Genomic DNA, 144,179 nt, shown 5'->3' with positions numbered 1-144,179 from the left:
AATTGCCTGTTCCCTAGTGGGCTCCACCACAAGCTGCTCCAAAAAGCCATCTCGTAGACATTCCACAAATTCCTTTTCTTGGGATCCACTACCAACCTGATTTTCCCAGTCTACTGCATATTGAAACCCCTCATTATCACTGTAATCTTGCCTTTCTTACACGCCTTTTCTATCTCCTGGTGTATCTTGTGCCCCACATCCTGACTACTGTTCAGAGGCCTGTACATAACTCCCATTATAGTTTTTTTACCTTTGCGGTTCCTCAACTCTACCCATACAGATTCTACATCATCTGACCCTACGTCGTTTCTTGCTATCGATTTAATTTTATTTCTTACTAACAAAGCAACCCCACCCCCTCTGCCAACCTGCCTATCTTTTTGATAGGATGTATATCCTTGGATATTTAGCTCCCAGTCCTGATCCCCTTGTAGCCAAGTCTCTGTGATGCCCACCACATCATACCTGCCAATTTCAATCTGCGCCACAAGCTCATTTACCTTATTTCGTATACTGGGTGCATTCAGATACAACACCTTCAGTCCTGTATTTCCCGTCCCCTTTCTCATTGTCGTCCCTTTATCTGATGTGCTTGAAGTTAGATTCCTAGCCCTTTCCAAACACTGTCTTATTTTGTGTTCTGGAGACTTTAATAGCCTCTCCTGGGCTCTCCTTTCTTTCCAGTTTTTTCATAATTTTCCATGAAGTTGAATCCACCCCCCACACGCTAACCTGCTGCTTTGTTTCCCATTAGTCGTACTTCTTGGAGTTTTACCCTTCCCTTCCCCCCCACTTTCTAGTTTAAAGTCCTATTGACCACCTATTTACCTTTTTCGCTAGAACATTGGTCCCAGATCGGTTCAGGTGGAGACTGTCCCAATGATACAGATCCCTCCTGTTTCAATACTGATGCCAGTGCCCCACGAAATGGAAATCCTCTTTCACGCCTTTAGCCACATGTTTACTTCCCTTATTCTCGCGCCCCTATGCCAATTTGCAAGTGGCTCGGGTAGTAATCCAGAGTTTATAACCCTTGAGGACCTGTTCTTTAATTTAGTTCCTAGTTCCTGATAATCCCCAAACAGGTCCTCTTTCCTAGTCTTACCTATGTTATTTGTCCCGACGTGGACCACAACAACTGGATCCTCCCCCTCCCTCTCCAATATCCTTTCAAGCCGGTCAGAGATGTCCCTCACCCTGGCACCGGGCAGGCAACATACCATGCGGGACTCTCAATCCTGCTTACAAAGGATGCTATCAATTCCCCTAATTATAGAATCCCCTACAACTACAACTTGTCTTTTTGCTCCCCCCTCTTGAATGGCCTCATGTGCCACGGTGCTGTGGTCAGCTGGCTCATTCTCCCTACAGCCCTGTTCCTCATCCACACAGGGAGCAAGTACCTCGTACCTGTTGGACAAGGTCAAGAGCTGAGGCTCCTCTGTTCCTGAACACAGGATCCCTCTACCTGCCTCACTTGCAATCACACCCTGCTGACCCTGACCACTGACCGAACTTGAGGTACTTAATCTACCGGGTGTGACCGTCTCCTGAAACAAAGCGTCCAGGTAACTCTCCCCCTCCTGGATGTGCCGCAGTGTCCGGACCTTGGACTCCAGCTCATCAATTCTGAGCCGGAGTTCCTCCAGCAACCAACACTTGCTGCAGTTGTGGTCACTGTGGCTTGCAATGGGATCTGCCAGCTCCCACATCATACAGCTACAGCACATCACCTGCCCAGCCATGTCGACTTAGTTAATTAATTTATTAATTTGCTTTGCAGTGTTTTTTTTTCAAATTTGGTGCAGATTTCCTACCAACCAATCAGGTCACAGCTTTCCTGTGATGTCACTTTTTCAGTTTTGGCTTCAGTTACTCTGTGCCCCGAGGTCACTGCTCCGGTGCTCCTCCCTCCGAGTCTGTTCCCTGGAGACAAGGCTGCAAATCCCCGAGATAAGCTAGGTTTATACTCACCGCTCCGGTGCTCCACCCTCCGAGTCTGCTCCCAGGATTTACTCACCAATCAGCTGCTTTTTCTTTAAAATCCACTTTCAGAAGAGTGCCCATCACAGTTCTGGTGCACTACTGAAGGCACTGCCTCTTCATCTCTCTCTTTTTTTTAGGTTTAAGGAGGAGGGAGGGATGGAAACACTACCGCAATGTAATATTTGGGGCTATTCCGTTCTTTGACAGTGGGTCCTCCTCGATTCCCTCTTGAGTCGCGGTGGCTGCGGTGACTTCTCCCAGAATGCTTCAGTCACTTCTCACCAGCGCCCTCTGTTGCATACGGTGCTCACTGGCTCACCCTCGCGTACAGTGCTCACACCCTCACCCTGGCAGACAGTGCTCACCGCCTCACCCTGGGGGATAGTGCTCATTGGCTCACCCTCACGGACAGTGCTCACCCCCTCACCCTCACGGACAGTGCTCACCCCCTCACCCTCGCGGACAGTGCTCACCGCCCTCACCCTCGCGGACAGTGCTCACCCCCTCACCCTCGTGGACAGTGCTCACTGCCTCACCCCCGTGGACAGTGCTCACCCCCTCACCCTCGCGGACAGTTCTCACCCCCTCACCCTCGCAGACACTGCTCACCGCCTCACCCTCACAGACAGTGCTCACCCCCTCACCCTCACGGACAGTGCTCACCGCCTCACCCTCGCGGACAGTGCTCACCCCCTCACCCTCACGGACAGTGCTCACCGCCTCACCCTCACGGACAGTGCTCACCCCCTCACCCTCACGGACAGTGCTCACCGCCTCACCCTCACGGACAGTGCTCACCCCCTCACCCATACGGACAGTGGTCACCGCCTCACCCTCGCGGACAGTGCTCACCCCCTCACCCTCACGGACAATGCTGACCGCCTCACCCCCACAGACAGTGCTCACCGCCTCACCCTCGCGGACAGTGCTCACCCCCTCACCCTCGTGGACAGTGCTCACTGCCTCACCCCCGTGGACAGTGCTCACTGCCTCACCCTCGCGGACAGTGCTCACCCCCCTCACCCTCGTGGACAGTGCTCACCCCCTCACCCTAACGGACAGTGCTCACCTCCGCACCCTCATGGACAGTGCTCACCGCCTCACCCTCACGGACAGTGCTCACTGCCTCACCCTCACGGACAGTGCTCACCCCCTCACCCTCGCGGACAGTGCTCACCCCCTCACCCTCACGGACAGTGCTCACCGCCTCACCCTCACGGACAGTGCTCACCCCCTTACCCTCGCGGCCAGTGCTCACCCCCTCACCCTCACGGACAGTGCTCATTGCCTCACCCTCACGGATAGTGCTCACCCCCCTCACCCTTGCGAATAGTGCTCACCCCCTCACCCTCGCGGACAGTGCTCACCCCCTCACCCTCACGGACAGTGCTCACCCCCTTACCCTCGCGGACAGTGCTCACCCCCTCACCCTCACGGACAGTGCTCACTGCCTCACCCTCATGGACAGTGCTCACCCCCTCACCCTCACGGACAGTGCTCACCCCCTCACCCTCGCGGACAGTGCTCACCCCCTCACCCTCACGGACAGTGCTCACCACCTCACCCTCGCGGACAGTTCTCACCCCCTCACCCTCACGGACAGTGCTCACCGCCTCACCCTCGCGGACAGTGCTCACCCGCTCACCCTCACGGACAGTGCTCACCGCCTCACCCTCACAGACAGTGCTCACCCCCTCACCCTCGTGGACAGTGCTCACTGCCTCACCCTCACGGACAGTGCTTACCCCCTCACCCTCGCGGACAGTGCTCACCCCCTCACCCTCGCGGACAGTGCTCACTGCCTCACCCTCACGGATAGTTCTCACTGCCTCACCCTCGCAGACAGTGCTCACTGCCTCACCCTCACGGATAGTTCTCACTACCTCACACTCGCAGACAGTGCTCACTGCCTCACCCTCGTGGATAGTTCTCACTGCCTCAGCCTCGCAGACAGTGCTCACTGCCTCACCCTTGCGGACAGTGCTCACTGCCTCACCCTCGCGGATAGTTCTCACTGCCTCACCCTCACAGACAGTGCTCACTGCCTCACCCTCACAGACAGTGCTCACCCCCTCACCCTCATGGACAGTGCTCACCCCCTCACCCTCGCAAACAGTGATCACTGCCTCACCCTCGCGGACAGTGCTCACCCCCTCACCCTCGCGGACAGTGCTCACCCCCTCACCCTCGCGGACAGTGCTCACCCCCTCACCCTCACGGACAGTGCTCACTGCCTCACCCTCACGGATAGTGCTCACCCCCCTCACCCCCGCGAATAGTGCTCACCCCTTCACTGTTGTAGTGTGGCTTTGCCACCTATTTGTAATACAGTTGATCTGCAGACAACTTTATTGGCTGTATTTTGCCGTCAGCAAGCAGGGGTTGGGGCCCGCTTGCCGACGCGTAAAATCATGCTGGATGATGTCGAGCGGAACCCCCGATGTCACCCCGCCCCATTTAAATTTTCAGGAAAACAGGCCCACGGCAAAATCAGCTGTGGGCCCACCGACCTGTCAATGGCCAATTGAGGCCATTGACAGGATCATTGAAACAATTAAAGGACCTTACTGTCCAAACTTAAGGTTGGCGGACAGGCCAGGAGCCCCGACGGTGAATAGGAAAAACAAGCGGCGGGATGAGGTTTCATGCAGGGATTTAAAAAATTTAATAAAGTTTTAGTGCAATTTATGAACTTGTCCCATCTCATGTGACATGTAAAGGATTGTTTTTTCTATTTTTAATGATTTTAAAACTGTCAGCAATCTCCCTGAGGCAGCACTTAGCCTGAGGGAGATGTGCGCTCTTTCATGCACATGTGTGAAAAAGCACACTCTCGCTTTTGGGGAATCCCCACTCCCACCTGCACAGGAAGCGCATAGCGCTTCCTGGTGGACGTCACGCTCGGTGGGCCTTAATTGGCCCGCCCACGTAAAATAATGGCGGGCCCATTTCGGCGGGGATCGGTTCCCCGCCCGCCGGAGATTGGGTTGGGCCCGCCTGCCCAGTAGAAAAAAAATTCTGCCCTATAAATGGAAACATTAGGTTTATTTACAATACAGCCAACAGCAACTACACGTGTGCTTTCAACTTCATCTCTTTCTCTACAGTGACTCTGGAGCTAGCCCGCACTGTTAACACTGGTTTAAACAGATCATGTGACCTTACATCACAGGACTATTCTTAAAGGTACAGACCAACATTTAACAAAATCATAATTACTACATTCCTCCCCCTTTAACTTTGTTGAACATATTCTATTTACAAATATATTTATCTTATGACATTAAAATATTTACACAGGTCATGAAATTTACAAGTCCAGTCTTCCTGATTCGTGTGGAATGTCGCAGCTCCACAACTTTAGATTATTTTTCAGGAACCACATTCTCTGGAGCTGCATGAACATCAAGTACCTTGGTGTGCATTTGCAGTTCAGTGTCTCCACTCTGATATTGACATCAGACATGTCAGTCCTTGGTCGAGCATCTTCAACAGGAAACCCTGGTTCAATAATGGTTACAGGTGGAATCATATCTTGTTGTGGTATCCCTCTTTTTCTTAAATGGTGCACATGCTTACGGGTGAACCAGCTTTCCAGGTCCACATGGTATGATAATGGTCCGGTCACTGAACTTACTTTACCCGGTAACCACTCCGGGCCTCCACTGAAATTCTTTACAAATACTGCTTCTCCAACAGTAAATTGTCTCTCATGGCTCTGCAAATCATGCGCAGCATTTTGGTTTTCTTGACTCTTCTCCACTTTCCCCTCCAAATTTGGAAATATTAGGCTCAGTCTTGTCCTAAGACAGCGTCTCATCAGCAATTCTGCAGGTGTTGCTCCTGTCCTCGTGTGGTGGGGGTCGTTCTGTAGTGAAAAAGAAAGCGTGTAAGCTCGGTCTCCAACGAATCACCTGTTAACTTCTTCATATTTGTCGACAGCATCTAGAATTCTTTCCAGATAAGGCTTTGGAAGTAACTTGTACCTCTTTGATTTTATCTTCAGCATTATCATCCAGCAAGCCCTTGTGAGGGGCTGGAATAATATCAAAGTCGGCACAGTTCAATCATTTGTTTCTTGCCTCCTTCAAGTGTTTATAGGTGCTACCAGCCACCATTTTATTGTCTTTTCAGAAACTTCTTCCCTTTTGTCTTCTTCTTTCTACCACAGAGTTTGGCCTCATCCTTCATTTTAACTTCACTGTTGGCCTGACTGCTCTCAGGTAAAATCTCAACTTGTCTTAGTCCAGTAGCTTAGTCTCCCAAAACCTCATTATCCGCTTGCCTCTTGGAAAGCTCTATGATTTTTATTTCCAAAGCCTCTTTGACTTCATTTAGCTGATTCTTCAGCTCTCCTGTCTCCTTTAAGTATTTGTTGGCTGCCTCCTGGAAACTTGAACATTGATGTGTCTTCTCTGCCAACGGGTCCTTCAGTTTGTTCAGGGAGGTGCTGAATTCTTTCTGTTTCTCTTCGTACTATTCCAGAGGCATAAACTTTGACCTGAGGGAATCTTGTCATGTGTGAAAGTTTTTCAACAGGCTTTCCTTTTCCTTGCGAAGGTTACTCACTTCGTCTTGAACTCTGTCATTCAGCATTGTCTCCTTGTGTCTCTGCTGCTGTTCTTCCATGTTTTTACTTGACATAGACTGCATTTCTTCAGGTCGTTGAGTCCTTACACACTCCTTTTTCATCCTGCAGCGGTCCTTGAACTTTCCAGGCCCTTTCAGCCATACTTTGCTTTGTTCCTTTTTGAAGACATGAACTCTTCCAGCTTCTTTTGAAATGTCATTGGCCAATCAAGGTTGATTTCCCTTAACTAGTTTCATCCTAGAAGGCTTGGTCCTCTGCCTCTCAATACCATCATTGGTGGCTGTGCCGATTGGTTTCTATAATGGACAGTTACTCTGATGATACTTTTTGCTTGGATTTCTTCGTCTGTGTATGTTTTCAACTTGGCAGATGTTTGTTCCAAATTTAATGATGTTCACTATTATTTAAATTTCTGAAAGTGTGCTCTCCAATTACAGTAGTGGAAGCTCCCGCGTCTACTTCCATTTTTACTAGTTTACCATTCACTTGTGCTGTAACAAATATTGGCTCTGTCTTCTCAACTTTCATGTTAAACAATGAATAGATGTCAGAATTTGTTGTTTCAGGCACTTCTACACTGTAAATTTCATTGAGCTTCTTCTGTTCTTTGCAAGCCTGTTTAAATCTCTCTTTACACTGTCTCATTATATGTCCACTTCTGTAACAAAAGTAACATTCTACTTTCTTAAACTGCTGAAAGACTGATTGTTTCCACATCGATTAAAGTCGTTCTTTAATTTAGCTGCTAAGTTATTTCTTCTTATTTTTCGGTTAGTGGGGACTGTTTCCTGCTTCACTGCAGAGTCTTGCTTTCTTGCCCATTTTCGGCTGACTGTTCCTGCCCGATTTAGAATACGGTGCCATTTTGCACCCCTTGCATTTCTGCTTAATCTCTTACAGCACTTCCAATGGCCAGCGCTATTTCTAATGCCTTCTTGAAATCCAGATCTACTTCAGCCAGCAATCTTCTCTGAATAGTGTCTTCTTTCACACCACACATTAAATGATTTCTGACCATGCCATTCAGAGTCTTGCCGAACTTGCAGTGTTCCATTAGTTGCTTCAAATTTGCCACATAGCTAGCAATTGTCTCACCCGGGCTGTATTTCGCAAATTGAACTGGGACCTCTGCAGCGTGACTGAGGGCTTGGGTTGAAAACGTCCCTTCATGAGACCCACCAATTCTCTGAAGTTCTTTGAATCTGGGGCACTGGGTGCCATCAAACTTTGAATCAAACTGTAGCTTTTGCTCCCACAAGTACTCAAGAAGATCGCTCAGCTCTTATCTTCCCCCGTGATTTCGTTCGCTGTGGCTGGCTCAAAGGAATCAATTCTGTCAAATTGTGGCATTTTGGGTGAGTATATCTTCTGTTATTTTAAACGGACGTTGATACTCACTGGGCAAGGTACATTACCAATTCCAATTTATCTTGATTTATCCTGATCTATCCTGATCGCCAGTTTGTTGTAGTATGGCCTTGTCACCTATTTGTAATAGAAAGTTGTCTGTAGATCAATTCTAAGTGGAAACATTAGGTTTATCTACAATACAGCCAGCAGCAACTACACGTGCGCTTTCAACTCCATCTCTATCTCTACACTGACTTTTGAGGTAGCCCACGCTGCTAACACATTGGTTTACACAGGTCACACATCTTACATCACAGGACTATTCTTAAAGTTACAGTCCAACATTTAACCAAACCATAATTTGGTTGCACTCATCCTCGCGGCTAGTGCTTACCCCTTCACCCTTGCGGACAGTGTTCACTCCCTCACCCTCGCGGACAGTGCTCACCCCCTCCCCCTAAGGCAGTACTCACCCCCTCACCCTCACAGACAGTGCTCACCCCCTCACGCACACCCTCTCCCGACTCACGTTCCGGAATCTCTGGCTTCTGTCCAACTGATGTCGGAAGAGTTGGCATTGCCAGGGAGTGGGGGCATGGGTTCAGCATTTTTGTGGGGCGAGGGAGGGGGTGAACACTGTTGAGAATATGGAACGTAGGGAAGGAAATTTAAAACCAGGTAGCTTGAAACAACATGGATCCCACCTTGGCTTGGACTGGATTGATCACATGGGACAAGCTGCCCTCGTTCAGAGAAAAGTTGGATGAAGTCTTATAGAAGCTTAGTGTTACACCCAGAACAGTGTTATAGTACAGGGAAAGGTAGTGATAAATGACAGCTTGTCCAGGAAGGGCTGCATGTAAATATTCACGACTCGTTAAATATTCCAGCAAACATTGTAGGATTTGGGATCAGGATTCCACAAACTGAAGGTGATTTCATATGCAAGACTAGATTTAAAATCTGTCACGCTGTCTGTGAAAATGTCAGTGCCAAACATTCCTGAGGGAACACAACTACCATGTTGTCAGTGAAGGAATTATTTGCAGGATCTCTTCCACATTGACATCAAGGCAGCATTTGACCGAGTGTGGCATCAAGGAGCACTAGCAAAACTGGTGTCGATGGGAATCAGGGAGTAGGTTCTGCTGGTTGGAGTCATACATAGCACAAATAAAGATGGCTGTGGTTGTTGGAGGTCAGTCATCTCAGTTCCAGGATATCACTGCAGGAGTTCCTCAGGGTAGTGTCCTAGGCTCAAGCTTCTTCAGCTGCTTCATCAATGACCTTCTTCCCATCATAAGATCAGAAGTGGGGATGTTCATTGATGATTGCTCAATGTTCAGCACCATTCATGACTCCTCAGATATTGAAACAGCCTATGTCCAACTGCAGCAAAACTTAGACAATATCCAGGCTTGGGCTGACAAGTGGAAAGTAACATTTGAGCCACACAAATGCCAGGCAATAACCATCTCCAGCAAATGAGAATCTAACCATCACTCCTTAACATTCAGTGGCATTACCATCACTGAATCCCTCACTATCAACATCTTGAGGGTTACCATTAACCAGAAACTGAACTGGATTAGCCATATAAATATGGTGGTTACAAGAGCAGGTCAAAGGCTAGGAATCCTGTGGCAAGTAACTCACCTCCTGACTTCACAAAGCCTGTCCACCACCTACAAGGCACGAGTCAGGAGTGTGATGGAATACTTTCCACTTGCCTGAATGAGTGCAGCTTCAACAACACTCAAGAAACTTAACATCATCCAGGACAAAGCACCCGCTTGATTGACACCCCTTCCACAAACATTCACTCCCTCCACCACCGACGAACAGTGGCAGCAGTGTGTACCATCTACAAGGCACACTGCAGAAACTCACCAAGGCTCCTTAGGCAGCACCTTTGAAACCCATGACCACTACCATCTAGAAGGACAAGGGCAGCAGATACATGGGAACACCATCACCTGGAGGTTCCCCACCAAGTCACTCACCATCCTGAATTGGAAATACATCGCCATTCCTTCATTGTCGCTGGATCAAAATGTTGAAACTCCCTGTGGGTGTACCTACACCACATGGACTGTAGCGGTTGAAGAAGGCAACTCAGCACCGCCTTCTCAAGGGCCATTAGTGATGGGAAATAATATTGGCCTAGCCAGTGAAGCCCACACCCCGTAAATGAATAAAATGTAACATTGTCGTCAATGTCTTGAAGCATATCCTCCACACTAGTCAGAGGGAGGGGGATGAGCAGCATCGGCGGGCACTAAGAGGGTGTTAGTAGTATCAATGGGATGAGGCGGTGCAATTTGATGTTGACAGGCCCATTTAAAAACAGTAAGTCAATGAACTGAAGGCAGATTTTGAGAGGTGCGTCTTCAGCTCATGACATGGAAAGTAGGCGTGGCAGCACTGGAATTACGCTAGACAATTTGCCCCCCAACTCTGTTTGCCCCATTGTTCCTGCTGGAGCTGGCATCAGAAGATGCAAAGACTCCAGCGTAAAATGGTAAGTGGGCAGATTAAATCAGTCAGTTTCGGGTTCACCCTCTCCGACAATGACCAGGAAGATCTGGGCCTGTGCGCACCAATAACTCTGGGCGCTGGGAACTTGCCATTATTTTTCCAGCAATCTTTGGGCCATTGTCCAGTTGTGTCACCTATTTATTAAATTCCACAGGGAAAAAGGCATACAACAATAAATTTAAAAAATACAAAGCAAGTCAGTGGGATTTTTGTAACTCAACATGCTGAAAACATTTAAAAGAATTAACTTCAGTGCATCTGATCCAACTTGATTACATTTAACAGATAAGGTAATTAAAAAAAAACTTTCCCATAGCAATATCCACAAATTTTTCATTTTCCTAAAGTTGCTGAAGTATTTGGAATCCAAATATCAAGGAAATGCCAAGAAACAAGAGAAGTACACTTATCAGTTCCACATGAAAGCGGGTTTTCTGGAGCGCTCAGCAATGACTCCTGGCTGACAGCCAAAGGGCAGAATAATCTCTCATTTTTACTGAGAGTTCACATCACCATGACAAATGGATGCTCCTAAATAACAGCATGGCCTACAAGCTCTCACTTCTGATTGTCGTCATACATCACCACTGGGGTCGGCAGACCAGATAATAATGGCTTGTTGTTAACCATTAGCAAGTTCATCCTGTCTAAATAAATTGAAACAGTGAGCAGGAAGCATTTTCATGAAATTTATAGGGTTGACGTTTATGATGCGATGTAAATACAATCTGAGTGGAATAGGCTTGTGTAAATATGAACTGAAGAATTAGTAGAATTTCAATACATCTTTCTATTACTATTGAATTGCTTATCGGGATGAAACAAAGCAAAGTAAAACATTATACTAAATTGTGAGTTAATTATTAGAATAATCCTTTAAGCTGGGAAGTATATGAAGGGACAATGTGTGTGGTATTACGCTGTGAAATATGCTGATATGGTATTCTGAATTATGATGAGAAATACTTGGCTTTTTGTTTAATTAGAAGTTTTTCAATTAAAAGTTTATCAAGCTTCTGAAAGTCCAAATGAGCTATATCATAGGGAGTGTCACTGTCTATTATCTGCAATATCCTTAAAGGAGGCAATTGATTTTGTCAGAAGCTGCTGTCTGACAAAATCAATTGCCTCCTTTAAGGATATCTTGTAGTACCTTGTAACATAGTTGTGTTACGGACAGGGATGAGAGAGAATGGAAACTCTAATTCCCTTCTGTTACTGTCTGTAATCAGTGTGTTTTTGAAAAGGAAGATGTGTATGTTTCTTAACCCCTGAGTGTGTCATCCAATTTGAATATCCAGCTGCAAGCTTTTGTGGGTTTAAATAAAGAGGATTGTTTATTCATGTATTTACCCTGAAAGTCTAACACTAGGTCACTCACTCAGCACTCACACGCACGTGCAAGAAAAAATACAGCTAAAGAGAATACTTTTACAAGTCATAAACGAAAGAATAGTTCATAATTCATGTATTTTGCTTATCTAGGAAAAAGCATGCATTTCATGCCCAGTGAAGAAGGCATTTTTCACTCCTGCAAGGTAGTCTAGGTGGATTCAATAACCAGAGTTGTATTTTCGGATTATTTCAGGATTCCCTTGAAGCAATGGATTTTCAGCAGGTCACAAGGTTAGTTACTTGTAGCCTTCTTACCAGGAGGTCAATTTTCTGTACTGGAAAAACCCAAGCTGGGAGACCTAATGATGTTGCAGTCTCCAGTTTTAAGGTATAGATGTTGCTGCTTTTGCTGCTGCTGTTTCTTGCTGTGTGGTTTGCTGACTGACTAGCTCTTGGGGTAATAACATTCATTATCTGTGCTCGGTCTTAGTCATGTGACCATGTGATCAATACTTCTATTGTCCACCTAGAAAGATTTGCAGTCCAAAGCCATTAATACACAATGAGAGATAGGCGGTCGCCCTTCACACCTACTTATGATTAACTGGTTTTGGCAGCTCTCTCTTGATAACTATGAAGCTCGGAGACAGTGGGTCTGGGAGTCCATTGATTTTGAGTTCTGGGTAGGTCCACAAACACAAGCAGGTATGCATTCCACAGATAGTTTCGACTTGGTATGTCCATTCAAGGGAGGCGCCAATGCTCATTCAATTAGGAACTTTCTGGAGATTTGAGATACTTCTGAGTCTATGCAGAACACGTCAGAAATCGGCACCTACCTAAACAACCTTTTACTTTCCAATTTTTAAAAAAAGAAAAAGTAGTTCCAGAAAATTCTATACTGAATGCAGTCCAGGTTTAAAGTTATGAATATGACATGCCTTTACTGGACATAACATGCCTCCGCTACACAGGAAAAGAAATGGAATCTTGATTAATTTTTTGTTATTTCCTGGTAAAGCAAGAGAATTATGAACACACACTCTGTGTACACTAACCCTGACATCTTATGCTGCAATGGCCTGTAATAGCCAAATTTATTTTGTGTTTCAAGGTTAAGACTTTGATCGTCCTTTTTGGATGAAGCACAAGTGTAATTGAACTTCTTTGGGTGTTGGGGGTTTGGCCTTAAGAAATCTTGTGTTTAGGAATCTAGTGCCTTCTATCCCATTTCCCCATTTTAGGGACCAAAAAAGGGATTTATAAATGGAGTCAGAGGGCATAGCTAAGGTATGAAATGAATACTTTGCATCTATCTTTAACAAGGAAGAAGGTGTTACCCAGGCCATGCTGAAAGAGGAGGTAATTCAGACATTAGAAGGGTTTAAATTTAATAAAGATGAGGTATTGGGTCTGTTCTTAAAATGGATAAAACACCAGAACTGGATGAGATGGATTCAAAGATACTGAGGAGAGTGAGTGTGGAAATTGCAGAGGCGCTTGCCATGAATTTTCAATCTTCCTTAGACTTGGGTGTGGTACCAGAGGACTGGAGAACTGCAAGTGTTGCAGCCTTGTTCAAAAAGGGTGTAAAAATAAGCTGAGCAACCACACGGCAGTCACTTTAACTTCATTGGTGGGGAAACTTCTAGAAACAATAATTCAGGTCAAAATTAATAGTCACATGACAAATGCGAATTAATTAGAGAAAGCCAGCATGGATTTATTAAGGGAAAATCATGTTTAACTAACCTGCTGGAATTTTTTTGGAGAGGTAACAGAAAGGGTTGATGAGGGCAATGGAGTTGACGTGGTGTACACAGACTTCCAAAAGGCATTTGATACAATGATACAAAACAGACTTGTGAGCAAAGCTCTAGCCCATGAAATAAAAGGGACAGTAGCAACGCGGATCTGAAATTGGCTGAGCGACAGGAAACAGAGAGTACTGGTTCATGGATGTTTTCAGGGCTAGAGGAAGTTTATAGTGCAGATCCCCAGGGGTCAGCAAGCCCTTCATGGCAAGCTTTTCCTAATATATGTTAATGACTTAGACCTTAGTGTACAGGGCGCAATTTCAAAGTTTGTGCTTGATATGAAACTTGGAAGTATTGTGAGCTGTGTGGAGGATAGTGTAGAAATTCAAAAGGACATAGACAGGTTGGTGAAATGGGTGGACAGGTGGGTGACAGATGAAGTTCAATGCAGAGAAGTGTGAAGCGATTCATTTTGGTAGAAAGAACATGGAGAGATAATATAAAACAAAGGATACAACCCTAAAGGGGGTGCAGGAGCCGAGAGACCTGGGTGTATATGCGCATAAGTCATTAAAGGTAGCAGGACAAGTGGAGAGAACAGTTAATAATGCATACAGTATCCTAGGTTTTATTAGTAGGGACATGGAGTGCAAGGAGGTAATAATGAACTTATAAAATACGCTAGTTTGGCCTCAGGTGCAGTACTGTGTCCAGTTCTCAGTGCCCCACTTTTGGAAGGATGTGAAGGCATTGGAGAGAGTGCAGAAAAGATCCATGAGAATAGTTCCAAGCATGAGGAACATCAGTTATGAAGATAGATTGGAGAAGTTAGGACTGTTTTCCTTGAAGAAAAGAAAGCTTGGAGGAGATCTGATAGAGGTTTTCAATATCATGAAGGGCCTGGACAGAGTAGATAGGGAGAAATTGTTTCCACTTGTGACAGAATCGAGAACAAGAGGGCACAGATTTAAAGTAATTGATAAAAGAAGCAAAAGCGACATGAGGAAAAACATTTTCATGCAGCAAGTGGTTAAGGTCAGGAATGCTCTGCCTGAGAGTGTAGTGAAGGCAGGATCAACTGAAGCATTCAAAAGGGTATTAGACTGTTATCTGAAAAGGAAGAATGCGCAGAGTTACAGGGAGAAGGTGGGAGAATGGCACTAAGTGAATTGCTCATTTGGAGCTGTTACAGACACATTGGGCTGAATGGCATCCTGCGCTGTAACAATTCTATGATTCTGTTATATTCCCAGTTATGTGTTGTCTAGTGGGTTTTAATTTTCATTAGCAACTGTTCGTAGAGCTTTGGGAATTTTTAATGCCAACAGATATATAGTCTTATATCTGTGAGCTTTGGGTTTTGTGGAAGTACAAATTCAATTCTGGAGTCCTGGAGGGAAACAAATTTGACAGGGTACTGAGAAGATGTCTCTTTTGTCCCAAAACTTGTACTATGCAAATTTCTCTTATTGCATTGTTGCCTTGTCTGTAACCTCCTGCAACTGCTGGTCCCACAACCCATGCTTCTACTAATTCAGGTTCCGATTCATTCATAATTCATATTTCTAGGGTGACAGTGGGTGGTAGGCAGTTTTTAAATCCCTTTAAGGTGTCTGGGTTCCCCTCCTGCACTTTGTCTCCACTGGGTTCTGAAGCTGAATTGCTGGGTTTAGTTAGATTTTAATTATGAACCTGATCTTTTGATCTATTAGTGGGCAATTCCACACTGACTGCAATGGTATTGCCCATGTGGTTTTCAGAAGTGCTGTTCATCTTAAGGTGTTACATTTTTCCTTTACTTCAGGGATGGGTGTTCTCCCATGTCCTCTTAGAAACTATCACCCACAGCTGGCTGTCCAGCTTCTGCAGAACCCCTCTGTGACACTTCAACTAGGTGAAGCATCTCTCTCTCTTTCTGCTTCCCTGGTTGGGAGCTTTCTTGGTCCCTATTTAAATCCTGGAGGAAGGGCTCCGCTAATCATATCTCTGATTCATTTCCTTCAACTTCTGTTGCTTTCTCCCCCAGCAGCTTTGCTTCCCCCGGCTCTATTTTGGCCTCTCTAAATTCCGTGGGCTCTATCATGGCCCATTTAAATCCTATTGGCTTTTCTTTAGCCTCCTTAGCCTTCACAGGCTCTATCGCCCCATGTAGAATTTTAGGGATTTCCTCAGTCTTCTGCAACTGAGCCCAATTTTTCTGCTTCCCCTCAGTTTCCATAGTCTCTGTGGGCTGCATTGGACCCTTGGGACACAAGGCTGACATCCTGCTAAGTCATTGTCCTAACTTTTGAAACTCTATTTTCCTCTATGTGAGTTTTAAGGCTGTACAGGATGGCAACCTTTGAATTCCTCTAATAGGATGGTTACCTCTCCTAGTCCCTCGTAAATGTGTTCAATTTTGAGTACTTGCAAACACCAATCAAATGTGAGTTGCTTAAATCTCCCAAATTTGAGGAAAGATTAAATAGGCTTTTGCCAGAGTTCCTTAAGTCTCTGGCGGCCTGCTTTGGTCATGAACTCATAAGGGAGAATTTTCTCCCTGTCGGGTGGGCCGTTTGGGAGAGGGCTCAGGCGGGCTCTTAGCCGATTGCCACCCACGATCGGCTGCGCGCTGCCATTTTGCGTGGGTGGGCCAATTAAGGCCCGCCCAGCATGATGCACACCAGCTTAGCGCTACCTGTGCGGGCGGGGGGAGGAGGGAGAGTCAGGGCCTGCGCTCATGCGCGAAAGAGCGCAGAAATCCTCCTGAGGCATGGAGCTACCTCAGGGATATTAGTTTAATAATGAAACACCGCAAAAAATAAAAAAATTAATTACTCAGACATGTCCCCTCATGTCATATTGTCACATGAGCTGGGACATGTTTATCAATTTTTAGAACACATTTTTAAAAATCAATTAACACTTCATGAAACCTCATCCCGCCCGTGGATGAGGTTTCATGATAAATGCAAAGGCCGCCTGGGCTCTTCGTCTGCCCACCAACCTTAAGGTTGGACAGGCAGCCCTGAGAATTAGTTTAATTAGTTAATTAATGGCCTTAACAGGCCTTTGACAGTTCGGCGGGCGCGCAGCCAACTCTGGTGCGTGCCCGCCGTACTCAAGTTTGGAATGACGTGTGGTGATGTTGGGACGCACGCCCGATGTTACTGCGTGTCATTTTACGCGTCGGTGAGCGGGGCCCGCCCCCTCACACCAACCAGAAGATTCAGGCCATAAGCACTCAGGATAGCATTTTTCGTTTGTTCATAGTTTGAAGACCTCTCTGGAGGGAGCATGGAATAAATCCCGTGGGCATGGAATAAATCTCGTGCTGACCCTGCATTAGGAGAGTCTAAATATCTTCAGCCCTCTTTAACTTATCTGAAATCTTATCAAAGGAAGCGAAAAAGGCTTCAATGTCATCCTATTCACACTTGGGTACTAACTGGAATACTTTAAGGAATCAAAGCTTGTCTCTGAACCTGTGTCATTTGATTACTGGGCGTTGTCCATTATGTAGATAATTATTCCCTAGCCAATTAAGCTGTCTCATTTCACTATCCTTTTGTGCTTGTAATTCCTTTTCAAACTTTTCCCTCTGGAATTCTGTCTCTCCTTTCCCAAGAATTCTCTCTCTTGGCCTTTGAATTCTCTTTCTCGTTCCTCCTTGTCCCTTCCCTCCTGGCTTTCTCATTCCTCCTTTCTTGCTTGAAACTCTAACCCTAGCATCCACTCCTCTGTGAATTTTTGCTAAGGTAATCTGGTTTGTTTCAGGTTTTATATCTTCTGGCTGTTCCAGTTCTGGGGGTGAGGGAGAAATGCTCAGCCAGCATTTTTAACACCTCAGGTCTTTGTGCCCTTTTCCTCATATTAAGTTCCACCTGGTCAGCTACTGCTATGACCTGTTAAATGGTTAAAGTTGCTAACTTACACCAAGTTAAATCCTCCTGTTCTAGGAATGATTTCACATTAAAGTCAGCCATTCCAGTTTCTAGTGTTAATATATGCGAAGCTTATTGCTATAATCCTTTTTTTTGAAAAGAAACAATTTCAGCTATTAAACTCTTCCCTTATTGCTTCCAATTTATTCTTTTAATATCAGATTCAACTCATTTTAGTCCAATCGGTTCAGATCCTTGATGCAGCTCCCAATTCTGTTATGGACAAGGATGAAAGAGAACTGAAGCCCCAATTACTTTTTCTTACTGTCTATAATCAGTGTGTTTTTGAAAAGGAAGGTGTGTATGTTTCTTAACCCTCAAATGTGTGGTCAATTTGAATAACCAGCAGCAAACCTTTGTGTGTTTAATTAGAGGATTATTTATTCACACATTCACATACCCTGGAAGTCTAATGCTATATCATTCACTCGGCACTCACACACACTTGAGAAAAAATACTGTTAAAGTGAATAGTGCACTTTTACAAGTTGTAAACAAATGAATAGTTTGTAATTCATGTTTTTGGTTTGTCTTAGGAAAAAGCATGTGTTGCAGGCCCACTAAAGAAGGCATTTCCACTAGATGGCAGTCCAGGTGGATTCAATAGCCGGAGTCATATCGCAGGATTACTGCAGGATTCCCTTGGAGACATCGATTTTCAGCAGGTCACAAAATTAGTTAATCGTATTCTTTTTACCAGGAGGTTAACCTTCTGTAATGGTGGACTTGCAAGGAAATGTCTGGGTGACCATATGATGTTACAGTCTCCAATTTTAAGGCATAGATGTTGCTGCCTTTGCTGCTGCTGTTTCCTGTCGTGTCTTTGCAGACTGACTGGTTTATCCCTGGTTTTTAGGGTAGTAAGATTCATCATCTGCGATTAGTCTTGGCCATGTGACCATGTGATCAATGCTTCTATTGTCCACCTAAGAATGATTTAAAGTTCAAAGCCATTGCTATACAATGAGAGATGGAAAGTGGCCATTCACATCCACTTTTGATTAACTGGTTTCTGCAGCTCTCTTTTGTTACGTATTGAGCTCGGCGATAGTGGGTCTAAGAGTCTATTGATTTTGAGTTCTGGGTAAGTCCACAAACAATAGGAGGTGTGAATTTCACAAGTAGTTTCATCTTGGTATGTCCATTCAAGGAGGTGTTCTACCCATGGTTATTCAATTTGGAACTTCCCAAAGACTTGAGGCACTCCTGGTCTATGCAGAAATTGCAAAATTCACCAAGCCCTCGGCAGCCATCTTAGCAGTCTTTTAATTCTCTTTTTATTAAAGGAAAGGCAGTTCCAGAAATCTCTGCTGAATGCAGTCCATGTGTAAAGTTTTGAATATGACATGCCTTTACCGGGCATGACAGTTGCTATCATGTTATTAGTTATTGATGTTGGCTAACTAGTTGAACATCAAACACCCATTCATTAGTTATGTTCTTATGTAAGAGACCATCAGCAGCAGTACAGGAGATCACAATTTCATGTGAGACTGTCACTAAATGAAAATGTAACACACCTTAACTCTTATTTAACACTTTTCTTTAAAAGGTGTTCATTAAGTGATCGTACACAAATGAAGTCAGGTATAATACATTTTAAATCTCTCATTCGCATATCATTTCTACATATTCTGAAATAAAATGATGGGAAAATCATTGACACCAGAACTAATTTTTAAATAACTGCCACGTCTACATAAATATATAAAAAAGCTACAATAATTGGAAGTATGGTAACAATGTCCTTTTGTGGATCAGTTCATGATTCTTTATAGTAATGAATTGCAGTGACTTGTAACATGATTCATCTCATCTCCAGTGGAATATTCGGTTTATCAAAGTGTCTTAATGAGCATATTCTTGTTGAAAAACATTGTACGCTCTTAAAATTATATATACCAACTAAAAAGCATCATGCTTCAAATTAGTGAAGGTAAGACCATAATTTGGGGCCATGCCTTACTTGCTCACTAACCTCATTCATCTAATTATGATTTCTATGTATGTGACCTGCCCAAATGCATGTGTCAGATTAAACTTCTAGCATTGAAACTGTTCAAACCCTTATTTATATTTGGGCAATTTTCCATCAATTATTTTATGTTGGTGCTGTGCCAAAATCAACACTAATGATAACTTACAGTATGTGATACCCTTCATGCTGATAGACATCTCAGTGCATTTTACAAAGGGCAGAGGTGGAGAACAATCAGAAGGAGTAACTGAAGGCACTGTTAAGGAGGTAGGTTTCTAGCAGGCTTTTAATGACATGGAAAAATGCAGCAAGGAAAAGTGGTGTGGATTTTGGCAGCCTTGAGATAGAGAATTCGGGATTTGATTCAGTTCTCCATAATCACCTAAGCAGCAATAGCTTTATTTGAATGCAATTTAAACTTAAAAACAATTGATTCTACCAGATTTCCCTTTGAATGAATTTGACATATGGTGAATTTTGTGTTCTTTGGGGATTGTCTGCTATCATCAACCCACTATCTTTCTCCCAATCCCAGGGGCCAAGCTACTGTCTTCATGCAACACATTACAAAAAGCTTTCCCCACAGTTGCTGACCATTTGCTGCTGTGGTTCCTGTTGTTGCTAAGGAGACACCCTCAGTCGCTTGATGCCCTAGAAACTCATTAAAGCAAACACATTTTAATAACATTGCAAATGGCTGATTAGAGGGGAGAGAAATCCCTACAAAGTGGATAACACAGTTCTCTTCCCTTGAGAGTTCAGAACAAGCTTTCGATTAGCCTGAACTTCTGTCCCAGGTAGTTGTGAAGAGAAACTTGAGATACTGTTGACTATTTCTGTTGGAGCAGAACAGGATAAAAGAAGATGCAATAGGAGATTTAACATTATGAAGGATGAACGAGGAAGGTATATTTTTTTCTGGTTGGGGAGTTAACAAAGAGGGCTCATCAGTTTAAAATAATTTAAAAAGAACAAATGAAGATAGTGGTTTGGAAAAATTGCTTTACACCAAGTTATTATGCAGAGAACATTGCATCTTTTGAAGCAGAGAAAAAAACACTGTTAAGTCCAGGGAGCAGAGTGGTGTGATTAGTAATGTGTTGCTCTCGCAAAGAGCCAGCAGAGGCATGATGGGTTGAATGGCCTCCTCATTGAGTTATAGGGCTGTATTATACCAGCCCTCTGGGGATGGTTTGGGAGGTAGGATAAAATGGAGAAGGAAGGTGGTTGGACAGCATGCCTGTGGTCTTCCCACCGCCGTGTCATGTTGCCAGCAATGGAGAAGCTGGCGGGTGACCCCTCCACCCAGAAGTCAAATGAGTCATACAAATGGCCAATTAAGGGCCTCTTCCTGCCACCTCTGACAATTTCTGCTGCATGGGAAGGCTGTCCAGTGAACCTTGGCAGCTCTCCAGCGGGTTTGGGTGTGGGGTGGGGGGGTGGGGCTCGTATTTAGGCGTTTTTTGGCCCACAGAGGGGCCTCTGGCAGGAATGGCTGCCCCTGTGGTGTTGGCACTGCCTGGCCTCATCAAACTAATTTCACAGGTGTTCCTTACATCCAGAATGGTGGGATTTCCATTGTTGGTTGGCTTTGATCCTAGGCCAAGTGCTAGAAAGTGAATGTGCTTTACCACCCATGCACCACCTGGTTCCCCTTGTTCTGCACATTCGAATGATTATAAATTGGAATTTTATTGTGTCCGGTTTGTTAATTAGGATCAAGGAACCAAAAAGCCAAACATAGTTCCTTCTATACCCATATAAAAATGAATATGTTACTCTTACAGGGACAGACATTGTTTAGTTTTAAAAACATAGACATTAGACTACAATCACTGCAAAAAAATGTAAAGAAAATACTGCCAAATGCCTGCATTAAAAACTAGTTGCTGACACCACCCCTGCAGTCTTAGGGGATACTCTTAGGAAGTCTGCAGTTAAAGCTTAATTTTAAACATCATCATGAACTCAGAAATACTTTGGAGTTGACTCATTTGGATTTAAAGATATGGCTCATGTGGTCATGAGATTGTTTAGGGATTGGTATTAACGTCTTAGTTAGGTAATTGAGTGTCTATAATGGTGGGGGGATTTAGTGAGATGAGTAATTCATTGCAACCTGATCATTCCTCTAACAATACTTAAAAAAAAAACGAAGGTTTGAAAGCACTGTCTTTGAGCTCTGTTTCTAAGTGCTGCGAAAACAATGTACAGGCCTGATTTCATGGGTGTGATAATGGAAAAGAGCTGCTCGTGATTTAGAACACACTGTGAGTCGTGGCACTTTAGTTTCAGAGGGATTCAATTTTCTTTGAGCTACAATACATTTGCTTGTGCCAGGTTTGTCAGAATATGTTACCATTATTGACCCAAGTAATCGGAAACTTTGAAAAACAAAGCACCCAGATACCCAAAGGGGAAAATAGTGTAAAATTCTGCTGTAACAAACTATCCAGGGTTAGGCAGGATGCAAGGTTACAAAAATCATTCCAGAGAGTTTTTTTTTTCTTAGCTAAGCTCCATGGGGAGTTGATTTTTTTTTAAAGTTAAGGATCTATAACCAATGTCAGATGTACCTGACAAAATTAGATCAGATATTATCATCCATAAAATTATAAAATCGTCTAGCTAACAGTGTCTGAATTTTCAAAATGGAATTAGTGAGTTTCTTTCAGTAGTGTTTTATAAGACCAAATACTTAAACTCCAATCTCCTCCCTGATTTGTTCAACTCAATAGAAAAATCTATACATTGTCATTTAGCTCACCTAATTGTGTGCATGCGGCTACTTGTACTACAGGAATAATAACATCTTACTGGGAAGAGAATATTGCATTTCACATGAGTTCTACAAGAACAATCTAACACTTATTTCAACCTTGATTTTTATTTATTAAAATACTTTATTTAAAAAGAAAGATCTTGGAGGATTTATTTCTAATCTGTCTCTGTATTTTTGTTACATTAATCGCTAGCAATAGTAATGATGGATGAAATTAAATAATAACCTATCAATGTATTAAATATATTTAACAGAAGACTGCTGGGTGGCAGTGCGGCACTGGACATTGGAGCGCTTGCACATAATGCCATGTACAGGTGTGGTGTAGGAACTAGTGCACAGTGAGATTAGTTGATAACAAAAATAAATGTAAATGAGACCAGACTTCCATGGAAGCCTATTGGGCAGGATTCTCCCAAATCCGGTGACATCCCGAAATTGGCTGGAAATGAGAGTCAGTAACATACATGGATGGTCGGGTGGACTTGCCCCCTAATTTTATAGTGACAGCTATGGCTGCCCACCTCTAACAGCTGCCAGCCCAATCAGAGCTTGCAAAGACTGAAATGACCTTTGAACAAGATGACCAAGCAAACACTTGACTTATAAATCAGTGTTTTAAAAACATCTTGACTCTGCTGTAATACCAGTAGAAGTTTACTCTGATGCACGGAATATTTTAACAAGGTTCATTGACTCTCATGCAACTTGGAAGCCTCAGTACTGCCACCAGGAATGGTAGTCGCTGTGGAGGACAGGCATGGAAAATTCCGCCCATAGTCCTCAGCATAAGTTAAGTGGATTGCTGTGGTTTAGTAGGGGAGTCGCGGTCCAGCAGGATGGGGAGTGTGATGATGGAGGCCAAAGGTTTTGAGACTGGGAATAGCGTTACTGATCCTCCTGTCCATCAAAGAACTAGATTAAATTATAAAATCTTATTGTCTTGAGACATTTGTGTACCTCCCGGCAGGTTTGACCTGGCAGAAACACCAGTCAAGTCTCAGGCTAAAATCGCCGAAGATGAAATTAGAGCCTGACCTGCACATTTAAAGAGGATTTCTTTGGTTTTGGGCAGATGGCCTTGCTGCCCACCATTTAAAATTGTAGTTGGCGAAATAAGGGCTGTAAAGAATGGGATAAGTCCTCCACTCCATTTTAACTCTCCCCACCTTGCCAGATTTCCATCAGGTGGGGAAGTTAACATCTATAAGACTATAAGACATTGGAGCAGTAATTAGGCCATTTGGCCCATCGAGTCTGCTCCTCCATTCAATCATGGCTGATAAGTTTCTCAACCCTATTCTCCCGCCTTCTCCCCGTAACCTTTGATCCCCTTACCAATCAAGAACCTATCTATCTCGGTCTTAAATACACTCAATGACCTGGTCTCCACAGCCTTCTGTGGCAATGAATTCCATAGATTCACCACTCTCTGGCTAAAGAAGTTTCTCCTCATCTCTGTTCTAAAAGGTCTTCCCTTTACTCTGAGGCTGTGCCCTCGGGTCCTAGTCTCTCCTACTAATGGAAACATCTTCCCCACGTCCACTCTATCCAGGCCTTTCAGTATTCTGTAAGTTTCAATCAGATCCCCCCCTCATCCTTCTAAACTCCATTGAGTATAGACCCAGAGTCCTCAAACGTTCCTCATAATCTAGGCAAGATTTTTCTAATTTTTCGTCATTCCTCTGGCATTAGGCATCAACCCCACAGGTGCTGCCCATGCATTCCATTTCCATCTTTCCTTTAATGTCTCAGTGGCCACATTATCCACTACATAGCCTGAGGAAAATACTAATTAGCTTCAGTGGAATGGCTTCAAGGCTTGTATTCTACAAATTTGGCAATCTAGTTCTGAATTCTGTTTGTTTATAGCTTGCTCTACTGGAATGAGTGCTGAAACTATTATTGCATATATCTGTAACTTTTAGAAAAACTGTCACTATTTGCAAACTTTGTAGTGAACTCAAAATCCCAACTCAAGAATCAGTTCTGAAAATAAAACATATGAATGATGTAGCTTCTCAGAAATGTTCCCTGCACATGCATTTCTGGATCACATCATAGTCAATTTCCCTTCTCTAACAGTAACTCAGTGTTTATACTGTTTGTGCGGATGGCATCAGGCAGCGATCCTCAGTGAGTGACATCAGTGGGCTGTGGAACAGATGTCTTTACCCACATATGCTCTAAAGAAAGGTTATAGCTTGCCAAAAAGGGAAATGGTCTTATGTTATAAATAAATGAAAATATAGGTCAGAATAAAACAAATCTGCTGCAATATTCAAAATGGTCACAGTGCATGATTAACCTTTGTCAATTGCTTCCGATATATAGGTAGCATTTTGGATGGAGCAGGTGCTGGAAGTTATACTAACAGCGAGTTTCCATTGAGAAAGAGACAAGAATGGCACCATATAGCAGAGTGTGGGCTCCAAGGTTCTCAGAAGCATCACTGGAGGCCTTAGTGCAGAATGTAGACAGAAAGAGAAAGGCTTTCTATCAGCAGGGCACAATAATGTCCTCTGACAGACACTACAAAGGCAGTGGGAGCAGATCACATATAGAAAATCACATAGAGCCCAGCCGGAAAGGGACTATGTTGGTTGCCACTTCCCTTCCTTTTCCTCCTCAGCAGCTCTCTGTACACCTGGTGGCAAGGACTATGCCCTCATGATGGCAAGATTATGCAGAATGCACTGACTACAACAAATTATGGGATGCACTCTTCTGAGTTCTGCACAAAGACTTATCCAGAATGGTCCAGGCAATGGATCTGTTGCTTCAGTTCCTCAATGGTCTGCTCTCACATCTTATGTGGCGGCATGGCTCACATATGCATATTTCCTACATGAGCATGGGTTCCACACCATAGTCATGAACCAGATGGTCAGCAGATAGCCTTTTCCACCCAACAGCTATCCTGTGATTCTCATGTTAGCTAACACGTTGATGGTACAGCAGACTGACACAGAATAAAGGCATCATGACGGCTTCCAGGATATAGAGCATTGACCTTTGTAGTGTGCAGTGTATAGCCATATACCACGTGGATATTGTATGAATGAAACCCTTAGTGGTTTCTCTACATCGCTGAATTTACATGCGATGCCACAAAGTGGCTGCATGCAGTCAATGGAACCCTGCACCATTGGCAACCCTTCAATCTTTGCACAGCCACATGCACAGAAAGAGAGAATGTAACGTAGCTCTCCTCTTTGCATACAGAGCATCTGTTACCTCCTTTCTTCAATAGTACATGGGGAATTTTGAAATGCTGAAGGTGTCCCCTGCTCCAGTCTAGAGGAGCCCGAAGTGAAGGCATTGAAGACCATGGTCACTTTTAGAGCCATTGGCAATGCCATTCTTGCTCTTCTCTGAGCCTGAATGCCTGCTTGCAACAGGTGGCAGATTTCAGTAAGCACCTCTCAGTAAAAGGAGGATTATGCACTCACTGTTCTGTGCAAAGGTTGAGATAGGAGAATTAGCCCCTGAAGACCCTGGGTGTATATGGTCTCCTGCTGAGAGTCCTTCTGTTCCTCATCCTCCTCCAGTTTGAGCAGCCTCTGCCTCTGTCGCTTCTCTTTATTTTGCCTGCCATATTGCAGATCAAGGAGGATATAAAAATTCAGCACTCTTGACTAAAAGCAAGCGTTGAGAGCTGAACCCTTAAAGTGGGAACCAAGGCCTTCGCCATGTGCAACACTACTTCCTGCAGGCTTCAACTTTAAGTAGCAGTACAAAGCACCAGATACTTCTACCAATTCAGCAACAGCCAATGGAAATAAAACAGAACTTAGTCTTATAGTGGTTGATAACCCTTTTAAATAACCCTGGTGGACTGGGTAGGCTGGGAGTCCTTCCTGCTGCTAAACACAGATCCAGCTATATTAGGGGTCAGCTGAAGCATTGAGGTCGAAAATGGCACCAATAGAGTTTGACTGACATCACGAACTGCCTACTCTGCATTCTTCTGTCGCATGCTCCTATAGTGCCTGTACTAATGACCGATCCAAACTAGGATACCGCCTGCCCAACACTGGAAGTGTGTATGTATTGCGGACTCTATTTTCGACCTGAGTGCAGAAAATATGGACGTATGGGATCAATTTTGCAGTGATATATTTTGAGCACTAGAATTGGTCAAACTTTGTCATTTAGCCTTAGAGGTGTAAAAACACCCCTACCTGATTATACATTGAACATTAACTGTGATTATGCTAGCTAGAGTAATTGGAAGTGTTAAACAAAAAGGATCCCTTCAATAACTGTTGGGTCAGCTGTTTAATGACTTAGCTTTCCACTGTGGTTATTGTACAATATTCTACACAACAGAATACTCAATGTTCCTAAAATATTTAATACTTTAATAGTTGTGCTCCTTGAGATGTAAACTCATAGTAATGCCTCATTTGATTAATTTGACAGCATTGTTTGTGTTGGACCTCTCAGTAGATGTCAGTCTTCAATCAGTTTAACCTGGCATTAATTTGAATTGGTGTTTGAAGTTTTATCGTCTTCATATATATTATTCTATTGCTCACTCCTAAACATAATGTTATGATATTAATTCCATGGTACTGCCACAACCACGTAAAAGGCATTTCCTTAAAGTGGTCCGGTGAGCTAAGAAATTGTGTGTTTGTGTGTATATGTAGTCCCCTTTTAATTTACAAGTGATTCAATGTGAAAACAACCCAGCAGACAGGCTATAGAGTTAAACAAGATAAAGGTTAGTTCATTACAAAAGCTACTGCCGAAAGTTACCTAGGTAAAAGTGGTAAAGTTATTAACAGAAACACAGATATAAGGATAAAAGGCAGATAAGGGTAAAAAGATACTTAGGCCAGAATTTTTAGCTAGGCAGGTGGGCATGCGCCTGACCCGACCGAGCGTGAAATGACACGCGATGACATTGGCCGAGCGCGCCAGTGTCAACGCGCAGTTGTGCGATAGTTCGGTCAGCGGGCATGCGCCAGAGCCAGCAGCGCACTTGTCGACAGTTAAAAAGCCTATTAAGGTCATTAAGTTATCAATTAATTTTTCACTGCCCGTTCAACCTAATGGTTGAGGGGCAGGCGAAAAGGCCTTGGAAACCTCATCCACGGGCGGGATGACACTTCCAAAAGCAAATACAAATAAAATAAAGTCTTTATTTTTTAATTAAAAACATGTCCCAGCTCATGTAACAGAGTCACATGAGAGGACATGTTTTATTAAATTTTTCTGTTGTTTAATAATTTTTTCCATATATTCCTCTGTGCCTCAGGGAGATTATTCGGCGCTCTTTTGCACGCATGCGCAAAGTTCGCAGTAGGCCTGTACGCTCTCTTCCCCCTGTCCGCACGGGCAGTGTTCAGTGCTGTCGCTCGTGTATCATGCTGAGCGGGCCTTGATTGGCCCACAGCAGGAAATCGCGGTGCGCTGTCGATCGCAGGCAGCAGTCAGCTTCCCACCTGCCCCCGCCAATCCCACACGTGAAGGGCAAAATTCTGCCCTAGGGCAGAATTTTTAGCTTGGCGTGCGGGTGCGCGCCTGACCCGATCAGATGTGAAATCATGCAAAATGATGTTGAGCGAGTGTCCCGACGTCATCCCTTGCTTGCACGATATTTCAGTCGGCGGGCGCGCACAAAAGTTGGAAGCATGCCCTGGCTGATCCCGGGCCTACCGATCTTGCCTGCTGCCGACCTAAAAATTCTGCCCCTGAGGTTCAATTTAGCAGTGGCGATGGCTCTATATTTGAAGACTTAGGGCAGAATTTTGCCATCGGCGAGCAGGGGGCGGGGCCTGCTCGCCGACGCGTAAAATGACACGGGATGACATTGGGGGGAACCCCTGATGTCATCCCACCCCATTTAAATTTTCAGGAAGGCAGGGGCACAGCAAAATCAGCTGCGGACTCGCCAACCTGTCAATGGCCAATTGAGGCCATTGACAGAGTCATTGAAACAATTAAAGGACCTGCCCGTCCAACCTTAAGGTTGTCGGACGGGCCGGGAGCCCTGGCAGGCTTCAGAAAAAGCATGAAACCTCATCCACGGGCGAGATGAGGTTTCATGAAGGGTTTTAAACAATTTATTAAAGTTTTAGTGTAAATTATGAACATGTCCCATCTCGTGTGATATTGTCACATAAGGGGGATATGTTAAGGATTTTTGTTTTCTATTTTTAATGTTTTTAAAAGTGTCAGCGATCTCCCTGAGGCAGCACTTAGCCTCAGGGAGATGTGCGCTCTTTCGTGCGCATGCGTGAAAGAGCGCACTCTCGTTTTTGGGGAAACCCCCCCCCCCACCCCCTGCCCACACAGGGAGCGCAAAGTGCTTCCCGCCGGACATCACGCCGGGCAGGTCTTAATTGGCCCGCCCATGTAAAATGGCGATGGGGCCCGCTTCTCCGGTGGGGCTCGGCTCCCCGCCCACCGGAGATTGGGTCGGGCCCGCCCGCCCGACAGGCAGAAAACTCTGCCCTTAGAGTTTGCCTTTGCAAGTGGACTCAACAAGTCGATCAGATTCTGGGATTGAGTGAAGGCTTCTGTTTTTACTTTTAGGGTACGGCAGGTGGGGTGGCTCTTGGTAGCCTGATTTAGTACAGCAGTCTGATAGCTGTTTCTGGAAACCTTCCCCAGTCTCTCCCTGTTTAGAAGCAGGTTCTGTTTTAAGGTTCTCTCTCATGATTTACAAGTGGTTCTGCATACAAAATGGCTGTTCACAGCCAGGCTTTATACAGTCCCAAAACTTAAAATGGCTGCTATCCCAAATTATTGAATCATGCTTCCCTGGTATTGGGTTAGTCTGGAGGGCAGAGTCCGGTCCATTGTCTTTTTAGCCAAGGTAATTAACCTTTTAAAGGTCTGAACCATTAATTCCAATGGTTCCCATTTTCCCAGGCTTGAGGAGATAAGAAATATCTATTCACACCTCCAGGGAGGCCGCTGAGTTTCTGTTTACCCCTTGTGGAAATGCGGATTGAATTTCAATATCTTCACATGTCTGGGGTCTGCCTGCAATCCACTTGCAGCACGCTGAATGCTTGATCGTGTTGCAGTGGCAAATGTCAGGTGACTTTTAACAGCCATCTTTAAGGCTTATTCCGTCCCTTTTAAACGCTTAGCTCTTTTACAAAATCTATAATATCATAACTACATGTTTGTGACAGTACACTTATTAGGACAATCAGCAAACATCTTCTGCATGTAAAAGAGACCACTGTCGAATCCTAGACTAATGCACTACAAGAGCAAATGGGATTGGCAGTCTACATGGTCATTGGTGTCAAAAAATTTCCAAAGAATAATCAATAAGCATTCCAGAATTTATACTTATCTTTCCTCTACCCTTTCCAAAATTAATCAGCTGAAACATAGAGGATATTTATTTTGGCCAAAAATTTCCAGGCTTAGAGCAAAGTTATGTTGCCAAGAATCCTAAAAGAAATAGAAGGTGGGACAACCAAAATGTAATCTAAGTTTTAGAAAAATAGGGTTGAAGTGCCAAAATGGAATGGCCTTGGGATGTGAATAAAGCATTTGTATGATCAGCCAGAGTCTCCCCTTTATCCCCAGCACAGTGGCACTTGATACAAGCAGATTGTTGAACTTAGACTATGATTACAGGAATAGAGGACTGTTACAACTGAAAAGTAGCAATTCCAGATTTTTAAAAAACCTCTCCTACAAATGTTCCTGTAACAACACAGAACAACAAAAACAGATGCGGTGTTTCTGAGACCTCCTAGTGACTTTTGCATCTGCCTGCACTGGATCAGTGAGACTGGCCCAGTGCCGATCTCCTCATCCCTGAGCTGCCAGTCTTTTACATCCATCAGTATCTACATCATTCCCCACTCTAACATCACGAATGAACTCCCAGTTCTGCAATCCCGGTATAATCATAATATTTTTGCCAAACTCTAGTGATGGGGAGTTCCGAGCTCATTCATAGTCCCTGAAAGCGATGATTTTACCCTTTAAGTTATGGCTATTTTTAACCAGGCCACCATATGCTAACATGAATGAGCAGAACTCTGTCTCACAACCTCCTTACACGTAGGGTTGCCAAACTTCCAGGACTGGCCTGAAGTCTCAAAGAATTGAAGATCAATCTCCAGGACACGGCTCTGTGCAATCCTGGAGAAAGCGCATTGGGACATGAAAAAAAAAATGTTTTTTTTAGTCACTTTCTTTGAATATTTCTCTTTACCAGATATAAAAATACTGAAAATGAGGAAAAAGGCTGTTTGGCTGACAGTCAAGCTTCATCCAACTGGGTCATTACCTTTTTGCTTTCCAACTGGCGTAGGGACAATGCATCACAAGGATGGATGTGTTGGCCTACTAATGGCAGGAGTGTGAGGGCAAGCCATGTGATGAAACCTCCAGAAATACACTTAATCACAGTTGACAACCCTACTTACATGCAACCCATTCACCACGATGAACTGAAAGTAGATTATGCCATAATCAGTCATCTTATAAACTCATGTGACCTCCCAGTTTACATCACAGGATTCCTATGAGACTAGCAGGGGCTTGTCTTGTCACCTGCATTATCAAGTTAGGTTTTCTTTCTTTATTCTTTCATGGGATGTGGGCATCGCTGGCAAGGCCAGCATTTGTTGCACAACGTTAATTGCCCTTGAAATGAGTGGCATGCTAGGCCATTTCAGAGGGCATTTAAAGAGTGAACCACATTGCTTTGGGCTTGTGGGTCTGGAGTCACACGTAGGCCAGATCATGTAAGGGTGGCAGGTTTCCTTCCTTAAAGGGCAATAGTGAACCAGATGGGCTTTTATGACAATAGATGATAGTTTCATGGTCATCATTACTGAGACTAGCTTTATAATTCCAGATTTATTACCTGAATGCAAATTCCACCAGTGGCCATGGTGGGATTTGAACCCATGATCCCAGGACATTAGCCTGGTCTCTGGATTACTACAGGAGTCCAGTGACATTACCACCATGTCACCGTCTCCCCATGATTTGGTTGAAACATGTAATTTTTTTTCAAAATGTTTGGTGTTGAAATTTTGCATTTAACAAGATATTGATGATGGAAAGTGGGATATGTTTTCACTTTTGGTGCACAATATAAGCATTCAAAACTCCCGGGTTAGTTACATTATGGCAAACTTGATGGTAAAGACTGCCTCCCATCAGCTTTCAAAATGTGTCTTCACTGCGACTCTGTAGAATACATTTTACTTGTATCAGTTTGTTATTTTTAATTAAAGGGAGGACCTTATTACTGTGCTGCCATGTTTCTCTGCATATGAATTACTGTTTATATTTAATCATTTCACTCTACATAGGACAGACTTGCATTTGTCGTCTGACCATTGTTGGCCAACTGATTGATATTTTTACAAATCTATGGAGACTTTTTGATGCTAGGATGAAAGCCTTCATTCCAGTTTTTATTAGTGAATAGATCCACTCAACACTCTGTTAGAATTAAGCCACCAATTTGCCCACTCTGTATATGGCCGCATACCAACCTAGTTATCTGTCAACATGTAAGTTTATTGTTTTGTCTGCCGAAAGCTTACCGTGTGCAGTGACCATAGAATGACCCTCTTAAGAAAACTAAAGATGTCTGTCAGAGTTTAATAAACTGTTATGTTACTCTAGTTTATATAGGAATTTGAGAGATGACAGGATTAGGTTCAAAATGTCAGAAACAGGCAGCGTGTAATATATGCATGTCATTCTTTTTTTGCCAAGCTTGCTGCCCATTGCATAACAGAATATCATTGGCTGGGTATGTTATGTTACCCACACTATCTTTTATCGGGGACATGTTGAGGACTTCAGCAATTTATTGGAAATGCAATTCCAACCTTTATTTGACCTGTCGAACCTGATCATTTTCAGAGGAATGCTGATGGTGAACTTTATTTGGTGTCAATTTGAATTAGAGTATGCGCAGGGATGTTGTAATGGTGCAGAACAGGTGCCATTTCAGTTTTCATGTTCGTGTGACTCTGTATTGTTCAACTAGAAGAGTCTTTGGGGGCAATTTTAAAGTCATGTCCAGAAACAGGCATGAAGTCCGCTCCGCCTGCTTTCTCACGCTGACAGGAGGCTTGAGGCCTTTTGGAAGCCTGAGCCTCATTAGTATGCTGCTGGCAAGCTGCAGGTGCCAACCTGCAGTTCAGACCTGGAGCTGGGGTGCGGGGGGTGGTGTGGGGTGTGGGGGTTTGGTGAGTTGATCCCAGGGAGAACTTCCAACAAGCAGGGAGAGGGCAGAATTCTTTTGGAAGCTCAGTCTAGGCTCAGCAAACAAATTACAAGTTTCCTGGACCATTCTGTGTGTGGTCTCCAGTGGATATTTTAAGGACAATTGCTTAGGACCCTCACCATTTATAGGAATCACACTCTGCCCATTGATGTACCTGAAAATTGCAACCGGGGTCCTACAAACCGGATTTGCTAGCAGCTTCCTTCCTTTATTAAGTAGACGGGCTACTCATTTTCGGTGCTGCTGAGACAGCCAAGGTATCTCCCTCTCCTCCAATTGGCAGCCACCCATTTTTCAGGCAAGGAATAGGTGATTGACAATTGACTATCACTTCCTTTACTTGGCAAGATAATGGTTAATAAGATGCACAAATAAATTTCCGTCACTTCATTTCTTTTAGTTTGTACCTTGGAATTAGGACAATGGGGGGGGATACAAAGTGAGAACTGAGTTGGCAGCTTGTGATCCCCTATTCTGAACAGTCTGCTGGGAACTGTACTGTCATTTCAGTGAGTTGATTGTTTACAGTGCAGCTTCTTATCAAATTCATAAGTTTTGCTGCTGTGAATTTAGCCATCACCATCGTTCCACAGATTATGGCTACTAATCCTAGTCATATTATAACCTATCTTTTATGTCTCAGCTATTTAGCCTGGACACATCACACGTCCTCTTCTGCACTGATTAGCTGGTTTCCACAGATCCTCCTTGAATCTGTAGGCATTCAACACAGGCACATCATAAACTGTGCGCTACGCCATAATTGTCCAACAATATGAATACATGATTTGCCAATGACCTTCATACCCATGACTAGGTCTATCACTGTGTCTTCTGGGAAGTATAACCATCCAGACCAAACAGCACCAACTGACCTTTCTGCTACCTTTGCCTATAGCTCAGACACACTGTTAACCCTTCGGTACATAACCTTGAACTGCTGATATATTTCAGAGTCAGCCCTTAGAATTCAGTCATAACCCTACCTATCAACTATGTTATATCACTTGCTTTGTGATTTGTTCTTAATTTATCAAGGCTTCCTATATATTTTGTATATTTACATGTCTATAGAGTCACAACATTTTATGGATTCTGGACTGATTGTACTTTCATTAAGAAATTTGTGGTGAGACAAAGAGTAGTTTTGCACTGTCAGATAATCTGAGTGAATGGAATGCAGCAAACATGGTGGATTTGTTCTATATAAGCCTTGAGGACTTTTACGGAGAACATGAAAGGGATTGATGGCATTGAGTTATCTAATGCATTAATTTAACGGAGTATAGCACATTGACCACTATTTTACCAACAACAAACCTGCTATGATATAAACCATAGAAAAAAAATCATTTAAAGATTTCCTCAAAGGAGGCAGTAGCTCCGGTTGTATAAAGTTATGGATTGCTTAGATTATTGTCCAGCTTGACATAAAACAGCAGATGAAATCAAACATAAGCGGCAGGCACATCTGGAGCTCTGGAAAAAGCTAGCTCAAGTAAATTGTCATTACTGTTGTAACAACCACTTCATCTTTAACCTGCTATCGACCTTATACTGTTTGTTTGCTGTTCCCATAACTACTGTTAATGGTTCTCCTCTTTGTTTCATGTTGGCGGGTCTGATAGCACACATAATGCCACTCCTGTTTATTGTATCTTCAAACATTCTTTTGTTGCTTCTATTATCTACATTTCACTCTTAATAACAACGCCGATTCAACCAGTTTTTGTATTTAAAGATACTATTTGCAGAGGAGTGCCTCTGAATATATTCTTGTAAAATCAATGCTGTAAGATGACAACTTCTTTTTGAATGCTGAGTGTGCATGCATGAAAGAGGCAATAAGTGAAACTTAAACTTGGAACAGGAAATTATATTCCTACTTAGCATATGAAAGCCTATTAAAGGAATAATAACAACAATGTGCATTTATATAGCACCTTTAACATAATAAAATCTCTCAAAGCTCTTCGAAGGAGCATTATAAAGCAAAATTTGACAACAAGCCACTTAAAGGGACATTAGGGAAGATGGCCATAAACTTGGTTTTAGGTTTTAAGGAGTGTCTTAAAGGAGGAAAGTGAAGTAAAGAGCAGACAGGTGTAGAGCCCATGCAGTTGAAGGCACGGCAACCAATGGTGAAGCAATACAAATCAGGTATGCTGAAAAGGGCAGAGTTAGAGAGGCGCAGATACCTTGTGGGGCTGAGGGGGCTAGACGAGATTACATAGCTAGGGAGGGTTAAAGGTATAGCAAAATTTGTAAACAAGAATTATAAAATTGAGACATTGCTTAACCAGGAGTCAATATTGGCCAGCGAGCACATAGGGTGAAAGACGAATGGAACTTCTTGCAGGTTAGGGCATGGCAACAGAGTTTTGGATGACATCTGTTGTAATATGCCTTTAAGGGATGGCAGCTTGTCATCACTAGAAGGGAAGTATGTCATGTAATCAGGTTCCACCTTCACTTAGACCTGTGAGCAGAGCACACAGCACAGCTCTGCTGCTGATGTCTTCAAGTTTTCTATCCAAATATACATGTTCTCATGTGCCTAGTTTAAATAAATGATCCCACAATGTATTTACACAATCCCTTATGAGTGACTGGTGCCTTTATATTACTATTAAAAAATGACTTGCTGTTCAGTGGTGGGCAAACAGCATGGTGCAGCAAGATTAAGTGCAGGTACAACATGATGAACAGCCTTATATCATGTTTCATGGCATGAGACAACCATTGATGTTTTGGTCAGACTACAACAAAGCTGCAGCATCAGACAGTGTTGAAATCATGAAACCAAAACAAAAATAGCTGGAAAAACTCAGCAGGTCTGACAGCATCTGCAGCGAGGAATACAGTTAACGTTTCGAGTCCGTATGACTCTTCAATCATAGCGGTTGTGACTGCCCAGAAAAGCTTTGAAGACACAGGCCGGAATAGTGCTCAAATAACGAGCTGGTAAGGATTCCTCATGGTCAGTGGGACAGCTGGTCAAGAAGACTAACACTGGGTTAGTTCAGTCGAGAAATGCAAGAAACCAGAGTGTGGGCTGGTTTGATAGTGAGTGACAGAGAGAGTAAAACAAAAAAAAGACATAAAATCGGGCCAGAGAAAGTTGCAATTATAATAGACAGAACTTCAGCAAAGTGCGTGAAAGCAGCTATAGTGACACTCATCCCCGGTGCTATAGGCAAAGGAAGGTCAAAGGGATATTTTCAAAATGCCCACAAAATCCCCTAGTTTGAATTGGGATGCAGCTGACCTATTATCCGAATTTAAAATGTTTAACAGCATACAGAGCTATAGTTTCTTCATTCAGGTGTGTCTGACCCATACAAGCAAGCCATAAAAATTTGCCTAGATAGGGAATGAATTTGTTCTGTTGAAGGGTCATTGGACTCGAAACGTCAACTCTTTTCTTCTCCACCGATGCTGCCAGACCTGCTGAGTTTTTCCAGGTAATTCTGTTTTTGTTTTTGTTTAGGGAATGAAGGCCTACACAGGTGGAACATGTCAGGATTAACAGCAGAAAAGCTAATGGATCCCCAAAAAATATGTGCTACATTGGAAGGCAAGTTCAGGAACAGGTTAAACTTCTGTATTCATTGACTGGAGTTCATGTTATTTTGACAACAGCCTACAGAATCCATAGACCACTTCATCAGCAGATTCAGAGAAAAAGGTACATACTGTAATTTTTCAGACACAGAGCTGACAGACAGAATTGTTGAGTTGGTGATCACATCCACTCCCATGGAACCGTTCCAGAAAGATCTGCTAGACAAGCCCAAAACATATTTCATCGAAGGGCTATTCAAGTATGGACATAAGTACGAAGCGATCCTTCAAGGTCGATGAAGTTTACAGGTCCTAAGTGCAACCCCAATTGTTGACAAACTCACTAGCACACCTAAACCTAGCAAGCCATGTGGAAGGTGTGGCCTTCTGCATTACCAAGGAAATGCCCACCTTTCCTGCAATTCTGCAAGGCCTATGGCAGAAAAGGCCATTGACAGTGGCAGTGCATGAAAGCAAAGGCTGCTGCAGCTTCAGAGAGCCGTGCACCGACCCAAACAGACTGCACAGCGAGTGCATTCAATCAATAAGAATGACCGTCCAGTATCCCATCTGAAATGTATTCGTGGGATGATGGAAAAACCAGAAATGGTGATGTGCATGGCAGGACAAAGAGTGGTGAACACAGGTTCCACACTGTCAAACTGGTGGAAAAGTTGGATACCATCACACAATCCGATTTGTTTCCCAAGATTCAAATTGATAACTACTCATTATTGGCCAAGATTGACACAGGGGCAAATGCCAACATACTATTCCTGCAAATTCTAAAAGACATGTATCCACAGACATGGAAGGCCATGGCAAAGTCTACTATTGCGTAACGTTCAGCTGATTCCTTGTGCAGGATCCATAGTCCTGGAATGCAAGTACAATGGGTGTCACAGATGTTCTACATCGTGGAGACTAAAGGCCTGGAGATTGTAGGTTTATTGGCATACCATGACCTCACACTAGTGACAATCCATGGAATCCAGTCAGACCTTATATGGCAGATCTGCCTTAGAAACTACTCCTATTGCCTCAGTTCATGATCTAACATTGAAATGTCCAGAATGTCTCAGCAAAATTGGCAGTTTCAAGGGAACTGCAACGTGACACTTTCAGGAGAATGTAGGTCTGTTGACTGATGTGATACATTTTGCACAACACAAATGCCAGCAGCTACAGGAAGAAATGGTGAAAGATTCCACATTACAGAAACTGTGGAAAACCATCATTGAAGGATGGCCTGATTCAATTCAGCATGTGCAAGAACACGTGAGACTATTATGGCCTTACGAGGATGAGCCAGGCATCTCCCGGGAAGTCATTTCTAAAGGCAGGCAGTTCATCATATCGGAATCTTTGTGGCCTGATATATTTCAACAGCTTCATCACTCACACATTGGCATAGATTGGATGAGAAGACTCACAAGAGAGACAGTCTATTTATGAGTGATTGCTGCCTTTCTATCATTATAAAAACACAACCACGTCAAGTGTATGGAGGGTAGAGCATATGAGGCTGGCCAGGAATGTGTTTGGATAATCAAGTCTAAAGGTAGCAAAGGCATGAATGATTGTTTCAGCAGACGATGATCGGATGCAAGGGTGGAGTCAAGTGACTTTATGGAGATTTTTAGCGATGAACAAGAAGGCAGCTCACCACCACTTTCTCAAGGGCAATTAGGGATGGGCGATAAATGCTGGCCTAGCCAGCAATGCCCACGTCCCATGAATGAATGAAAAAAAACTCATTTTGGTGTCAATTATGACACAAAGGTTTCAAATTGTTTGGTTTGGCCTCGGATAGGAAAAGACATGGGGCAGAATTTTTCCGTCGGTGAGCAGGGGGCGGGGCCCGCTCGCCGACGCGTAAAATGACGTGGTATAACATTGGGCAGAACCCCTGATGTCATCCCACCCCATTTAAATTTTCAGGAAGGCGGGGGCGCAGCAAAATCAGCTGTGCGCCCGGTGACCTGTTAATGGCCAATTGAGGCCATTGAAAGGATCATTTAAACAATTAAAGGACCTGCCCATTCCAACCTTAAGGTTGGCGGGCAGGCCAGGAGCCCTGGCGGCAGGATCCACCGGCGGGATGAGGTTTCATGCAGGGTTCTAAAAAGTTTAATAAAGTTTTACTGTAATTTATGAACATGTCCCATCTCATGTGGGGGTTTGTCACATGAGGGGGTCATACTAGGGATTTTGTTTTTTCTATTTTTAATCTTTTTAAATGTGTAAGCGATCTCCCTGAGGCAGCACTTAGCCTCAGGGAGATGTGCGCTCTCTCGTGTGCATGCACGAAAGAGCGCACTCTCGCTTTTGGGAATTCCCCCCGCCAGCACAGGAAGCACATAGCGCTTCCTGCCTGACATCACACTGGGTGGGCCTTAATTGGCCCGCCCATGTTAAATGGCGGCGGGGCCCGCTTCTCCGGCTGGGATCGGCTCCCCGCCCGCCGGAGATTGGGTCGGGCCCACCCACCTAGCAGGCAGAAAATTCTGCCCATGGTGTTGGTGACTAGGTAATGGAATTTGCACTAGGGACTGAAGACAATGGCCTTGGTCTTCCTAATATTTCATTAAAGGGAATTTCTGCTCTTCTAGCATTGGATGCCATACAAGCAGTCTGACAATTTAGAGACAGTGGAGGGGTCAACAGAAGCAATAGTGAGGTAGAGGTAAGTGTTGCCAGCATATGTGTGGAAACTGGCACTGTATTCAGATGTTGCCACTTAGAGCCAGCATGTAGATGAGAAATCGGAGGAGGCTAAGGACAGGTTCTTAGGGGACACCAGATGTAACAGTGCAGAGTGGAAAGAAAAGCTATTGCAGGGAATTCTCTGGCTGTGATTAGATAGGTAAGACTGGAACCAAGCAATCACAGTCCCAGCCAGCTGGATGATGATGGAGAAGTGTTGGTGGATAGTCTGGTGAACTGTGTTAAGTAATGCTGACATGCAAACATCGATGCCATTTAACCTTTTTTGGAAAAGGTTGATGAATGTATAAGTAATACAGGAGTGAGTATATTAGAGCAAAATGTGATATATAATGCACAGTAAAAGTGTGTACAATTTACTAAACCTTCAAATTAAGTAAATATATTTTAAATAAAAAAACTAGATATGTGCTTTGTAAAATGTTACATGCATAACATATTTTTTGTATTAATTGCATGGGAACACAAAAAGAAATATATCTTTGAGCGACATGAATTAAATTGTTTAAGCAGCAAAAATGATTATTCTTTTTGGGTAGAGGAATGGCAGCTGTAACAGCAGACCTTCTACCTCAGAAGGTCACAAATTTTAAATCAAATTGTCTAATACTTAGATTTATCTGGTCTCAACTATGCTGTTTGACGAAAACTTGTGATAAACAAGCTGATTTCAGATAGTGAAAAAAACTGTAGTGGTCGTCAGGGAGCAGGTTACCTACGGTTCAGGTCTTCGGGGACAGGTGAGGATTAGCTAAAAAGTTGTGATGGCGGGAATAGGGATGAATCCACAGGAGAGCGATGAGGGCAGGATATTAGTGATCGAGGCAAAAAACATCAGTATGGGAGACTTTAGAGTATTGCTGGATGAATGAACTAAGAGTGGACTTTCCAATTCATAATCCTATTGGCTCCAATTTCCTTGGATCACACTCATGCAAAAAACAACACTGAATTTATCTCGGTTTATGTGCTAAATGTGCTGACGAGAATTTGTTCCAAAATCTCCTGTGAACCTCATTTGCCTATGCTGGAATATAAAAAACAGTTTAAAGCTAGCCCAAGGCCAATGACATCAGTAAGGACAATTGAATGCTAGCCACTGTCCAGAGCTGAAACCAATGGTGCTGAGGTGGGGGTGAGAGGTGGTGGGGTGGTGAAGGGATGGTCATGGTGAAGGTGATGAATGTCATGATCCAGGTTAGATTGAAGTTGGCTTGGACATCTTTGGAAAACTATCTGTCTGTCAGTGTGTTGCAAGATGCCTTTAAGGCATTGCAGCACGACATCACTAGAAAGAAATTGTGCCATGCATCCAGTTTTAGTTTCGCTTTTGGTTTCAGCATAGTACATACGCAAGTACTATGCAGCTCTGATGTCTTCAAGCTTTATGGTGCTGTATAAATGTTCCCATGTGCCTATTCTTAGTAAATGAACCCATGACATGTTTGCACAATCCCTCATGAGTGATTGATGCTGTTTTATAATTATATCACAATACAACACAGTCTGTCACCTGTCTTTGGCCTACATGATCAGCCTGTGAATCTACATTTCCTAGCTGTGCCTTTGGACTAGGTAAGTCAACATTCCCCATTTTCTAGTCCCCTTTCCATCAAGTTGGCAAAATCTTGAGTTTGACTGGCCCCTCATTGGAGAAAGATAACTTAATACTGCTGCTGTCCTCTGCTATATAGTCTCACAATTTCTACTGCTACTCTTCCTCACCATTATCTTGCAAAAATTGGAACTTGTCCTGTGGAAAGGTTATTCCCCTGCTTCCTCCTTCTGAAGGGTTGGGGGGTGTCAGGGATAGATTGTGGTGGTTCTAAAGCATTTTGCATATATTGAGACTGGTAGTGATTTGTTTAAATGTAGTGCAGTAAAGAAAATCATTACCAATCATTACCTGCGAGATAATGCATTTTGGAAGGTCTAATTGCAAGGTAATGCATTTTGGAAGGTCTAATACAGGCAGGAATTATACAGTAAATGGCAGAACCCTTAAGTGCATCGAAGGGCAGAGGGATCTGGGTGTACAGGTCCACAGGTCACTGAAAGTGGCAACGCAGGTGGATAAGGTAGTCAGGAAGGCATATGGCATGTTTGCCTTCATTGGCAAGGGTATTGAGTATAAAAGCTGGGAAGACATGCTGCAGCTGTATAGAACCTTGGTTAGGCCACACTTGGAATATTGCGTGCAATTCTGATCGCCACATTACCAGAAGGATATGGAGGCGTTGGAGAGGGTGCAGAGGAGGTTTATCAGGATGCTGCCTGGTCTGGAGGTTATTAGCTATGAGGAGAGGTTGGAGAAACTCGGATTGTTCTCACTAGAGTGACGGAGATTGAGTGGCGACTTGATAGATGTTTACAAAATTATGAGTGGCATGGACAGAGTAGATAGTCAGAAGCTTTTTCCCAGGGTGGAAGAATCAATTACTAGGGGACATAGATTTAAGGTGAGAGGAGAAAACTATAGAGGAGATGTGCGGGGCAAGTTTTTTACGCAGAGGGTAGTGAATTTCTGGAATTCGCTGTCAGAGGAGGTGGTGGAAGCAGGTACGATAGTGGTGTTTAAGAGGCACATTGACAAATACATGAATCGGATGGGAATAGAGGGATACGGACCCCGGAAGTGCAAAATGTTTTAGTTGACAGGCAATATGATCGGCGCAGGCTTGGAGGGCCGAAGGGCCTGTTCCTGTGCTGTACTTTTCTTTGTTCTTTGTTCAAATTCCAAACATCTCAGTCCCTCTGATATCAGGTAACTTCAGCCTTTAAATCTATGCCAACATATTATTGTGGCAGTAAACTCACATGAACTGGTATTTTGTATGTATGTAAATTGGAAGCAGAGTGTTTCAGGGGATGTATCTTGATAGTACAAACAATCAAGGAAATTCATGTGCAACCCAGTCTAAAATTGTATGAATCAATTATGTGAAAATTTTCTTACAATAAAAAAAGCACAACACCACTATTACAATATTGTTGCACTAAAACTCTCCAGGAAATTCTGAGCCCTGATTATTGCCACTTAAAAGAATATGCCAGTACTGATTTTAAATACAGAGAGACTGAGTGCCTGAGAAAACATTTTCCACTCAAGAGTCCTTATTGAAATGATGTCAAATGAATTAACCCTAAAATAAGCTACTGCTCAGTTATGTTGAACTGATTGAATTTATTCCATGGACAATAACATCTGCAACACAGATAAGTGAGACAGTTTCCTCTTCAGCAGGTCATTTTAATTAACTGGTTTCATTTGTACAATCATTCATAGAACAGTGTACTACTTAATTTTGTAATCTAATCTGGGAGATTGTTCATCAACTTTGTTATGAATGAGTCTCTAATGATTGACACTTTGGTTAATCCACATAATGCATGTAGCAAATTTCTGTGTGCATATTACTTTTGATTGATCTTTCTTTTCTAAAGTGAATTTTTTCTTTTATATTTTTCATTCGTAATCTGATTGTGGTTATTTCCATTTGGTTCCCATGTGGAGGTTGCAGCTGTGGCAAGAAGATTATTAACCCTCTGGGCTTCTGATAGCAAGGCAGTACCATATCCAAAAATAACATAATACAAAAGCAAATTTTTATTTATTCAGTTTCTTCAGAGAATACCATTTCAATGTGTTGCATATGCTTCAACAGGAGGTTATAAAACTAAAGAGTAAAGTCCCCTCTACTTGAAGAAATCAGTCAAAGTCATACATTACTCTTCACTAGCAATAGAACACAAAATATGTAGGAAACACACAGTCCTGCCTAAAACTTCAGAAAAGGTGATCCGTGTGTTAGACCTTCAGATTCTAAATTTAAATACATTGCATTCCACAAGTCCGCTTTGACATGTGTATTCTGTTCGAACAAACTGATGTCAGAAGTATTACAATGATAAATGGCCATTGATTCTATCAAACCTATCCCTCCCACTGCTTCTAGATGGGACTTTTTTCAGATGGATTCAGCTTCTTAGATCTGGATTTTGGGATATTTGTAAAGGTGAATCATAAGATCCAATCCTTCCTGCTGATGTGAGTTTCTCTGGACTAAAGCAAATGTGAGTACATCTCCTTCCAAGTGAAAAATGATACAATCCCGCTCAGGGAATTTATGCTTTCTTCCACCCTCACAAAAACATTTCTTTAAGTTACATTGATTGTAATGGTATTGTTTTTTGAGGGTATGCATCCCCTCTCTTTAAAAGACATTTTCTCTTTCTTCAACTTAGACCACTGCCAAGTGACCTGATATTTAGCCTTCATCAATGCTACTCCACAGCTAGTCAAGGCAATTCACACAACCAGAGGCTGAAACCATAGCCACCAATGGTGAATTAAGGAAGGATGGACAAGATTCCAAAGTCAGAGAAATGAAGAGCTGAAAGGCTGTTTAGGGGAACATTACTCATCATAGGGAGTGGCCTCAACACAAGGTGAGAATTTTAAATTACAATCGTTGGGATTTTGGGAGTCAACGTAGGTCAGCAAGGACACAGGTGATGCATGAATAGGATTTGTGCGTGATGACAAGTAACAAGAATTATAATTCAACAGATGTTTACAGGGAGTAGAGGATTGGAGACCAGCCAAGAGGACTTTGAAATAACTAAGTCTGGTGACAAAGGCATGAATGAGCATTTCAAGATCAAATGGGTTGAGGGAGGGTTGGAAGAAGACAATATTACAAAGGAGCAGATGGAGATCCATCTGGAGATGATATGTGATGGCAAGGATATGAGTATGGAAGCTCAGCTTGTGATTTAATAGGATTCTGAGTTTGTGAGCTGAATTGTTCAGCCTGAGGGGATGGCTGGACGTGTGGGGTGTGAGGAGGTGGATTGAGTGGATGGGGAAGGGCTGCAGTTTCTTCCAGGGTACAATAGCAATGGTTTTGATCTTCCCAGTGTTTAGATGGAGCAAATTGTGGTTCATCCTAGGCTAAAGGGACGGTATGAACCTCCCACCATGTGGAAATGGTGCAGGTGGGAACGTTAAGATGGTTGTGTGTGTTCTTGCCTTCTACCTTCTTTCATATTTGCCTAAATTCGAACGCGAATAGGCCACCCACACCAGAGGAATGGGTGTTTAATTTAAATGGCAGAGTCACATCCTGATGGTATCACTGGGATGTACACTTTTACCAGCAGACCCAACTAAAATCCACAAAGTTTCCAGCCGCGCTAGTGGCAAAAAAAACCCTGGCCAAAGGAGGCCCACAAAAGAGATTGAAGGCTCCTGTGACCCAGAAGGAGTTGGAGTTTTGCTCTGAGCACCAAAAGGATAACTTGGGCCTCCCCTGCCTCAGGCTTCCTCCCTCATCAAGAAAATAGCAACCCCATTCCTTAACTATCATGCTGGGGCCTGTTTCTTTGGGCCCCTGCTGGCCTGGCTCCATACCAATTTGACATCGCCCACTGGCAGTGAAGTCACTCCCACCAGCTTCAGGCGAAAGTCAGTGTCTGGGCATGTAAATGATGCCCAGCAGTTAAAACCTCCAGGGGGCCAAATACTTTGCAGCCCATTGCAGCCCCTGCAATTCTCGATTCCCATCGATTTAAAATCAGCTTGTTAATGTCAGAGAAGCAGACTGAGAGCACAGAGACAGTGGATGAATCAAGAGCGGTGATGGAGGAATGATCTGGCTATCAGCAGCATACATGTGGAAGGAGACTCCATGTGGATTTTTAGCTCAATGCCGAGGTGTAAAACTGGCATTGTGGATTGGCCACCCAATTGCTCGATTCTTACCTGCGTTCATTCCAGTTTGATGGCCAGGTGGTAAGTTGCAAATCTACCCCTGTGTCTGCAAAAGACACTGACAGGTCAGCATGTAAATGAGCAAGGCAAGGAGGCTAAAGATGGATCCTTTGGGGACACTGAAACTGATGGTCCAGGATTGGAAAGAGGAGCTATCAGTTTGGCCACAGTCAGAGAGGTAGAATGGAACTAAATGAGAAGCTTGCTTGTCAAATAATGTGACATACAGGCCCAGATCTTCTGTTTTCCAGAGGGTCTTACCCCAAAGGTACCCCGGAAGATGCACTGGGAGAGCCCCCTGGAGGTCCCCATGCAAGAACTGCAAGGGAATGACCCGGGAAGTTTCAACATCCAACGGGCAATTCCTCTGCGACCGGAACCCTCCGAAACTCCAATTGAATCGAAGATTTTGGTTGGTCCTGGCTCTCTTAGCAGAATAGTTACCCAGGAAAAGTTTGAAGAATTAAAACCACCTCTAACTCCTGGATAACTATGGTACTGACCACCCCCCAACTAACCCCCATCCCCTGACTACCTCCCCCATCCCTCCAACTACTCCCGACCGCCCCTAACCCCCCGCTGACTACCTTCCCACTGCCCCAGCCACCCAGTCCCCTCCAACCCTGACTACCCCTCCACCTCCCTTGATTCCCTGACTACCCCCCCACTCTCCACCCCCAACTACCCCACCATGCCACACCACCCGATATCCCCGCCACCTGATCGACGACTTCCCCACACCCGCCCATCTCCCCAATACCCGACTATCTCCCAACCACCCAGCTACTGAACCACCTGACCCCACCCCTTGATTACCTCTCCACCCCACTGAGACCCTGACCCACTATCAACCAACCCCTGACTACCCCCCACCCCAGACCATCCAACACCTCCTGATCACCCCAAGCATCCGACCCCCCCCCAACCACCTCAACTCCATGAGCACCCAAACGCCCCAATCCCCAACCACCTCCCCCACTCCCCTCGACTACTGCCCACTTCTATGACTACTCTCCCGCCTATCTGACTACTCCCACCCCCAATAACCACCTAACACCCTAACCTCCCCAACCCCCAATTACACCCCCTAATTCCCTGACCATTCAACTACCCCAGATGCCTGCGACCACCTGACCCCTCCCTCACCCACTTACCTTATACACCTTCTCTCTTGTCAAAGTGGCTAGAAGCCACTTAAACTTGCCAGTTTTTGGCAGCTAGTACTGTGAAAAGGGTGCGTGGCTTCACTCTCTGTGATGATTCTGTGTTGCACAGAAGGGACTCCAGGAGTAGCTACGCTGAACATTTCTCAGCAGGCCCGGGTCAGAAGTCCAGATGAGAAAGATGCAGCTCCGGTCTTTGGTAAGTAATAAGGAGCAGAGTGGCAATACGATGGTGATTGCCGCTCCGCGGAAGATTCGGCCCAGAGCTTCAATGAAATGAACACTGTGCTGTCAAGCTAGGTTACATCCTCAGTTTTGTGTTGGTTATAACCTGAGGCATTCCCAAAGCTAAGGATTCTGTCCTGGTGTAAGGTGTTGTGTGTAGTTTGGTAGGTCTCATGAAGAGGTTCTGAGTCTTGTACAGTTTAACAGTAAGTGTTTATTAACTGCTTGTAACTATATACATATATACAGTATAAGGTCTAAGCTAGGAGCTGTCTTATGCTTGCCTCTACATACATCTCTGTCTAATACAAGACTGCACTCTAGACTTAGGTCATGTATTCCTTTACATCACTGTACGCAGTCCCACATTAGCCCCTTCTATGCCATCCACCCTTATACTACAAGTCCTTGCTCAATGATCCTCAGTATCAAAATGGCTCATATCAAAGTTACAAATGGCATTTTATTTGATTATGACAAAGGTAAAATTTCCCACTTCATAATTCTTGACCAGTTCCCAGCCCTTGACACGTTTGACCACACTATCCTCCTCCAACGCCTTTCCAATGTTGTCCAAGTGGTTGGAACCGCACTTGCCTGGGTCCATTCTTATCTATTCAATAGTACAAAGAATAACTGGAATGGCTCCTCCTCCCACTCTCACAACGTTCCATCATGCGTCCCCCAAGGATCTCCTCGGTCCCCTCGTGTGTCTCATACGCCTGCTGCCCCTCCATGAGGAATACAGTTTCCACATGTCCGCTGATGACACCCAGCTCTACTTCACAAGCCACTTTTTGACTCCTGCACTGTGTCTAAATTATCACATTTCATGAATGAGTAGAGGATGGGTCGAGATTTCCTCCAACGAATCATTGGGTAGACAGCATTTTGTCCAGTGCCCGCCACAAACACTATTTCCTAGCCACCGACTCCATCCCTCTCCTTGACAACTGTCTGAGGCCAAACCAGATTGTTCACAACCTGCGTACCATATTTGACCTTGAGCTGAGCGTCCAGCTTAATATTTGCATCATTACTAAGACAGTCTATTCCCACCCTCATAACATTGCCCCTGCTTCTGCTTCAACTTATTAGTTGCTGAAACCCTCATTCATGTCTTTGTTACCTCCAGGCTCAACTATTGCAAAGCAGCCCTGGTCAGCCTTCCATGTTCCATCCTCCATAAATTTGAAGACATTCAAAACTCAATTGCCCATGTTCTAATTCGCACCAAGTCCTGCTCATCCACCAGCTCTTGCTCGCTGACTTACAATTGCTCCTGGTTAAGCAATGCCTTGATATTAAAATTCTCATTCTTGTTTTGAAATCCCTTTATGGTCTCACTCGTCCCTATCTCTGTAACTTCCTTCAACCCTAACGCCCTCTGAGCTATCTGTACTCCTTCAATTCTGGTCTCTTGACAATCCCTGATTTTAATTGCTCCATTAGTGGCTGTTCCTTTAGCTTTCAAGGCCCTAAACTCTGGAATTCCCTGCCTAAAGCTCCCTGCCTTCCTACATCTCTTTTGTCCTTTAAGATACTAATTAAAACCCACCTCTTTGACCAAGCTTTTGGTCATTTGCCCTAATATTTCCTTTTTTGTAGCTTGACATCAAATTTTGTTTGATAATGTTCCTGTGAAACACTTCATCACATTTTGCTGCATTAAATGTGTTATACAAGTTATTGTTGTTGCTGATTTTAATAATCTGTGCACTGCTCAAATAGATCAGAACAAAGGAAAATAACAAGTGTGCCTAGTTACTAACTTTATTACTCTGGTATGTTGGAGAAGAAATCTTTTGATTCCCACACTTTTGACAGCCACCTGTGGCCACATGTCTTCCCCCTACTTCTGATTTAATTAGGACCCATCAGCCATTATTGCCTCTAATCTTTCTCCCAGTAGTATGTCCTTAGAAACAGAATCACATTCTCTGAAGGTTTCAATAAGAACTATCAATGTAAATGAAGCAAATTGAACAGGACAACCAATAATAACATTGCTTTCTCAGATTGCCTTAAAACATAACTTACAAGTTTAATATTTTGAAAAGTTTTATATTTCTACAGTTTCAAATTTTAAGCAGCTAGTTCTAAGTTATTACAGTGCATAATTTTTCTTTTGTTTCAATTGACATCCATGGCAAAGATGAGGATTTTGAAAGTACCTCATTGTTTATGCCCCATTTTCAATGGAACAAATTTCAGGTTGAAGCTACTATTTGATTGTGCAGAAACGAGCATTGTTCGAGCTTTAATCAAATAAACTTGTGTCTTATTCATGAAGACTCGTCAGTTCGCCACTGTGATGTAATACCATAGCACATAGTTTAGCCACAGGTGTCTCATTAATGTGCATGTTCACTCTTCACTTCCTGTCTGCCTCTATGAATGCTTTTCTCACAATATACAGACCACATTCAGTTTATCATCAGGAGCTATGGTAAAATGATTCCAAACAATGCAAGGCTTTCTTCTTTGGAAAGATGGCTAAGTTCAGAGAACGGAAATGGCAGGGGTGATGGACTCACTGGTGGTTTTTCTGTTCATTTGTGGGTGGTAGCTTTCATCTAAGTCAGATTCAGACTCAGATGACTAGGAGTAAGTCTCAGATGATAGCACTGTCTGAGACTCAGACACACAGAGACTCAGTGTCAGATCCAGATGATAAAGCAACCTCAGCAGAATCACCAACAGTAGAATTGAGAGGGACAGCCTGGATAGCCTTTGTATGGGACATAACAACATTGTCATAATCATCAGCCACTGGCAGTGCCGTAGAATAGCATTTCTGCAGGTGTTGTTTAAATGGGCTGCTTTCCAAATGACCTTTCTGCCTTTCTCTACTAATACCTTTGCTGCAGTGGGAATGGAGTGCTTTCACTTCATTAAGATGAATGGTGAAATAATTCCAAAACAACAGATGTGAACCTTTTTGATTCTGAAACCCAGCCAGAGATCCACATTCCTGTTAGATGCTGGGTCTAGGGGTAGGAATGGGAGAGGTGCAATATTGTACCATTAATTGGAGAAGGGTGAGTGAGAATTACTAATACCGCAGTTGATTGCAGTGGATATGCCCTTATCCATAGTTCGAGCTTTAGCACTGTTGAACTTAGAGAAGTCGGTAAAATATTTTGGCTTCAATGGATAAATCATTTATCACTTTGGTAATATTAAGGATTTTATAGATTCATTCCACTTCTCAAAAGACTTTATCTTGGTGTATATTGGCAGGTGGGAAAGCAATTGCAATAGCCCCCTGACATCAGTGTGAAACCAAAGTCATTTTGATGTTTGGGTCTAATTTCCATTCAGCTGGCAAGCTCCCACCATGCCCTGGCTGCTAGTATAACTCACCATTTCGGATCAAGAGGTGATATGCTGTAAGGGATATGAGAACACTGGACAAATGGGGGGGGTGACTAAGAGGGGGAAAAGAAGTAAGATATAGGAAAAGCAATTATGCTGAGCTGCCCCATGACCCCTTATAACAACTATGCAAGTAATTTTGAAATAAAGGGCCGTAACTTCAGACTAGCATCGAAAAGTGGTGGGCCGCAGGAATTAGAAGAAATAAATACCTACTCACCTGTAAATGGAAATTACTTTGCTACTTCCATTCATTGGAGCTGCGTGGGGCCTGCATCAAAAGGCTCCTCACAGGCCCCAGCGAAGTCTCGCTCCAGCGTATTCAAGCAGGCCATGGCCCTTTTTTACAGCATTTGCTGCTGTAAAGTTTAAAGGGCCAGGGAAATTGACAGGCCAGGGGAAAGTAAGAGTCGAAGGTAAGTGGATAGGATTTGGGGGTTGGGGTTGTCCGAGGGCGGTCTGAGGAGGTGGGGGGTCAGTCGGAGGCCTGATGGGGGGTGGTGGGTGGAATCGGTCGGAGATCCGGGGTGGGGGGGTGCAGCGGTCCGGGGGGGTGCTTGGAGGTCTGGGAGGGTGGGGGGGGATGTCGGACTTCTGGGGAAGGGGGGTTCAATCCAAGGTTCGGGGGGAGGGGTGCGGCGGTGAGACATCCATGGAGTGTGCTGGGATCGGAAGTCCGTGCGGGTTGTCGGGGGTCGGGGAATGGGGAGGTTCGGGGTGGTGGTGGTGTTGGAGGTCGGGATGGGGTGTGGAAGTGGGGTTCCGAAGTCCAGAGGGGGTGGTTGTGGGTTGGAATTCCAGGGGTCTTGGAGGTCGGGGGATGAGGGGTGTTGGAAGTCAGGGGTGGGAGTGGGGTGGGTGTTGGAGGTCCATGGGGGCGTGGAGGAGTTCCGCGGTCAGGGGGTGGTCTGATGTCAGGGGCAGAGGTCGGTCAGAGGTCTGGAGGGTTTGAGGGGCGGGGTCCGAGTTCCGGGGGAGTTGTCAGGGTGAGGGGGTCCGAGTTCCAAAGGGGGTGGGTGGGGGTTGGAGGCCCAGGGGTGTTGGAGTTGCGGGGACTGGGGTGGGGGTGGGTGGGGTTATGGGGGTGGAGGGGAGGGAAGTCCCATTTTCTGGGTAACTATTGGTTTACCCTGGTGGAACCACCCGAAGTTTGCGATTTAAACCGCATTTTCAGATGGTTCCCAGCACAGCGCAATTGTCCCGAGATGTGTGCACATCTGGGCAATTGCTGTGCAAACCCTTACCTGGGAACTTCCCAGAGGGATTCCCCAGTGCATCTTTGTGGTATTCCCCCAATCCAACACTGGGGAGCTCGGAAGTTACAGGCCTCTAGTGCCAAATGTAAATTTTATCAACAAGATGAAGAAAGGCCAGACTTTGTTTTACAACATAAGTGGCTGTGAGATCTTTCTACTATGTGAAATCCTTTTCTAGCCATGTAAATTTTAACAAAGTGACAAATTTCAAATAAGGGCAACATTTCCAACAATCACCAACACCACCGCAGGCAAGGGCAAGTAGCGAGTTATTTCAGTTAGCATTCTGCATTCTACAGAACTAAATATCAATATGCAGATTGCCACAAGATTTTCTGTATTCCCTTACGTCTGATCATTTTCTCCCCTCCTCGTTGAAAATTCTGACTCCTTGCTGATGCACAATTCCACAGGCATTGCTCACCTGGTCTCTACCCCAAGTAGCCACTATTACTCTGTGCACTTTGGCAGTCAGAATTGGCAAACTATCCAACTCCGGGGGGGTTGTGGCCAGGCCTGATCCTGCCCTACCTGATGTTCATCTGTTTCCTTTCTGTGCTTAAAAGAAAGACTGCACTGAAAATATATGCAGCTGTCTGCATTGAATTAGTAAAATCCATACATGCAAACTAACCACACCACACATCACTGGCAGGCAGCTGAGTCAACAGTCAATTTAACTTTCTTTCCCTCTAAAAACAATTAGAAATAAATTCTTGTTGTCAGTTTCTTGAGGTGACTCACAATTCATTCAAGTTTGATTCAGGTTGAAATGCCCTCAAAACCAGAGATAGCTGGACTACGTGACCTCAGTACACTGCTGGAACTCGTACTTCATCAACTTACTGTCTAGAATAAATAAAAACAAATGAATGATTTTGCTGCTTGAGGTTGCACTGTCTTAAACATACTTTAAGTAGCAATGAAGAATGTCAGTATATTAGGTTTTTTAGTAGCGACTTATTTTCAAGTATCTGCAAATGACAGAAACACGCTCCATTTGATTGAATCTCGATGAAATGAGGTCTGAGCACCTCAGTCTGACGCCAAGCAATCTGTCCAACAGATTCCAGAACATTCTTTGGCTTGTAAGTGTTGTCATCCACTCTCTCAGCAGCAACAGCGAGTTCCCACTCGGAGTGTATATACTCCGCCACTTTTGAAGTTTATTAACCCATTTCAAGCCGAGATGACCTGACCCAATTTGCTATTAGTGGAAAGGAGGAGATGATTTTTTTTTGCCTGGTACTATATATGTTGCACAAAAATAAAACCAATTGTGAAGAAGTCTTGAAGGAGATGATTAAATTATATATTTTTGTCATAGTTTAGCCCCTGAAGGAGAGCAGCAGCATCTCTACAAGCACGAATAAACAGCCTATATTTTGTGAATTATAACTTTTTTATGTCTCATTCTGTGGTATCCATTACAAAATGCCAAAAATTAGATTTTCCAGGCCAAGATAATTTAAAAACATCATTGAACATAATGGGGTATGGGTTTCACATAAGCTCAGTACAAAGCAGGTGGAATTGTACTGGTACCTCTTACACTCTTTTTCCAATGTTCAGTTCGATGGATAAATTCCCACCACCACCCCCTCCCTGCACACCTCCACCTCCCCCCCGACCCCCCAACACCCCAGCAATCCCCGCCACCCCAGTGTCTTTAGGGTAAAAACTGCTAGTGGTCTGTTTTCTGTCACATAGCCAATAGTGCGTGGACAGTTCATGTTCCAACTGGGGTAGGCCTGAGGCTCATCCAAAATTGACCCTTGTCCTCATTTAATTAAGTTGACTGAGACTGTTGTATCTTAAGAGACAGACTTCCAATTTCAAACAGATCACTGTCTTGCCTCTTGCCTCAGGTAAGTCCTGAGGGATGGTGGGGTGGGTGTGATGGGGGAGCACACGTGTGCTGATCATTGGCACGCAGCTGTTCCCAAGAGTACTGTAGAGCCAGGAGGAGTAATCATGCTCCTCCTCGCTCTACATCAACCTGTGAAAGCTTGTTTGCAACTTAATTTTCTTGGTAGTGGTCACTTGCCAAACGGTATCCATGACAGGAAGACCTGAGCGGAGCAGGCCCAACACCTGACCTGGTCAGGGCAGCCATATTTGACGAAAGATTGTTGTACATCACATGTCAATTTCAATACTTTTATATGAAAATCAAATGAAGTCCAGGCAGGAAACAAATTTCTACACACTTTTTACAGACAGGAGGAGGGATATTTGAAATAGCTCTGATTTGTCGTCTCACCACCTGTCTGTAAACAGAAAGGTGTTTTGATTTTGACTCCACTCTTTATAAGCATATTTCCCAGCCCCTCAGTTGGTGTGATCCAATTTTTATTAACAGCCCCATTGCAAACTCAAGATAGGGAAGCTCAGAGATAAGGAAACTCACACACACTCAAAATGTGGGAGGGGGCGTCACTATGAAGGCCCCAGTGCATTCATACAATAAAAGAGGGATAGAGAAAGAAATATTTACAGGGCAAAGACCACAGAGCAAAGAATTATTGTTTCACGTGCGTCCAGGTCCAGAATCAAAGTCTGATGGTATATTCCTTCAGAGAGGTCAACAGGCTGAAACTGATGCTGGCTAATTCATTTTCCAGTGGAAATGACTTCCATGATGGGATATGCATGTAGAGAGGAATTAATGTTGTATGCGATGACATAGAAGGTCAGAAACTCCAGTAGAAACAGTGTAGATGGAGGGTGGGGGTGTTGGTGTGGGCAGGGGGTGGGGGAGGCAGCAGGCATTCAAACCTGGACCAAGCCCTTGTTCTGAGCTGCTGCTTACTGGATGGAAGATGGCAGCTTGAGCGTTGCAGTCCCCACAAGGCAGTATTACAGATTCCTCCAGTTAGGGGGTCAAGCCACATGACTCCCACTTCTCCACTTTGGCTTTGTCTGGGTTCCTGAGCTTATTAATGATCATTAAGAATTACAAAGGTAGGTGGCAGCGTCCTTTGTCCAAGCAGACTGGTAGACTCCAGTGGCCATGCCTGGCTTATGAAATGTAGATGGCCATTGTATAATTCCCTTAGACATTGGTCTCTGGAGTCCACAGGGTAGTTAGCATCTCTGCAGAGATAAAGAGGTGCAAATTTCTTCCATACTGCTAGATTAGCCCTCATTGTTCGAAGGTCACAACCAGACATGGCATTAGTCATTTTTAAAAGGTCATTGACCAGTTTTAAAATTTTAGGAAGTATCCATTGCCATGTACAGTTGATGGTTTAAAAAACATTTTTGATTGTCCTCTTACATGACTAAACAACACTTCAATTTTAAAATCTTATCCTTTTTTCAAACCCCTCCATGGCCTCATTTCTCCCTATCTCTGCAGCCTCCTCGGCGATGGTGTAGTGGTGTTGTCACTGGACCAGTAATCCACAGACCCAGGGTAATGCTCTGGGGACTGGGATTCGAATCCTGCCATGGCAGATGGTGGAATTTGAATTCAATTTAAAAATCTGGAATTAAAAGTCTAATGATGACCATGAAACCATTGTCAATTGTTGTAATACCCATCTGGTTCATTAATGCCCCTTTAGGGAAGGAAATCTGCTGGTCTGGCCTACATGTGACTCCAGACCCACAGCAATGTGGTTGACTCTTAAATGCCCTCTGAAATGGCCTAGCAAACCATTCAGTTGTAACAAATCGTTACAAAGTCACAAAAAAGGAATGAAACCGGACCACATGACATCGTCCTGGGCACTGGAAACGACAATGGCAAACTCAACCCTGCAAAGCCCTGCTTACTAACATCTGGGGGCTCGTGCTAAAATTGGGAGAGCTGCCTCACAGTGATTGTGACTAGTGCCTGACATAGTCATCCTCACAGAATCATACCTTAAAGATAATGTCCCAGATACCACCATCACCATCCCTGGGCATGTCCTGTCCCACCGGCAGGGCAGAGGTTGCGGCACAGTCGGGAGGGAGTTGCCCCCGGGAGACCTCAACATCGACTCTGGACCCCATGAAGTGTCTTCCATGTTGAACATCATTTGGAGGAAGCACTGAGGGTGGCAAGGGCACAAAATGTAATCTGGGTGGGGATCTTCAGTGTCCATCACTAAGGGTGGCTCGGTAGCACCACTACTGACTGAGCTGGCTGAGTCCTAAATGACATAGCTGCTAGACTGGGTCTGCAGCAGTTAATGAGGGAACCAACAAGAGGGAAAATCATACTTGACCTCATCCTCACCAACCTGCCTGCCGCAGATGCATCTGTCCATGACAGTATCGGTAGGAGTGACCACCGCACAGTCATTGTGAAGACAAAGTCCCGGCTTTGCATTGGGGATACCCTCCAGCGTGTTGTGTGGCATGTGCTAAATGGCTTAGATTTCAAACAGATCTAGCAGCTCAAGACTGGATATCCATGAGGTGTTGTGGGCCATCAGCAGCAGCAGAATTGTACTCGAACACAATCTGTAATCTCATGGCCTGGCATATCCCCCACTCTACCATTACTATCAAGCCAGGGGATCAACCCTGGTTCAATGAAGAGTGCAGGAGAGCATGCCAAGAGCAGCACCAGGCTTACCTAAAAATGAAGAGTCAGCCTGATGAAGCTATAACACAGGACTACTTATGTGCCAAACAGCATAAGCAGCAAGTGACAGACAGGGCTAAGTGATCCCACAACCAACAGATCAGATCTAAGATCTGCAGTCGTGGTGGACAATTAAACAACTCCCTGCAGGAGGTGGCTCCACAAATATGCCCATCTTCAATGATAAAGGAGCCCAGCACATCAGTGCAATAGATAAAGCTGAAGCATTTGCCACAATCTTCAGCCAGAAGCTGAGTGGATGATCCATCTTGGCCTCCTCCGGTGGTCCCAGCATCACATATGCTAGTCTTCAGCCAATTCGATTCACTCCACGCAATATCAAGAAACGGCTGAAGGCACTGGATACCGCAAAGGCTATTGGCTCTGGCAATAGTACTGAAGACTTGTGCTCCAGAACTTGCTGCGCCCCTAGCCAAGCTGTTCCAGTGCAAATACAACACTGGTATCTACCTGGCTCTGTGGAAAATTGTCCAGGTATGTCCTGTACACGAAAAGCAGGACAAATCCAACCTGACTAATTACCACCCCATCTACTCTCCATCATCAGTAAAGTAATGGAAGGGACCATCAATAGTTTTATCAGGTGGCACTTGCTTAGCAATAACCTGCTCACTGACACCCAGTTTGGGTTCCACCATGGCCACTTAGCTCCTTATCTTATTACAGACTTGGTTCAAACATGGACAAAAGAGCTGAACTCCCGAGGTGAGATGAGAGTGACTGTCCTTGACATCAAGGCCACATTTGACCGGGTGTGGTATCAAGGAGCCCTTGCAAAACTGGAGTCAGTGGGAATCAGGGGAAAACTCTCTGCTGGTTGGAGTCATACCTAGCACAAAGGAAGATTGTTGCGGTTGTGGCTGTTGAGGTCAGTCATCAATGCAGGAGTTCCTCAGGGTAGTGTCCTCAGCCCAACCATCTTCAGCTGCTTCATCAATGATCTTCCTTCCTTCATAAGGTCAGAAGTGGGGACGTTCGCTGATGATTGCACAATGTTCAGCACCATTTTCGACTCCTCCGATACTGAAGCAGTCCATGTACAAATGCAGCAAGGCCTGGACAATATCCAGGCTTGGGCTGACAAGTGGCAAGTAACTTATGTACCACATAAGTGTCAGGCAATAACCATCTCCAACAATAGAGAATCCATCCATCGCCGCTTGATGTTCAAAGGCATTGCCATCACTGAATCCCTTACTATCAACATCCTGGGTGTTACCATTGACCAGAAACTGAACTGGACTGACCATATAAATACTGTGACTACAAGAGCAGGTCAGAGGCTAGGAATCGTGTGACAAGTAACTCACCTCCTGACTCCCAAAAGCCTGTCCACCATCTACAATGCACAAGTCAGGAGTGTAATTGAATACCCTCCACTTGCCTGGGTGAGTGCAGCTCCTACAACACTGAAGAAGCTGGACACCATCCAGGACAAAGCAGCCCGCTTGATTGTCACCACATCCACAAATATTCACTCCCTCTACCACCGATGCACAGTAGCAGTAGTGTGCACCATCTACAAGATGCACTGTAGCAATTCACCAAGGCTCCTTCGACAGCACCTTCTTAACCCATGACTACTACCATCTAGAAGGACAAGGGCAGCAGATAGATGGGAACACCACCACCTGGAAGTTCCCCTCCAAATCACTCACCATCCTGACTTGGAAATATACCGTCACTGTTGGTGGGTCAAAATCCTGGAACTCCCTCCCTAACAGCACTGTGGGTGTACCTACACCACATGGACTGCAGTGGTTCAAGAAGGCAGCTCACCACCACCTTCTCAAGGGCAACTAGGGATGGGCAATAAATGCTGGCTTGAATGAATAAAAGAAAAACCCTCCTAGATACCTGAGATCATCTATTTATGGCCTCTTGAGAATCATCAATTTTAATTGCTCCACCTTGGCGGCTGTGCCTTTAGCTGCCTAGGCTCCAAGCTCTGGAAGTAAACCTCTCCATCTTTCCAATCATCTTTTCTCCCTTAAGATAATGCATAAAAACTACCTCTTTGACAAAGCTTTTGATCATCTGCCCTATTATCTCCTTATTTGGTTCAATGTCAAACTTTGCTTGGTAACACTTCTGTAAAGTGCCTTGTGTTAAAGGCGCTAATACCAAATGATGTTGTTGTTATTAAAATAATGTAGTAATGGGGGTATTCAGCAACACTACCTTATTGAGCCATTTCCATTGACTTCTTTATGCCACCTAAAAGACATGAACATGTGTGATGCAGTGGTTGCAATTAAGCTGGTGAGAACATCCTCAAGAATCAAAGTTCTTGGTTTAGCCAGTGTAGAAGAATAAGCTTAATGAATGCTGGCATTGTCAAATTATAAAGCTGCACCTTTGTGTCTTTGCTAAACTTTCAATTAAGTCTTGAAATAGGATGTTGTTATCCCAAATCAAAACGAGCTGTATCAAAAATGCTTCAAAGGCATTTTTAAACACTATTTATTTGCAATGCTACTTTATTTCTGTGCAATTGAACAATGCCTATCAACTTTTCCTGCCCACAAGAGAAATGTAGAAACCTGTGACTGGCACTACATTAAACATAAGGTGGATGCTGGTTTTGATGCCCTGAGATACAGCAAACTGATTTCCTGATGGACAATCAGAACTCTGAGCAGCTCAGAAATAAAACGCAATCACTTCATATTCAATTCAGCCAGATTTATCATGGGGCAGGATTTTTCGCTGAGCTTGCAGGCGCGTGTCCGAGTGTAAAATAGCGTGCGATGGCGTCGGGCGAGTGTCCCTGATGTCATCACACAATTGCATGATATTTTGGTCAGTGGGCACGCGTGAGAGTTGGCAGCGCGCCCAGTGACAATTTAGAGGCCTGCTGAGGCCATTAATGTGTTAATTAATGTGGATTTTTCACTGCCCGTCCAACGTTACGGTTGGTGGGTGGGCGAATCGGCCAGGCGGCCTTTGGATTTTTGAGGAAACCTCATCCAAGGGTGGGTGAGGTTTCCGATATTAATTTAAAAAAGTATTTGGGAAGAACTTTTATAATCTATATGTTTAGGTGAGTGAGTCCGATGTGTGGACATTTTTTTTTCACAATTTAAAATCTTTACTTCATGGTCTCAAATTCTTCATCTCCCTGAGGCAGCACTGTGCCTTCAGGGAGCTTTCATTGCACACTCCCCCGCGCCCTTGCTGACTTCAGGGCTTGCCCTCTCCCCGCCCCCACCCTGGGAGCACTGAGCCTTTCAACACGGGTTTCACGCTGGCTGGGCCATTAATTGGTCAGCCTGCACGAAATCACCATCAGGGGCCAATCGCAGGCAACAAGCCTTTTCCGGGCTGCTCCCAGGCCTGACGACCTCAAAATTCAGCCCATGGTGTTTTCAGGATGCCGACTTCTTAATCCTGCATTGGTGCGTTTGTTTCAAAATGCTGCTGGACGTTCAATCCTCAGTTTTCATAATGGATTCTCAAGGCCATCTTCAATATCCTGAGATAATACAAAAATAGAAACATTGAAATTTATGGCACTGAAGGAGGCCCATCACGTTTGTGCTGCCTGAAGAAAAGCTATCCAGCTTAATCCTACTTTGCTGCTCTTGGTCTATAATCTTGTAGTTAATGGCAGTTCAGATGAATATCCTAGCAATTTTTAAATGTGATGAGGTCTTCTGCCTCTGCCACCCTGTCAAGCAGTGAGTTCCAGGCCCCAGCACCCTCAAATCAACCAAATTTCTGCTCAACTCCCTTTAATCCTTCTGCGATTTACTTTAACTCTATGCCCCCTGAGTTATTGAGCTCTCTGCTATGGATCCTTTGTTTCTACTCTATTTGGGTACCTTACAATTTTGTATACTTCAAATAAATCTGCCCTCAGCCTCCTTTTGCTCCAAAGAAAACAACCCAAGTCTATCCAATCTTTCCTCATAGCTAAGATTCCCCATTCCTGGTAACATCCTGGTGAATCTCCTTTGTACCCTCTCTAGTGTGATCACATTGATCCTGAAATGCAGTGACCAGAGCTGTGCAAAGTACTCTAGCTGTGGCCTAACTAGTGTTTCATATAGTTCTAACATAACCTCCCTACATTTATGTTTTATGCCTTGGCTAATAATGCAAAGCATCTTGTATGTCTTCTTAAACACATTGGGCGGAATTTTCTGTGCCCGCTGGCATCGGGCGTGTTTGGCGGCATGAGCAGACAATATGGCAAGAAGGCCAAAAATCAGTTTCAAGATATCATGAAACCAGTTTGCACACATTTGCTCTGCCTGTCAATGATGGGCCGCATTTCCCAACGTCGGACATTGGGAACATCATTATAATACATCTGCCATTTCATTACGAGCCCAGCCCACCAGAATCATTCCCCAATTCTGGATCATCCACTCACATCGGCAGGAAAACACGGTGTTGCAGCACAAGTGTGACATGCAGAAGTCAGGGGTTACCATCACGGCCTTGCTCACATCGTGGACATCTGAGAAGCAGAAGATGCTGGAGCCCAACTGCAATGGGACCCAGGAGGAATGCCCATGGCATGCTGGGTGGATTCTCATGGACACGGCTCCACCACGAAGCAGCTCACGGGAGGTGGAAAGTCACCGTTGAGGGTCTGCTCACAACGAATGATGGTTGAGGGGGTGGACAGGAAGATCCAGCTGTGTTTGGGAGAGGAAGATGTACCGGGGGTGGGAGAGGAAGTTCTAGGTTTGACTGGGAGAGGAAAGTGTATTGGGTGGGGGGGCGGGGGGGTGGGGTGGTGGGGGTGAGGGCGTAAGGGGGAGGGGGGAAGGAGTATGGAGGGGGGGAAGAGGGGTAACGGGGGAGAAGACGGCAACTGGGGAGTTAGGTGTTCGGGGAGAGGATGGTTTAAAGAAAGGAGTTCAGAGGGGGGAAGGAGTCCAGGAGGAGGAAGGAGTGCAGGGAGAGGGAAAAGCCTGGAGAGGGGAAGGAGTAAGGGAAGATAAAGAAATAAGAGTGGAGGAAGGAGTTGGAAAGGGGGAAGGAGTAAGGCTGGAGGAAGAAGTAAGGGTGGAGGAAGGAGTCAGGAAAAGGGAAGGACTAAGGGGGGACTCCGGGGAGGGGAGTGGGGAGGAAGAAGTTCCAAGGAGGAGGGGGCTTCTGGGGTGGAGGGGGGAAGGAGTTCCAAGAAAGGAAGGAGTACCAAGAGGGGAAGGAGTCCGAAGGCGATCCAGGTGAATGTGCAATGGATGGCTCAGGCGCATCCTGGGAAGTGAACTGAGGGTGGGCGTGGTATGTGGGAATGGTGAGAAGGGCAGAGGGCAGAGGGCAGAGGGGATAGGGTGGGAGGGTGAAGGTGCAATGCTATCAGTAGAAGGGATGGCGAGGGTCGTTGGTGGGGACTCGGAGGCAAGCATGGGGGTGGGAAGAAGGAGGTCGGGGAGGTTAATGTGGATGGGGGTGGGACATTCGGGAAGGAAGGGAATGTGCACATTCACATGGACATCCCCGAAGGGAAAGGGTTGTTCCTGGTAGGCCATGGAGGGGAGGTGGAAGGTGATACCAGGAGGGTCAACAGTGATGGGGGAAAGGAAATGGGTGACTGGGGGAGGGGGAAGGACAGGGGTCCTTAAGAAAAATGTTAGATGCACCATGCTTGCTAAATTGAAAGTGAAGTGAGAGTTGTGATGGGTGAGAACAAATATTGCATGGGAGTATGATCAGTGGGTGGACAGAGATGCAGGTCAGCTCAGATAGACAACTGAAAGCGAATTCCAGCAGGTAGCATTGAAAACGCTCAGGACATTGAGATGAGTCTGATTCAGGAAGGATCTGCGTGCATGGGAGAATGCTTGCACGAGGCTCTGAAGGCCCTGCCACACACACACTTCCTCTAAAATCACTCATGAGCCAGCTGCTCCCTCTGTGATAACAGAGGACAAGCTTAAGGAGGTCATAGGCAGAGGGCTCAGAGGGAGTAGACAGCCTCTGAAATTCCTGAGTGGATAACCCAGGCGTGTCCAGCTGACACTTCTCCTCCCTTTGGGTTCCCAAGGGCCCCGTCCTGACTCCTTGAGAGGAAGGAGCACCTGGAGGTATGTCGAGGTGCCCCGTTTCTCTTTTGCGTTGCCATTGCAAGAACTCACCCATGGCTCCTGCAATGGAGTACCCTGGCTGCGTGCATCTCCACATTCTGCTGGACCAGGGACTCCATGGCGTCTGCCATCCTCCCCATGGAGGCCTCCATACACGCACATGTAGGCACCACTTCATCAGAGAGCAGGCGGATGCACTCCTCCGACTCGCATACCACTCTGTTGCGGGCTTCCAACAGCTCTGCGTGATGTTCCCACGCCTTCTGCTGACCCTCCATGATGAGTTGGAAGGCTGAATCTAGATGCTTGTCACCTGACTGGAACTTCACAGGTGTCTCTCCTCAGCAGTCCTCAGAGTGCCCTGGCCAAACCTGCCTCCTCTTGCTGTGGACACGTGTCCGTGCAGTGACCACCAGATTTTGAACCTGAGCCTGCTCTAGATCTAGGTCCCATCAAGGTATGTGTCTCTGTATGTAAGCGCTGTGATGGGTCTTCCAGGCTGCTTATTTACAGCTCTTCAGTGGAGGAGGAACCTTCTTGGCTGGAGGTGAGGATGTGGATGGAGCTGAGGGACTGGCTGGTTGAGGGTGTCAGTCGCTTGGCAGAGCTCCCTGTGAACCAAAGTAGAGATAATTAGTGCGTGTCAGCAGGGTCAAAGCAGGAGAGAGAGCACACACATTTATATTGAGAGAGAGGGATGATGTGCTGCAGGATCCTCACGAGGGTGTTGGGCGTCAACCTCACCGTCACCGCAGGCACGGTCCACATCCCCATCAGTCAGCGCGATGGCATGCTCCTCAAAGTGAGTGAGAGGCCTAATGTTGGCCACTTCACCCCCAGTCTGGGACCTCTCCTTTTGTGAGCCAACTTCTCCTGCTTGAAAACAGATGGAGAGAGTGTGAGCAGGATACATGGCACTGCATGGAATGTTTTGTGTGGTGAGCCGAGACATAGATGGGATGAGGATGCAAGTTCCAGAGGATGTGAGCCTGATGGAGATGTGAACATGTACATCAGAGTTAGTGGTGTTGTCTCTTGAGGTGTGAGATCTCTGTAGATGTGTGATGTGTTTGTGAATGTATGAGTTGAGAGTGATGAGAAGAGCGACTGACCCTGGCGGAATGGATGAGACCATTCATCCTGTTGTAGCACTGGGTGGTTGTCCTCTTTTGCAGGGCATTGGCGCTGATTACCGCTGCCACTGCCTCCCAAACTGGATTGTTGACCTTGCTTGCTGGTCTTCGTCCAGACCGGGGACAGAGGAACATCACGGCAGTCCTCTACTGCGCCCAAAAGGTACTCGAGGATGTGTCATTAAACTGGGTGCCTGCAGTCTTCTTGCCTTTCAGGGCTATGTCTTTCGTGCAGCAGTCCTGGGCTGGAAGCACTGAGAGGTGTTCGCGCTACTGCACTTTAAATATGGTGCCTGGCATGATAAAGCAGTGAGGTGACGGCGTGGCATGCAAATGAGAGCCCACCCGCCATTGAAACAGCGTGTTTCCTGGGAATGCATAATTAATAATGCGGGATTGGGGCAATATGACATGAACAGCCGTCACTGCAGCTGGTGGGTAAAATGCCCTTTTTCCTGCCCGCTACCACACTTAATGCAAATCTGGGGTGATTCTGCCCACTATCTATCTGCTTTGCTACCTTTCGGAATCAGTGGACATGCACTCTCAGATCCCTCTGTTCCTCTACACTTCTTAGTAACCTACCATTTACTATGAATTCCATTCCTTGTTTGTCCTCCTCAAATGCATTACCTCACATTCTCCTGATTGAATTTCATTTGCAACTCTTCCGCCCACTTGACCAGTCCATGGACAACTTCCTGCAGTCTACAGCTTTCTTCCTCACTATCAATTACACAGCCAACTTTTGTATCATCTGCAAACTTCGTAATCATGTCTCCTACATTTAAGTTTAAACCATTGATATATATCACAAAAATCAACAGACCTAGGACTGAGCCCACTGGCAATGGCCTTTGAATCACAAAAACCCCCTGTAAACCATTACCCTTTGTTTCATAACACTGATGCAGTTTTGAATCCAACTTTCCATTGGACTTCACGGGCTTTTACATTCCTGACCAATCTTCCATGTGGAGTCTTGTCAAAAACCTTGCTAAAATCCATGTGGAATACATCAAATGAGGCCATATGAAATGAAGAACAAAAAGGAGAGGAGTAATCACACTTCTAGGAGTGTATTATTGACTTCTGATCAGTCAGAGGTAAATAGAAGAGCAAATAAATAGGCAAATTGTTGAAAAATATAGAAACAATAGGGTAGTAATAGGACGGGATTTCAACTACCATAATATTAACTGGGATAAATCTGTGTGAAAGGAATAGAGGAGGTAGAATTCTTAAAATACATTTAGGCCACTTTACCTCGCTAGTAGCAACTGGAGTTGGATCCTGGTCATTGCTTAGTTGGACTAATGGATCCGGGTTGCGCACTTGTTTCGGGATGACCGAGTTGGCACTACAGACACAGCAGACGGTCCTTATGTAGAACACATTCTACTTATTCACAAAGGAGCTCAGCAGCTACAGTTGTGTACTTACAAAACAGGATAAATTGACAATTAAAAAGGCTCGGTCTAAGCAGGGACAGCTAGCATGGATTTGTTAAGGGAAGATTGTATCTGACTAAGCTAATTGAATTAAGGTAGGGTAGCCTGTTTGATCTGAAATTATGCTTTACGAAATCACGTAAACAATGTTGAATTGTTTAAATGTTTAACATAGTTTAATATTTTTAAGTATTATATATTATACCACTAATATATAGAAATCATGGGCAGAATTTTTTGCTTGGCAGGCGGGCGGGCGCCTGACCCGCTCGAGCGTGAAATAACGCCGATGACGTTGGCTGAGTGTGCCGACGTCAACGCACACTCTCGTGGCATTTTGCTAGGTAGACGTGCGAGGGAGATGGAGGGGTGCCCGCCATTAATTAAGAGGCCAGTTAAGGCCCTTGACACGCCAATTGTCTCCAAGCTTACGTGGCCTGTGCGATTTTTCGGCCGTCGCATGGGCAAAAGGGCAGGTGGGCAGGCTACAATTTGCAAAAGCTTATCCACGGGTGGGATAAGAAGGGCTAGAGGCATCGCCACTGTGAGTAATGAGGAGTTTTGAAGATCATGTGCTGCTGGTTGCTTCTGTGAACTGGACAGCTTCATCTCGCTTCAGAGCTGCATCCTAAGCATTTCTAGGTTTCATTTCAGGACTCATTGTTGTCTTCCAGGCTCCTGGAGGATTTAGACTGTGTGGGCCCTTCCAGGTATCAGACAGCCTTCCATAACCCTGGTAATGGGGGTTCTGGTCTCTGCTGGAGGCATCTCCTCTGAGGCGGAAGAGAGGGGCAGAAGGGAGAGGAGGCCAGGTGTCCCAATGCAGCTTCCGGGGATGGGGTGGGGGGTGGAGGGGGCGACCTGTGGGAGGAGAGGCGCAGGCACAAGGGGGGAAGGGCCAACAGGAAGTCTAAGGCAAAAGGGGCCGCAGAAGATGTCACTATCCCGCTGCCAGGGTTTACAGGTGGCAATGCAGCTACCTCAATATGTCTGGGGTGCAATGTCGAAGGAGGCTCTGTCTCTCAAGGGAGACAGTGACTTCCATCTGTCAGAGGATCGGCCCTGAGATCAGCTCTGACTGTGTGGGTGGACACCCCATGCCAGTGGCTCTGAAAGTTACAGTGGCCCTCAACTTCTATGCCTCTGGCTCTTTCCAGAACTCAGTGGGGGATCTGTGTGGAGTCTCCCAATCAGCTGACCACAGCTTCGTCAAACTGGTGACAGAAGCTCTGTTCAGGCGGGTATTGATTTTCATTCATTACCGTACGGACGAGGCCAGTCAGGCTGAGTGAGCCAGAGGCTTAGCAGCAATTGCTGGGTTCCCCCACGTCCAGGATGCCATTGACTGTACACATGTGGCCATCAAGGCGCCAGCAGGTGAGCCCGGTGCCTTCGTCAACAGGAAGGGCTTCCACTCCATGAACGTGCAGATAGTGTGTGATCACAGGATGCTGATTCTGCAAGTCTGTGCAAGGTACCCAGGCAGCTCCCATGATGCCTACATTCTGAGGCACTCCCAGGTGCCGGGGCTCTTCACTGCTCCAGCCTGACTGGATGGATGGCTGCTGGATGACAAGGGCTATCCGCTGAGTAGGTGGCTTATGATGCCTCTCTGCCACCCGAGAACAGAGCAGCAGTACAATAGGAGCCATGCTTCCACAAGGCTGGTGATAGAGAGGAACATAGGTCTTCTCAAGATGCGCTTCCGATGCCTGGACTGTTCAGGGGGTGTACTGCAATACCCCCTGAGAGCATGTCACTGACAGTGGTTTCATGCTGCCCTCTCCACAATCTGGCACTGGCAAGGGGGACGCAGTGAAGGAAGAAGATCTTGAGGCAGCTGCACAGGCAACAGATGATGAATCCAGTAATGAGTCAGAGGACAAGCACAGTGAGGAGAACATTGAGGGCATGGACATTGACCTGGGTAACCTCCAGGGAGGCAGGCACACCTGGGACGCTTTGATCCAGCGTTCCTTTAGCTAGCTTACCAAATAAGAATCACCACCACATGCCAGGTCTGCAGCCTCCATACTCGATCCCAGAGGGGACCGTTTCCTTGGCCATCAGCATACACTCTGTGCCTGTGCAATAAAGTTTCAGGAGACACACGTCCGTCATTACATAATGGCCTACCCTGCATCTACAGAACAAATGAAGCATACAGAGGCCAACAGCACAAAATAACTGTGAATGTGAAACATAGCTAAACATTAACCATTTTTTTAATCACACCATGAAAAATTTAAAGCAAAATGGGGGAACAAAATATCATCTGTGAAAAGGCTTAAGGTCCTTTACATTTACGTTTACGGATGCTATGTCTAGGTGCTGGCAGCAGCATTGGAGACAACCTGCTGACTCTTCTGTCCTGTTAGCCTTGATGCTCTTGGCAGTCGTCCTCTGGCCCGTGGAGCCTGGGCTGGCCCCGCCTGGGAGGGAGTGGCCAGTGCCATGGCTGGCATCTCCCCAGTCACTGCAGTCTCATCATATGCCACGGTCACTGGCAGAAGGGCGGAGGAGCTGCTGCCATCATCTGGAGGCCCATGAGAGGAGCCAGCAGAGACAACAGGCAGCTCATGCACCAACGTGAGGTCGCATTGGACCTTCCTCCTAATCATTGATGGACGGGCACTTAGCTGGGAGACTGGGTGCCTAATCCACCTCCCACACTAACACTGACCACCTGAGGTCACTGCAGGTGTGAGGTCTTGCAGGTCCGAGCGCATCTCCAGGGACGCCTGATTGTGTCCCTGGAGTAGCCTCTCCATGGAGGAGGCAGTGCATTCGGCCATGAGAATCAACACAGTGGTTATACTCTGCAGGGATTCCTCCACAACAGAGACCACGGCACCCATTCCCTCATGTATCTCCGCCAGATCCTCCCGGACTTCCAGCATCTGCCGCCTAATGTATGACTACAGAGGCCTATCATCAGCCATCGACTGAGCATTGTCCTGGACCCCAGCAATCCTCCGACGGCCGGCGCCCTGTGCACTCTCTGCCTCTGCCTGCATCTCAAGCGAGTGTGAAGTGCCCTCACCCAATGTGCACTGAGATACTAGACGGTGATCTTATGCCCACCGAGGTTCTGGTATCTGTGCTGGTGCCTGCTTGACAGAGAGGGTGTGACGCAGGTACGTGCTGAGCATGGTTGTCCTCAGGTCAGGGGTGGGCCTTCAGCCTCCTCATTACGAGCACCTGCTGGTTAGCCTAAAAAGGACAAGGAGGACATGTCATTAGTTTAAGTCATAACACTGTCACTGTGCATGCCAGGCACCCTGATGAGATAGAGATTTGTATAATGGTGCCTTGCCTTTCAATTATCAATGGGGACCCCAGTTTCGAGGCTGACATCAACCTGGAGACTACACTGGAATGGTTGCAATGCCCGACATTCTCACAACAATGCACTGCCCTCTAGCCTTCCTCTGGCACCCCCAACGTCACCGTGGCTGCTTGACTGAGGACAATGACGCCTCTCCAGCTCCAGGGCTCCTGCTCATAACGCATGAGAATTAGGAGGTGTGGGGGTCCCCCGCCAGTCCGCGACCTTTCAATATTGTAATGGGATGTCTTCTCCTGAAAGGATGGAGGAGCGTTGATTAGTCCATTCTCTACCTGCAGTGCCATTGCAGCCTGGCCAACCCCACCTGAGGAACACTTGGCAGGGCTCAGCTGATTCATGACCCTGGAGCCACATGGCACTCAGTCCAAGCAGCCAGGGCTCACCCCCTTGGCCAGCTCCTGCTCATTGACATTTGCCACTCACACTCTAACACCTCTGAGGCCCACGGGGGGATGGCCAGCCCTTAACTGTTCTGCAAAGTGACCCATGCCAACACGGTGCTCACCCTTCCTGATCGCAGCAGATTGTTGAAGGGCTTCCAGCTCTGCATCCATGTGCGCCTCACCACATTGTGGCTGCTCACCCTGGATACCATCTCCTCCCAGGCCCTTTTGGTGAGGTGCAGGGGCGTCCTCCTCCCATCTCTGGGGACAAGGGTTTTCCTCCTGGCTGCCACCTTCCCCAGGAGAGCCGCGAGGCACTCATCCGAGAAACACAGAGCCGACTGCCCCGCCGACCTGCTCTCCCACCTGCCGTGTCCAACCGCAACGGGGGATCCATGGAGACTGCAGCGTCCTTCTGTGGCAGCCTTCCAGGGGCTGCCTTGGCCGCTTTTGAATTGGCTGCTGGGTTGCCATTGGACCCGGCGGACATCATGTCCCCGACCCTGCCCGCCCCTTCTCAGAGCTTCCCCAGTAGCCTTTCACGCTGGGTGGGCCTTAATTGGCCCACCAGCGTGAAATCGCGGTGTGCTGCCGATCACGGGTGGTAGCGGCTTCCCGACTGCCCCCACCCACCCTCGCTGAGCCCGCCGGCCAAGGGCAAAATTCTGCCCTATCTATCAATACAATGCTCACTAGTGATCTTTTTCTGGACACTAAATTACATTTCAATAGCAGAAAACAACTGGTGATAGAGTTTGCACATATTTCCTTGTGTACAAACAATTATTTGCAAATATGTTGATACAATAATTTATGAATAAAGAATGTGCACATCTTATTCATAATACAGGTTATGACAAACTCCACTTTACTATCTGTGTTTTAATTAATTACAGTAAAGTTTGTGGAAAGGCCACTCGTATCCTGCTTTGTAATATATTCAAAATAATTTGATGGGACATCACTTCAAAGAGACATTGGAGAATAAATTCCTTATAATATGTTTTTGGTGCATGACTGACAGCTCACTTCCAGTGCGCACCTAAACTTTGGAAACTTAAGCTCTACTGCAATTGGCCTGCAGATTTCATTGTAATAACTGTAGATAGATGCCTGCACTGATCCAGGGGCTGTGTGGCTAGATGGAAATTAGGCCACTTTGCCTTGCCAGCAGCAACTGGAGTGTTGGATCCTGGTCGCTAGTTTAGTTGGACTAATGGATCTGGGTTACACATTGGTGTCGGGATGACCGGGTTGGTACCATAGACAGAGCAGGTCAGTAGATGGTCTTTATGTAGAACACATTCTATTTATTTACAAAGGAACTCAGAGGCTACACTTGTGTACTTACAACTAAAACCCTGTCTCTACATTGTGGACTCTTACTCTAGACTACAGACTGCTAAGGTAGGCCGCGCTACTCTGTCATTGGACATTAAAATCATGTGATCTTCTATTATAACATTCTTCTTAAAGGTATATTACACATTAGATTACCACATGGAGGTAAGTCCTGATGGTGGGAGAGTGGGAGGGTGTTGTAGGAGCAGCAGGTAAAGACTAGGCTAGCCACAGCGCTTGGAGGAGAACTCCTATTCTACATTGAAATGTTTTAGAAAAGTAAACCTTGTTAGTTTGCTGATGACTGCTTCAAACCCTAGAGTGGACCGGTTCCTTAACTGAGGGCTGCTGCTGGAGAATCATGTGGCTCAAATTTGATTCAGCCACATGGGTGAGCTGCCTCTGGAGCCAGCTGCTCACCCCAGTTATTGGAATGAAGCCTCAGACTAATTTTCTGCCGGGCTTCAGTTTTCCTGGGCTGCACTTCTCTTTAGGTAAGTACTCATGACTGTGTTCCACACCTCTTAAGATATTGGCAGCCTTCTTCTTTCCTACTCACTCCTCCAGTTTCCTCAGTGTTACACCCTCAGTACCATTATCTAATTCCTCCCCTGGGTGAAAGTCTCTACGCTGGTGCCTGAAAGTAAGGGGATTTGAGGCAGAGGAAGATAGGCAGAATTATGCAACTACAAGTGGCAATGGAATGGTTCTTGTCCCCCTCTTCCTCAGCATCGTTGTTAGAGACATCTTCTCATCAGCTTCCTCCTTTTGTACCTCTACTGCTGTAATATATCTCCAGGAACAGAGAATAGGAGACCAGAATGGATCAATGTTGCCTTCATGTGAGCTCATCCTAAGCCCACTAAAAATAATTGAAGGTTTCCTGTGCCACTCTTTAAGAGATCCCTGATGGTACCTTTAAGGACCACTAGTTAGGCTGCTCACGCCTGATATAATTGGGCACAGCATATCTGAAAATTGCAATTCTACTACTGACCTATGCTCCTGATTACCTATTTAAACAGCTTTACATCATTGCAGGTAGCATGGCCGCATATCCCGCCGTCTCTCCAATGTTACTATCTTAATTGTAAACTATTGGTTTTCAAATACAGATTTTGTGATATACTTATACTTGATTGTAAACCTCAGTGTTGTACCATGATCCACTTATGGATTAAGCTGCAAATGTTAGGTTTTACAGATCCAGCACTTCTGTAGCTTACAATTTGTCCAGCTCTCTAAACAACAGCATTCACCAGTGACTGAAAGCTGGAGCAGACCTCCAGGTTTCCATCAGTTTCTAACAATTTCATGGTGAAATAATTCCGTTTTCCTGGCACAGAGCACAAGGTAGTTGTGAAATGTGTAATATCAAAGAAAGGTGTTTTTAAGCCAAAGAATTATCAAATTGATTACTTACTGAACATGAACGCTGTGTGGGGCCAGGCACTTTGAATAACTTCAGCCAAAAATAATCAGACCAAAGATGAGAGGAGCAATATGCTTTGGCAAATAGATTGGATTGGGTCAAGGACAAGGAGTAATAAAAGGCAATTGGGGATGTAATTATCACAGAATGTTTTAGGCTCTAAAGAGGTGGCCAAGATGAGAGATTTTAAACTTTAAGCCTAATTTAGCACAAGATATCACCTTTGTAAAGGAATTGAAGTCAGTGCTAGGAATGGCTGTCTGGCTGCAATTTAAACAACTGCCATTTGTACTTGCTAGCACTTATAAAAAGGCTAGTGCTTCAACTGACCAGCTGTTACAGAGTAAGCATGGTATTGATTTTAATTTCAAGCACTACTTTAAATGATACTCATCCCTTAAAGGGATATTCATTACTTTATTGTCATTGCTCCCGGAGCTGTGAACCTTTGAAAAACATTGGGAGACTTTTGAGGGCACCTTGCCAATACTCTACTAACACTCAAACAACATTTATTCTGAAAATTCTCTGAGGATTTCACCTATAAAGAGTAAGTTCTCTGCTACTCCATCCTGTTTTTTATATTTCTTCATTCTTGGGATGTGAACATCACTGGCAAGGCCAGCATTTATTGCTCATCCCTAATTGCCCTTGAGAAAGGCATCCTGTGAGCTACCTTCTTGAATCACTGCAGTCAATGTGGAATACAACTGAGTGTTAGGCCATTCCAGAGGGCTAAGAGTCAACTGGTCTGGAGTCACTTGTAGATCAGACTGGGTGAGGATGACAGATTTCCTACCCTGAAGAGCCAGATAGGTTTTTACAGCAATCCAGTAATTTTATCATTTTTATTAATAAAACTAGCATTTTATTCCAGGTTTAAGATCCTGAGGGGTCTTGGCAGGGTGGATGTGAAGAGGACGTTTTCTCTTGTGGGACAATCTAGTACTAGGGGTCAGTGTTTAAAAATAAGGGGTCACCCATTTAAAACAGATGAGGTGAATTTTTTTACATTCAGAGGGTTGTGAGTCTTTGGAACTCTCTTCCTGAAAAGGTGGTGGAAACAGAGTCTTTGAATATTTTTAAGGCAGAGGCGGATAGCTTCTTGGTAAGCAAGGGGGTGATAGGTTATCGGGAGTAGGTGGGATGCAGATATCAGGTTACTATCAGATCAGCCATGATCTTATTAAATGGTGGAGCAGGCTCAAGAGCCTGAATGGCCTATTCCTGCTCCTTGTTTGCATGTTCATATTATTAATTGAATGTAAATCCCCCAAGATAATGGGTGGAATTTAAACTCATCTCTGGAGCATTAATCAGGGCCTCTAGGTTATTGCTCCAATAACATTATCGCCAACGTCCCCCTTATAAGGGAGTGCTTGGCCACCAGCATCTTGCTAGAGCTTCCCCCATTGTCCAGATGAGGTATGGAAGGAAGACATGAGGCCAGACTGAACACCACCTGCTACAAGAGAAAGGGATAGGAGGGCTAGGTATGTCATCCCCCTTGTGGATACAGTCATTCCTCCTCCATTAAAATCTCCATTGTCACATTCAATAATCTGTGCACTCTCTCCCTCAGTTGTTGAGCATTCCTGCAATGTGCTGCTGTGTGCCAGCCACAGCACCCCACACATTCAGTGGAAGTGGATGTGAGAAGTGCATATATAATACTCCATGAAAATGATGTGCAATCAGCACTTGATTGCTAGACCTGTAGGTTTCTGGTTAACAGCTGCAGGCACTTTCAAATCATGATAATCATCAATTAGCCTGAAAATTGCATGTTAAATCCAAACTTTCAAACAGGCGTTTCTTATTAGCACAGTACCCCTGGCCAAAATAACCCCTAAGATGCAAGTCAGTCTTCTTCAAATTGTACCAATTTTTTGTGGCTCCTTTATATTTTTTCAGGAATACTAAAACTGCTTATACTTATTTTGGCAAGGATTTTGAGTTAGACTTGAATTGCTCGGCAGGTCAAATTCAGGGTATCATTTATGTTGACAATTATTTAGAGCTAACCCTTTGGTCATGAACACTGCCCTGCCATAAATATCCTTTTCAAAATATACTGTTTAATTATAATGTGGGTTTTAGGAATTCCATTGTAAGTTATATTATCTCCGCAACATTATGTATTATATTCTTTCTGAAGTAATAATACTGTTGGTCTTACAAATTACTTGCCATGGGTTCTGCATCATGTCTACAGGGGAAACAGTCTATATGTAAATAAGATTGATGCATTTTGCAGGATGTCTGAATGGTGAAGAGAAATGAGGCATGAATTTCCTTCACATTTTTCCACATTGTTTTTCTTTCTCTACTTTTGCAACAGAAGAATTGATGTTTAGAATTCATTGATTTATTTCAAATGTTTTTCAGTTGAGTTCAACAACTGACAAGTTTGCGTAGAAATTATAGAATGTTCCTGGAGATCTTTAGGAGCCGCTGTCTATATTTGATGTTTGGATATTTTGTGGACATAAACATTCATTTTCAAGTCACTGATAGTCAAAAAGCTACTGGTGTAGATCTCTTAAAATAAAAACAAAATACTGGAAATCTGAAATAAAAACAGGAAGTGCTGGAAAAATTCAGGAAGTTTGGCAGCATCCATGGAGAGAGAAACCGAGTTAATGTTTCTAATCCAAAACGGCTCCTCTTCAGAATTGAAGGGTCAGCAAACGGGGGAGGCGGTGAGTCAGAGAGTTGGCGAGCAGGAGAGGCAGTGAACCAGAGGGTCAGCATGCCAGATGGTTAATGAGTGGGAGAGGCGGCAAGCTGGAGGGCCAGCAAATGGGAGATGCGGCAAGAGGGAGTTAGCATTTTAAAAAAATATTTTAAAATTTATTTTATTTTAAAAGTTATTTCGCTTACGAATTTAGAAATTTAGCTATTTTAAGTATTTCAACTTATCCACGGAACCTAACTGCAGCTTTTACACTGGCTGTAATGGGAAAATTTGATTTGCTTAACGTTATTTCATTTAAAGTTGCAGTTTTCAGGAAAGCAACTGGAACGTTGAGTGAGGACTGGCTGTATTCAGTTTAAAATTACATCATACATTTAGCCCTCAGGTGGTCAATCTGAGATGACGGTATGTAACTTCGGAGTGACCTTTTACCAAGATCTTCCTGCTTGGTTCACAAGGACTTTTTCCATCAATATGTATCTTCTGTCTTCGTTCTTAAGCGTTGCTGTGTGGGACTTTTTCAGGGGTTTCCATTCAGAATACAGTTTTTGAAAGAGCTCATGCACAATCCTCACCTGGATGTTGGTTGGTTAGCACATTCCTAAATTGTCTTTTATTGGCTTAACCATATAAGGACTTCTTCCTGTCCTGCTGTGATTACCTGCCTGGGTTCAATCAGCCTCCACAGATTTCAGTAACTCTTTCGAGTTATCAACAGATCGCATGTAACTCTTTCGAGTACATTCACAGTTCTTGGTTTCCGGGAGTGGGACATGAACCCACAACCTTCTGATTCAAAGGCGAGGGTGCTATGAACTGAGCCACAGCTGCCACCTCCACAGATTTCAGTAGATGAACAGGTCTGTTTAATTCAAACTGCTCTATCGGTATTTAATTTAGCAGAGTCAATGCAATTAACAACGATCAATGTAGTTAGCAAGTATCGCACCAATCCATTTTCCACATAACATAAATTGCTCTGAACCTGTTGCCAGTCTGTTAACCCCTTTCTTACGGACATGGTTTTTTTTTCTCATGTGCAACCAAATTGTAGTAGTTTATTAATTTGCGCAATGCCCAGTGAAGGCATGTCCTATTCATACTTTTAAACATGGACTGCATTCAGTATATAATTTTCTGGAACTGTCTTTTATTTAAGAAAGGGCACTAACAAGACTGCTAAGATGGCTGCCAGAGGTCAGGTGACTTTTACAATTTCTGCCTCAAGTCTCTGGAAAGTTCCTGATTGAATAACCATTGCTGGGAGCCTCCCTCTTGAATGGACATACCATGATGAAACACATCTGTGCGATTTATACCTGTTGTTGTTTGTGGATTCATCAAAATCAATAGACCCTGAGACTCTGTGGCTCTGAGATTGATACTGAATAAAAGAGAGCTACAGAAGCCAGTCTATCATAAGTGGGTGTGAACAGACCCACCATCAATTCTCCACTGCATAGCAATACCTTATAATTTTAAACCATTCTGGGAGGACAATAGCAGTAATTGATCAGATAGTCGCCCCACTGGATTGTATTTAGATAACAAATCTATTATCCCAAGAACCAGAGAGAAACTGGTCAGTCTACATGGAACACCAGCTGCAGAACATCAGCAACAGAAAAAGGCAGTAAACCCACAACTTTTAAAACCTGGAGATAGCTACATCTTAGAAGTCTCTTAGTTTGGTTCCTATTCCAACTCCACCTGTACAGAAACGTTACCTCCTGGTAAGAAAATCACAAGTAACCAACTTGGAGAACTGCTGGAAAAGTTCATCTTTTCAAGGGAATCCTACAACGACTCTGACAAATGACTCCGGCTATTTGAATCCATATAGACTACCCTTCAGGAGTGGGAACATCGTCTTCAATGGGCCCGCAATGATTGTTTTTGCGATGAGGAGCCAAACATGTGAACTGTGAACTATTCTTTTAGTTACAACTTGTAAAAGTGTGCTATCCTCTTGAACTGTATCTTTCTTGAATGCGTGTGTGTGAGTGAGTGATATAGCATTTAGTCCTTCAGGGTGAATGCATGAATAAATAATCCTCTTGCCTCTTGCCTGGCCACAGCTGCAGCCACAGGCCACCCTGTGGGGGGACATTGCACAATTGCGGCCAGGATACTGATTCCATTTTTCATTTAAAAATTTAAGAAGTAGGAGAGAGGGTGCCTCAAGAAGGAGTCTCTCTCTTTCTTTCTCTCTTCCTTTTGTTCTCTCATTCTCTCTCTCTCTCTCTCTCTCTCTCGTTCTCTCTCTCTCGTTTACCTCAAAAGGCAGGATGCTGTTTCTTTCTTGCTGAAGGGCTTCCTATTGTCCCTCAGCTTCAAGAGCTCATATTCCATCATTAATTGGAAGGCCAGACTGACTCCAGGCCACTAATTGGCAAAGTTGGGGAAAGTCATTTCCAGGTGACTGTTTCCTAAACAGTGTGGGATTATGACCCCCAATTGATTTCAAAACCCAAAGACCTGCCCGTGATTTCAACTACCATCAGGAGTCAAAACCGATTATTAGATCACCCGGAAACTTCAATTTTCTTCAAAACTTCAAACTTCAAAAGGAGGAGGCCATTTTATCCTACGAGAAAGAATACTCACATTATTTAGGAATACCTAATGATCTCTCGTTTCCTGGTTTGCCTATGCCTCTGCAAGAGGGGTTTTCCAAAAAGCAAGGCAAAGATGTTGCTTGAAAGCCTGAACTTTAACAATGATATTAAAAAATTGGGAAGATTCAGTAAGCACAGTTCTTTATTGATGGCCATGATATGAATTATTTTTTTTTATCAATCTTGCCTTTACTGTAAAGGAAAATTGGATGAACCAGACCAGCAATCTGACCATTGCTGACTGCCCAATCTGTGCAAACATTGGATGGAAAATTATAGGAGAGGGGCTGCGCTTGGGCACATTCCTAATACACATCCCCAGCATGCAAAATTCTGGAAAAGGTGTGAGAAGGTGAAAAATTACCCTGAAGTGTGTGTTTTTCTTCGTGGTTTACACATCTATTCCCTGACACAAATATTCATTTTCTGAGTCAATATTGAAAGGTCCAGGATACATCTGAAGATATTCAGACAGGTACGTACTTGTGTTCCCTACTGTGTGGGGAAGAGAGCAAAGAGTATTTTTAATAAAGGAGCAACTGGGGTCAAAATTCATCTTGGGCTGTAATACAAAACCGCATCGGTTACCTATTCAATTCCATTGAAGTCAACCCCCTGTGTCTAGGGAAATGCCTGTGTCATTGGAGCTGGATTTTCAAATTTAGTTTTGAAAATACTTCCATTTTGAATGTCAAAGATTACTCTGGAATTTAATCAAGCCTCATTGTTGCACTCTTTATTACAGCAACATCAAGTTTCCTTAACTACATGTCATGTACCTGTTCAAACAGCTAGGAGAGAATGAAATTCCTTCTCTTATGGCATAATTTCCATGATTGCAGTAAACTCTTTATACAAGTTTGTGGTAACTGCATGTATGGTCCCTCCCTCCTGTCAATCACAGGTCATTTGATGCACTACAGAGGCTTTGACCAGTGAGCTCTTAGCACGGGCAGTCCGGGCGGGTGAGGTCTTCCGGACAAGTGATCGGGTCTAGGTGCAAGCACTCCGAGGTGTCTCCATAACAAATTTTTACTATTTCTTTACGAAAACTGTCTGCTCCATCGAGTCATCACATTTGGCGACAAGGATAGGATCAACTTCGACTGTGCACTTTGCCCTGTTACTGTGGGTAAATCGAATTTTTAAAAACTACACACCAGTCATGCTACTGTTTGGAAGAATCAGTCTATATGATGTTAATATTGAAGATTGGAGCCAGTATGTTTAACGCCTCAGATTTTACTTCATAGCAAATGAAATAATCGCCGAAGAAAAGCGGAAAGTGATCCTTTTAAGTGTATGTAGCAGTAAAACATACGACCTGACTGCCCTGAGCATGCCCAATTCCAAGTCGTATAGTGAATTAGAGGACCTTGTGAGGCACACATCCAGCCAAAGCCGTCCATGATAATGCAATCCTTTAAATTTAATTCAAGAATTCGTGGCCCGGGAGAATCCATCGCAACCTATGTAGTGAACCTCAAGCAGTTAACGGAATACTGCAACTTTGGGGACACATTAAATGATTTGCTGTGAGACTGACTGGTATGTGGAGTCAAGGAGGACACCATACAGCGCCGCTTGCTTGCCAAAATTGATATTGACTTTAAGCACAACCTAGGTATGTCCCTTGCCATGGAAAGTGCTGCAAAAGACTCGCAGGCTCTACAAGACATGGATAATGGCGCCGTACTTCATGTACGTTGGGAACCTGTCGGCGAGCGTGGTGCTAAAAACAAGACCTGCAGAATTAAAGCACACTTCAATGTTCACTGAGAAACATTAAGAAGCCTAACAGAAATGCTTGAGCAACAACTTCAAGACAAAATTGCTATAGATGTGGAAGGGACCACAGAGCAGATACTTGCAAATTCAGAGAGGCAGAATGTCATTTTTGTCATAAGGACACGTGGTTGGGCAGTTCCAAACAAAGATGAGGCAGCCTGCAAGACAGCAAACAAACATGATCGAGTTAGCGGGTACAACAAAGGCCAAAGCTGCTGATACTGATGTGTACTCCCTGTATAATGTAACTGCTGGGTAAACTGAGCCTCTTATGGTGACAGTACAAGTAAATGAGAAGCCACTGTGTATGGATGTGGATACTGGTGCCTCAACTACAGTGGTGGTTGGAGAATACACTTTCAGGAACCTTTAATGAATGAATGAAGGCAATAAACTCAGAACTTACATGGGACAATCTATTCAAGTCGAGATGATTGCCACTATATCAGTCTGTTACAAGCAACAGACAGCTCAACTGCCTGTGATAATCATAAACGGCAAGGGACCCAGTCTTTTAGGTCGAGATTGGCTACAGAAGATAAAACTTGACTGGCCTGAGATATTACACCTAAAATCAGATGGCATTCCAGGACTTCTGAAGAAATACAACATGGTTTTTCAGGGTGAATTAGGAAAGTTGAAAGGCATGTATGCCAAGATATGTCAATCCCCAGGCAGCACCACGTTTCTTCAAGGTCAGGCCTGTGCCTTATACACTGAAAAAGAAAATGGTGGATGCAGAGCTGTGCAGGTTAGAAAGCCTAGAGGAAACCCACCCCATCCAATTCTGAGTCGGCAGCACCCATAGTTTGTGGTCAAGCCCGACCAGACCATATGTAATATGTGGAGACTGCAAATTAACAGTAAATAAAGTAGCAAAATGAGACAAATACCACATTCCAAGGATAGCCCACTCATACACCAAGCTGGCTGGAGGCAAGCCGTATATGAAATTAGATATGAGCCACGTCTATCAACAAGTAAGTTTCAGCTTACGTGACCTACCTGCAATTGTTATTTCTGATAGTTACAGCCTTCATCAGCACCGAGTTACAGAAATTTAAGGATCTGAATGGAATCCACCATATAAAGACAGCTCCTTGGCATCCCTCATCGAATGGTCCAGCCAAGAGGGCTGTGCAAACTTAACTTTTTCCTACCAGACTTATCAGAAGGCACTCTGGAATCTCGACTTTTCTGGATTCTCTTAAGTTATTGTACAGCACCACATTCGACTACAGGTTCAACACTGTCGGAGTTATTAATGAAATGCTGTCTGCGCATATGTTTACACTTTGTGTTTCCGAATTTAGAGGGGAAGGTAGCACGGAACCAGAGTAATCAGAAATTTAACCATGACGTACACAGTAAAGCTCACACATTCAGTGTGGGTGACACAGTATATATGCAAAACTTCAGCAGTGGACCCTGTTGGGCTCCAGGACCCATTGTTTCAGAGGCTGATTCATTACCTTTCCAAGTATAAGTAGGAGATAGAATCATCCGTAAGCATGTAGATCATATCCGTGCCAGAGAGGCATGTCAATAATTTAACTGATCAACCTGTGATTAACTTTGAACCATCGACTTCTGAGGTGTGTGATCAACCTATAATAGACATTCCAGATGTTTCAAAAGAGTTGCCAAATCCTGAACTGCTTAGTTCCGATGATGTGTCTCATAGTGCAGCTCCAGATTCTGTCAATCCTATTCAGTAACCTTCAATGGTAGAGCTATACTGCTCTAGCTGTATACGAAGAGCACCTCAAAGACTTGATTTATAATCACTTGAAATTGTATATGTGTTTATTGGTTGTTCAAATGTGTTTTGAAAGAGTAATTGTAAAAAAAACTGGAGGGGGAGGAAATGTGGTAATTGCATGTATTGTCCCTCCCTCCTGTTAATCGCAGGTCATGTGATGTACTACAGGGGCTTCAACCAGTGAGTTCTTAGCGTGGGTAAACCGGGGGGGTGGGGTCTTTCGGACAAGAGATCGGGTCTCAGTGCAAGGACTCCGAGATGTCTCCATAATAAAGTTTTGCTGCTTCTTTACGAAACCTGCCTGCTCCATCGAGTCATCACAAAGCTTAAATCAAAAAGTAATTTATCAGACTCAAAGGATTTCTCAAATTCTCATGTTGAATTTATTGTAAGTTTATACCCACCCTTCATGCTCCAGTATCCTTTAACCTCCTAGGTGGTGTTTCAGAAGGGGAGGTGGTGGTATAGTGGTATTGTCACTGGACTACTTTCCAGAAACCCAGGGTAAAGCTTTGGGGATGTGTGTTTGAATCCCACCATGGCAGATGGTGAAATTTGAATTCGATAAAAATCTGGAATGAAAGGTCTGATGATGACCACAAAACCATTGTCAATTGTTGTAAAAACCTTCTGGTTCACTAATGTCCTTTAGGGAAGGAAATCTGCCATCTTTACCTGGTCTGGCCTACATGTGACTCCAGACCCACAGCAAAGTGGTTGACTCTTAAATGCCCTCTGAACACGGGCAATTAGGGATGGGCAATAAATGCCAGCCTAGTCAGTGATGCCCACATCTCATGAACAAAAAAAACGGTGCAATCCTACAGGTGAAAAGTCGGAGCTTAAACTTTCGAGTTATGTTAAATAGGGCAACAGAGAATGTCATCCTCACCATCACTACTTTGTGAACAATAAGTGATTGTAGTGCTACAAGTACAATTTTCTATTACATATCCACTTCTGACATTTCACACCATACTTGCTAAACACTACCACATCAATGCCATAGAATCATTCTTGCCTTTATCTCTGTTTCATGCTCTTTCATTCCATTAGTGCCTAACAAATGAGACAGTGGCAGAAATAATGCTATTGCTACCTGTGAGCTCTGGAACACTTTCATAAACCTTTGTCCATTTATATGTTGCAGCCACCTGATGAGTTAAATCTGATCACTCTGGAACATTCACATGCATCCTTTGTGGAAGAACACCTTTACTTTAAACAGGCTACAACATGCTTGACTGCTGCCAGTAAAAATGTCCAAGAAGATTGTGTTGAATCCTGTGTAACCACGTCCGGTTCTAATGTTCAAAAAAGCATTAAAATGTTCATTTTGACAACATACAACTTCTGGATTGGTTTGTTATACATGTTATATGTATGTATAATATGTAATGTGTGTGTATATATAATAAAATTGTAATACCAACGGCCAGCGTGCTCTGCTGTAAATGATACATACATAGAAACAAATCCAGTCATAGATTTAACCATAAAAGGACATGAACATGTCTTACATAAGAACATAAGAACAAAGAGCTGGAGTAGGCATTCAGCCCCTCGAGCCTGCCCCACCATTCAATACGATCATGGCTGATCTCATTTCGGTCTCAACTCCAATTTCCCGCCCTCTCCCCATAACCTTTCAACCCGTTACTGATTAAAAATCTGTCTATCTCCTCCTTAAATTACTCAGCGTCCCGGCATCCACTGCACTGAGGTAGTGAATTCCACAGATTCACGACCCTTTGAGAAAAGTAATTCCTCCTCATCTCTGATTTAAATCTACCACCGCTTAGCCTAAAACTAAGGCCTTTCATTCTAGAATGCCCCACAAGGAGAAACATCCGCTCCACATCTACTTTGTCTATCCCCTTTAGCATCTTATATACCTCAATTAAATCTCCTCTCATCCTTCTAAACTCTAGTGAGTATAGGCCTAAACTGCTCAATCTCTCCTCATAAGGCAAGCCCCGCATCTCTGGAATCAATCTAGTAAACCTCCTCTGAACCGCCTCTAGTGCAACTACATGCTTCCTCAAGTAAAGGGACCAAAACTGTGCACTGTACACCAGGTGCGGTCTCACCAATGCCTTGTACAGTTGCAACATTATTTCCCTATTTTTATACTCTATTCCTTTAGCAATAAATGCCAAAATTCCATTTGCCTCTCATTACCTGCTGTACCTGCATACTAGCTTTCAACGATTCAAGCACGAGGACACCGAGATCCCTCTGCACTAAGCATTCTGAAGTTTCTCTCCATTTAAATAATAAGTCGCCTTTTTATTCTTCCGACCAAAATGGATAACCTCACACTTATCCACGTTAAACTCCATCTGCCAAATTTTGGCTCATTCACCTAACTTATCCATACCCATTTGTAAATTTCTTATTTCTTCATTGCAACTTACTTTCCCGCCTATTTTGGTGTCATCTGCAAATGTAGCTATTGTACCTTCTATCCCTGAATCCAAGTCATTAAGATAGATTGTAAATAGCTGGGGCCCAATGACCGGACCCTGTGGCACCCCACTAGTTACAGCTTGCCATCCAGAAAAAGACCCATTTATCCTGACTCTCTGCTTTCTGTTGGTTAGCCAATCCTCTATCCAAGCTAATTTATTACCCCTAACTCTGAGTGACCTTATTTTGTATATTAATCTTTTGTGCGGCATCTTATCAAAGGCCTTTTGGAAGTCCAGATATACTATATCTACAGGATCCCCATTATCACTTTGCTTGTCACATCTTCAAAGAACTCTAGCAAATTAGTCAAACACGATTTACTCTTTATTAAACCATGCTGACTCTGATGGATTGCATTTTGACTTTTGAAATGCCCCATTACTACTTCCTTAATAATGGATTCCAACAATTTCCCAACGACAGACGTTAAACTAACTGGTCTATAGTTTCCCACTTTCTGCCTTCCCCCCTTTTTGAATATGGGCGTTATATTAGCATTTTTCCAATCCACTGAAACCTTTCCAGAATCCAGGGAATTTTGAAATATTATAGCCAATGCATCCACTATCTCCACTGCCACTTCCTTTAAGACCCTGGGATGTAGGCCATCATGTCCTGGGGACTTGTCACCCTTTAATCCCAATAGTTTGCTCAGTACTTTTTCTCTAGTGATGGTGATTGTTCTAAGTTCCTCCTTCTCTATATCCTCTGCACTACCTGTTACTATTGGGGTGGTACTAGTGTCCTCCGTGAAAACTGAGGCAAAATATTGATTAAACGCCTCTGCCATTTCTGTGTTCCCTACTATTAACTCGCCAGCCTCATCCTCCAAGGGACCAACATTCACTTTAGCTACTCTCTTTCCTTTTATATACTTGTAGAAGCTTTTGCTATCAGTTTTTACATTTTGCACTAGTTTTCTTTCATAATTTACCTTTGCTCTTTTAATTATTTTTTTAGTAACCCTTTGTTCATCTTTAAAAGTTTCCCAACCTTCCAGCCTGCCGCTGACCTTTGCAATTTGAGATGCCCTAGTTTTTGCTTTTAAGTTCTCTTTAACTTCCTTGCTTAGCCATGGATGCTTTTTCCCCCTCTTACCATCTTTCTTCCTCTTTGGATTATATTTTACTTGGGAGGAATTGAATATCTCCTTAAATATCTGCCACTGTTCATCAACTGTCCTACCTTGTAGTCTTCCTGCCCAGTCCATTAGGGCCAAATCAGCCCTCATATCTATGTAGTAACCTTTGTTTAACTCCAGAACACTAGTGTGGGACTCAAGTTTCTCACTCTCAAACTGAACTTGAAATTCTAGAATGCTATAATCACTCTTCCCTAGGGGATCCTTTACTATGAGATCATTAATTAATCCCATCTCATTACACAAAACCATATCCTGGATAGCCTGCTGCCTGGTTGGTTCCACAACATATTGCTCCAAAAAACAATCTCTAATACACTCCATGAACTCTCCCTCGAGGCTACCCTTGCCAATTTGATTAGTCCAGTCTATATGCATATTAAAATCACCCATGATTATTGCCGTGCCTTTCTTACATACTTCCAGTATTTCTTGGTTTATACTGTGTCCTACTGCTAAACTACTGTTTGGGGACCTATAGATTACTCCCACCAGGGACTTCCTTCCCTTGCTATTTCTTATTTCTACCCAGACTGACTCTACGTCTTGCTCTCCAGTGCCTATATCATTCCTCAATATAGCACTGATCTCTTCCTTTACTAACAGCTTTTCTTTCCTGCCTAGCCTTCTGAAACATTGAGTACCCTTGGATATTCAACTCCCAAACCTGTTCTCCCTGTAACCACGTCTCAGTAATCGCCACCAAATCATACCTATTTATCTCTATTTGCGCTGTTAGCTCATTAGTTTTATTCCAAATGCTACATGCATTCAGATACAAAGCCTTTAAGTTTGCCCTATTGCCAATTTTCCCTACTCTTATATTATTCTTTGGTGCAATATGGCGTTCACACACTCTGTTCCTTCCTTTCACTTTTTTAGAGCAATCAGCCTTGTCACTAACCTGCACTTTTACCCTCTCCATAAACTTTAATTTTCTTATATTTCCATGCAACTGAACCCTCCCCTCCACTAAAGTCGTACCCACTTAAGTTATCTGTCTGTATAAATCAGCCTGTAATGCAATCATCTAAAAATATTTTTAAAAATAATGTTTACAAAATTAATTCTCAAAAATGGTTAAGTAAATGAAAAGTATTAGAAAACCTATTTGTCATAGCATTATAACATTGCATGATTCACACTGGTGATACAGTTCAAACATGATAGCGTTGTGTTTCTACACAATCTTGTAAATAGTGTTCTCTCCCTAATGTAGATCCTCTAATATTTAGAGTTGTCTTTTACACCTTCTTTGTGCAATGTATTGTGACACGATGATGTGTTGTGTGCAATATAGAATATTAATCATTAGCTCCATTGAATGGTATAATGAAGACTTGTTTTTAAAGAGAAAAAGAAACAGCTAGAACTGTACAGACAGTGTGTAGAATTTTTCACTCAGTGTGTGGGTGCCCACCCGACCCACTCGAGTGTGAAATAACGTATGATGACGTCATCGTGCGATATTTTGGTTGGCGGGTGCGCGCGAGAGTCGGCAACACGCCCGCCGACAATTAAAAGGCCTATTAAGGCCATTAATGTTGTAATTGACGGAGATTTTTTTGTTGCCCATCCAACATTCCACTTGGCAGACGGGCAAATTGGCCAGGCCTTTGCCTTTTTGAGGAAACCTCACCCAAGGACGGGATGAGGTTTCTGATATTAACTTAAAAAAAATAAAAATGTTTGGACAGAATTTTCACCATCCATATGTGCAGGTGACTGATTCTAATGTGTGGACATTTTTCTCTGCATTTCAAAAGTTTTATTTATGGCTTTTGGATTCTTCAGCTCTCTGGGGCAGTTCTCTGCCTTCAGGAAGCTTTCATTCCGCACTCCTCCATGCCTGCGTTGACTTCAGCGCACGCCCTCCTCCCGCCCCCAACCCCGGCAGCGCTGAGCTTTTCAGCATGCCTTTCACGCTAGCTGGCTGTTAATTTGCCAACCAGCGTGAAATTGTGGCCGGGGGGGGGGGGGCCGATTGCGGTGGGCCATCTACCCCTTCAACCATGGGTAAGCTGATGCCCTGGTGCCTTTTAAATAAGGCACCTGGATATGAGGGCAGGGTGATTGCCATCCAGCCCACCCCATGGTGCAAAACATTTGGAAATCCCTGACTGCATAACTAATTAGGCCAGCATCACGGTGGGAAACATTCCCGGTTCCCGCCTCCACCACGGGACTTCGGCTCGGAATTGAGAGTCCCATCAAGTGTCTTTCTTTGGAAAGGAAGGTGTGAATGTTTCTGAACCCGTGAGTGTGTGGTCAATTTTTAAATAATCAGCTGCAAGCCAGGCTACCATTTTCTCCAGGCAGGTGGCCTCTTCTCTTATGCCCCAGGGACTCTGGAGGCCAACTGTAAAATTCCAGACAGCCTCTGACAATAGGCCTTAAGTGGTCTTTAGATATCCTTAATTCGATACACTCCACTTGCAGGCAGGTAGCCATGCTGTCCCCACCCCACTTAGGGGAATATTGTCGGGGAAGTGGGTGATGCTGGGAAACAGGCATCCTAGCAGGCAGAATGAATTTTCATGCTCGCCAACGCCCCCCCACCCCCCCACCCCCCCGCCCCCCCGCCCCCATCGGCGTTTAAAATCTTGCCTGACATGTCTGACTGGGCTGCAGAAATGGAATTAGTGTTCAGAGAGTTTGTCCATTCTACTAGCTGTCAATCCACAAATTTAAAATAAGCAATTCCAGAAACTTAAGTAATTTTTACTTAATGGGTTTCTGAACAATTGCATTTGTGACTTTACCATCTGTGGGGCTAGTGGTTTTGTTATGAGATTAGTAATTCAGATGCCTGGACTAACAACATGGAGACATGGGGCTGGATTTTACAGGGTGCCATATTCCCTGCCCTCCCCTCTGATCAAAAAATCCATCATCAGCCCACCCACTCGAAACCCAGCTGCCTCGATGCAATATTGCACTGTGGGCAGCCTTAATTGATTTAGTGTGGGATTTCTGCCCCCATCTGGGAGGAAGTCAAACCTGAGAGAATTGACATCCAACCTGATTGCCTGACAGTTCTGTAGTCTCAACAGCATCAGAATCGAGTAGTGGCCATTGGTGGGACTACAGCCCCCGAAGAAGCAGAATAGTCATGGATCCCAGACTTTAGGGAAGCATGGGATTTTGGACAGGCCTGCCTAGCCGATTCCAGCGAGGTGTGTGGGTGGAGGGTGGGAGGGCTGGGTTTCAGAGGTTGGGGGTGAGACTTAAATGGGGGGTATGATCTTGAAGAGAAGTGCCTCCACTGGGCACAGGGCACCCATTAAAGGGGGTACCACCTTCCTGCCCACAGCAGCCCAAGAATGAGGCAGAATGAGGCCTTTTAGTGGCCATTAATTGAGCGTGATAGAATACTTTCCACTTGATTGGGCGAGTGCAGCTCCGACAACACTCAGGAAGCTTGATACCATCCAGGACAAAGCAGCCAGTTTGATTGGCACCCCATCCACCACCTTAAAATTAGAAAACAAGTGCATCTTGCAACTGAGTTGATACCTGGGAGTTTGGTGAGTGGGGGAGTTAGGTGAGGAGGGAAAGGAGGTGCTCCTTTGATTTTGCTTTTTCTAACTTTTTCACCCATCTGTGGTAAGTGTTGGCTCAAGGAGCTTCATACAAACATACAACAATTAGGAGCAGGACTAGGTCACTTGGCTGCTCCATCCTGCTGTACCATTCAATAAGATCATGGCTCATCTGATTGTAACCTCAAATCCACTTTCCCACCTACCCTTGATAACCTTTCACCCCCTTGCTATCAAGAATCTATCAACTGCCTTAAAAATGTACTAAGGCACTGGTTGTACCACCCTTTGAGGAAAAGAGTTCCAAAGATTCAGAATCCTCTGAGTGAAAAAAAGTTCTCCTCATCTCTGTCTTAAATGGGTGACCCTTATTTTTAAATGGTGACTCCTAGTTCTAGATTCTCCCACAGGAGGAAGCATTCTTCCCACATCCACCCTGTCAAAACTCCTCAGGATCTTGTACAATTCAGTCAAGTTGCCTCTTACTTTTCCAAATTCCAGTGGATACTAGCCTAATCTGTCCAACCTTTCTTCATAAGTCAACCTGCCCATTCCAGGTATTAGTAGAGTAAACCTTCTCTGAATTACTTCCAATGCATTTATATCCTTCCTGCATGCTTGGGAGGCAGTCACATCTCTTACTCATCACAAGCCCACCGACTCCCACAGCTCCCTCAACTACAACTCCTCACACCCTGCTTCCTGTAAGGACTCCATCCCATTCCCTCAGTTCCATTGCCTAGGTCGCATCTGTTCCAATGATGTCACTTTCCAAAGCGATGCTTCTGACATGACTTCCTTCTTCCTTAACCAAGGTTTCTCACCCACTGTGCTTGACAGGGCCCTCAATCGTGTCTGACCCATCTCCCGTGTCTCTGCCCGCACACCTTCCCTGCCCTTCCAGAAACATGATAGGGCCCCCCTTGTCCCCACTTTGCACCCCACCAGCCTCCGCATTCAAAGGATCATCCTCCGCCATTTCCGCCAACCCCAGTATGATGCCACCACCAAACACATTTTCCCCTCACCTCACCTGTCAGCATTCCATAGGGACTGTTTCCTCCTGGACATTCTGTTCCACTCCTCCATCACCCCCAACATTTCATCCCCTTCCCACGGCATCTTCCCATGCAATTTCAGAAGGCGCAACGCCTGCCCCATTTACCTCCTCCCTCCTCACCGTCCAAGGGCCTAAACACTCCTTTCAGGTGAAGCAGCACTTCACTTGCACCTCCTCAAATTTTGTCTACTGCATTCACTGCTCCCAATGTGGCCTCCCTACATTGGAGAGACCAAACGCAGACTGGGTGACTGCTTTGCGGAACACCTTTTGTCTGTCTGCAAGCATGACCCAGACCTTCCTGTTGCTTGCCATTTCAATATACCATTTTGTTCTCATTTCACATGTCCGTCTTTGGCCTGTTGCAATGTTCCAGTGAAGCCCAAGGCAAACTGGAGGAACGACACCTCATCTTCCAACTAGGCACTTTACAGCCTTCCATTGAACATTGAGTTCAACAACTTCAGACCATGAACTCTCTCCTGTGTATTTTCGCCTTTTTATAATCCCTTTTTAAAAATTCATTTTCATTTTTCATCTCCTTATTTTTATTTATTTTTATTTTTATTCATTTATTCATTGTTTTATCCCCCTTTTAATCCATTTTTCTATCTTTTTTCCCCAACCGCCACCCCCTCCACAACCCCACCCCCAAAAAGGGCCATCTATTACTTGCCCCATGTTGTTCTTTCAGAGTGTTGACCCTCATTCTGCTATTAACACATTCTGCTTTCTTACCTTAGTGCCACTATCAGCACCTTCTTTAGCCCTTACCACCACCATTAACACTCCCTTTGTCTTTTTGTCCATGGCATCTTCGCCAATCTTTCCTTAGCCCCCATCTATCGTTGGCCTTCTATCCAGTTTCACCTGCTCCACCTCCCTTAAATAGTATAAATTTCATCACATTTCTACTTCTCTTCAGCTCTGAAGAATGGTTATATGGACTTGAAACTTTACACTCTGTTTCTCTCTCCACAGATGCTGTCAGACCTGCTGAGTTTTTCCAACATTTTCTGTTTTTATTTTCTATTTTACATCTCTTAGCATATGGCCTTCTGATTTAGTCACTGGTCAGTGAGAGGAGATTGTTACTGCAAGTGAGGCAGGTAAGCGGACCCAGAGGGCAGGAGTGCAGGAGTTTCAGCCTTTATAATTGTCCAACAGGCACCGCGACAATCATGGGGGATATTAATCTACATATATACTGGAATAGTCAGATGGACAAAAGCAGCATAGGTGACAAGTTTGTATAATGTTTTTGAGTTGGTTTCTTAGAACAACACATTCTGCAGCCAACCAAAGAGCAGGCTATATTAGTCCCGGTATTGTGCAATGAGATGGGATTAATTAATGACTTCATAGTGAAGGCACCCCTACGTAGCAGCAATCATAATATGATTGAATTTTGCATTCAGTTTGAGGGAGAGTAGAGTGGGTCTAAGGCTATTATCGTAAACTTAAATAGGGACAATTACGAAAGTATAAGAGCAGAGCTAGCCAAAGTGAACTGGAAAATTAGGTTAAGGAATAGGTCAATAGAGATGCAATGGCAGACACTTAAAGAGATATTTCAGAAAACACAGAATAGATAGATTCCAACAGGAAAGAAAAAACTTCAAGGGGAGGACCCATCATCCGTGGTTAACTAAAAAAAATAAAGATAGTATCAAACTTAAAGAAAAAGCATATAATTGCGCAAAGATGGGTTGCAGGTCAAATGATTTGACAGAATATAAAAAACATCAAAGAATGACTAAAACTTTTATAAGGAGGGAAAAATTAGAGTACAAGAAGAAGCTAGCTAGAAATCTATAAACAGATAGTAAGAGTTTCTACAGATGTTTCAAAAAAAGCATTGGTCCTATAGAAAGTGAGTGGGGAATTAATAATGGAAAGTAAAGATATGGCAGGTGAATTGAAAAGGTACTTTGCATTGGTCTTCATGATAGAGGATATAAGTAATATCCCAGAATTATCTCTAAATCAGGAAATGGAAGGAAAGGAGGAACTCAGAAAAATTACAATCACCAGGGAAGTGGTACTGAGCAAATTGTTGGAGCTGCAGGCTGACAAGTCCTGATGGACTTCATCCTGGGGTCATAAAAGAAGCTGTTGGTGAGATAGTTGATGCGTTCATTTTAATTTTCCAAAATTCCCTAGATTCAGGGAATGTTCCATGAGATTGGAAAATAGCAAATGTAACTCCTTTATTCAAAAAGGGAGGGATACAGTAAGTGGGAAACTACAGGCCAGCTAGCTTAACATCTGTCAGAGGGAAAATGTTAGAAGCTATTATTAAAGATGTTACAGCAGGAGACTTGGAAAATGTCAAGGTAATCAGTCAGAATAAACATGGTTTTGTGAAAGGGAAATCCTGTTTAACCAGTTTTTTGGAGGTCTTTGAAGAAGTAACATATGCTGTGGATAAAGGGGATATAGGTGGATGTACTGTACTTAGATTTCCAGAAAGCATTTGATAAGATGCCACATCAAAGTTTATTGTGGAAAATAAAAGATCATGGTGTAACAATTGTCCAACAGGCACCGTGGCAATAATGGAGGATTTTATTTCATTGGCACGAATAGAAGATAAGGTAGCTAACAGGAAACAGAGAGTAGGCATAAATGGGTCATTTCTGGTTGGCAAGAAGTAATGAGTGGTGTGCCACAGGCATCAGTGCTGGGGCCTCAAGTTTTTACAATTTATATAAATGACTTGGATGAAGGGACTGAAGGTATGGTTGCTAAATTTCTTGATGACACAAAGATAGGTAGGAAAGTAAGTTGTGAAGAGGATATAGGAGGCTCCAAAGGCATATTGATAGTTTGAGTGGGCAAAGATCTGGCAAATGGAGTATGATGTGTGAAAATATGAAATTGTCCATTTTGGGAGGAAAAATAAAAAAAGAAGCATGTTATCTAAACGGTGAGAGTTTGCAGAGGGACCTGGGTGTCCTAGTGTATGAATTGCAAAATGCTACTATGCAGGTGCAGCAAGTAATTAGGAATACTAATAGAATGTTATCATTTATTGTGAGGGAAATTGAATACATAAGTAAGGAGGTTATGCTTGAGTTATACAGGGCATTGGTGAGACCATATCTGGAGTGCTGTGTACAGTATTGGTTTCCTTATTTAAGGAAGGATGTAAATGCATTGGAAGCAGTTCAGCAAAGGTTTACTAGAATGGGCGTTGTCTTATGAGGAAAGGTTGGAAAGGCTAGGCTTGTATCAACTGGAGTTTAGAAGAGTAAGAGGCAACATACAATATCCTGAGGGGTCTTGACAGATGGATTTGAAGAGGATGTTTCCTCTTGTGGGAGAATTCTAGAACCAGGGGACATAGATTCAAGATAAGTGCAGAAGGTGTAGGGGGGACATGAGGAAGAACTTTTTTAGGCAAAGGATAGTGGGTGTCTGGAATTCGCTGCCCAAGTTGGTGGTAGAGGCAAAAACTTTATACTCTTTTAAAAAGTACCTGGATCTGCACCTAAAGTGCTGTAAGCTGCAGGGCTATGGGCTGGGTGCAGGAAGGTGGGATTAGAAAGGGCACCTGGGTGTCCTCAGGCTGGCATGGACAAGATGGGCCGAATGGCCTCCTTCTGTGCTGTAACTTTTCTATGGTTCTAGGGGTCACTGTTTAAAAATATGGGGTCACCAATTTAAGACAGAGATGAAAAGAAATTTTTTCCCTCAGAGGGTTCATGAGTCTTTGGAACTCTCTCCCTCTAAAGGCAGTGGAGGCAGAGTCTTTGAATATTTTTAAGGCAGAGGTTGTTATGATCAGTCCTGAGGCAAGGTCCCCCAATTTGTTATGATTCTGAATATGATAACCCAAATTGTTATGCTCCTGGGTGAGGAGGGGTGAACTGGCTCCCCTTCTTTATTCAACTGCCTCGGGTGGTCGCAACAAGGTTAATTTGAAAAGGATCCCTTCCCTCGTGGATAGCTTTTCCCTGGCCAAATATATTTATGTTTTAGAAGGAGCCAATTTAACAAGGTTTTCTTGAGCCAAAGAAACAGTAAGTTTATTAGTTACTAAACACTTGAGAAAAAATAATTAAAATGCAACACACATACACAGAGATTAGAAATGAGAAGTTGAGTCCAAAAATAAAAGTTTTAAAAAATATATATGAATCAGTCTTTGGCCTGTCCATGAGGAGCAGATGGTAAAATGGGCAGCCGTTAATTTGGATAATACCAGTAGAATTGGCTTTGGCAGTTGAGCAGTTGGTTTGGAGACACTTGGTTCTGCAGGTTAGCTGAAGGAGTTGCCCTGTTTTCTTTTTGACTGTACCTTTGGTGACTTGTGACTTGCTTCCAGCAATAGAGAGAGAAAAAACCTTTTCCTGCAAGCTGCAAAGGGGTGCTTAGTCATTCCTCTTCTGCTGTGACTCTCACTAGCACACATTTACACACCAGATCTAGAACACCAGAACTAGCACACCAGAACTAGCACACACAGATCAGGTTTACAGCTGGCTTTTTAACCCCTTTTCTTGTGTTTCCCTGGAAAGGAAAAACAAATATATCTTTTGCCCAGAATCTGCTTTTATTTCAACTCAGATCATTTCCACATTTTGAGATATAACTCAACAACAGATGGTTTCGGCTGAGATGGTAATCAGTCCCCATTGTCTCCGCAATCACAGGAGATTAAAATTCAGTCTTTTGCATTGCATCTCTCCCTTTCAAATGTCTCTGTCTGAAGTAGGTCTTGACATCTTTTAGATGTGACATTCCATTCTCTCTGGACCAGTTGATCACATGTAATCCACATAAGAATTTTCCAGCAACTTTACATTCTCAGCCAGCTTTTGCTTGTAGGTCTTTTTAGGAAAAAACACGTCTTCCTTAAAAAAGTTCAATATGTCTGCAAGTAATTTGGGCTGTGAACTGCTGTAGTGACAAACTAGATAGGTTCTTGATAAGTAAGGGGGTGAAAGGTTATTGTGGGTAGGCAGGTGTGTGGAGTTGAGGTTACAATCAGATCAGCCATGATCTTATTGAATGGCAGAGCAAGCTCGAGGGGCCGAGGGACCTACTTCTGCTCCTAACTCATATGTTAAACATTCACTCCCTTCACCACGGATGCACAGTGGCAGTTGTATGCACTGTCTACAAGATGCACGGCAGCAACTCACCAAGGCCCCTTCCATCATCCAAACCTATGACCTTTATCACCTAGAAGGAAAAGGGCAGCAGATGGATGGGAACAACACGACCTGCAAGTTTCGCTCCAAGCCACACACCATCTGGACTTGGAACTGTATCATCGTCCCTTCACTTTAGCTAAGTCAGAATCCTGGAGCTCACTTTGTAATAGTACCTACACCACATGGACTGCAGCTGTTCAATAAGGCAGCTCACCACCACCTTCTCAAGGGCAGTTAAGGATGGGCAATAAATGCTGGCCTAGCTAGCGATGCCCACATCTTAGGAAAGAATAAATTTTTTAAAAATCGGCCCAAAGTGGGGCAGGCTGCTTTCCCCAACCACTGTAATATTTGAGACAGGTCAGGGGTGAACAAGAAGGCTGTGAACAAACCACCTGTTTTATTTTTATGAGACCCTACCAACTTAAAATACAGCCCCTGAGTTCAAATCCCACCATGGCAGCTGGAGGATTTAAATTCAATGAATTAAAAACATCTAAAATCTAATGCTAGTAATAATTCCATAAAACCACCAGATTGTCATAAAAACCTACCTGGTTTAGTATGTTCTTGAAGGAATGAAATCTGTCACCTTTGCCTAGTCTCAGCTATATGTGATTCCAGACCCACAGTAATATGGTTGACTATTAACTGCTGTCTGAAATGGCTGAGCAAGCCATTCAGTTTTATTCAAGAAGGCGATTCACCACCGCCTTCTCAACAGCAATTAGGATGGACAAATAATGCTGGCCTTGCCAGTAATGTACAATTTGGTGAATGATTAGAACAAAACTATAAGCACATGCCTATTTCTGACTTGCACAATGGGGCCGGGATGAGGTTGCTCATGGGAAAAGCATTTTGAGATATTTGCACTCCATAATTTTCCACCCACTAAATTAATTAATCAACATGAATTTATGGGGGGAGAGTGTCTGTATTCCCAAAATGTATCACATGGTGGGCAGAATTCCTTATCAGGAGGGCAATTTGATGACATCATCCTGCCAGTGTCTGCAGTCCTCCGTGTTGAATTTTGGTAAGAGGAAACAGCTTGCCTTTTAACCGTAGGTATTTCAAAAATTATGAAGTATTTACAGAAACACCCTTGTTCAACATAATAATGATGCGGTTACTTTGGTAGGCATGAGATATGACTCCATTTATTTTTAAGATTGCCACATGCATGCTCACTCAATGACTGGGATTACTATTCACCGATCCCGAGGGTCTCTCAATCGAAACGACTGCAGTTCATCAGTAAGAAATTAACATATTAAGCTACCCTTTTCTACCACAGATGTAGAATCATATGTTTGCGCAGCAGTTAAATTAGCTTAGGCAAACAGGCAGTGAACTACTGCTTTTCTGAAGGAAATTTGCACACAAGGAGACGGAATAAAAAGAATACTGAATTCCAGATGCACAAGTCCACTAGATAATCAGAAAAACTGAACTAATGCAAAATGTTAGGAAAGTAAAATTTGAAGAAAGATTTGATTCCATCTGTCAACAAAAAAGACTTATCTGGAATATGGCAGCCCTTTTGCCATTGGAACATACCACTGAAAATTGTCAAAGTGGAGTAATATGGTATAATGTGTGCAGAGCACGCATAACCATTGTCAACAGCACCCTTAAGTAGAATATTATTGAAATATATGGAATGTCCAAATTTTGGTGAAAGTTCAGAGTTTTAAGGTAATTCATACATTTTTATAAGCAAGTCATAGTTTATTGCACTCCTCTTCCACCTGCAATGTTTTAATCTAGTTTGTTTTCAGTATATCCAGTGAGCTCAGGAAAAACACGACAAAGCAGCAAGTGAAACAAAACAGTCTCACTTTAATTACAGCCAGTATTGCTGTATTTACAATATTAACTTAAAATTGGCATGTAATTGGTTAAATGGCATCTATGCATGTTTTATGTCTTGTGTCTAATTCACACTTGTTGTACTCTAAATAACATCCTACAGATGACAGACTTCAAATAACAAAATAATCTTAAAGAAAGATGGTTGTGCTTGACTCTTCAGACCAAATTTAGAAGCAACTCCAATTACCTAGATTTGACTATTGAGGCCACTTCACCAGCAGGAGTACTTGAGGAGTGGTTTTAAAGAGATAGGAATGACTAAACAAAGCTCCAGTTTAGCAGCTACCAAATAGAAGTTCTCAAAATCCCAAACTACCTGCAAGGAACAGCACAGGAGATTTGCTAGTTAGAAAAAAAAAGACTCAGTCCTGTTCAAAAAGACAGTTTACTGGTGATTTTGTAGAAAGGGCCAACAAACAGGTGACCAAGGGAAAACAAGTTAGGTTTATTATGACAGGAAACTGTCTGGTATATTCGGTGGTACTAATAGGTATGGGAAGCAGAACAGTCCGTGAGGGCATCTCTTTGTCTGGAGCTGCTTCTTGGGTGTGATGATATGATGAGCAATAAACTAGCCTTTGCTTCCCTTGAAGGTTTTTTCTGTGGCTTCCTTTACATCTTAAATATCACCTATCACCAAACTTCACTCAGAAACAGCACTTCAGTGCCACTAATGGCATGTTTTCTTTAGCCCTAGTCTGTCACAGCATGCTTGTGGTGCCTAGTTGTCAGAAAACAGACATGAACTATAGTCTATAGCTCAAATGAAAATTTTGACAAAATGTAACCTCTTCATGGTAAGTAACTGTTTTCCATGATTTCTTTTTTTTCAGGCAACCTGCCTTAAAACCAACACTCCATGTTATAAAAGGCCCTTTGGCATTATTTCAAAAGAGAGTATGGGTGTGCTGGCCAATTTTCATCTTTCAACCGACATCACTATGAAAGGTTATTTGGTCATTATCACTTTGCTGTTTATGGAACCTTGCTGAGCACAAATTGGCTGCCGTATTTCCTACCTTCCAATTGTGGCTAATAGTACTTCATGGACTGTAAAGTGATTAATTCACTTTGAGGGCAAAGCCAGTTTTGTAGGCAGGCTTCCAACGTAATTTTTTTTTTAGCTAGCGCAAAGAATCACAGAAACTGGATTTGCGCTGGACATAGTTTGTCCTTGTAATTTTACGATCTTTTGTGCTGGTTTGGCCTATTTTGGTTGAATTACCCTAAAAAACACAATGGGAAAAGTTTTCCCCCCGTTGTGGGGGTAGTGCAAGAGTGGGCGCCAGCAGGCATGCCTCCAACTGGCACCCCCGATTGGGGGCATGCTGCCATTATACGTGGGCAGACCAATTAAAGCCCGCCCAGCGTTACGTCAGCCAGGAAGCGCTGTGCGCTCCCTGTGTGCGCGCAGGGGGAGATTCCCTCAGCCAGGAGTGCGCTCTTTCGCGCATGCGCACGAAAAAGCGCACAGATCTCCCTGAGGCTAAGTGATGCCTCAGGGAGATTGGCTCGGAATTAAAACTTTTAAAACAAATGTGTAAAAAATTCCCCTGACATGTCCCCTCATGTGACACTGTCACATGAGTTGGGACACGTCCATCACTTTAACTTAAGCCTTTATTAAATATTTAAAGACCCTCATCCCACCTGTGGGATTTTTCATGCAGGGCTCCCGGCCTACTTGCTGGTTGGACGGTCAGGTTCCTTAATTATGTTAATGACTTTTTAAATGGCCTCAATAGGCTGTTGACAGGTCGGCAGGCACACAGTTGACTCGGCTGTGCCCCCGCCGACCTGAAAATGGAAATGACACAGGGTGACATCGGGAGTTCCGCCCGATGTCATCTCGCATCATTTTGCGCGTCGGTGAGCGGGCCCCACCCTCTGCTCGCCGACCTGAAGATCCTGCCCAATAAGACCAAATGGAAACTCTTGGCCTAACATAGTTTGATATCAGCTGGAAGAAACACAATTGCAATTAATTAATAAGAACTAAAATTGATAACATTGAGAACCTACCTCTTCGATTGGTTATGAATTTCTGTTAACATTTTTAAAAACTCCTGTAGCCATCAACTCTGCAGGTGGAATGGCTGAACTGAAAGCAGGGAAGGATTTCAAACCCTGAGAGACGAGTCTACCTGAAAATCAACCTTTTAGCAACTTGCAATATTGTAATAGTAGCAATTTCATTAGGTTTGATTTGAGCACCATCTCCCTACCCCACCCCTCTAAGCAGCCAGTGAGACACGGGCAGAGATGGTGGAAGGTTGGGAAGGAAGTTGTTGACTAGAATTTTGGTATTTTCTAGTGAATGTTGAGCTGTAAATAAACACGACTTGCTCACGTAAAGTTATGGATGCACACTTATGCAAACGCTTTCAACTTTGAGTGTTTGGACAATGAAAATAAAGTGTTGACTTATGAAGAAACTTGGTAAAAATCTGTGACCATGAGGACCTTTGTGAGGGTGTGGAAGGAGCGCACAACCAGGTCTGAAGTGACTTTTTTATGCTGAGTCAAACTTTGTTCCTTGACAGCACTGAGAAATCTATTTTGAGGCCCATTCTCTGGCTGTCTGTTGTCCTCTGCCTCATCCTCTTTCTCCTGTGCCCCCTCCACAGGCCTAAAGCTGGCCCACTTCATCACCATCACTTCCACTTTAGGAAGCAGGAAGCCTTCTTCATTATGACGTGATGTCGTGTCATGTGTTAAAATGATCTTGTGATTTCCACTGGACCATATTTCAGATTTGTCCAGGCACCCAAAAGGGGACTTAAATTCCAGTTTTGTTCTTTGACCTTTCTTGTATTGGCATGGCCCTCATTAAAACTGCTATTTCTTTTTGCTAAATACCACCTGGAATATAGAGAGAAGCCTGTCAAACCAGTATGTGCTTCTTATTCTTGCACAATCATTCTCACTGTCCCTATTTTTGTAGCCGTTTGGTACCATAGTGCTTCTCTCTTACAAACTCCCTTCAAGACACACTCCATGGATACTTCGGGTGGAATCGTCCCAGATTTGCATCAAGTGCAGTAGCGGGTGGGAAAAAAGTAGTTTTACCTGCTGGCCACAATGGGGGTTTTTGCGCCATATCATCCCATCCCTGCTTCATTAATTATGCAGGCACAGGAAACACATCATCCTGCTGGTGGGTGGCCTCTGATTTGCCCGCTTCGCCGTTACCTCACCGCTTCCTCGCGCAGGGTGCCTAAACTGCAGCCGTGCGCGCACTTCTCAATGCTTGAAGCCCAGGACTGCTCCAGTGAAGATATGGCCCCAAAAGCCAAGAAGAGTGCAGTTCCCCGATTCAGTGACGCATCCCTGGGATGCCTTCTGGACACCATGGAGGACCGCTGCAATGTCCTCTACCCTTGCTCTGGCCACAGGAGGCCATCAGTCTCACCACTCCAGCTTGGGAGGCGGTAGCAGAGGTGGTCAGTGCCAACGCTGCACACAAGAGCTCGGCCATCCAGTGCAGGAAGAGGATGAATGATCCCATCTGTACTGCCAGGATAAGGCTACCATCTTATCACTGCAAACTCACACATTCACAAAGCCATCACACGTTCACTGGCATCTCAGTCACTGCCAGTTCAAGAGATATCACCACTCACTCTCTCACACACACCCTCACATCTCCATCTGGCCTCTTCTCCTCTGGAGACTGCCTCCTCAGCCCTCACCATCTTGAGGCCACTTGCACAGATCAACATGTGTCTCCACACACACCCTGGGATACCACTCTTCCCCAGTACAGCCTTCACCCTGCAACTCTTCCTTTGCCTGAGGCCACTTCTCCCCCTTCCCCAAGTAGGCCCTAGCCCTGCAGCCATTGAAAAGCCAGCCCCCACCTTACGGCTGATCTTGTAGGTAGACATCTGCCCATGAGCCCCCCTAAAAGTGATGTGGTGCTGCCTGCGAAGCCTGGCGCTGATGATTGAGAGTGCTGCCTGAAGCAAGGTAGGCAAACAAGCCTCAAAGTCCCAAATGAAGTGCAGGTTGCCAGATGCGTGTCGCTTATGAACAGTTGTGAAAGCTGATGTGTCTGGATGATCCAGTGTGGGGGATGATTCTGGCAAGTGGGGCTTATAATGAGATGCTAAAGTATTGAAATGACACTCCCGGCGTGCAGTGGTGGGAAACGCAGCCCGCCATTGATGGATGGAGTGGAGGATCACAAACTGGTTTCATGACGGCATGAAACAGATTTTTGGCCTTCTAGCCATATTGTACCCCCCTGCCCGCCATGCTGCCTGATGCCAACGGGGCTGGAAAATTCCAGCCTTAAAGAGGTTTTCTGCCATTTCAGTCATGAAGCAGCAGTGGAAACTCATTCACAAAGAACAGCACTTTAAACTTACTTGAAGCTTGCAAGCTTACAAACTGCAGGTTTTGGCATGCTTGCATTAAAAACATACCACAGATCACCCATAGGTGTCTAGAAAGAAATGTTAGCTCATTTCCTCCAGAAAGAAAAGAAATAAACCTGTCTCTCTCATGGGGCTGCCACTTAAAAGGCTTGGCTGTCTTTAAAACCTGGATTACTTCCATTTTTACTGTTCATAGATCCAATAAAGTGCCTCCATGTTGATGAAGACCTGCAGGTGTTCTTGACAATTCCCTGCAGCTGCATTGCACCCAGTTGACGCCTTGAAAAGAAAATTGGCCCTGATATTTTCTCAGTGTTTTATACATTTTAATCCATTGAAATAAAAATTCTGAGGTCATGGTTTTGTGTTCAAAATGAGATTATATTTGTATCACTAAGAGGATGTTTGTATAGGGCCCAATGGAGGGTTAATTAGGTGCTTTGACAGTGACTTTGTGATGGAGTTAGTTGAACTGCAGTCAGACCCTACGTGTTCATGTGCTGGAGCCTTGACAGTTAATAAAGCCTTCCAAGGGAGTATTGAATCAAAGACAGCTTCAGTAGGAACTGCAAATCGATTGTCAGGGAGGGAGGGATTGAATATTCATTCTATGCAAGTTAAAAAAATGCTTGAACAAATACAGCAAATACAGCATGAGAGTTAGAGCAAAAATATTTTGTAATACAAATATCTAGGATTAAAAGGCTTTGTAAAGGGAAGAATAAATTTACTCATTGTGGCGGAGTATTTGAAATAAACACTTGACACCAGGTCTTCGGTTCAACACTCAAGCAGACTTTATTTGCACCAGTGGGGAAGACACCCTTCCACTAGTCACACCAGGCGGCTTCTCCAATGATACAGAGTTTCAAGTAGTTTATATACTATTCTAATTGTGTTCCAATCACAGTGCCGCCTACAACAGGACCGTTACTTTTAAAAGGACTGGAATTTAGGACATCACATCAATAGCACAGGATAACCACCATCATGTAATCTAATTAAGAAATGGCAGAGGCCATTGTCAAAACCAATGGCCCCAGACAATGTCCATTCACCCCTGTCACAGAAGGATAGAAATGCTTTACATAAAGATCAACTTTGGAGCCAGGGACAACTCATCTTGGTAGGGTCCATAGTTTTCAGTTGTGGGAATAACATCAGCACCGAGCAGGTCTGTCCGGAACAGACTTGCTGGATCAAAGTGGGAGCTAAGCACCAATCATCCAGCAAGATGTCCTCAGGAGATATGTTTGTGATACTCTATATGCTTAGCATCCAGGAACCATTTTAACCCCATAATTGCTGTAGAGCTTGAAAGCCCCACTTCATTCATAAAATAGTGCTGAGTAATATTTTTTATTATCAAGCAGGTGTGCAATACTTTTATCTTGCGTTAGTCATGTCATGTTGCTGATATATCGATTACTGTATTACAGGGATGGGCAAACCCCTGTCATGCTCGGGTTTCAACATGGGGCAGGATCTTTAGGTGAGTGAGCAGGATGTGGGGCCCACTTGCCGACATGTAAAATGACGCGGGATGATGTCGAGCGGAACTCCTGACGTCACCCTGCATCATTTCAATTTTCAGGTCGGTGGGGGCAAAGCTGAATCAGCTGTGCGCCCGCCAACCTGTCAATGGCCTATTGAGGCCATTGACAAAGTCATTAATGAACCTGCCCGTCCAGCCTTTGGGCGAGATGAGCTTTCATGACAGTTTTAATAAATTTAATAAATGTATGATTTAAAGTGATGGACATGTCCCAACTCATGTGACAGTATCACATGAGGGGACATGTCAGGGAAATTTTGTTTTTGCACCTTTACCACTTTTAAATTTGGCGCCGATCTCCCTGAGGCAGCACTTAGGTATGCACGCATGCACGAAAGAGCGCACTGTCAACTGAGGGAATCCCCCCACCTCCCACACAGGGATTCCTAGTGGACATCACGCTGGGCGGGTCTTAACTGGCCCGCCCATGTAAAATGGCGGCACACCCCCAATTGGGGGCCCTGATCGGAGGCGCGCCTGTCCACACCCGCTCCTGCGCTTCCCCCACCTCCCCCCCGTCGAGGGGAAAATTCTTCCCATGATTGTGGTTCATATCAGGAACCATACCCTCTCTGATGCCTACATAGAATGGAACTAAAGATCTAGCAGCTATAATTTATCAATGTTGCTTTTGACAATGCAGAAATATTCCCATAGAGAAATTAAGAAGTTCCAGCAGGCTAGTTTGCTTTGCTAGTACAGTTTGTTCAATCTCTCCATAAAGGTAACATTAGTTACAAACGTGTGGATTCTTGAGCAACAACTTCTTTGAAAGCTGGTTTCTAGCAGAAAACAGTTTTAATTCTCATGTAGTGAAGTTCGTGATATTCAGAATGCTGCTGTAAAAATCACTTTTTGTCTTTCAATAATAACATCCGAAAGCTAATGAAAGAAAAAGATGACTGGTGTTTGAAACATGTCAGGAACGATGCCATTAATCATTCAAGGGCAAAATGAAGGGTGTGTGTCGTTTTTTCGAAGTTTGTTCAAAGACTGCTATCAAAAAAGATATGTTTTATTTTTCCAATTTTATTTTTAGTGATTGTGGAGAATTCTTGCAAATATAATACATGATCATACAGAATTTTTTTTTCATAGCCAGATGGTTTGGGCATGAAAGAATCTTCTGTTATGTCATAAAATATGTGCTGGGAAATTATACTGCAGTAAATCTAACATATGTTATTCTTATCATTGTAGATTCTCAGGGCTAGACATTTCACTGTAAGAGACCTTTTTATGCCCTGGAACTGCTCCTCAAACATTTAGAATAAGATACAGTGAAATATGTTGTTTTAGTGCTTGCTACAACATACTTTAGAGATTCTTGGTCAGCCATGTGATGAAAGAGATTTTGGGGCCTCTACCATCACTACCCATAGCTCCAGATTCCATCATGCATGTAAAAGTGCACTACCATCACAGTGTACTTTCTTTCATAAATCTGTGTATTTATCATATTGTCACAGAGTGGAATTTTCCCATCCCTCCCATGCCAAGTTAATGGCAGGTCGGTTCTCCTGTTGACTTGTGGCGTGAATGCCATTAGCATTCATTAACATCTCATGAATGCTCATTAAAACAGCTGCTCACCAGAATCTCCTCACGCCTTCCAATCTTGTGTCATGCCAGCGGAAAATTACATTGGCATCAAATCCGTTTGAAAATGAGTGGCATGTACAAGTTGGAACTTACCTTCAGGGCCTTGCTCAGCTTGCGGACATCTAATGAAAAGAAGATGATGGCAGCTTAAAGCTACCAGACCCTGGAGGAACATGTGCATCGCATGATGGGTGGAGCCTCGCCTACATGGCTCCTCCACAAAGCAGCGTTCGGGAGGTGAGAGGTCTCCATGCTGCAGCTTAGGCTTCGTTGAGTCTTCGGACCATCTTGCAGGGACTTTGGCATGCGCTCGAGTGTCCTTCCCAGGGCTTCAGCATAGGCTCGTGCATTCAATTTGAGAACTATGGTTGTAGTGACTTTCTTCATGAGCTCCCCCACCATTTCCCCTCCCCCAGTCACCAATACCTTTTCCCCATCATCATTGGTCATTTTCCATTCTGATTATTGAATATGCTAGGGACCAATGAGATGAGTTTGATGTATGAAGGCTCTGTGTGCGTGGGAGAGTGCTTGCATGAGTCTCTGAGAGGCACTGCTACAGAACCTTCTCCTCGCAGATTTGGTCATGAGGCAGGCTGTGTGCAGGAAACTGCTTGGGAGGGTAATCGGGGGGTGGGGTGGGGGGTGGGAGTGGGGGGTGTGCTCGCAAAGCCTTTAGAAGTACGCTGAAAGAAAACAGTACACAATATGCATTGAAAATGAATATATTTGCAGACGTTCAATTAGTGACAACTATTGTCTTCACATGTACAACAAGCTGCGATCAGAATTTTTTTGATTTTTCTAGGCCTTCCACTTCTTCTAGGTCCTGCCCTGACATCTGCAGCAGGGATGGAAGCAGCTTGTAGAATTGCTTGCTTTCTTGACTGATGACTTTGGTCATCCTCTTTGAGGGCTTCAAACACTGCTGTATGATACTCCCCTGTCTCTTGCTGACTATACCATGAGCTGGAAAGCTGCTTCCAGAGGCTCATCAACTGACTTGGACCGAGAAGGTGGCTGTTCTTCAGCAGCTCTGAGTGCTGGAGACTTGGCCTGTCCCTGCCTCCGACTGGTATTAGTGAAGTGTTCTCCAGAAAGTGAGCCCGAGCCCCATCTAGAGATGTGCCCCACCAAGGTGTGTGTCTATGCGCTGTTGGAGGGTGCAGTTGATGCTACGATGGTTATTCATCATCTCCCTCCTCAGATGTGACCTGGGGGCTGGGAGTTCTGGTGGAGTCCCTTGTGGGCCTTGATCTGCAGTTGCCTATAAGATAGAGAATGGAGTTTTAGTAGATGAGCATGAGGAATATAAGTCAACATGTTACTCACTGTGATTGTAAGGACGTGATGAACTCATGGAGGATTGATCTGTACTGGATTGGTGAGATAATCCAATCTTCCCTTCCCCACAGGAGCAACCTCTGTCCTCCCCAGCAATCTGAGCTGCAGCCTCCTTGAACTCTGTAAGGTCAATGATGTCAGCTGTGGTCCACCTGTCTGGGAACATTCTCACCTATTGTGGGCAAGCTTGGCCTGGATGAAGACATAAGAACATAGGAAATAGGAACAGGAGTAGACCAATCGGCCCCTCAAGCCTGCTCCACCATTCAATAAGATCATGGCCGATCATCTTGTATTTGGATTTCCACTTTGCCTGCTAACCCCGATAACCTCAATAACCTTTGATTCCCTTGCCTAACAAAAATCATTCTACCTCTGCCTTAAAAATATTCAATGACCCCACCTCCACCATCTTCTGAGGCAGAGAATTCCAAAGCCACACAACCCTCTGAGGTAAAAACATTCTCCTCATCTCTGTCCTAAAAGGATGATCACTAATTTTAAAACAGTGCCGCCTTGTTCTGGACTCACCCACAAGGGAAAACATCTTTTCGACATCCACTTTGTCAAGACCGTTCAGGATCTTGTATACATTAATCAAATTGCCCCTCACTCTGCTAAACTCTAGTGGAAACAAACCCAGTCTGTCCAACCTTTGCCCATAAGACAACCCACTCATTCCAGGTATCAATCTAGTAAACCTCCTTTGAACCACCTCCAATGCATTTACATCCTTCCTTAGATAAGGAGACCAAAACTGCACACAGTATTCGGGGTGCAGTCTCACCAATGCCCTGTATAACTGAAGCAGAACATCCTTACTTTTATAAAGGTAAAATACTGCGGATGCTGGAAATCTGAGACAGAAACAAAAAATGCTGGAAAAACTCAGCAGGTCTGAGAGCATTTGTGGAGAGAAAGACAGAGTTAACATTTTGAGTTCATATGACTTCTTCAAAGCTAAACAGAAGTAGAAATGTGGTGAAATATATACAGTTTAAGGGTGGGGGGGAATAGGTGAAGCTGGATAGAAGGCCAGCGATAGGTGGAGGCAAAGGAGAGATTGCAAAAGATGTCACAAACAAAAGGTCAAAGGGTTGTTCATAGTGGTGGCACTGGCTAAAGGAGGTGCTAATGGTGACATTAAGAGTGGAAAGCAGAATGTGATAATGGTGGGGTAAGCACACTGGAAAGTGACAGATGGCCCTAGTGGGGGTAGGGGGGTGGGGGAGCGGACAGTGGTGGGAAAAAAGATAGAAAATAGGCTAAAAGCTGGGGATACAACAATGAATAAAAATGGAAATGAATTTAAAAAATAATAAAAATGAAAGTAAGTGGGAAAAAAGTTAAATAAAAATTTAAAAGTAAAAATGAATATAGAAAAAAGGGGATCAAAAAGGGGTGGGGATAGAGAGAGTATTTTATATTCAATCCCTCTCGTAATAAAGGATAGCATTCCATTAGCCTTCTTACTTACTTGCTGTTCCTGCATACTAACTTTTTGTGACTCGTACTAGAACGCCTAGATCCCTCTGCACCTCAGAATTATGCAGCCATTCTCTATTTAAGTAATACTCTGCTTTTTTGTTCTTCCTGTCAAATTGAACAATGTCACATTTTCCCATGCCAAACTCCATTTGCCAGATCTTTGCCCATTCACTCAACCTATCCATATCCATCTCCAACCTCCTCATGCCCCCTTCACAACATACTTTCCTGTGTATCTTTGTGCCATTTGCAAATTTAGCTACCATGTCTTCACTCCCCTCATCTAAGTCATTGATGTAAATTGTAAAAAGTTGAGGCCCCAGAACAGACCCCTGTGGGACTCCACTCATCACATCCTGCCAATCCAAAAAAAGACCATTAATGCATACTCTCTGTTTTCTGCCAGCCAGCCAAACTTCTATCCATGCTAATATGTTACTCCCTACACCATGTACTTTTATTTTCTGTAATGACCTTTGATGTGGCACCTTATCAAATGCCTTCTGGAAATCCACGTACAGTACATCTACAGGCTCCCCTTTATCCACTGTGCATGTTATTCCCTCACAAAACTACACTAAATTAGTTAACCATGATTTTTCTTTCACAGAACCATGCTGACTCTTTCTGACTGCCTTGAGCCCAACTATAACCTCCTTAATAATCGATTCTAACAACCTCCCCACGACAGACGTCAAGCTAACTGGCCTATAGTTTCCTGTTTTCTGCCTGCCTCCCCTCTTGAATAGAGGGATTGCATTTGCTACTTTTCAGCCTGAAGGAACCTTTCCAGAACCTAGCAAATTTTGGAAAATTAACACCAGTGCATTAACTAACTCATTAGCCACCTCTTTTAAGACCCTAGGATGTAATCCATCGGGTCCCGGAGACTTGCCAGTCCATCAAATTGCTCAGTACCGTTTCCCTAGTGATTTCAATTTCACCAAGTTCCTCTCTCCCTTTCACCTCCTGGCTTGCAGCTATTACTGGAATGTTTTTTGTATCCTCTATAGTGAACACAGAGGCAAAATATTTGTTCATTTCTTCCACCATATCCTTATTATCTACTATTAACTCCCCACTGTCACTCTCTAGAGGATCAACACTTACTTACTCTTTTCCTTTTTAAAAACCTGTAGAAACTCTTGCTATCCATTTTTACATTTCTAGTTAACTTCCTGTCATACCCCAATTTCTTTCTCCTGATTAACCTTTTAGTCATTCTCTGCTGTTCTTTATATTCTTTCCAATCATCTGTCCTGCTGCTCATCTTTGCAGAGTTGTATGCTTTTTCCTTAAGTTTGATGCTTTCCTTAACTTCTTTAGTTAACCAGTTATGGTGGGTTCTCCCCTTAGAATTTTTCTTTATAGCAGTAATGTATTTATTCTGAATACTCTGAAATATCCTCTTAAATGTATGCCTCTGCTTCTCTATTGATCTATCCTCTAGCCTAGTTTCCCAGTTCAGTTCAGCTAGCTCAGCTTTCACCCCCGCATAGTTGCCCTTATTTAAGTTTAATATACTAGTCTTAGATCCACTCTTCTCCCTTTTAAGCTCGATGTAAAATTCAATCATATTGCAGTCACTGCTGCCTAGGGGTGCCTTTACTCTGAGGCCATTAATTAATCCCGTCACGTTACACAATACCAAATCTAATATAACCTGCTCTCTGGTTGGTTCCAGACATGCTGCTCTAAGAAACTATCTCAAAAGCATTCTAAGAACTCCTCATCCAAGCTATTATTGCCAATCTGGTTTTTACAGTTCATGTTTAGATTAAAATTACCCATGATTATTGCCATCCCTTTACCACAAGCACACAATATTTTCTCTTCAATACTTTGTTCTACACTGTGGCTACTATTAGGGGCCTGTAGACTACTCCCACTAATGATATTTTTCCCTTACTATTCCTCATCTCCACCCAAACCAATTCTACATCCTGATCTCCTGAACCAAGGTCATCTCCAACTATTGCACCAGTGCCCCCTTTGATTAACAGTGCTACCCCACCACCTTTACCTAGCTTCCTATTTTTCTTGAATGTCATGTACCCTTCAATATTAAAGACTCAATCTTTATCGTCCTGCAGCCATGTCTCCATAATGGCTATCAGATCATATTTATTTACTTCAATGTGGGCTGTCAATTCATTTACTTTGTTATGAATGCTATGCGCATTCAGATAGAGAGCCTTCAGTTTTGTCTTTTTGTTACCTTTTTAACATGCAGTCTTAACTGTTGATGTATTCTTAGGATTTTTCTGTCTGTCTCTTCCTGCCATTCTCTGACCCTCATTTCTCATATTACTATTTTTCTCTCCTGTCTTGACTCTACACATTGACATAAGAAAGGCATATGATGAGAAGGTTTGGAGCATAGATTAGCAAAGATTCATGCCCCGATGTGTGATGAGCCCTCCCCAGCGGGTCTGAGGATGGAGAGTGTGCAGCATAATAGATGGGGTGGTGGTGATGTGAAAGGTTCCTTTAGTCTATCAGTGCTGATATGTGTCCCCTGGGAATGTTTGTGTGAGGTCTCTGAAGATTGATGCTATGATGAGAGTTTGATATTAGAGGGAGTTGAAGGATGGCTTACCCTGGCAGAGCAGATGAGATCATTCATCCTCTTCCTGCACTGGATCTTGTTTAAGGCATGCCTGGGAGCTGCACTGACCTCATTGGCAGTGGCATTCTGGGCCTGAGAGGTAGGCTGGTGTGCTTCCTGGAGCTGTCCCTGGGATAGAGCACAGCATTATGCGCCCGCACTCCTATGATCAAGGCCTAGAGGGTGTTTTGTCTGAAGTGGGTTCAGCCTTCTTGTGTGCGGAATCTGTAACAGTCTCCTAGAGGCAGGTAGGCTGCAGAGGGTGAGATGTATGTGTTCAACTGGCGTTCAAATATGGCACCCAGACCTTCAACTCCACCAGCTGAGGGCGGGGAGGATGAATCAGCTCCTGACCCGGCAGGTCATTTGACCCAATATTTGCCTGTGCATAATTAATGAGCTTCTAAGCGCAGAATCAGGCGTGAGTTCTAGCCATTCTGAAACCGTGACACTGAAACAGCTCACCACTGCATTTAGTCCCTTAAATGGAAAATTCTGCCCACAGATTTTTAAAAGTTTTTAGCATTTCAGTGATACTTATATGATGTTTCTAATTTTCCAATATAGCCCTTTTAGAGCTTTAGGTCCCATGATGCTTATAATTTGTTATAATTCCATTATAGTCCACGAGAGGTGGGCAAGATTTTCAACCATCTGCTATTCATCTTGTGCCTGAGAAATCAGAGATCGTCAACAAAATATCTGTTGTGGACCTTGGTCTGTTTGATTCAGTGTTGAGCCAGGCCTAATGGTCTCCAGTGCTCCTGCCCAAAAGAGACAGGAACAAATTTAAAAATGCAGATTGACATCTTATGCTGTTTGTGGAACAGGCTTGAGAAGCTAAATGGCCTATTCCTATTGTTATGCTGAGACTACCCCTGGACAAACTTGATCCCAGGGTGGAACCCAGCTTGATAGATCCTATCTTTTATTTGTTTGTTTAAATACGTGGAGAGTAGCTACTGAACAGAGGCATAGAGGTCAGCTGATGAACTTTTAACAAAAGGATAAAATATTTATTCAACAAGACAAGATAAACTATATTACATTACTCCTTCACCCACAACTATACCTTTACAGATGTATACAGATTTGTAACACAAGTCACAAAGGCTATCTTATACTTTAATGCACACAGTAAGTACTCAGTCCATGTAAATCTATGGCACCCTGTGGTCAGTCACACCACACTCTGAAAACAAGTGACAGATGCCATCTCAACCTGATGCTATGGGTCTCTTCGCAACTTCCCCCAGACACTTGTCACACTGTGAGCCAACCTGTCTCACTGAACTCCGTCCTTGACACGAGGGTTTCCAATCTCCAATCTCCAAGAACTCACTTTGCTCACTCCCAAATCTAAGCCTTCTCACAGACGCCTTCCTCAAGGGTTCACTTGCAGGGTTTCAAACTCTCCTTTTGATGTTCCTCTTCCCTGGTTAACCACATGCATCCAAGCTGTCTTCCACACACTCTCTCTCACCAACTCAGCTGTCAAAAATATACCATTGCTTCACATGCCCATAGCAAAGATCACAGACCTTCAGTCGTCTCTTTGGACCTTCTTGCTTCTTGCAAGCTGTTCTCACATTAAATCTGCTTTCTGCAGCTTTTGTCTGTTTAACTGTGAAGCTTGGAGCCTTCCTCTCTGTTCTTCACTCTTAACTTCACTTAACAGGACCTTTTCCTAGGTTCCTGTCCTTCCTTTGACTACAAGGTCTTCTTTGGACTTTCCCCTCTTCCACTCTCCTGGATTTTTGGGGGTTTACTTTGCTTGAAGCCTTTTTGTTGTTTTGGGAAATCTGCAGTTCCCTCTCCCAGTGCTCAACCTCTCTGGGGTCATGGCTTCAACTGAACTTAAAACTGCTGTTTCTTTAGTTCTGTGTGTATGTCTGTGGGAGGAACCTGCCGACCTGGACCCCCTGTTGCTAGGCAACAGCACTATTCTTTCTACTCTTGTGTCTTTACTTTTACTTTATAGGGGTTGTAAACTTCTCATTCGAAATGCAAGCAGCCTTTTGAAGTGAAACTAAAACTCCATTTAACCTCTCTTAACACACAGATACAGAAATACAAGTCAAACTTAAACTTTAACGCTAAAACTCATTCCTAACACACACAAATACAAACGTAGCATACTTAAACTATCTCTACTTCCTAACACTATTTCTACATGCCAACTGCAATTTTAATGCACAAATGGATGAAGCGTATAAAGCTCATATTAGTCTCACTTTTCCCAGGTGTTGAGCATTATCACAGAACTTGAGATCGCAGGAGGCTTAGAAGAGGTAATTTTTGCTTTTCTTAAGTTCTTCTTGGAGCTGGCAGGAGCATTTGTGCTGTTGCTGATTCCACGGAAGACTTCTGGCCCAGTGCAGGCCTGTTCTTACCACCCACTGCTATGATGCCTCCCACAGCAGTTCTCTCTCAACAGGCTCTAACTGCTTGTTGGCTGTGTGCAGAGAGTGGTTGATTTTCTGATGTACAAAACCAAGATTGTCCATAACTCACCAGTAAAATTAAAAGAGACCCAAACCTGAAAATTCTTTAGGCCTCCTGACTCCAGCCTTGAGCATTGGAGCACAGCCGATATCGTATCCATTTTGCACCCAACTTGCAAATCTCCTCCTGTGTGTCTTGTATAGTTTTGGTGCCTCTGGGAAATAAGAAAATAAACTGCCAAGGTTGCGAACATTTCCATAAGAGCTTAATATTTATACTGAACAGAACCTATAAATCAAAGAAATTAACTTACTACATTTGTAAACATCAGTTCATAACTGTATGCTGTTTTTGCAGCATCTTGAATAATTATTTCCAGTAGCATCATTAATACTAGTTTTGTAATTGTGTCTATTATTGTTCACATTCTAGTCTAAAATGACAATCCACTCCCTCAAGGCAGCATGTAAGGAGACTTGACAAATTTGCATTAAATTATTTCAGTTGCGCTGCTCACTTTTCAATTTGATCCAATTTATATTTTTTCTTCAATATGATGTGATGTTTATATTCTGGAAAGTGTCATTTCAACTGCAGTGATAATGATGAACGAGACAGAAACCCTGTGGAACTCAAAAGCAGGGGCAACATGGCTTTATTCCAAATATATTTCACTTCTTGAGAGGAAACTGCCATTAGTTTGAAGAGGGGAGTAAAAATGACAAAACAATATATGCGAGCATACTTTCACATTTCCTGTTTGATTGGAATGTGCATCTCCTCGGTCAAGAAATAAGGCTTTTCATTTTTTGGGGAAAAGCCTGTCTTATGTATAATTTCCCATTTGTCCCATTCTCCCAATTCACTGCCACTTCAAGGATTTAGAAAAGTAGTGATCATTGGTAACATTAATATTTTCTATATTTCTCCTTGATTATTGTGGAATCGCTGGTCAGCACCTTTTCCAGGTCCGCATCCTGCACTTGCTGGCAGTGTGCCCTTTGACACGATCTAATGGGAGGCAGCCTTCTGATTGGCTACCTCCGTGTCTGCTAGCCAGTTACTGATGGTGGGCGTGTTCCTGTTGTGCAGGTCCAAACAGAGCACCTGCAGCCGTGGAAGGATGGTAACCTCACCGGGAGAGGTGGGTGCTGTCGCTGTAGCAAGGCACCTCTACCTGAAGGCGCTCTCCAAAATAAATGGTGGCCACAGCTGTCAGGCCATCCCTGTGGAGGGGAAAGCGGCCACAGTTTCAGCTCACTGATCCCTGAGGCTCGGGTGGGGGTATATGTATAGGAGGCATCAACAGTCTGATCACAAGTGGACAATTACATATTCACATTGGTTACGTGCCATTGCTAGACAGGTAACCCTTGTTGCTTCCACCTCACCTCAGGCAAGATGGGGCGAGGTGGGGAGCTCATCGGTCTGCTGAATTGATCCCCTTCCATCCTACTTTCTCCCTGGTCCTGACATCAAAGCCAACTTGGTGGGACCAGTAAGATTCCACTCTGTGAGTACCCTTAAGGGTCCAAAATGGCATTTGCAGTGCACGCACTTATGTTGCAAAGCAGACTGGACGCTATCTTGGTAAAGGGGTTAGCATTCATTCATTTAATGTCTACCAGAAATATGCAGAGCAAGCAGATCTGCATACAATGATGATTTAATATCAGCAATATTATTTTAGAACTCCACACTCCAGCTGACTCCCTCGCTTAACCTCACGTAGTTGAATACATGTTAAGCAGTAAAAAGGATCTCCCACCAGTACTATGTGCAGGGATCATCAACATTTTGGTTCGATTCTTCTGGTTGTCGCTACAATTTTACATATTTGTGCTTTATGTAGTTGTCTGAAGTTTTAAAAGTCTACAAGGTGTGGGAGGTGTTGGAATACATTTTGCTGAATTTAAGGCTTCTGCATAAACCATTTTCTCCCAGACATGGCCCCACTTGTAGGCCTTCCTCTTGGAGATGAGCGTGACTGGGAGAATGAGCTGAGACCACTTGGAGCAGGACAAGCTATTGAAAGAGGGAGGGGCAGAAGGGCTCACACAGGAGGCTATACCTGCCTAGGATGTTCAGGGAGCAATTCTCCTACCTGAACCTCAGCGCTGACCAATTTTTGAAATGCCCATTCTTCATTAACGAGGTTGTCACCGAAATCGACCAACTGCTGCAGCTACACCTAAAACCAAATAGCAGGGCAAGGATTGTATTGCCAATAGCTGTGAAGCTGACTGTGGTTGTGAACTTTAATGCATCTGGCTTCTTTCAGGCTGGTGTCGGAGGTATTAGCAACATCTTGCAGTTTGCATTGCATTAATGTATAAGGGAGATCACTGATGCCCTCTATTCAATGACAGATCATTTCATTTTATTTCCTCCTGCCAAAGACAAGCAGACGGAGCAAGCATGGGGGTTTACAAGGATTACAGGCTTCACCATGCTGCAGGATGCCATTGACTTTGCAACAAATGGTTTTGCATGCACCTCATGTCAACTCGGCCATGTACCAGAACCAAAGGTATTCCACTCCCTCAATGTATAGCTGGTGTATGATCATGCACAGCATCAAGCAGGCCAATGTCTATTATCCTGACAGTAATCATGATGCATTAATTCTCTGACAGTCCATTGTGCCAGCTGTATTTCAGCCACTGTGCCAAACCAAAGGGTGGCTCCTGGACAATGAGGGTTATTTGCTGACGACATGGTTCATGATTCTAGCTTGCAATGCATGCACATGTGTGCTGCATACAACGAAAGCCATACTGCCACAAGAAATCTGATAGAGTGGGCAGTATGGGCAGCATCAATAGTCCCTGTCCTTAAACCTGACAAAAGCGTTCCAATTTGTAGAGACTACAAATTGACAGTTAATAAAATGGCTAAGCTGGACAGACATCCCATACCAAAAATCGAAGACATGTATACTAAGCTGGCAGGTGGAACCGCCTACACGAAACTTGATATGAGTCATGCTTATCAACAATTAGAGTTAGAGAAAGCCTCCCAGAAATTCATCACAATTAATACACACAAAGGGTTGTACCAATATACCTGTTTGCCTTTCGGTGTCTCCACAGCTTGCACCATATTCCAGAGAACTATGGAAAGCTTACTGCAGGGACTGCCCCACTTTGTAGTTTATTTAGATGATGTTCTGGTGACGTGACTCACAGAAAAGGAGCATTTGGTGAACTTAGAAGAAATCTTAAAAAGTTTCTTGCAAGCTAGAGTGCGTTTAAAAAAAGAAAAATACATGTTTCAAGCGAGGGAGGTAATCTATTTGAGTCATTGGGTAGATTCACAGGGCCTCCACCTGGTTGAGGAAAAAGTGAGAGCCATAAGAGGGGCACCTGAGCCAAAGAACACCTCCGAGCTCAAATGATCAATTATTATGGGCGGTTCTTACCCAGTTTGTCTACAGAACTGGCACCCCTGCATTATCTACTCAAAAAGAACCAATGTTGGTCTTGGGAGACACCCCAGAAAGAAGCTTTCATAAAGGTGAAACAAGGTAATAGGTCCAACCTATTAGTACATTATGACCAGAGGAGAGAATTGGTGTTGACATGTGACACATTCCCCCTTCGGAATGGGAACAATGCTCTCCCATTGAATGGACGATGGCACGGAACGACCTATAGGATATGTATCAAGAGCGCACACCACAGCGGAAAAGGGATGCTCATAGATAGAAAAAGAAGGTCATTCAATCATCTTTGGTGTCAAGAAATTTCACCAGTACGTAAACAGTCGTCATTTTACTATTATTCAGACCACAAGCCATTGCTAGGATTGTTCAGTGAGGACAAGGCTATACCATCCATAGCCTCGGCAAGAATACAACAATGGGCATTGATCCTGGCAGCATACAAGTATACTTTTGCCCATAGGCCTGGAAATCAAATTGCAAATGCAGATGCACTGAGTCATTTGCCCTTACAAGAAAATGATGAGGATGTCCCAGTTCCACAAGAACTCGTTTTATTGTTAAATTTCTTTGATTCCTCGCCGGTATGTGCTCGACAGATCAGAGACTGGACAAGTCGAGACCCAGTCTTATCCAAAGTACGAGAACAAGTGCTTCATGGTTGGTCACAAGAGCCTGTATCTGTCAAAATTAAACAGTTCTTTAATATAAGACATGAAATAACTAGCCAGGATGGCATCTTATTGTGGGGAGCACAAGTGATTGTTCCTCCAAAGGGAAGAAAGCCATTGTTAATTGAACTACACTGTGCACATCCAGGAATTTCCTGAATGAAGACCATAGCACACAGCTATCTATGGCAGCCTGGGATGGATGGAGAAATAGAGAGCTTAGTGAAGAATTGTGTGCAGTGTCAGCAATTGCATAAGTTATCTTCAGCAGCTCCATTACACCCTTGGGAGTGGCCAGGAGGGCCATGGGTGCAGTTACACATTGATTATGTGGTATCTTTCATGGTAACAATGTTTCTGCTCGTTGTTGATGCCCACTCAACAAGCGTGCAACCAGGATCCAGAAGTCCCAACAAACTGGTGACTAGGATTCAACAGTGGCTCATGACACTGGTGTGATGAAAAACAAATTCCGCTTTATGGAGTCATTTGGAGGAGTTCTGCAGTACTCAGCAGAGTAGGTGACCAGATTCATTGTGATCTGTTGCATGCTGCAATGCCTTGCCATCATTAGGAGACAACTTTTGCTAGTGAGAAGCTGAGGAGCAGGAGCGTCAGGAGAAAGAGAAAGGGAGGCTGCGCATGAGGAGCTAACTCAAGTGCAATACCAGTAATCTCAACCCCAATTCTCCATTCACCAACAGTCCTGTGCTCCTTACCTTTCCTCTGACACTGACCATCAGACTTTTTTCATTCATTCTTTCGTGGGATGTGGGCATCGCTGGCTAGGTTAGCATTCATTGCCCATCCATAATTGCAGCAACGCAAAAACAATACCCACCACAAAATACATATTCCAGACAAATTTATGCCTTAAATCATCTCTTATTTCATATGAACATAAACTAATCAACCTTGTGCATTTTCTTGGTGCCTATCTTCCACTGCTTTTGCATGACTGATGGAAGATTGCTGACTTTCAGTGAAGGAGACTGCCGATGGCCTTGCAGGATGACCTTGATCAGTACTGCCCCCTGGTTTCAGATTGCACCTTCTCGGCATGCAAGGGCACCGGTGGAGTGGCACTGATAGGCTTACAATGGTGTCTTCCTGGGAGAAGACAGTAGTTTGGTTCTCTATGGCGTTCCCAAGGGGCAGTCTCTCAGCAATCCTAATCTGGTGGAGGACAGATTGCTGGACTGTTGCAACACCTTGTGAGCCCCTTTGAGCACTCGGGTTCACAGCCATGAAGGAAGCAAGCTGAACTTCCTTGATTTCAGTCTGAGCTTCCGCTCCAGTGCCCAGGCGCCTGGAGGAAAGCAGCTTTTGCTGCAACGAAGCTGAGGCATTGACCATAAGACTCTGCAGCATGGTTGGTTTGTGTTAATGGAGTTGAGCCCCGAGTTCTATGCTGGAAAAGATGGGTTTCAAACTCAGTGCAGCTGTGCGAAGTCGATGCCAGGCTTCTCCATTCCTCTTGGCATTGGATTCAGGCTTTCTGGCAGGCTTCCCAATGCACCAGACATTTTGTTGCACAGGCCCATCAGCCCTTCTTCCAGAGTCTTGCCCATCAAAGTTCGTACCTGAGTCCTCTGCAGCAGAACCCGTGCAACCTGGCCCTCCGGTGAGCAAGTACCTGTGCCACCCTTTCCATCTGCCCTGGCTGCAGTACACTTGTGCCAGGCATGTCACCACCTTCAGATTCCACCTCAGTACTAGATTTTAAATGCAAGCAAATATCAATATCTGAGCTGGTGGCTCCCAATGTGAAATCAAATGGGATGTGTCTTCAACATCATGATTTTCTTGGTCTTCCTCCACTGCCTGGGCAGGTTGTAGTTTCTGGGTGCCTGAGGTGGAAAGGGACAATGGTAAGATTGTAGTGAGGGGAGAGGAGAAAGTAAGAAATGTATGCCTACACTATCTGCAGCTTGTAAATCAGAAGAGATGGTCAGATGAGGGGGGTGTGGGATACGAGAAGGAGGAATAGGTATGAGGACACTCTCATCTTCAATAGACTCAGCCCTGCCACGAGCCAAGGCCTCAGTAATTGCCTTTCCATAATGGCCAGTGTCTTGTATTATCTAATGATATAAAGACATAATCATTCATAAGGGATTGTGCAAACACGTGGGTTCACTTATTAAGAACAGGCACATGTGAACACATATACACATGGATAGAAAGCTTGAAGACATCAAAGCTGCAGGGCTGTGTTTGCTTTGTCCTGTGACTGAAGTGAAACTGAGGCTGGATCACATGACACACTTCCTTTAAAGTGGTGGTATGCTGCCATCCCTTAAAGGCATATTGCAACATCACCTTTCTTTTTAAAGATATTTTCCCTCCTCCCAACAAAGTATAACTATTTACAATTTACGTTCATGTTCTGTGACTATTACATAAGGGTATAAGACTTGTGAATCTGAGTCTCTAAAGCATAGAGATAATCTATTGGTATGCCCAGATCTTGGAATGGTAACCTTGCCTGGAGGTTTCTTCAACTGCTCACAGTAGCTGTTGACATTCTTGGATGTTGTTCCTGGCTGCATTTGGGATCTTGTCCTAGGTGCAGTAGGACTGTACAGTGGCTGAGGAGCTGGAATGGATCTGATTTTACCTTGGTTACGCCTCAGCATTGCGGCTTTGTGCGTAGTGACATCATAGGACTTGGTTCTGAACAAATCCTTGTCACCTCGGCTGGATGCCTGGGTGCAAACCTGTTGCCCCAACTGTAAACTTAGCAATTCTGTACTCGCATTTTTATTGTGCACATTGGTCATCTTCTTTAGCTGTTTTAAAAGTTGCTGTCTAGTTCCTGAGGGAGTAGAATGGGTAAGAGTAGGTAAATTGGTACGCACTGGTCTGCCAAACATGAGCTCTGTCAGTAATGGAATAGTTGCAATTAAAGGTGTCGCTCTCAGATGTAACATTGCAATGAGTAGATCTTGCTTGGTCTGTCTACATTAGAGAATTAGGGATTTCACCATGTGAATCATTCATTCAGCTAAGCAATTAGATCTAGGGTAATGAGGAGAAGTAGTGTGATCGACATTGCACTTCTCACATATATCCTGAAATGGCTTACAAATACATTGCAAACCATTATCCTTAATGATCTCTCTAGGCACACCAAATAAATTGAAAATAGCACTTAGAGTGTGCGTGTCAGTTGTGATTGACGTATTGTGCAATTGCCTAATAATGGGGTACTTGGTAAAGTAGTCGATGATGATGATAAAAATGAAGTCAGTTCCATAGACACGAAAAAGGTCGGATACGATTTTGGCCCAAGGATGAGTTGGAACTTCATGCGGAATCAATGGATCTTTGCGCTGACTTGAAATATGTTCATGACACGCTTCGTACGTCTTGACGACGCCTTCAATATCATTGTTCATACCCAGCCAGTAGATTGTCTCTCTCGCGAGTCTTCACGTCTTGCCTATGCCCATGTGTAAGTGATGAAGTTGTTGAAGACTATCAGGTTGCAAAGATTCCAGTATGATGACCTGCCTGCCTTTAAGAATGACTCCCCAGGAGATGCCTAGCTTGTCACGATAAGACCAAATTGGTCTCACATGTTTGTGGACATGCTGAATTGAATCAGGCCATCCTTCAATGATAGTTTTCCATAGTTTCTGCAGTGTGGAATCTTTCACCATTTTTTCTTGCAGCTTCTGGCATTTGCGTTGCACAAAATGTACCAGATCAGTTGACGGACTTGCATTCTCCTGCAAGTGCAGTGCTGTAGCTCATTCCAGACGGCCAATATATTCAAAACATTCCCGCAATTTTGATGTTAGGTTGTGAACTGAGGTGACAGGGGTAGTTTCTGAGCTGGGTCTGCTGTATGAGGTCTGACTAATTCCGTGGATTGTCACTAGTGCGAGTTCACGATATGTCAGCAGGCCTGCGATTTCTGACCACCGGGTGCACCTGCCCCAGATCAGGAAACCCAAACTAAACCAGGGCCTTTCAAGTTTTGAGGTTCCAGAGGATTCCCGCCAAAATTATCAAAGATGATAGGGCATGGTGGGCAGCAGGCTGCCTCCAGCCCTGCTGTGGATGTTAGGGGAGCACAGTGGCAGGAAACAAAAATAATAAAAAAGTACTGATCATACTATGGTGACATGGGTGCACTATTATTGCATATTGTTGATGCATACTTGTTAATAGACGTACAGATGCACTTTAAGGAGCTCTGTTGTCTTTTAATGCCTGTGCATATTCAAGGGGAAGCCTGCCTGGGTCTGTATCCCTCTGGAATCATGCAAGCGCAGGAAGGCATCAATCTTTGTCATGGTCTTTGCGAGTCATGTGTGAGAAGGCTCCCAAGCACACTGCTCCTTTGCCCTTCACAACCTTTTCAATACAATCACTTTGCCTAGTCAGAACGACATGTTGGGTTCCCCATTAGTTGTCCAGATGAGCTGACCTGCAATTCCACCCACCCATTGGTCCTACTCCCATCTAGCATTTCCACGTTTGGACTTGGAGGCACTGGGTAAGTCTGGAGCAGCCATGGTACATACGTCCTTCAAGGCTTGCTCAAATACCCTTTACCCTCCTTCCATCACCCACATCCTCCTCCCCATCACTATTGATCCCCCCAGTGTCACTGTCAACCTCCCCTCCCTTGAACCACAAACCCCCCCAACATCCTTCAGCACGTAATGAATGTCCACATCCCCTTTCTTCCCAAAGAGACCACCCAGTCATCGTTCCAATGTCCACCCTTGCCCTTCCCACCCCAAAGATTCAGGTTTCATTTTGTTTCCCCTCCAATAACCCGAACTGTTGCTCCACCCTTCACTGGGAGATCCTTGCCTTCACACTCTACCACATACCATTGTTCTCTTTAACTATAACTATTTCATCGTACCACCAATTCTCTCACTTTGTCACCTAGGATTCTTCAATTGAACCCACAGACCCCACCATCTAAAGACTGCCCCCCACTCACAATCCCCTTGTCCACCTGCAACTCCCCCCCTCACATTCCCCTTGTTCACCTGCACCCCTTCACCCCCTGCCCACTCATGGCCCCATTCATCACCCCCCCACCACCCCCCGCCACTACTTCGCACCCACTCCATTTCCCCACTGCAACCATCCAAGAAAACCACAAGACATCCATCTTCCCCACCACCACCATTTGGCGTCTAAGCCCCAACTCTTTGTGTCTCTCCTCCCCATCATTTTCCCCCCAAACACAAAGGCCCTCGACGAGCACCATTACCTGCTGCAGTTGAATACCTGCTGCTGGGTGCTTCACTTGGTCGAGACTCCTCCTGTAGCTCCTGTTCTGACACCGCGAGGCTCCTCCTGCAGCTCCTGCTCAGACACCGCGAGACTCCACCTGCAGCTCCTGCTCCGACACCGCGAGACTCCTCCTGCAGCTCCTGCTCAGACACCGCGAGGCTCCTCCTGCGGCTCCTGCTCCAACACTGCGAGACTCCTCCTGCAGCTCCTGCTCCAACACCGCGAGACTCCTCCTGCAGCTCCTGCTCCGACACCGCGAGACTCCTCCTGCAGCTCCTGCTCCGACACCGCGAGACTCCTCCCGCAGCTCCTGCTCCAACACTGCGAGACTCCACCTGCAGCTCCTGCTCCAACACCGCGAGACTCCACCTGCAGCTCCTGCTCCGACACCGCGAGACTCCTCCTGCAGCTCCTGCACCAACACCGCGAGACTCCTCCTGCAGCTCCTGCACCAACACCGCGAGACTCCTCCTGCAGCTCCTGCTCCGACTCATGAGGCTCCTCTTACTGCTCTATTCATACATCCTGGTAAGTCCTGACTTATGAATGTTGGTCCGGTGTGATGTACTGTTGGCAGGATAATCGATTGGAAGGGGAGTGGGGCGTGGAAATTCCGGTCAGGTATTCAAATGAATCCTGACCATGAGATGCAAAACGGCTTCCCAATGGTCTCTGGTGGGACTGACGACTTGCCATTATCCCGCCATGACTGTCCAGTCTGCAATTTCCTATCGTCACCTCCCGCCGTCCGGAAACTGATTTTTCAGCTCCCGATGTATTGTCTGCCCCTGACCACCATGAACCACCGCCCCGCCCCCCCCGCTTCAGTGGCGGGACTGGAAAGTCACGGCCAAAGTTTCAGGTCGCTGCCCTTTCAGTAGAAATGATTTTATGATTTTGGTTGTTTCTTCTTTTTCCAGGGATTGAAGTTTTTGCTGACTCTTCGGGTGGAATCATCCCAGATCAGCACGAAGTGCTGTAGGGGCCAGGAAACAGGACGCTTACCCGCTGGCCGCAATGACGGCTTTTCACGCCGTATTGTCCCAATCCCGGCTCATTACTTATGCATTCCTGAGGAACACGCCATTTTGATGGCGGGTGGGCTCTCATTCGCCCGCCAGGCCATCACCTCACTGCTTCATCATGCCAGGCACCACATTTAAAGTCCAGCTGTGCACACACCTCTCAGTGTTTCCAGTCCAGGACAGCTGCAAAGAAGACATGACTCCAAAAGGCAAGAAGATTGCAGCCCTCCCCCCTCCCTGGTTTAATGATGCGTCCCTCGAGCAGCTTTTGGAAGCCATGGAGGTCCGTAGTGATGTCCTCTACTCCCACTCTGGCTGCAGGATGGGCAGCAACATCACCGACCAGCGTGGGAGGCAGTGGCAGCTGTGGTCAGTGCCAATGTCCTGCAAAAGAGGACAGCCACCCAGTGCTGCTACAGGATGAATGATCTCCTAAGTTCCTCCAGGGTAACTCACTCTTCTCATCACTCTCAACTCACGCTCACAAACCCATCACACATCCACACGGAGCTCACACTTCAAGGGACAACACCATTAACTCTCACACACACCCTCACATCTTCTTCAAGATCATATCCTCTGGAGTTTGCATCCTCATCCTGTCCATGGCTCCGCTCACCACACAAACATTCCACGCAGTGCCAAGTGTCCCGCTCACACTCTTTCCATTTATTTTTATGCAGGAGAAGCTGGCTCATATCAGCAGGGAGAGGTTCCAGACCAGGGGTGGAGTCACCCACATTAGGCCCCTCACTCACTTTGAGGAGCATGCCATCATGCTGACTGGTGAGGACATGGACCCTACCTGCAATGACGATGAGGTCAGCGGCAAACACCCACATGAGGATCCTACACCACACCATCCCTCACAATTTGGTGGTTACCGCATGGGTGCATGTCCACAGCAGGAAGAGGCAGCTTCAGCAAAGCTCTCTGGCACTCAGATGACTTCTGGGGAAGAGGTATCTGTGAGGTCTAAGTCAGATGACGAACCTCTAGATTTGGCCTTTCAACTCAGCATGAGATTCAGCAGAAGGCAGGGGAACATCACGCAGAGCTGTTGGAAGCCCTCAACAGAGTGGCACGCGAGTCAGAGGAGTGTGTCCGCCTGCTCTCTGATGAAGTGGTGCCCAAATATGCATTTATGGAGGTCTCTATGGTGTGCGTCATCCTTCCCATGGAGCACTGGTCCAACTGAACGCAGAGATGAACGCAGACCTGAACTCCATTGCAGTAGCCATGGGTGGGTTTCTGCAATGGCAATGCGAAAGGGCAACGGAGCAACTTGATGTCCCCCCAGGGGCTCCTTCCCCTCAAGAAGTCAGGCCGGGCCCCTCGGGCACCCAAAGGGCGGAGGAGCGGCAGCTGGAAACCCCTGGGTCATCCACTCAAGAATGTCAGAGTCTGTTCTGTCCCTCTGAGTCCCCTTTGCCTGTGGACCCTTCAACCTCATCCTCTGTCACCGCAAAGGGACCAGCTGGCCCACAGGAGGACAGCTAAAGCAAACCGGGGCCCCCAAATCCTCAGCTCTCCAGAGGACCCACGCTGAAGTCATCAGAGGCAACAGGGCCAACCACTGCACAGTTTGTCTCCGCCCCCGCTGCGGATGTCAGGGCAGCACCTAGAAGTCTAAGGTGTTCTAAGTAAGGAAATTCTAATCACAGTTGTTTGCATGGATGGACACATTTTGTCATTTTACAATCTGGAAATGTGTTCACATTCACTGAATAATGTGTAATGGCGTCTTTCAGCTTCAGTGGCAGACTTCGCGAGTCCTCCCACTACACCCACCACCCCATCCTGACTAGCAGTTTAGCTGCACGTGTGACTCTGGAGGGAGAAGTGTGTGTGTTGCAGATCCTTTCGGAGCCTCATGCAAGCACTCTCCCATGCGCCAGGATCCTTCCTGCATCATGCTCATCTCTATGCCCTGAGCATTTTCAATGCTGTCTGCTGGGGTTTGCTTTCAGTTGTCCATCTGAGCTGACCTGATCTCGCCCACCAAGACTCTCGTTTCACTTTTGATTTAGCCGGCATGGTGGTAATACAGTTTTTCTTTCACTCCTCCATCCTTTCCCCTCCCCCAGTCACCCATTTCCTTTCCTCCATCACTGTCGACCCCCTGGCATCACCTTCCACCTCCCCTCTGTAACCTACCAGCAACAACATTTTCTTTCGGGGATGCCCTGATGAACGTGCACCTTCCCTTCCTTCACAAAAATCCCACCTCCATCCACATTAATCTCCCCGACCTCCTCCTTCCCACCCCAACGCCCGTGTCCGCCTCCGAGTCCCCATCACCCACCATCGCCGTCCCTTCCACCGATACTGCTGCACCCTAACCCTCCCACCCTACCGCCTCAGTCTGCCTTCTGTCATTCGCACCGTTCCCTTCTACCACGCTCATCTTCAGTTCGCTCCCGAGGAGGCAGTCATGGACTTAACGGAGCTCTCCCTTGTACATTCACCTGGACATCCCCCTCTCTGGGCTCCTTCCCCTCTTGGAACTTCTTCTCCCCTTTGAATTACCTCCCCGTTTAGAACACCTTCCCCTCTTGGAACTCCTTCCTTTTACACCTTCCTGACTCTTTGCCCCTCCCTTACTTCTTCCGCCACCATTACTCCTTCCCCTTCCTGGTCTCCTTCCTCCGCCCTTACATCTTCTTCCAGCCTTACTCCTTCCCCTTTCCAGACTCCTTCCTCCTCCTGGAATCGTTACTCCCCCTGGACTCTTTCCCCTCTCCAGAATCTTTCCTCCCCACTGATTCCTTCCCCTCTCTAAACTCCTTCCCTTACGCCTTCCTCCCGCTTTACAAGTACCTCCCTAGTTGCCGTCTTCTCCCTTGATATGCTCTCCTTCGCCATTACTCCCTCCCCACCTCCCAACCTCACACCCACCCCCGGACACTTTCGATCCCCCCAACCCCCAACAACCTCACCCTCCCGACACAACTTCCTCTCCCAGTCAATCCTAGACCTTCCTCTCCCACCCCCCAGTACATCTTCATCTCCCAAACACAGCTGGACCTTCCTCTCCACCCCTCGAACATCATCCACTGTGAGCAGACCTTCAATGGTGACTTTCCATGAGCTGCTTTGCGGCAGACCCATGTCCATGAGAATGCACCCAGCATACGATGAACGTTCCTCCAGGGTCTCATTTGCTGTCGGGCTCCAGCATCTTCTGCTCCTCGGATGTCCGCGATGTGAACAAGGCCTTAATGGTAATTCCCGACTTCTGCACGTCACACTTGTCAAGACGTGTTCTCCACCGGCGTGTTTTCCGACTAATGCGTTTGGATGATCCAGAGTGGAGGGATGATTCTGGTGGGATGGGCTTATAATGATACACAGATGTATTACAATGAGGTTCCTGATGTCCGACAGTGGGAAATGCAGCCCACCATTGATGGGCAGAGCAGACGATTACAAACTGGTTTCACAACATTGTAAACTGATCTTTGGCCTTCTCACCATATTGTCCGCTCATGCTGCCAAACATGCATGATGCCAGTCGGCATGGAATGTTCTGCCCTTTGTCTTCCTTGAAGAAGGAGCTTGACCGATTCTTAACTGGGGCAGAGATTGCATCATCTAGGAGGCAAGTAGCTTTACAGGTAACACATGGACCATGTGATCACCTGGACTGCTTTAGATCATCTAGCCAAGAGGTAGAGGAATTTGCAAGAGTATTTTTTCACTTATCGGCTTTGGGTTTTTCTGTTTTCTTTACCTCCACCACAATGCATCATGCCTCCCAGGGTGTTGGTGTGAGGTTTCTCCTGGTAATACCTGATAATCATGAGTGTGGACCAGGCTTCGTGAACCAGCTAATTTTCTGCCTTTAACTTTCTTCTCTTCTTCAACGTAAACGTAACAGTCATACATGAGGATTGGTGAAACAATAATATGGGTTTTATTTGAAAATAAGACTACATGCAGGTAAAGTTAATTTGGAAACTGATTACAGGTCATGGGACTAATACATCATATCTTGTCGAGATTGTGTAATGGTTGATGGTAGCTTAAGGTATGCCTCCTTAAAGGTGAATACACCTGAAATCACAACACTGCCCACCATTATCATATGCTTGTAAATTTATAGTGCTTAGGAATTCAACCAGGAATTATCTTCTCTTTATTCCAGTTTGCCAGTTTTGTCACATGCCCTTCCTTGACTTTGGAAGGCAGTGGAATAAACATTTCATTGTAATGTGCCAATAAATGAACAGTGGAAATGCCTTACTGTAGATTTTATGCTAAACTAACAAATACTTGAGCCTGCTGTGCTTAACTATAATGGGAATAATAATCTTATGCGACAGGACTTTTTTTTTCTCACTTATCCACAGGAGCTTTCTGGTCTGACTGTCTTTCTCCAAAGGCTTCAGTTCAACTCTCCAATTTAAGCCAGACATGCCAAGAAATACTTTCCAAAAAACAACTGGGGCCATGCTAATTTAAATAGCTGTTGATTAAACTCCAAAAGAGCAACCAATCAAAGATGTATTTGAACTGAATGCCTTGGTGCCTCCCTTGGATACCTGGCTCAGACAAGTCACTGATTGCAAGTACTATATGAAAATAAAGTATTGGGGTAGACGTTGACCTTGTGGGTTGTGTAAAATGGATGATAGCAAATCAGCATCCCATTTAACATCTCTTCTGATTTTCAATTTTATTGACTTTAATAGCTCAGCGCCATGTTAAGCAATGTATTTAAATACTAATCGTGTGAAGAACTACAAAACAGGTTAACTTATACTGAGCGGAATTTTGTTTCCCTTATCTTAGAAGCAGCTTAATTGATTAAAGAGAGCCCAGGAAAAGTGGCAAGGATGATTATGGTACTTAGGAGCTTGAAAGCAATTAATTTATTTTCATTGGAGGAATAAAATTGAGGGAAAATGATCAGAATTTGAAGGATTTTTGATGGCAATGTGTCAACATTTGCCTTTATTACCCACCTGAATCTGACCACAACTTCAGGATTTAACCCAAGAGCACATTAATGTGGAAAACACTGAAATCCTGATCTGTCACTCATTGCTTCACCATGGCTGCACAGTGGACATCCCTTCCACACCCTTAGAGCCAACAATCAGCAAGATCAATTGATCTGGTGAGAATCTCTCTGTTTCCTCCCATGTTCGAGCCTTCATAAAAAGTCATGCTTTGCTCATTGAAGCCTAACTGGATTTCTAATGGCAATTTGACTAATAACTACTGCTGAACAACTGATCTGGCTCTGAAAAAGCAATTTTATATTTGTGAAATGTTATTAAATGTCTCCATTATGATTAATTACTGGATTTTAAATTGTTCTTAATATTTCAGATTCTAGCTTGGCCTCACTGTATGTTACGATCTTTATTTTACTGACTGATCATTTTTTAAAAAAGCGATTTGATTAATAGCTCTTTACATTTCCTGTTTGGTGAAAATTCTTCAATCTAATTGGCTGTTTTGGACAGCTTGATGAAACCAATGACATTCAGCACCGGGAATCCCCATTAAACTATGCTGCAATCAACTGCACAGCAAAAAAAAAGTTCTCGCAAAGAGAGAGATCCCTAGATCACTCAGCACAGCTTTCTTTCAGATCAGTGGTGAGCACCCTTGCTTCACCAATGACTGCAAAATTTGGGTCAATATATAAATTATTAAAGTTTGAAGGAGAACAGAGAACCAGAGGATCAAAATATAAAATTAATAACTGCATATTATTTTCCTTGCAGCATGACTCAAATAAGAAATAGATTCTCAACAAATGTTTCTAACGATATGTCTCAAAAGCCCATGTTAGAATAAGCTGAATACTGAGATTAATGACAGCTCCTTTGATGGCTCAATAAAATGGTAACGAATCATACAGACAAGAAAAATCCCAGCTCCAAGACAATTTAGCTGATCTCCATAAAGGGGCCAATTATCAGTTGGCCTTAACAACCTAGGCTAGGGAAGGGTTTCTTAAGTGTTGCTTGCTATTCATTGACTCCAGCCAGACTGTGGACGAATGTGGACATCAGGTGAGGATATATTCAGGGCTGGTGCTGCTACCCAACATGGATCAAGTACATTGCCAAAGCACTTTATTCTGCTTGCACATGAGAAAGTATCACTGGAGCAAGGTTCTGTAGAGTGGTGGCACCTGACGTGCAATCCTCTAGCATAAGTCACCACCTTTGGTGAAAGAAACAATGAAAAACAAATAAAATAGAATTGGTGGTTGTAAGAATAAGGCCAGATAATTAAATACTATAGAACATAATAATCCATAATAGTCCAACAAATGGAGTGCAGCTGAGGAAACTGAGTGGGGTTTGGTGAGTGGGAGAGTTCAGTGAAGGGGGAAAGAGGTGTTTGTTTCCTTTTTCTATCTTTCTCATCCTGTAGGAATTGGTTCTTTCCCCCTACAAGGAAATAAGCTAGCTGTTTGGTGAGTATGTAGTAAGTGGGTAAGTTCTATTCTATCCTAGGTTTAAAATAGCACACAAATTGGTGGTAAAGTTAATGAAATATTTAAAAATGCAGCATAAATAAGTGAATAATATAATTAAGTAATTATTTGAAACACATTAAGGATGGCAGGACAGGTGATGTGTCAAGGCTGCAGCATGTGGGTGCTCCTGGATAGCACTGTGACCCAGGGCAAACATGTCTGCAGTAAATATTTGTGGCATGAGGAACTTCGGCTCAGAGTAATTGAGCTGGAGGCTGAGCTGCAGACTCTGTGACACATCAAGGAGGGGGAAAGTTACTTGGATGCTTTGTATCAGGAGGCAGTCACACCACTTAGGATGGGGTCTTCTGATTTGGTCAGTGGTCAGGGACAGGAGGGTGTGACTGAGAGAGAGGCAGGTAAGGGGACCCAGAGGACAGGAGTGCCTCTGTAATTGTCCAACAGGTCTGAGGCTTTTTCAGCTTGTCTGGATGAGAGTGGGGGCCACAGGGTGGATGAGCAAACTGACCATGGCACCGTGGTACAGGAAGCCATTGAAGTGGTGGAGCAAAAAGAAATGTATTGGTAGTGGAGGACAGGATAGCAAGGGAGGTTGACACTGTTCTTTGTAGCAAAGAACGAGAGTCCAGATAGCTTTGTTGCCTGCCCGGTGACAGCGTTCGGGGCATCTGCTCAAAGCTAGAGAGGAACTCATAGTGGGAGGTGGAAGATCCAGTTGTCGTGGTCCATGTAGGTACCAACGACATAGGCAGAGCTAAGAAGGAGGTTATGCGTAGGTAGTTTGAGGAGCTAAGCACTAAATTAAAAAGCAGAACCTCAAAGGTTACAATTTCTGGATTATTACCTGAGCCGCATGCAAATTGGCATAGGGTACATAAAATTAGAGAGGTGAATACATGGCTCAAAGAGTAATGTGGAAGGGGTGGGTTCCAGTTTGTGGGGCATTGGCATCAGTACTGGGAAAGTGGGGGCTATACCATTAAGACAGTCTACATCTGAACCGTGCTGGGACCAGTGTTCTTGCAAATCGCATAACTAGGGAAGTAGAGAGGGTTTTGAACTAAATAGTGGAGGCAAGGGATCAAATGTGGAATGGCATGGTATATTAAAGAGTAGAGACCAGTTAAGAGAGGAAAATAGTAATGCGGGAAATGAGGGTTGAAGAATGGCAGGGAGGGACAAGAGAAAAAAATTAAGAATGCACAAAGAATCGAGACTAGGGCCAGAATTTGACCTTGATGGGCAGGCGGGCAGCCGAACTCCGCCGCCGAAACGGGGCCGGCCACCATTTTGAGTGGGTGGACCAATTAAGGCCCGCCCAGCGGGCCATCTGACGGGAAGCGCTATGCACTTGCTGTGCGGGCGGGGAGGGGATTCCCCAACTGTCAAAGTGCGCTGCTCCCTGAGACTAAGTGCTGTCTCAGGGAGAGTGCTGAATGTTTAAAAAACTTTAAAAATAGAGAAAGAAAAACATTATTAACATGTCCCCCTCATGTGACACTGCCACACGAGATGGGACATGTTAATAAATATGAGTGAAACTTTAATAAACTTTTTAAAAACTGAAGTGAAACCTCATCCCGTCAGTGGATGAGGTTTTATCTTTTGACAGAAGCTCGCTGGGGCTCCTGGCCTGCCCGCCAGCCTTAAGGTTGGACGGGCAGGTCTTTCAATGAGCTTAATGATCCTGTCAATGGCCTCAGTTGGCCATTGACAGGTCGGTGGGTGAACAGCTGATTTCGCTGTCCGCCCGCCTTCCTAAAAATTTAAATGGACTGGGATGATGTTAGGGGTTCCTCCTGATGTCATCCCACGTCATTTTCCCATCGGTGAGCGGGCCCCCCACCAAATCGCCGACTGGAAAATTCTGGCCTAGGTGTTACAAAGATAACAAAACAATTAAACTAAATTCTTTGTATCTGAATGCGCATAGCATTCATAACAAAGTAAACAAATTGATAGCGCACATTGAAGTAAATAAACATGATCTGATAGCCATTACGGAGACCTGGCTGCAAGATGACAAGGATTGGGTCCTGAATATTGAGGGGTATATGACCTTCAAGAAGAATAGGAAGCTAGGTAAAGGTGGAGGGGGAGCACTGTTAATCAAGGATGGCATTTGTGCAATAGTTAGAGATGACCTTGGTTCAAGAGGTCAGGCTGTAGAATCGGTTTGGGTGGAGATGAGGAATAGTAGGGGAAAGAAGTCACTGGTGGGAGTGGTCTACAGGCCCCCTAACAGCAACCACAATATAGGACAAAGTACACAAGAAGAAATATTGGATGCTTGTGACAAAAAGATGGCAATAATCATGGGTACTTTAATCTACATATAAAATGGAAAAATCAGATTCACAGTAGTGACCTGGATGAGGAGTTCATAGAATGCTTTCAAGATAGTTTCTTAGAGCAGCATATTCTGGAACCAACCAGAGAGCAGGTTATATTCGACTTGGTATTGTGTAATGTGCCAGGATTAATTAATTACCTCAGAGTAAAGGCACCCCTAGGTAGAAGTGACCACAATATGATTACATTTTACATCCAGTTTGAAAGGGCGAAGAGTGGGTCTAGGATAGTATCTTAAACTTACATAGGGGCAACTATGTGGGCATGAAAGCTGAGCTAGCTGAAGTGAACTGGGATACTACGCTAGGGGATAGATCAATAGAGAAGCAGTGGTAGACATTTAAGGGGATATTTCAGAATACTCAGAATAAGTATATTCCGACTATAAAGAAAAATTCTAAAGGGAGGACCCGCCATCCATAGTTAACTAAAGAAGTTGATGAAAACATCAAACTTCGGGAAAAAACATGTAATGGCGCAAAGATGAGTGGCAGGTCAAATGATTGGTCAGAATATAATCAACAGCAGAAAATGACTAAAAGGTTTATTAGGAGAAAGAAATTAGAGTATGACAGGAAGCTAGCTAGAAATGTAAAAATGGATAGCAAGTGTTTCTACAGGTATTTAAAGAGGAAAAGAGTAGGTAAGGTGAGTATTGGTCATCTAGAGAGAGAGAATTGTGAGTCAATAGTAGATAATAAGGAAATAGTGGATGAAATGAACAAATTATTTTGCTTCTATCTTCATTATAGACAATACAATTATGAGGGAGGTGGTGGCATAGTGGTATTGTCACTGGACTAGTATTCCAGGAGACCTAGGGTAATTCTCTGGGAACCCGGGTTTGAATCTCACCACAGCAGATGGTGAAATTTGAATTCAATAAAAATCTGGAATTGAAAGTCTGATGATGACCAAGAAACTATTGCCGGTTGTTGTAAAAACCCATCTGGTTCACTAATATCCTATAGGGAAGGAAACCTGCTACCCTTACCTGGTCTGGCCTACATGTGACTACAAACCCACAGCAATGTGGTTGACTCTTAAATACCCTCTGAACAGGACAATTAGGGATGGGCAATAAATGTTGACCTAGCCAGCGACACCCACATCCCATGAACAAATAATATAAAAAATACAAAAAACATTCCAGTAATAGCTGCAAATCAGGAGGTGGAGGAGAGAGAGGAACTTGGTGAAATTACAATCACTAGGGAAGCATTGCTGAGCAAACTGATGGAGCTGCAGCTGACAAGTCTCCGGGTCCAGATGGACTTCATCCTTGGGGTTCTAAAAGAGGTGGCTAATGAAGTAGTAGATGTGTTTGTGTTAATTTTCCAATATTCCTTAGATTCTGGAAAAGTTCCATCAGATTGCAAAATAGCAAATTTTTCAAGAAGAGAGAGAGGCAGAAAATAGGAAACTATAGGTTAGTTAGCTTGATATTTGTTGTGGGGAAGGTGATAAGAGTCAGTCATTAAAGAGGTTATAGCTGGGCACTTAGAAAACCTTAAGGTAATCAGGAAGAATCAGCATGGTTTTATGAAAGGGAAATCATGTTTAACCAATTTATTAGAGTTCTTTGAAGGAATAACATAAGCAATGGATAGAGGGGAGCCTGTAGATGTACTGTACTTGGATTTCCAGAAAGCATTTGATAAGGTGCCACATCAAAGATTATTGTTGAAAATAAAAGCTCATGGTGTAGGGGTTAACATATTAGGCTGGATAGAAGATTGGCTGGCTGGCAGAAAACAAAGAGTATGCATAAATGGGCCTTTGTCTGATTGGCAGGATGTGATGAGTGGAGTCCCGCAAGCCTATGTGCTGGGGCCTCAACATTTTACAATTTACATCAATGACTTAGGTGAAGGGAGCAAAAGCATGGTAGCTAAATTTGCAGATGATGCAAAGATAGGAAGGAAAGTATGTTGTGAAGAAGACATAAGGAGTTTGCATACGGATATAGATAAATTGAGTGAGTGAGCAAAAATCTGGCAGATGGAGTATATTGTGGGAAAATATGAAGTTGTTCACTTTGGCAGGAAGAATAAAAAAGCAGAATATTACTTAAACAGAGAACAACTGCAGAATTCTGAGGTGCCGAGGGATCTAGGTGTTCGTGTACATGAGTCACAAAAAGTTAGTATGCAGGCAAGCATGCAATCAAGAAGGCTAATGGAACGCTATCCTTTATTACAAGAGGAATTGAACATAAAAGTAAGGATGTTATGCTTCAATTATACAGGGCATTGGTGAGACCGCACCTCGAATATTGTGTGCAGTTTTGGCCTCCTTATTTAAGAAGGATGTAAATGTGTTGGAGGCAGTTCAGAGGAGGTTTACAAGTTTGATACCCGGAATTGAGTGGATTGTCTTATAAGGATAGTTTGGATAGGCTAGGCTTGTTTCCACCAGAGTTTAAAAGAGTGAGGGATGATTATTGAAGTATGCAAGATCCTGAATGGTCCTAACAAGGTGGAAGTTGAAAGGATGTTTCCTCTTGAGGGTGAGTCCAGAACTTGGGGGCATTGTTTTAAAATTAGGGCTCACCCTTATAGGACAGAGATGAGGAGAAATATTTCCTCTCAAACGGTTGTGTGATTTTGGAACTCTGCCTCAGAAGGCGGTTGAAGCAGGGTTACTGAATATTTATAAGACAGAAGTAGATAGATTTTTGTTAGGCGAGGGAATCAAAGGTTATCGGGGTTTGATGGGAATGTGAAATTCAAAACACAAACATATCAGCCATGACCTTATTGCATGGTGGAGCAGGCTCGAAGGCTGAATGGCCTACATCTGCTCCTATTTCGTATGTTCACATGTTCCTATCCTGCTAAGATCGTGGAGATGTCATCCGCGTAATGTAGCTGGGCAAGATTTAGAACTGTAGGGGTCTGTCAGCCTGGCCCCTGCAATACGCCTGACCCTCAACCACCAACCCCCTCCCCTTACTTGCACCTAGCTCTTGTGACCAACATTGTTGAGGTTTGGATGCAGTCCCAGCAGTGGTCACCACTCCTAGTGGTGCAGCTATGACCAAAGAGCTGCAGGCTATCCGATTGCCCAGCAGTTCTTGGCGGTGGGACTTTGTCCCCAGATGGGGGCACAAGTCTCACCTCAAATTAATTAATGTCCTATCAGACGTTAAATCTCTGCAACTCCCTTGGACTGGGCAGGACCAGAGGGTACATCTGCTTCCACATTTGCCCATGGCAGTCACATACTGGATGTAAATTCCAGGCCCTGAAGTCAAGTATTCCTGGCGGCATCCAAGCTGAGCATTGATGAGCAGGTTGTTGGTGAGTAAGTGCCATTTACAGAATCGTCGACAACACGTTCCATCACCATAGCTTGAGAGCAAACTGATGGGGCAATAATTCGCTGGATTGGATTTGTCAGGCTTTTGTGGATAGGGCATACTTTGGAAAATATCCATCTTGTTGGAGAGATGCCTGTGTTGTAGCTACCCTGGAACAGCTTGGCTTGAGGTGCACCTAGGTGTGGAACACAAGTCTTCAGCATTATAGCTGTGAAATTGTCAGGGCCATAGCCTTTGCTGCATCAAGTGTGCTCAACCATTTCTTGATAGCATGTGGTGTGAATCGAATTGGCTGAAGACACAGAATTCTGTCTTCTTACAATTAGTAACCTCCTCAAAGCATTGAATAAATTGATTAACAGCATCAAGTAAATTTGGGAGAGTCCGTAACATTACACATTGAATATAGTCCACTGCCAACAGTGACATTTGGTCGATCAAATGGTCTTTTCTCACTGCATTCTTTATTATAGCCTGGGTGATCTTTCTGGTTGTTGTCCTAATGTTGGAAATGGAGACAGAATTTTATATAATAAATAGTTTTCCTACAGGTATCCAAAATAATACTTATTAAACATCGCCATTGGCTGTCCTCGATCCAAGGATGATATCTCCTCAATGCCACGAGTTTCTGCATGGGTCTTCATGTGCTTCCATCCTGCATATCTTTGAGCACATGGGGCAGGATGCTCCACAAGGTAGTGGGATCAGGACCGTAACCATAACACGTAGGAGCAGAAGAAGGCCATTTGGCCCATCAAGTCTGTTCCACCATTCAATGAGATCATGACTGGCCTGATAATCCTCAACTCCACTTTCCTGCTTTTTCTTCATACCCTTTGATTCCCTTACTGATTAGTCTATCTCAGCCTTGAATATATATAACGACCCAGCCTCTACAGCCCTCTGTGGTAAAGAATTCCCCAGATTCACTAACTTCTGAGAGAAGAAATTCCTTCTCATCTCTGTCTTAAATAGGTGACCTCTTACTCTGAGATTATGCCCTCCTGCCCTAGACTCTCCCACAAGGGGAAACAGCCTCTCAGCATCTACCATGTCAAGCCTCCTAAGAATCTTATATGTTTCAATAAGGTCGCCTCTCATTCTTCTAAACTCCAATGAGTACAGGCCCAACCTACTCAACCTCTTCTCCTCATAAGAAAATCCCTCCATACCCGGGATCAACCCAGTGAACCTTCTCTGGATTTGCTTCCTTTTCTTTTCTTCTCTGTCGCTTCTCTGCCTCATCATTAAGAGCTTGGGCATTAAAGTCGGGCAGTTTGATGGACAAGTTGTTGCCATTTTAAATAACTAGTAGCAAGGCTCTTCCTCATTAATGGCAATGCCATCAAGCTTCAAGGAGAGCTTCAAAGCACCTTTGAAGCATTTTCTTTGTCTTCCCCTGGAACATTGGCCATTTGAGAGTTGAAGGAAAACCTGGGTGGGGGAGACTTTTTTGGCCATCTGGACACAGTGTCAGGTCCATCGAAACATTTTATTTTAGTTTTTAAAAATATATGATACATTCTTTAATGCCAACCTTCAAATCAACTGCCATCAGCATTTCCACAGCGCCACCTAAAAATATCTCCTCCCTGATTCCCTGATAAAATTTGAACATATCAACATGAAAACACAGATGGAATTCTTGGAAGTGAGCTAAATGAGGTTTATTCTGGAGGAGAAGTTGATGCTTCCTTCCACTGCGTAAGATGGATAAGAATTTGTAAGGCACAGGTCACTGCCGTTCCTAGTTTTAAAAAGGAATTTTGTGCAGTATATGTTTAAAGACCATTAAACAAAAAGTGTCAATCATAGTTTCTTTTAATTATAATTATGCATGCATATGCACCCACTTTAGTTGACTCCTAAAACTGCCACTTCTTTCAGTCTTGTCGAAATTGGTACATGTTGTTCCCTTTCTTTGGGCATGTAACAGTACAAACATATTAATTTAGTGCTGGGATGACCTGTACCCAATCTATGCAGATGTTGTTCCATTTCCAAATTTGTGACACCAATTTCTTTAGGCAGCTACATGGCTGACAAAAAACAAGGATTATTCCTTTTAGGTATGTAGATCAGGAGCCTCATTAGTGACCAATGAGTGGAGCAGCCTCCGCAGCCACTAACCAAGGGTGAGTTTTAAAAACGCTGTTTTTGAAAAAGGAACATCTTCCTGTGGAGTCAGGGACAGCAGGATTGCTGTCCACAGGAGTTGTGATCTAACTCCTGCTTCCATACACTGCTCCAACACCCAATGTCCCGGTTCCATTCCCAGGATTTATCTGAGACTCACTAGCAGACCAAAACTGATGGTGGAAGAGCTGTCTATCTGTGAAAGTTGGACCAGTGCTGGTAATTCACCCCAATAATTCAGATGAGGCAGAAGGGCAGTTTCTATTGATCCTTGGGCCTGTTGCTTTGGGTATTTGCCTTTACTAACTTACCTCACTTGCTGTGTTTATATTTCAAAAGATAACATAACAAGTCTTCTGCCATGCAATATAATGAATTGGAATATATATAGCTAAACTGTCAAGTGACTCTGTATATGCCCAATATTTAGAAGGAACAATCCATTGTTTTATGATCTTTGTTGTCTTTTGATGGCTGCAAAATAATTTGTTAAGATTATGTATAATTTATATCATCTCTTGGAACATCTTCAGGTGGGCATTATTGGCTTAGCTTTGTTTTTTGGTGGCATTAACAGATTTCTGCTAAGTAGATAATGTTCATTGATAATAACTTACAATTGCCATGGACATCATGCTTGGGGTAGATGACCAATAATTGAGATTGCTCGTGATTAATTGATGTAAACCCTAGGGCAGTGATAATCATTAAAAGCAGCCGCCCTTAAAATAAAATTCAATATATTTTCTTAAGGTGTTATTTCTCTTTAAATAACTAGAGCTCTGCCATCAGTGAGATAGTTTTATGGATTTGTATAACTGAGAGACTCTTTGAACAGCTTGTTTTCCCCCCAAATTTCATTCATCTAAACTCGCTTGCTTTATTAGACATGCCTCGCCTTCTCAGTCTGCGAATTATATTATTCATTTCATAAAATGGAGAAACTAATGCTAGTAAGGAATCTAGGTATTAAAATAGATCCTTGAGAAGTCAGAAATGGGGATGCTCGCTGATGATTGTACAATGTTCGGTACCATTTGCGACTCCTCAGATACTGAAGCAATCCGTGTCCATATGCAGCAAGACCTGGGCAACATTCAGGCTTGGGCTGATAAGTGGCAAAGTAACATTCGCACCACACAAGTGTGGACCAGCCATATAAACACTGTGGCCACGGGAGCTGGGAATTCTCTGGAACTCACTTCCTGACTCCCCAAAGCCTGTCTACTGTCTACAAAGCATTAATCAGGAGTGTGATGGAATTTTCTCCACAACCTGGAATGCGGCTCCAACTACATTCAGGAAACTCAACATCATCCAAGCCAAAGCAGCCTGCTTGATCTCAGGTCTTCCGCCACCTTAAACTTTCACTCCCCCATCTCCAGTAGCAGCAGTGTGTATCATCTACAATGCAGCAACTCAGTCAGGCTCCTTCGACATGACCTGCCAAGCCCGTGACTTCTAGCACCTAGAAGGACAAGGGCAGGAGACACATGGGAGCACCACCACCTGCAAGTTCACCTTCAACCCACACACCATCCTGACTTGGAACTCTATCACCGTTCTTCACTGTCACTGGATCAAAAAACATAACTCTCTTCCTCACAGCTGTGGGTGTACCTACACCACATTGACTGCAGTGGTTAAAGAAGGTGGCTCACCACCTTCTCAAGTGCAACCTGGGATGGTCAACAAATGCTGACCTTGCCTACGATGTTCACATCCCAAGAGCTAATAAAAATAAATAAAATCTGAAAATGATGACACAGAGACCGTGACTCACTTTGGGCAACATTGGGTTCTGCTGAATGTCAATTGGAAAATTCCTTCCAATAGTTCTTATAGTTATCATGCCCAAGTATTGCTGTCCATTGGTACATTCTGTCTATAACTAGGGTTTCTATAGAGACTATGGTGAGTAAATAAACAACAAAGAAAATACCTTAATGAAAGCAAAACACTGTGGATGCTGGAAATCTGAAATAAAAACAGAAAGTGCTGGAAAAACTCAGCAGATGTGGCAGCACCTGTGGATAGAGAAACAGAGTTAATGGTTCGAGTCCAATATGACTCTCCTTTGAAATAACCTTACCCCATATTGGAACAAAGGCCAGTTCAAAACTCATGCACCCAGCGAAACAAATGTCCAGGACATTTTAATTCTGGGGCCTCATTTAAGGCTGAATTCGCAACAAGTGGCGCAATGTTGCATGACCCAGATGCCACCTGCTGGGCTAGTCAGTCCACAAAATTGACTGCCAGACCATGCCACCGATCGTCCCTGCGATCTGGAGAGGCGCATTGGAGTCTTCTGATGTCCTGGTGGTGGCAGAATGCTGTCTCCTTTGGTTGTTGGCCTTTGTTCCAATATGGGGCAAGGTTCTTTCAAAGGAGAGTCATATTGGACTCGAAAGGTTAACTCTGTTTCTCTATCCACAGATGCTGCCACATCAACCTATTTCTGTGACTGTTGTATCTGGTGATTTCCTCTCTCTCTAATCTTTTTTAAATCTCTTTTTTCCAGCCTTACACACCTACCTGTTTATCTCTCAGATGTGATGAAAAAAGACACACCCATAACATCATAATTGACTTTTCCCTCGATCAGTTGTGTATTTTGAGCACTTCCTGCTTTTATTTCAGATTTTCCATCATCTGCAGTTATTTTTTTTAATTCTACTGAGGCATGTTGCGTTCCTGAATTCTGTTTTGTTAGATATGTGTAAATTTACAATTCTGACCGAACAATCACTTCTATCGTCGGGAGTGAAAGAAAGCAGCAAATTTGGTTCCTTAGAAATTATTGCAATAACGGCAATCAGTTCGGTTGAAAAATTTGCAATATTTGCGAGATGCTAAATCTTTATTGCAGAATGTCAGCAGCCTCTGCAGCTGGCAAGGACTTCAGCTGGATCCCAAATGCCTTATATGTGAAAAAGTGGTTGTTTTCATGTTTCTTCTAAATGCAAACAAACCATTCTGGAAGATCGATGTGCTTTCAGTTTTCTGAATAACCCCTGTAAATATTCAATTTGAAATTGTTCCAGCAGCTTGTGCAGCGTCTCCTCTCGGCTCCCTCCTGTGCTATTGAATCGTAGAGCTGACGCCTTCGACTTCTGGAGTAATGAGTAACTTTGCAAAGCTGCTATCGAATAAGAGTAAAAATCACCAATTCAAGGTTGTACCCTAATACCCTAGCCATCTTGCAATTATTTTTCCCCTTCCATTTAATGAGAGGTAGTGGACCTGTTTAAGGAATTACTTCGATTATAAATTTAGTAAGTGTTTAGCTTTCCAGAGCTTCATGTACCACCTGCATTTATTTTTGAGTGATCTCGTGTAGCCAAAAACAAACTTGTAATTATGCTGTCCAGACTTACTGCCTTGCACCATATTTGTCGGCTCCAATATACTTTTGTTGAGAAGGAATGGCGCCTGCAAAACAGAGTCTAACAAATGATTTACATATTCAACATTTGCTACACTCAAGTTGTTTATTTTAAGCCAGCAGAAGTGCTTTGATTTGCTTTTGTTTCACTCTCCAAAAGCCTACATTGATTTTTTTAAGTGAGCTGAATGTGATGTGGTGGGTAAGAATACTGTCCTTTCACCTTGAGGACCTGTATTTGAATCCAGGCCAGACAAATAGAATAAAAGTCTCATTTCTCTTCCTGACAGCTGCTAAGAGCGCTTAGTGAAATAAGTTGGAGCAGTCTCAATGTAGTTTCCAGCAGATGAAAATTCACAGGGCAGTTATGCAGTTGTGCCTTCACGATTTACAAGGGGCACATGAAATACATTTTAAAAGATTCACATTTATTTTGAAATTTACTAGATTTTACATGACTCGTAAAAATACAAGTTTAACCTGAGGGACTAGATGAATGGGTTTTGGATTCCTTCATGATTTCCGTCAATGCTGCTCCACAGTAAGTTGATCTCTGGCACACTTATTACATGACAATAGCTTTTAGTCTGTTCCCTTTTCGGCAAAGTAGTCCACATAATAGCTCAGCTAAAAAGTGATAAAATTAATTGTCATATGCAACATAACTGAAGAATTTGAATATTACATCATGCTTGGACTCGGACGCATAGCCACAGGTCTTAGTCATGCACCAAATGCAATAATTCTTATGTAGTTACACTCTGTTAGTCTGTGTTTGGACCATTGTTAAATGTGTTTATTGCATTTGTATTTAAGCGAGAAGGTTAGTGTTGCTATTTCTTATTTTTTTAAAGCTGCAGTTAACATTAAACTATCAGAAAAAAATATCCATTTCATTGCAACATTAAAATATATTAGACATTTGTGGTCACTATGGTAAACACACCTCACCATTACTATGCAAGAGACCACAAAGGTGCAGTTGATGATTCAGGAACACTATCATGTTGCTGTTTTCAGCCAGCATTACAAAGATTTGATAAACACATGGAAGCCACATTGTAAAAAAATTGTACTGTTGACTTATTGCCAATATGATGATGTTACGGTACACTTGACGTTGTACTGGAGTTTTTGAAGCAGGCTATTCTTTATACAGAGTCTGCCTTCAATTCTGCAATGCTGTGGCATGTCCCCTTTATGTACATTAACACTCATATAGCAAGTGTATAAGAATTAACAGATTTCACCTGTCTGGATGAAAGGATGACATTTGGAATTTACTTTCATTAGAAAAGAGTTTAAACACATTGAAATAGAAAAAGTTTATCTAACATTTTCTTATTAAACATGTATTGAAATCTTTTACTGTGAAGAAGGGCTTTCCACGTTTTAAGCTAAAGTGAAAAATGTGAACATTGCAAGATTAAATTTAGTGATTATCATAGAAATAACACAGACTTCAATCTAAATACAGAGATTTCTGATTTCTACAGCTGATTTAAAAAAATTACGATAGCATTGTCTTCACAAACATGAAACTAATTAAAACACCAATATATTTATCTTCCAGTAGATGGCAGTAGAGACTCAAAATACAATTTATTTTCCTCCCTGCCCCAGGTTCCAGCCCAGAAAAATGTAAAATCGCTATACTGAGTACAGGCACTTCTATGGGACAAACCTTTTTCTCTCCTCACTTTGGCTGACTGGTGCAACCAAGTTGATCCAAGACGGAGCCAGGAGAGGGTTATTGAAAATATGGAAAAACAGGAAAGCAACATTTACCCTGAAACAGGATAACTTGCCAATAAATCTGATTGTTCGACAGTACGAGGTGATGGTTTCAAACTCATTGCATGGCTAGCATTGTGTCTCTTAATAATGCTAGGTCAACCTTTTAATGTATGACAGTGGGATGGGGAGAGGTAACTTGGGCCTTGGGGGAGTGCTTTTGATAAGGGAAGTTGCAAATCACTGCTAGTTCAATCTGTTATAGGCACTGAGCCACATCTTTCCATTGTCATCAAGTTAGGCAAAGGGACAACAATTTGACCTGGTTGGGCCAAGTTTGAGTTCGCTGAGTCTGTTTGAGATCAGATCAAATGACACGGTGAGAGTCACTACTGCATCCCAGTTTACTTACCCTTCCAATAAGTACAAACAGCCAAAGGCTTTGCTAATGTTTTGTAGAAATATTATCCTCATTCTTGGGTTTCTAGCTCTTCTTTTTCAAACTTATATAAAATAAGTCTTATAAGAATAATAGTAAAGCTTACCAAAGTAATATTTAGTGTATTCTGGTAAACATATCCCAGCTTTTTAAAAAGGCTTTGCTTAAAATAACCAATAAGAAAAATAGTTCTGAAGTCTTTCTGAGGAAACGAATGAAAAAGGCTTCTTTGACATAGCTTTGTTTAATAAAAATACACTGGAGGTGAAATTCAGCAAAGAGCAGTAGTGAATCGATTGCTCTACAACCTGCCCAAATTTCCTGTCATTGACTGATTTGCTACCACCCACTTTATGACCCAGTCAAAGTTAAATTTCACCCCCAATGTATTTTATGCTAAGGCTGTACAGAGACACAGCCAAGATGTTACAGTTCCAGATTAAATAGCCCAAATTCAGAACTGAAATGATCAAATATGCAAATGATACTAGACTAGGGGGTAAAATTAGATCAAGGGACCAGTCCAGAAGTTACAGAATGAGTTGGAAAAACTATAAGGAGTACACTTGTTCGTCCCTGAAACCTGGTGCAGGGATCGCAAATGCGACTAACCCACGCCCATTGACTGTGTTGCACAGGCAACACTTCAACTTTGTGCTGCCTGCTGGATGAAATGATTTCAGTCTCCAGGCAGTAGTAACTGAGCTGCAGATTGGCTGAATGCCTGACCAGGGAGCCTGTATTGTGAAGGGCTGGCTCTGTTTAAAGCTAGTTTGTACAATTTAATCTACAGCAGTAGCTTCCACCTCTTAAAGGGGAGGTGCTCTGTGGCTGCAACAGGCGCTAGCAGGTCACACAGGAAATGCCTCTGACCTGGGAAACACAGAAAAACGAAACAATGCGGTGGGCAGCGGCTTCCAAGGTTCCCAATTGCTGTACTGCAGGCCTTGGTGGAGGAGGTGTCAATTGGGGGAAATGTCCTGTACTGGCCGAGCCAGGAAGCCATCCAGACACACATTCAGAACGCAGTGGGAGCAGATAGCCCTGGAGGTTACTGCCAGGAGCCAATCCTTAAGGATGTTGATGCAGTGTCCTAAGAACTTTTATGTCTTCAAATGAAGAGTTAAGCTCAGTGAATGCATCTTCAAATGTCACATCCTACCAACTACACCACTAGGCTCACATACTGCTCATTTCACCACACTGCCATCACTCACCTATCAACAATCTCTTATCGATCAGGATTCATACCCGACATTCATATTACACCACATCCTCACACACTCTGTTAGAACTGTTGCAAGCTCCACACCCACTCCTCAGAGCTTGCACACACTGGTATCTATTCAATCATGACAGCACTTCACCCAAACACATTGAACCACACTCACTGACACATGTCCCTCTCTCTTGCAATTCAGGATGGTGCACTAACTGATGCAACAGGAACTAACTGGAGGGTGTGTCTGCTTATCTTGGCCCCCATGGAGATTATTCTGTTGGCAATTACTGGATTATGTATTGCTAAACTTGTGGCCAGCAGAGGCACTAAACATCAAAGATAACAATATTTCCTGTCTAATCCACCATTTCATATCTCTCCTCCTCTTCATCCACTCTCTTGTGATTTACAAGCTGCAGGTAGTGTAAGCATGCACCTCTTACATCCCCCTGACCCCACCCCTCCCTACCCCTACACCATGGCCATACACTTGTGCCTGTCTCCTTTCAGATAACCACAAACTGTAACCTGACCAGGCAGTGCAGGAACAGGAAGAAGTCAACGATGATGAAGACATGGCACCTTCCCTGTATTTCATTCTCACAGTCACCAGCTCAGGTACTGACACTGTGCATAATTTAGAGGATAACACAGAGGTAAGATCTGCGGTGAGATACTGGGCACAAGAGGCTTGCAGCCAGAGCAGGGGTAAAGAGACCACAGATGTTAGCTCCCTGAGGACAAGGTCACACATGAGATATGCTGTAGAGGACTCAGGTGAACACTTTAATGGGGCAGCCTACAGCATAACACTGCTGGGTGGGTATAACTGAATATTTGATGCATTGGGAAGCCTGTGTTCAATGTTAAGGAACATGGAGGAACCCAGCACCAACTTGGCACTGAGCCCATCCTTTCCAACATGAACCAACAGTGACCAACATGTGGTGACCCTTTGCACACTTGTGGACCCAAAGATGTCACGGTGTCTGAAGGCCAATGTCTCACCTTCCATTCCAATGCAAGGGGCTTCCACCAGAATTCTGACTGCAGCCAAGCAAACTCAGACTGCAGCCATGCAAACTCAGACTGCAGCCATGCAAACTCAGACTGTAGGCATGCAAACTCAGACTGTCGGCATGCAAACTCAGACTCTAGGCATGCAAACTCAGACCCTAGGCATGCAAACTCAGACCCTAGGCATGCAAACTCAGACTCTAGGCATGCAAACTCAGACCCTAGGCATGCAAACTCAGACCCTAGGCATGCAAACTCAGACTCTAGGCATGCAAACTCAGACTGCAGCCACGCAAACTCAGACCCTAGGCATGCAAACTCAGACTGCAGCCATGCAAACTCAGACTACAGCCACGCAAACTCAGACTGTCGGCATGCAAACTCAGACTGCAGCCATGCAAACTCAGACTGTAGGCATGCAAACTCAGACTGTAGGCATGCAAACTCAGACTGCAGCCATGCAAACTCAGACTGTCGGCATGCAAACTCACACTGCAGCCATGCAAACTCAGACTCTAGGCATGCAAACTCAGACTGCAGCCATGCAAACTCAGACCGTAGGCATGCAAACTCAGACTGTAGGCATGCAAACTCAGACTGTCGGCATGCAAACTCAGACTGCAGCCATGCAAACTCAGACTGTAGGCATGCAAACTCAGACTGTCGGCATGCAAACTCAGACTGCAGTCATGCAAACTCAGGCTGCAGCCATGCAAACTCAGACTGTCGGCATGCAAACTCAGATTGCAGTCATGCAAACTCAGGCTGCAGCCATGCAAACTCAGGCTGCAGCCATGCAAACTCAGACTGCAGCCATGCAAACTCAAACTGTAGGCATGCAAACTCAGACTGCAGCCATCAAACTCAGACTCTAGGCATGCAAACTCAGACTGCAGCCATGCAAACTCAGACTGTAGGCATGCAAACTCAGACTGTCGGCATGCAAACTCAGACTGCAGCCATGCAAACTCAGACTGCAGCCATGCAAACTCAGACTGCAGCCATGCAAACTCAGGCTGTAGCCAAGCAAACTCAGACTGTAGGCATGCAAACTCAGATTGCAGCCATGCAAACTCAGACTGTAGGCATGCAAACTCAGACTGCAGCCATGCAAACTCAGACTGCAGCCATGCAAACTCAGGCTGTAGCCAAGCAAACTCAGACTGTAGGCATGCAAACTCAGACTGCAGCCATGCAAACTCAGACTGTAGGATATGCAAACTCAGACTGCAGCCATGCAAACTAAGACTCTAGGCATGCAAACTCAGACTCTAGGCATGCAAACTCAGACTGCAGCCATGTAAACTCAGACTCTAGGCATGCAAACTCGGCCTGTAGGATATGCAAACTCAGACTGCAGCCATGCAAACTAAGACTCTAGGCATGCAAACTAAGACTCTAGGCATGCAAACTCAGACTGCAGCCATGTAAACTCAGACTGTCGTCATGCAAACTCAGACTGCAGCCATGCAAACTCAGACTGCAGCCATGCAAACTCAGACTGCAGCCATGCAAATTCAGACTGTCGTCATGCAAACTCAGACTGTAGGCATGCAAACACAGACTGTCGCCATGCAAACTCAGACTCCAGCCATGCAAACTCAGACTGTAGGCACGCAAACTCAGACAAACTCAGACTGTAGGCATGCAAACGCAGACTGCAGCCATGCAAACTCAGACTGCAGCCATGCAAACTCAGACCGTAGGCAAGCAAACTCAGACTGCAGCCATGCAAACTCAGACTGTAGCATGCAAACTCAGACTGTAGGCATGCAAACTCAGACTGCAGCCATCATGGTTGTGAATTACACTATGCAAAGGTGCAGGGTGTCACTGCAGTACAATAATTTATCTTCTAACAG

This window comes from Cetorhinus maximus, chromosome 19 (genome assembly GCF_964194155.1).
Source record: "Cetorhinus maximus chromosome 19, sCetMax3.hap1.1, whole genome shotgun sequence".
Classification (NCBI taxonomy): domain Eukaryota; kingdom Metazoa; phylum Chordata; class Chondrichthyes; order Lamniformes; family Cetorhinidae; genus Cetorhinus; species Cetorhinus maximus.
Note: the sequence above shows the minus strand (reverse complement) of the source record.